Source organism: Castor canadensis, chromosome 6 (genome assembly GCF_047511655.1).
Source record: "Castor canadensis chromosome 6, mCasCan1.hap1v2, whole genome shotgun sequence".
Classification (NCBI taxonomy): domain Eukaryota; kingdom Metazoa; phylum Chordata; class Mammalia; order Rodentia; family Castoridae; genus Castor; species Castor canadensis.
The window spans coordinates 138,776,061-138,920,239 of record NC_133391.1 but is presented as its reverse complement, the minus strand read 5'-3'; the positions used below and the strand labels follow the sequence as shown (position 1 = coordinate 138,920,239).

At 35.7% G+C, this 144,179-nt stretch overlaps 1 protein-coding gene across 1 annotated transcript; it reads right to left on the bottom strand.

Moving 5' to 3' along the window:
- Positions 1–43,803: 43,803 nt before the first annotated feature.
- On the bottom strand, positions 43,804–129,219 carry Fgf10 (fibroblast growth factor 10). Its single transcript, XM_020155402.2, has 3 exons — positions 127,739–129,219; positions 50,276–50,379; positions 43,804–47,222 (listed from the first exon to the last, which is right to left on the bottom strand). The coding sequence occupies exons 1-3, from the start codon at positions 128,067–128,069 to the stop codon at positions 47,025–47,027; spliced, it is 633 nt and encodes a 210-aa protein (XP_020010991.1). The 5' UTR covers positions 128,070–129,219; the 3' UTR covers positions 43,804–47,024.
- Positions 129,220–144,179: the final 14,960 nt, after the last annotated feature.

Sequence of the window (144,179 nt, the reverse complement as noted above, 5' to 3'; positions counted from 1 at the left end):
TCCTTTTGCTTTCTGGGATCACATGATTTGAGGAAAGCCAGCTGTCATGTTTTGAAGACAAGAAGTTCTGTGGAGAAGTATGCAACAACAACCTGAGGCATCCTAACAGGGAGGAATTGAGGCCTCTTGAGATTAGGAATGAGGGTCAACAAGTCTGAAAGCAGATCCTCCAGCTCCCACTATGACCTTAAATAACCGTAGCCATGGCTGGCATCTTGAATCCCATCTTATGAGAGAACCTGAGACAAACCATTCAACAAAACCATCCACGAATTCCTAGGCTACAGAAACTCAAATAATAACTATGCTACTTAAGCATTCAAGTTTTGGAGCAATCTGTTACATATCAGTATACAATTAATGCATAGATACTATGTCATCAATAGGAGTGTTCCTGATATAAAGGATATAAAACAAATATAAGTACTAAATTAAACCGCTTAAAAATTAGGATTGCTGGCATCTAATTTATTTATGCTTTTACATCTTAAATAAAATCATCTTTCCTTCATTTTGCATTTGTAAGCAATTTAAGAAATTTAAAATATAATGCTATAAAATTAAATAGAGGAGGAATTTTAAATAACAAATACAAAAATTATTATTTTAAGATTGTCAATAATTCAAGAAATAGTTATTCTAAGTAACTATATAAATTAGTAATCTCTGTTCAGATTGGAAATTTTCAAGACATATTAAAGCAACTAGGCTAGCATAATTTAAATTGCCACTTGCCAATATTTTCCAGCTCTGTGTAAAGTTAACTGAACATATAAAACATATTTTCTCCTGCTGTTGACTTTTTATTGTCCTGGGCCTGCAGTAAATGTGAGGCTGCTATGCTTAAGGCTATAATTTTGTGCAGGAAACCACAATATGGTCTGGGAATAATTGCCACAAGGACTGTGATGAAAAGATAAAGCTAACAAAAATCTTTTGACATTTCTATCAAAGTCCAGTCTCTGGAAGAAAAATTCTAATTATTTCTTCAATGATGAAATCATTATTAGAGGAAGTGCTATAGATTTCATTTTGTAGCATAATTCAGCAACATTTCTACTGCTATATCTGTTTTTACTTTAGGCAGAAAAAAAAACCATAGTTTTAAATCTTTTTTTGAGTCAAGCTGTTTAGTTTTGAAATAATGTAGCCATATCTACAAGAGAGAAAATTAAAATTAAAATTTTTTTCAGGTTTTTTTTACTTCAAATATCTCTACCATGTCCCCCTTTTCTCACCCACAAAATCAATCACTCTGAATGTCCTCCTTCCATTCTTCTTTGTGATATTATAAGAAATAAAATACATATAAATATATTTGTGGTTAATTATATGATTATTATTATGAAAAGATGCCAGCAGGTTCATGGAGTACCACATAGTAGCCCTGAAGGAAGTCCTATGGTTATTTTCCTCATCTTTGACCTCTATAAATTGAAGTTCATGTAGTCCAGAGGGAGTATAAAATGCCTAAGAGTTTCTGTATATTGTTGAATTAAGTTGGAATGTTTAGTTCATATAAGGATCTTTAAAATGTGGCTAAAAGGAGTCTATGATTATCAACTTTAACTCAACTGCTTGAGAGACCTGTGAGAAAATATGCAATAATATTTGTCTCATCTGTATCTTTACCCTTGAATCAAAATGGAGGCATGTACTCTGCCTACAGTCTTGCTGAGAGCTTGCTCCTCATACTCTACAGGAGACATAGGGACAGCATAAGGACAGTTCACTAGAATATCATGGACACTTACTGGAAATTTTAATCAAGAGATCCCAGGGATGGCTCCTATGGTTAGTTCCCTATCAGGAAACTCCCTTGAATATACCAAAATATATTAATTTGAAAAAGTAAAGAGCATGAAGAGTCTGATTTCAGAATGAAAACAAGATATCATTCTTTCCCCCAAATAGTTATTTCACATACTACAGACATACAGCTCATACCACATGAAGAGAAGACATTTTATGACTTATTTTAAGTAGAAGATTCAACATCCTGAACTAACACAGGCATAAACGGTAAATAAGAATTCAGACTGCTGAGAATTTTTTTTCTAGAGGAGTCCTCATTATTTTGAAATCGTTTCTAGACAAATATTATGCAAAGTCAATGACAGGACTCCAAATTATTGGAAGGCACTAATCCCTGTGGTTTCTATTTTGACATGTGAATTCATAGTTATTTTAATAGAATTATAGCTAAACGTCTTGGAAATTCACTTTCTTGTTCTGCCTTTCAACATTGGTGTTGAACAGAGAAATAGTGAACAGTAACTTCAGCTGGTCAAAATCCAAATCTCTGCTTTCCACAGACACATAAAATTAGTTGAGAGTAGCCAATATTCAGGCTTTAGTGAGGTCTCAGAGTGCTCTGTTGGTCTCCATTATTATGTCCTGTCTGCAAACCAGGTGCACAAAACCTAGAAAGGAAGGAAAGTCTGGTGGCCGATAATTAATTGAGCTGTTTAGTGAATAAAAGTTAAAGCAGTGCCAATATATTATCCTGGAGAGTGTTAGAAAAGTTTTCCTGAAGCTAAAGCAGGGCCTTGCAAATGAAACCTTACAATCCCAGTGAATAAGGATATTTTTATACTCATTAAAATTCAGTGTCCAACCATCAACCCCTACTTAAAGAAGAGGGAAGGGAAAAAGGATTTTTACAGAGTGGATAAAATGTTCCCTATAAAGCAAATAAGGCAAAGCTATTCATACTGATGAACTGTGAAAATAATGACCCACTAAACATCTTACTGTGCTTAAGTATTATGTTAATTGTGTCACATCTCTACTCTGAAAATATATGTCCTCTGGATAAATATGGTTCATGATTGGTGCTGGAGTGTATGCCTTATGCTCTCCCATATTTGAAATAATTTTCTCTAAATGTACTCATGTTTTGAAACATGTGATTATTTATTTGGAAAAAAATTAAAAAGAGAAGTACTGAAGTAATTGAAATACACTTTCTGTGACTATTACTGACTGTTAATTTTTCTTTCATAAAAATGGGAAAATGTTAAAAATGAATCAAAGCTTTTGGAACACTTATGGACCATATATTTATACAATCACTCTAAGCCTCTGTTATAATGAATGTTGAAGGATAATGATGCAACAGATCCATCTATTTAGATCCAAAGTCAAATTAATAAATAAGAAATGAAAGCAAAAATAAAACAACAAAAACACTTCCCTAGTCTATTTAAAACTCTCACCTTTTCTGTGCCTTAAGTGCCTTAAATCAGATTTCCAGCTATTTAAGACAAGAATCATTGAATCAAGTAACAAGTGCCTATGTATACCTACTAGATAATTAACCTTAATTTGTAACACAACCATCTAGGCAGCTTGTAAATGCAGATGGCTGGGCTAAGGCACCAGAACTTGTTGATAACACAGTTTGATGTTTATTTTATTGGAGAGAATTATTATGAAGAGGTAAAATACATAAATGAAACACCTCTGTCTTTCTTGGAGTGGGGAATGGAGGAGGTGATATTACTCTACAGTTTATAATATTAGACCTTTACCAGACACAATAGCAAGTGACTGATGGAAACTGATAATTCTCCTTTGTCTTTTATTTTTGTATATTTTAGAGCTGTAAACTGATTATGAAAATTCAAACCAAAAGATATGTTACTTACCTAGACTAGTGATGCTTCATTTTTTCTTGGAGATATTTCCCTTTGGGGCTTCATGGGCATTTGAAAATTTTAAAAACACTTACTGTGTTTTTTCTTGAGACAGGGTCTCACTATGTAGCCCAAACTGACCTTGAACTCATGATCTTCTTGTCTCAGCCTCCCAGGTGTTGGGATTACAGGCATGCATTACCATGCCAAGTTAAATACTATATTGTATTATACAATTATAAAAAAAAATACAAGAATCAAACTTCACATTAAAATATAACAAAAGAAATAGAAAAGTCTACTTTTAAACATACCTTTTTGAAAAAGAAGGTAGAGAAGCAGTTATTTAGTTTCATAGATGAATGATAATTCAGGTCAAAACCAAGGATGAAATCATCCATGAGAAGTGTTCAGAATATGAAAATAATGGAAGAAGAAGTGTAAGACACAAACAACTAGAGGAGAATAGAGGAAGTGATGTCCACGCAGGATAACAAGCAATAGCCAGAGAGGACAAAGGGATGCCAGAAGAGTGTTAGGACAGTGAGGGAAGGATATATTATCAAGACAAAGTGAACAACACTGCTAAGTGCTATTCATGTTCAGCAAATAAAGAAGGCAATCATTTGTATGTTTAAGATGCAAAGTTCCTAGTACTTAAGGAAGAACAAGGATCTATGAAAATTGAACTGGTGACTTTCAATGTATTTGAAAGTTCTCTGTCATAATAACTGAACTTGATGTGGAAAGGGCCAGTGATTTTAGACCTCTTTGTTCTATGTGAGTTAAGTTCTGGAAAGTGATGAGTGACTGCAGTGAGAGAGGCAGATGCATTGTGATGTGCAGATTCAAGTCATAATTGATGACAGGTACCAAACAACAGATCCAGGAAGCTCAGAGAACACAAAGGAGGATAAATACCAAAAAGCCTACATGGAGGCATAAACTATTTAAAAAGCAGAAAACTAAAAACAAAGATAAAATCTTAAATGAAGCCTGAAGAAATAACATACCTTACCTATAGAGAAGCAGAAAAAGAATCACAGCAGACTTCTCACCAGAAACAATGCCAGCAAAAAGAAAGTGGAATAAAATAATTAAATTGGGAAAAACTCCATATCAGATGACTATAATTCTATATCCAGTGAAATTAACTTTTGGTAGAAAAGGAGAAATAAAAGTTTCTTAAGTGTTTCAAATTTAGAAACAATTCTGACAACCATTGGTTTAGGAAAATGTGATTTAGATTGCAAGAATAAGTACAATAATTCTTATAAAGAGCTTTCATAAAACTTTTTAAACTTTAATTTGCCTATAGTCCTCCTACTACTTGGCCACTAAAAAGGATTCTGAATTTGTTAGCTCATTTTCTCTCCCTCTTCCCTTTGAGGAACATCAAATCTGATAGAAAGTGAACATAGAGACAAAATGACCATCACTTTCAAAAGAATTTTTTGTATTTTCTAATATTTCTCCCACAATGTGTGTGTGTGATTGTGTGTTCATTGTGTGATACCAGAATGACATCAGTAGTATATGACATTATATGTACTATATGAGTAAAATTTATGGGCGAGGAAAAGCTTTCAAATAAATGTGGCTGTGGTTTATTCCTTTAATAGTGTTTTCATGATATTAGTATGTAACTGAGTTACCTTTTCCTTATTTCTCTGTTTTGCTTCTCTGCTATAACTGTGGACCTGTGAGTTGTGACTTGAATAAGTTCAGAGTAAAGATAAGCCCTACAATTATCTCATAAAACTTTCCTGAAACTTGTTGAAACTACCATATGCTCGGTAACATTTCTATGACCATAGTTGATGTGGAATAAAATTTTGTTTCAATTGTGAATTGTGATGAATTACAGGAAGCTTCTACTTTTTTTAGTAAGAACATGGCATAAATATCTCTTGGGAAGGATGGCTTCATATCAGCCAATGCATGATTATCAGAATAATTTGACTAGAAGAAGATGTCAGTGTATTATTCAAAGTATTTCTGGAAAACTGAATCTTGGACTGGGGGCATGGCTCAAATATTAGAGCACCTGCCTTGCAAGCACAAGGCCCTGAGCTCAACCCCTAGTACCCCCCCAAAAAAAACCTTAAAAACTGAAAATAAATTGTCATTTTATCTGGATCCAGTTGTATAAATTTGTCTGAAAGCTAAAAATATCCTTTAGCTTCAAGAGATCATAAATAAGAAGAATTTTAACAATCATTCCAGCATTATGTCTTTTTCCTACCCTTGAATTTTAAGAGAATAAAAATAAAAATAAGAATTTTTAATAATCAGTACAGCACTTTTAATTTTCTTTTCCCTTTTATTCTCTTTCTTTGGTTTTATTTTCTCCCATTGAGAATATAACAGATGGGTTGTAGGATTATGGAAGACATTGGACTTGTGTGTACCTTCAGAGTTTGAAACTGATTGGTCCTCTCCTTTTGGGAAAGAAGTTAGGGAGACAAAAAGACTCATGATCAGAGCTTATGATCTGGTTATAAAGCTTTCTCTTTGACTACTGCTTTACCTTAACCATAAGAAGAAAGCTGTACATAGGCTACTAAGTTAGATAGGCTGAGGGGCTGGGGTTTTTTGGCAGGAGTGGTACAGTGCTAGACTAAGCCCAGTACTATTTGTCAAACCCTTAATCAAGATGAAACATCTTTCCCCAATCACTCAGAGGAGTTTGAGGGAACTTGGAAGTTTGGCCATTTTCTCATTTATTTTAATAGGACTTTTATGTATTGTGGTAGTGACTAAGTTTTTTAAAAGAACACATGTACACACATACATGTGAACCATACACAGTCATGTGTCACTTAAGAGGATATGTTCAGAGAAAGGCATTATTAGGTGATTTCATCATGTGAGAACATCACTAAGTGCACTTAAACAAAATTAGGTGATGTAGGTCAATCACTTGATATGGCCTTGATGCAAATAAGAGATGAAGCAAATATGAGATGCATGAGGTGCAATATGGCAGACTGTTTCACAGTTAATCACTTAAGAAGTAGAAGTACACTTTAAAATAAAAAACAGAGGAAGGTAAATGTACAAACCAGTAGCATACTTGTTTATTGTCATTGTCAGGTATTATTATAGATAAATGCATGTGTTATACAACTGGCAGAGTAACAGATTTGTTTATCCCAGCATCTTTACAAACCTGTGAGTGACATGTTCTGCTATGATGTTTTGATGGTTACAGTGTCACTGTTAAGAATTTTTCTGCTTCATTATACATGAACATGTATGATCAGATATGTGGTCCATCATCAACCTGCAAGTCATGTGTATGACTTGCACATGTGGTATGTGACTGCATATAGAAAACTTTATTTAATCTTTAAAAGCTGCTAAATTATGTAATTGGCATAGAGCAAAAGATGTAGATGCAAAACATGTAAGTTTTATGGTAAAATAACAAAATGCTTAGGGATAAAACTGAAGGCCTATATGCCTTTCTCCTATCCTAATCCTTGCTCTTCTCACAACTACTGTACTACATGTTGAATATCATTACCTTGCTATTAAAAGGTTTTACTGCATATGAATTCTTACACAATTGAGCTTTATAAAAATGTTTATATATATAGCCTTTGGGGACTTATTGATTTTACCAATAAGTATTTTATAATTTATCCATGTTTTTGAATTTCCTATTGATGTTGAAGGACATTTTATAATTTTAAATAATGTTGGCTGTTTTGAATATTCTTAAACATATTTTCTGATGGACATGTCTTCCAGTGCATATTGCAAAAATTTCTCCAGGAATCTAGTTACTACGTTTTAAGGCATATAAATATTTCACTTTGTAAGATAGTACCTAATTGTTTTCCAAAATGGTAGTAATAATGACCTTTTCACAGCAGTATATAATAAGTTCCATCCATGTTAGTCGCTACTTATTAGGAATATCAGCCTTCTTAAAATACGCCAATGTAGTTGTAAAACATGAACTGTTATAGAACATGGATGAGGAGTGAATATTTCTTGATTCATTTTATGAACCAGCATTACCTCTTTAAAAAAAATAGATATTTTATAAGAAAAGTAAACCTTATACCAATATTTCCCATGAACATAGATGTGAAATCCTCAATAAAGCACCATCAAATTAAATTCAGCAAGATTTACTATTTTATTACCCTAAGACTGAATATATTTATCCTGATGAAGCAAGGCTGGTTCAAATTCAAAATCAATGTAATAAAGTCGGTCAATGAGCTAAAGAATTAAGGCCACATGATTACAATTAAACCAAAGAAGCATTTGACAAATCAAATATCCATTCATTATTAACAACAACAACAACAACAACAAAAAACCTCTTGAAAAACTAAGAACAGAGGGAAAATTCTCAGCACAAGAAAGGATCTACAGAAAATAACAAGAAAAAGTAAGAAAATCCAAATAACATAATGCTTAATTGTGAAAGACTGGATTCTCTCTCCCTAAGACTGGGAAAGAGGGAAGTGTGGTCACTCTCACCACCATACCTACTTAACAACATTCTAGAGGTCCTATCGGTGCAATAAGGCAAAAAAAATTAATAAGTAAATAAACAGCGCACAGATTGGGGAGAAAAGAATAAAACTGTATCTGCAGATGACATTCTTCATTGGGTATGAGAGATTTACCAAAAAGATGTTTAAAAGGTAGTGTATCAAGATATACAAATCCAAGTCAAAATTCAAAAATCACTTGTATTGCTGCATACTAGCAATGAACAACTTGAAACTGAACTGAAAACCTAGAAAGGAATAAAACTAATGGCTGGCTACTCATTAATTCAATTAAGTTTTCTCTGTATGGGTTGTGATTAAGAAGCATGGTCATAACTTGACTTGGATTTTCAGAGCTCTTCAAAGAAAATAGTTTGTTGTTAGGGTTAGACTTCTCATGGTTCAGCATTCTTAGTCTCATTTCCAGCCTTATAATGCTATCACAATTTAGCAGGCATTACGTTCAGCACAGACTGATAAGAAGTGTTAATTCAACAATGAGCTGAAATAGCTTTGGTGGAGTTAAAACAATTTGTGGGCAGAACATGCACCTGATCTGCATCATGGTGTCTCATCTCTCAAAAGCATATACTTAATGACTTGTAAGGCAGGGATAGAAATTGAAAGATGCTCCCCCCACCTTTTTTTTTTTTTGTGGTAGTGGAATTTGAATTCAGGGCTTTATGCTTGAGAGGTAGGTTCTCTACTACTTGAGCTACAGCTCCAGCCCTTTCTGCTTCTGTTATTTTGGAGATAGTCTCGCTTTTTTGCCAGGGGCCATCCTATACTACAATCAGATCTTCCTATTTTAGATTTCCTGCCTACCTGGAATAACTGGAGTGCACAACCACACCCAGATTTTTTCTGTTTAAAAGGGGTCTTACTTTTTTTTTTTTTTTTGGCCTGGGCTTGCCTCAGGCCGTGATCCTCTTGATACCAGCCTCCCAAGCAGCTAGAATTAGAGGTCCAAGCCACTGGAGCCTGGAAGGAAAGATGTCCCTAATAAAAGTGTTGAAGGTGACAGTGGAAAACACCTTCAGATCTCTTAGGACCTAACAGGTCACTATATATTTCATAAAAATATCTGTCTTCCTGGACTGCTTATGGGATGAACTTATTAGTAGGCAGTAACTTGTAAGAGAAGTACTGATATGGTTTGGATTTTGCTTACTTTTAATTTAAATGAATTTTCTTTAAACCACTGACTTGAGACATGGTCAGTTTCTATCTCTTTAATATAGATTTTTCAGTCTATGTTTTTCAAGGTGCCATGTTCAAAAGCTGCCAGGGTATTTCTCATGAGCTGCCCTTATGATAAATGTACTGTTATATGTGTTTGTAGAGCTATAAGGCACTGAAGTTTTTTCTCAGCCATAAGTACTCAAGACCCTCAAAAGAGGAAGTAATTATTTTCAAACCACCAAATGATCTAAGTAAAAACATCTGGTATTTCTACAGCCACTATTATAGTAGAAAGGTAGCCACACTAAAAGCCATCTGATTGCTGTTCAAAGTTATTTAAGAGGACCTAACTATATACTCTGTAATGTTATGATTTTGATTTTTCCCCACAGATTTCCTTATATACATTATTTTATTAATTTATCATTCATTCTTCAAATATGTGAGAATTTAGTATATGTCAAGCAGTGAACCAAGATAAATAATTATGTAGAAAGCAAAGCAAAACAGGTGAAAATTATATGTTCTAAGAACTAGTCAATCCCAAAGAAACAAAATATTCAAATCCATAAGCAATGAAATACAGTACTCAGATTAATTTCTTTTATTTTTTATTATTGTACTGGGGGTACAACATGACATTTATAAAAGTTTTTACAATATGTCATAGTTTTATGTCTGTATTAAAGTTACTTTTTCATTTTGCTTTCTGGGAGAGAAGCAGTAGGAAGAGCAGTTGTACTATAGACTACAACTATGACCGTTCTGTCTTTGAATTTCATTCCCAATTTTATTTCTTACTTCTGTATTTAAGAGAATGCCAAATCAAATTTGTAAAACATTTGAAATATAAAATGTCTCCAGAAAGGTAAAAGGACACGTAGCTTCCTGTAGCTTCATTAAGATAACTAAAAAATGTAGTTGAAGTGGAAGGGAGATTGACCTTGAACGTTTGTATCGGATTGTTGGTTCACCCTGTGGAGGGGTCCGTCAGCTCAGAAACAGGAAAAGGAGGGATTCGGTAAATGAAGTCTAAGAAGCCTATGTTGGTAATGGTTGGTATTCATGTCCTGGAATTCTGTTTACCCAAAGGAAAAAGCCCAGAAACATTTTGTGGGCAGCTTGTATAGTTCAAAACCAGTTTATTTGCTCTGGTGGCTAGCTTGTTTTAAGTAAAATCTCATGTTTTTCCAGCCACAGTAGCCACCCTATTGTTCAGGGCAGTACACTTTCTGTATTATAATATTAATAAATAGCAGTGAATAGTTGCCACAAATGTGCAGAACAAAAAAAAAATCTTAAAACAAACACATTTCTTTTATATGAATGATGCCATTGGAAAAAGGATTTTATAAAATTAGAGGCAAGACTTAGTACACAGAAATGGCATCTATTAGTTTTTACAAGGTTGTTTTGAACTCACAATTTAAGTTTTGAGATTTAGTTAGCAGAACATATTATTAAAAGCTCAGAATCTGGTGATCTGAATTCAGATAAAGCCAGTAGAAGTATGTGTAAATCCTTAACAGGATTTTAGAATTGAATTTAGGTATTTAAATCATTCTAGTAGATAGGAATTTTTTTTAATGACTTTGATATTACTGCTTCATAGTGAAGGCCCTTGTGTGGCCAAATGAGATCTATCTGAACTCTAAGAAGTCTTGTAACAGCTATGGGAACATGCTCCTGTTGAACTAATTGCACCTCTAGTAAAAGACCATTCAAATCAGCATGCTGTGTCCTAGATCTCTTTAGACATTTCACATTTGTTAAAACACAGAATATCACTATATCAAACTGGAAGATTTTGTTGATTATGAGAAGAAATTTTAGAATGTTAAAAGCACTTTAGTGAAAAGTGTTTAAGTTTAGATAATTAAATATTTCTTTTACTTCATTCTAGGTAATAAGCTAAAGAAGAAGAGGAGGAGGGAGAGCAGAGATACTGATGTGGAGAGGCAGCACACTAAGAAGTTATTAGTCTGACACAGTTCAGGTTCCAGAAACACATGTAATAAAATGTAGTCAGCACAGTGAATTGTGGAATCCAGTGGTGTAAGTTCTTGTTTTGGGAAGATATTCTGCTTCTGTGAATACAGCATCCTTACATTTAAAATAGTTGACTATACAACTAAGAGATAGCATAGGTAAATGGGACTTCATAAAACTAAAAAGCTTCTGTTCATCAAAAGAAATGGTCTCTAAACTGAAGAGAATACCCACAGAGTGGGAGAAAATATTTGCCAGCTGTACATCAGACAAAGGACTGATAACCAGAATATATAGGGAACTTAAAAAACTAAATTCTCCCAAAACTAATGAACCAATAAAGAAATGGGCAAGTGAACCAAACAGAACTTTCTCAAAAGAAGAAATTCAAATGGCCAAAAAACACATGAAAAAATGCTCACCATCTCTAGCAATAAAGGAAATGCAAATTAAAACCACACTAAGATTCCACCTCACCCCTGTTAGAATAGCCATTATCAGCAACACCACCAACAACAGGTGTTGGTGAGGATGAGGGGAAAAAGGAACCCTCTTACACTGTTGGTGGGAATGTAAACTAGTACAACCACTCTGGAAAAAAATTTGGAGGCTACTTAAAAAGCTAAACATTGATCTACGATTTGATCCAGCAATACCACTCTTGGTATTACTGTGACACAGGTTACTCCAGAGGCACCTGCACTCCCATGTTTATTGCAGCACTATTCACAATAGACAAGTTATGGAAACAGCCAAGATGCCCCACTACTGATGAATAGATCAAGAAAATGTGGTATCTACACACAATGGAATTTTATGCAGCCATGAAGAAGAACAAAATGTTATCATTCGCTGGTAAATGGATGGAATTGGAGAACATCATTCTGAGTGAGGTTAGCCTGGCCCAAAAGACTAAAAATCGTATGTTCTCCCTCATATGTGGACGTTAGATCAAGGGCAAACACAACAAGGGGATTGAACTTTGATCACAAGATAAAAACAAGTGCACACAAGGGAGATATGAGGATAGGTAAGACACCTAAAAAATTAGTTAGCATTTGTTGCCCTCAATGCAGAGAAACTAAAGCAGATACCTTAAAAGCAACTGAGGCCAAAAGGAAAAGGGGACCAGGAACTAGAGAAAAGGTGAGATCAAAAAGAATTAACCTAGAAGGTAACACACACGTACAGGAAGTTAATGTGAGTCAACTCCCTGTATAGATATCCTTATCTCAACTAGCAAAAACCCTTGTTCCTTCCTATTATTGCTTATACTCGCCAACAAAATTAGAGATAAGGGCAAAATAGTTTCTGCCTGGTAGCAAGGGGGTGGGGAGGAGAGAGAGGGGGCAGAGTGGGTGGTAAGGGAGGGGGTGGGGCTGGGGGAGAAATGACCCAAGCATTGTACGCACATATGAATAATAAATAAATAAATAAATAAATAAAAATAAAATAAAATAGTTGACTATAGACTCTAGCTTGCAAGCTCTGGACAGCAAAACACATTGCTTCATCCTAAGCTTTCAAGAAGGTGGTTCCCAACGTTCTCTTTTTTTTTTTTTCTTATTATTATAGCATTTATTGCTCAGTATTGCAATTACCTTTAAAGCAAACTGAAATGTGGACATTGAAAAATGACTTATGGCTCATTCGTGTTTATAACTTTTGAACCCTAGCATATTCCCTGTCATAATGGAGCTTAAAAACATTAAATGGAAATGATGGAATTATTGATGTACAGGAAAACCACAAAGGAAATATTTCAAGAAAATAAATATGTTAAACCTTAGACATCATTATTAGGAACATTACTGTAGTAGTGGTAGTAATAGTAGTAGTAGAAAAAGAATCAGAAATGGTTTTAAAGTGAGATGAAGGATTTGGAAGCTGATACATTATGGTTGAGGATAATTGTTGGTCACTAAAATTGTTCATTAGTTCTCAGCAGCTCTAAAAGAATTGAAGGAATACTTGACTATTTGAGCCCTGCTTGTTCCAAGAAGCATTTCCAAGCGGTCTAGAGCAATTGATCTTTTCTTCTTTAATTTGCTGCAACATCCACATTCATGTCATGATCAAGAGCAGTAACAGTACAGTAGCAGTGCGATTTGTTGCTACTGTATTTCAGGCTCTGTTTTCAGGCCTGAAGATGGAGGTGAATAAACTAGACCCCTAGTGCTATGGTGTTTACATTCCAATTTAGGTGCTAACATTAGGTGGAGACCTGATTAGTATCTAGTTCTCTAATTCACATGTATAAATCTTATTTCTATTCTTTCTCACAAAAAAAATAGCTTCATTAAAAAATATCGTCATGCTAGACATGATGGCTGAAGCTGTAATCACAGCTACTTGGGAGGCTGAGATCAGTAGGAGTTTGAAGACAACCAGGAAAACTGTTCATAAGACTCCATCTCAACCAATGCTGAATACTGTGGCATGTGTCTGTCATCCCAGCTACATGGGGAGGCAAAAATAAGAAGACTAAGGTCCAGATCAGCCTTGGCATAAAGCAAGACCCTATCTCAAAAATAACCAATGCTAAAAGTTCTGATGGAGTGGCTCAAGTGGTAGAGCACCTGCCTGACAAGCATAAGGCCCTGAGTTTAACCCCCAGTACCACACACACACACACACACACACACACACACACACACACACACACACACACAGTGTCATATGCTTCTTCACAGTATTAACTCTTGCTAGGAAAAATATACAAAACAAACTAGTGGTAGGGATGAGGCAGCAGCTTCTTAATTTATGTTCTCGGCCTTACCATTACAGCTTTGTTGCCACAGTCCAGATGGAGCAGGGGCTCCAAATCTGGTCTTGGGTACTCAAGTGACGAATAATGACACAAACTCAGGGCTGTGCTGGGCAGCAATGGCGTAGTTTATTTTCTGAAGAGAGTATTTAAGCAGTGAAGAAAAGCAGGAAGGGGTACGTGGCAGTCCCTAGGTTTCCCTTGACCTCTGTACTACGATTGGCTGTCATATTGTTATGGCTACAAGCCCAGGTGCAGAACATCATGTTCTTGGGACTGGGTTTTCCCAGTCCCATGCAGAGAGAAAAGAGGGGAGTTCAACAACTATCCTTTTGGACTGTTGCAATCTCTCTTAGGGCTGTTGCACAAAAGCTACAGTGACTCCGCTCCTTTCCAAGAGGCTTTGCTGGTCCTGAGGGTTTCCCACATCTCCCCCTTTTTATTTTTTATGAAAAAGGTGTTTAAAAATTTTTCATTTTTGCGGCAGTTAGTTTCTCGAGTGATTAGTCTTTTCATCCATATGATACTAAGTAGACCCAAAAGCATGAGTCCACCTATGCCTATTAGTCCTTTAAGTTCAAAACTAAACTAATGCATAGGATTAAGTTCATCTAGCCGAAGTCTCTTTATGGGTCCCGTCAATGGCTGTGACTGGTTTGATGTATCAGAGAGGCAGCCATCTTGGTCGTCATTCATGTTCTGGAAATACACAAGCATATCCTTGACCTGTAGTTAGTAAAGGGTCAGGACCCTGCCATGTGTTTGTCTCTAAATTCTTCCAAAGAACATGCACAGGTGGGCAGGCGTTCCATGTATGGAAGTGCTTTTCCATAGGTGTAATGCCTTGATCATCAAGTGAGAAAAAAATTAGTTAATAGGATGAGATATAATTGGGTATGTGTAGACTTGGGGGGTGAACTCCTCTTTTTTTATTTTAAAAAGTTGGTTTTTCAACTTTTGATGCTGTCATTCTACAATGACTTGGCCTTGAGGATTGTAAGGAACTCCAGTATTGTGAGTAATGTCTCATAATTTACAGAATTCTTGAAATATTTTACTTGTATAGGCGGGACCATTGTCTATCTTTATGGATTTTGGAATTCCAAAGGTTGCAGAAGCACCAAGCAGGTGACCAAGGGCATGTTTGGTAGTTTCTTTTGTGTGGGATGAGGCAACCAGGACACCAGAGTATGTGTCCACTGTCACACGAACATATTTAAGGTGCCAAACTGGGGAATATGAGTAGCATTAGTTTGCCAGATATGGTTTGCTTTCAGACCACAAGGGTTGATGCCAGTATTAGGGCCCAAAGGTAGAAGAGTACTGCAAGTGGGGCAGGTCCTAATAGTATGTCTGTATTGATCTTAAGTCAAAGTTGGAAATTGTTTGTGTAACATGTTAGCATTCTGGTGTAGTAAAGAGTGGCTTTGTAAGGCCTGTTGAAAAATGGAAGAAGGATTTTGAGAGTTCTCAACAGCAGTGAAGGAGATGAGCTGGTCTACTGCTTGATTTCCCTTGGCCATAGGGTCAGGCAGGCCTGTATGTGAATGGATATAAGTAATAAAAAATGGAGAAATACGAGCCTGAATGACCAATGAAGCCCATGTGAATAACTGAAAAATCGTAGAATTAGGATCTCCTTTTAGTCTAGCTGTTTCAATAGAGTTAATGGCTTTAACTATGTATTGGGAGTCTGAAATTATATTGACTGGACCAGGAAGAGCTCACAGGGCTGCAAGAACCGCTAAGATTTCAGCATGTTGTGCAGTTGCTCCTGGAATGCAATGTTTATTTGTTCTGTACATGTCCCTGAAGAGGAGTAAATGATATAACTGGCTCTCCCTTTTCTGGTGCCATCAGTATATACCATGATTGTATGGGCTAGGGGTTTGGTGGCTGTGATATGAGGTAGAATCCAGGCCTGAGAAGTTAAAAATTTTATGATAGGGTCTTTGGGACAGTGATTATCAAATTGTCCTGAGTAATTACTAACTGAAATTTGCCAGAAATAGTTTTGTTGATAAAGATAGTCTATCTGAATATTGGTGAAGGGAGTAACTATGAGTGATGGATCATTGCCAGACAATTGTTTGCATCATTGCCTTCCCTTCATAATTAGATATATTACCTCTTGTATATAGGGAGTAATAGTCCTAAGGTGTGTGTTATGGGTAAAGAGCCTCTCTATCATTTTATTTGGTCATTGTATAATAGCCCCTGTTGGAGTAGTTGGAGTACCCCATATGAGTAGCTGGAAGTGCTGACTGGGGTCTATCCTGTTGATGAAACTATGTTGAAGAGTGGTTTCAACAAGTTGTACAGTTTATTGTGCTTTTGGATTTAATTTTCTTAATGAGTTTAATTGTGAGTCTTCTTTTAATAGTTCAAAAACAGGTTTTAAATAGTATGAGGGAATCTTAAAAGGCCAAATCCAATTAATGTTTACTAATAATGTCTATAATTCATTTGATGTCATGTGTCTAATTTTAGTTTAGGAGATTTGACTATATTATCAACTATAGTGTGTCCCAAATATTTGAATAGTGGACAGAGCTGTGTTTTTTCAGGACCAATACCTAAACCTTACTTGGCTAGGCATCTTTCTAAGTCTCGGAGGGTCTGCTATAATAGTGTAAATGAGGGACGAGCAATTAAAAGATCATCCATATAATGAAAACATTTAATTTGTGGCCGTTTTTTATAGAAGGGTATAAGAGCAGCATGGACATAGGCCTGACATATGGTGGGACTGTTTTTCATACTTTGAGGCAATACTTTCTATTGATACCATTGAGCTGGTTTTTCATTATTAATGGATGGCAATGTAAAGGCAAATTTTTCCTTATCATTGTCATGTAATGGGATAGTAAGAAAGCAACCTTTTAAATCTATAGTTATAATTGCAAATCCTGCAGGAATCATGGCAGGAGAAGGGAGGCCAGGTTGTAAAGCTCCCATGGTTTGCATAGCCTTATTAATGGCTCAAAGGTCATGTATTAATCTATATTTCCCTTTGGCCTTTTTTTCTATTAAAAAAACAGGACTATTCCATGGACTATTGGAAGGCTCCACATATCCAGCTTTTACTTTTTGTTGTACCAAAATATGAGCCTGTTGTAATTTTTGTCCTGAAAGTGGCCACTGATCAACCCACATAGGCTCATTGAGTAACCATTTAAGTGGTATATCTGTGGGCTGGAACTTCATGTCAGTGATCCCTAAAGGTGGGGGGGAGTTATAAGAATAACCAAGGCCACAGCAACAGGAAGAACATTGGGAAAGAGCCTCCTCCCAAGATCTCATGATTGTCCTATCTTGTTGAGCCTGGGAAAGAGCTTCCTGCCAAGGTTGAGCTTTGTGCATGGTGAGAGTCATGTGCAATTGTTGCATTATGTCTCTCCCCGATGAGCACAATTGTAGTCCTGTAATTAGGAAAGGTTGAAAAGTCCCTGAATTGCCTTCTTCATCCTCCCATTAGAATACCTCTGCACACACTATTCACAATAGCCAAGTTATGGAAACAGCCAAGATGCCCCACTACTGAGGAATGGATTAAGAAAATGTGGTATCTATACACAATGGAATTTTATGCAGCCATGAAGAAGAATGAAATGTTATCGTTTGCTGGTAAATGGATGGAATTAGAGAACATCATTCTGAGTGAGGTTAGCCTGGCCCAAAAGACCAAAAATCATATGTTCTCCCTCATATGTGGACAATAGATCAAGGTTGCCCTTGATCTAACAACAAGGGGATTGGACTTTGAGCACATGATAAAAGCGAGAGCACACAAGGGAGGGGTGAGGATAGGTAAGACACCTAAAAAACTATCTAGCATTTGTTGCCCTCAATGCAGAGAAACTAAAGCAGATATCTTAAAAGCAACTGAGGCCAATAGGAAAAGGGACCAGGAACTAGAGAAAAGGTTAGATCAAAAAGAATTAACCTAGAAGGTAACACACATGCACAGGAAAAATCAATGTGAGTCAATGCCCTGTATAGCTATCCTTATCTCAACCAGCAAAAACCCTTGTTCCTTCCTATTTTTGCTTATACTCTCTCTACAACAAAATTAGAAATAAGGGCAAAATAGTTTCTGCTGGGTATTGAGGGGGTGGGGGGGAGAGGGAGGGGGTGGAGTGGATGGTAAGAGAGGGGGTGGGTCAGGGGGGAGAAATGACCCAAGCCTTGTATGCACATATGAATAAATAAATTTAAAAAAAAAAAGAATACCTCTGCACTATCTTTGCCTAATTGTGGTCCCCCTACTCCTTGTATGGTGGTTCTTCTTTTTGTTCCTCAATGTTTAGGCTGTAATGATTGAGGGATAACACTCTGATCTGCTCCTGTGTCTAGAAGACCTCAAAAAGCTATTCCCCTAATACAGATAGTAGCTAAGGGCCTTTGATCTAAAATGGGTTGAGTCCAGTATATTTGAGGAGAGGTCTCATATGGTAAAGGCAAAAATATTGCAATCTTGGCATCCTTCTTTAATCCTAACCATTGTCTAGAGCTAGAAACAGAGACAATTGTTGGAGACTTGGATTGCAACATAGTATAATAAGGATGCACAGTTAGTCCTTGAAGAAGATACTTTTCATTCCCCATAATTGTTCCTGTTAATTCTTTTACAGAGTTATAGAAATAACATGTTACTGGGACTGGTGTATTACCTGAAGTGATGGTTAATGCCTCTAAGACAAGGAGATTAAATCCTGAACTCCGGGAGTTTTCCCATTGGATACAGGAAATTGTTCCTTCTTGGGGTGGGGCTGAAGGTTACCCCCAGTCCCATTTAAAGATCTCCCATCAGCATGATATTTGGATTTGCAGTCTTTAGTCCAATGATAGCCTTTATTGCATCATTGGCACATTTTAGAAGGTTTTCCTCCTGGTGGGACATGCTTTGGGTCCTGGTAACCTTTGCTCTCAGGGCAATCTCTTTTCCAGTGGCCTTTTTGTCCACATCCAAAGCATGTAGTGTGGGAAAGAGTAGGGCTCCCATTTGTTAGGGCAGCTGCAAGAGCGGTGGACATATAGGTTTGGGTGCTAATGTCTTGGGTATCAAAAACCCAAGTAGAAAGATCTCCATTCTTTTTTTTTTTTTAATTTTATTCATATGTGCATACAAGGCTTGGGTCATTTCTCCCCCCTGCCCCCACCCCCTCCCTTACCACCCACTCCACCCCCTCCCTCTCCCCCTCACCCCCTCAATACCCAGCAGAAACTATTTTGCCCTTATTTCTAATTTTGTTGTAGAGAGAGTATAAGCAATAATAGGAAGGAAAAAGGGTTTTTGCTGGTTGAGAAGATCTCCATTCTTTACAGGTCTGATAGTTGTTTACATTCTTTGGTAGCCTCCTCATATGCAATTTTGTGAACCAAGAACCTTTGTACATCTGCATGTTGAATTTTGTGGCTGACAGCATGTTTTACATGAGCCAAGAATTCAGCCCATGGCTCATTGACCTTTTGTTTTAGTTGCAAGAAACTTTCAGTTGATTCTCTGCCAGAGTCAGAGAGGCTACTCTAAGCTCTCTTAGCACAAAGTCTTACCTGATCAAAATATTGGGGTGTGCCTTCCATCTGTTGAAGGGCATTTGCAAATGGGCCAACACCCTGCAATTGGTCCTCAGTTAAAAGCACCCCTACATCCCTATTTCTTTGTGCCTGTTCATCACATTCATCATAATATTTTGGTTTCCATATAAGGAAATCACCAGGGCTAAGGCAAGTTCAGGCTAACTGCTTGTAGTCCCATATGTACAAATTTCTTGACTTAGATTTTCTAATAGAGTAAGAGTGTAGGGACCATTAGCCCCAGTCTCCCTCACTGAATCTCTAAATCTTCTAAGTACCTCAAGAGAAATGAGATCATGCCTTTGTTGTCCCTGAGGCCCCAGGATGACTGGAAGAGCCAGAGGGTTCTCTGAAGATGAAAGAGCCAAAGGTGGAGGAGAAGGGTCATTACTCCCATTCTCAAATAAGAGTTGCCTAAAAGTTGTTTCTAGGGAAACTTCTTCATTTTCCTCTTTCCATTTTGTTCTTGCCTTAGGTCTGGCACCAGTCTAAGCATGAATCTGAAATGGGGCCAATGATGGGTAAAGGCCAGAATAAGGTGGTGCAGAATCTTCCAAAGAGGAAAACTTAAATTTTACATGTTTTTGTGGGGGAGGCTTTTCCTCCTCCTTATTGTCTTTCTTATTATCCTTTTTAGTGTCTTATTGCTCTCCAGAAGACATTATCAAGAGAGAAGTTGGCTAATAAACAGAAGAAAAACTAAAACTATCCAGTACAGAATGGGAACTCAATTGACATTCCCACCAAAATAAGGGCTTCTCTTAATTTTTGGTCATACTTTTCATCACATACCACGATATGAGAAAAATGACATTTTTGAACTCTAGTCAATGGAATTGATCCAGTGAAAATCCAAAGTCTTAAATGTCCCTAATTATTCTTCAAGTGATTGAGATGCAGTTGAATTCTTTATTCCCCCTGGGATCAATTGTTGGTTATTGTTATGATGGGATGATCTATAGTTGAGAGATTTCAATTTTATTTACCAGGCTATTAGCGTATAATAAGATTTATCCAATACAAAAGCAAAACCACAAAAGCATTTGCTTACTACAAAAGTTACTTGGTTACCTGAAACAATAAAATCCATAAAATTCCCTAAAGGAATAGAAACACATCAGCAAAATAAAGCAAAATCAAAAACTCCAAGAAATAATTAAAAATAGCTAAATTATTCTAAAATGAGTCACAATATAATTCAACATAAAGATTAGGTTTTTGCCTACACAATAGTATTTATGAACAGTAATTTACATATATACCTATAAAGATCAAATGAAAGCACATTCTCTAGAAAGATATATCAATGTAATGAAGATGAAAAATTATAAAGAATATTATCTCTTCTTCATATATTCCCAAATATAAAATAAAATCAGTAAATAATTTCAGATCCAGCTTTAGTTGGTAGTATTCCATAATTTTGAATGTAATATAAAACACTCAAAAACTCTGAAAAAGTGGCTTCAATTAAAATATTCTAAAATTAAAGTTATGCTAAAATTAGAATGAAGATATTGCTTTACTAGGGTAAACCTCAGGACTAGATCAAGTCAGTATTTTGTAAAGAGCATATAAAGAAATCATCAATATACCTTACATTAAAATTTCAAGCAAGGGAGAGTTTTATCTCTCATCTCCGCTTCCTTTAAATGTCTTTTACTCATAGGTTGAAATATTGTGCCTTCAAACATCTAAGTTATTTATCATGGAAAGAACTCTAGAGGTAAAGGTGAGCCTTGGCATTTTTGGAACAGAATTGAAGCCCAAGTTACAGCTCTTACATAGAATTAATGGCTAATGTTTTAGGAAAGGGCAAACAGGAATAGTTATGTGAAGTCATGAGAAGCAGCTTGTCTAAAAACAAGCAGGAGATTAAAGTACCAAGAGGTTTTTGAGCCTCTCTTATGGTCTATTGAAAGAATTTGAATGCTGGGGATAGGAAAATGGAGTGAAACATATCTCTACTTCTGGTATGTAAGACTGATGTTTCTTCTATGCCTAGAAAAATGCTTAGAGATAAAATATTAATAATATAGAAGTACATGCAATTTCAAAATAACAATATACATAATATTAAAATGCTTAAAAATTTAGGTAGGAAAAATGGCACCATTTCAAGGGAGGAAGAAAGGAAAACTAAAACAATAAGAAAGAATCTAGGAAACACTTTTCTACTCTGCATTTTCTGGAAGGGAAGGGCTCATTCCCCAAGACAAGTGCTTTGACCTCAGAAGAGAAGCTTCATTTGCATGAAAGAATGATATGATCATACTTGGATTAGGAAAAATATTTAATTTAGTGTCATCATAATTCTACTGACTTGATTGTTTTGCTTCTTTTCTGGAAATTGTAATTTATTTATAGCAGTGATGTGAAATTAAATATGTTTCCTTTATTTAAGCTATATATATTTAACATGGCAAAATTCAAGTAATGAGTATATGTTCCAAATCTATAATTCAAATAGTGAGTGTACATTAATGAAAACAGGCTTCCACCCAAAACTCATGAAATGCATTGTGGCAAGGATACAACTCTTCCCAAATGTTGAAAGAACACTTCTCCAAAGGTGTGAGGAACAAAGATTCTGATAATGCCACCATGATATGATTTTAAAATATGTCTTATGAAAAGAAAAATCCTCTGACTTCCTGAATTGTGTGGATAATGTTGAAATATATGAAGATAATTTGAAAAATATTAATTTAAAACAACAACTTTCTAGGTGATTTTTAATCTGTTCAAAAGCAATGAGGAATAAATGATGGAATAGAATGTGATTGTGAGGAAAAAGGGAAGGCGAAGTAATTGTAATGGTTTACCACAGTAGGTTAGTGTCAATATTGAAGAAATAAAGTTTTGATGGGTAAAGTCTAAGGAAATCATGAACCCAGAATTTGACAGATATATTAGGGGGACTAATCCATAACAGAAGGAACTAAGAGATCCAAGATGGCAACTGGGGTGCAGAAGCATAGAGTATGAGCTCTGTGACTCTAAAACATTGTTGCAATGCTGGGGCCACACTTGGTGGAAATAAAGCAGCAAGGACAATCAAAACTTCAACACCTTGAACCCCAGCCCATGGAAAGTTTCTCCACACCATGTTACACTGAGAAAACAGGAGGACTGCTGCACTACCAGACACTGGCTCCAAACCTGCTTGGGAGACATCCAGCAGACTAACAGGTGAGCACCAAGTGTCATGTGGTGTTCCCCTAGCCATCACCCCTAGGATAAACCAGCATAGTACACTTTGCAGACTGACTCCCCCACCCACAAAACAAACAAACAAAAAAATCTGAACAATAAACAACAAATTGATAATTAGCACACAGCAGAGGGGACAGGGTTGCTGAAAGGGCACTGGAGAAGTAGGCAGAGGCAAGAAGCTGATCTCTGCATGAACTTTCAGTTAACAAAGGGCAGAAAGGCAAAAGGGCCAACAGTGGGCTGGTGATAAACTGCTGCCTGATATAGGGCAGGTAGCGGTCTGCAAAGCTCATCTCCTGAGCTGGTGAACAACATTCAAAGTCAAATGACAATGCAAAATTGAAAAATAATCAGCAGAACCATCACAACACACTGACAGCAAGGGACCAGCTGACAGATCACTGACCTTGACCCAGAGAAAGGGGGTGAGACAAAGAAACAACCCCCCAGTAATCAAGCACAGTGAAAACCCAACTCCAAAGCAGGACAACTGGTGGGCTACAGAGCTGATTCTGGAACTTAAGGACAACACACAAACTTAAACTGCCACACCCCACTGAGGGAGGAGCTGACCAAGCATCTGCCTCTGAAAGACAGATGAAAAAAAAATAAAAAACACTACCCAACCACCTGGCAAGCTAATGACAGAGCTTCTGCTTAAATACCAACACTAGGATTGGATGCTGGAGGAGTAACACCAGAACTCAAAATAAGACTGAAATTCTATTGTTCCTGAACCTCCAATTTTTGTTTGTTTGTTCTTTCTTGTTTGTTTGTTTGTTTGTTCATTTCTCCACATTGATTTCTTTGGGTTTTTGTTGTTGTTGTTAGTTTTACTATTGTGAATTAGTAAATACTAAATTACACCCAGACCAGGGACAGAAATACACACACACTTAGCTACAAACTCAATACAGCCACAAAACAAAATTAAACCAAGGGAAAGAAAACAGGTGACTGAAACCACCAACTAGTCTATCAAGAACATAGTTGCACAATATCAAGTGGAGAGATGGGAAGATGAAAAAGGGATGGAAACCATTCACTCCCCAAAATAATTTAATACAGGACTCAGAGGGAAATTAAGAAAACAGATACCCAGTTCCAGGGTTCAACAAAACAAAGATAAATGATGCCCAGGAACCCAACAATGCCCACAAGAACTCCTTCAAAGAAGAAATCCTGCAAGTAATCACTGAGAATTTCATGGAGATGTTACTAGACATGGTTAACCAAAATGTACAAGAGGCACTCAAGAAATTTCAAGACACCAAAAATAAAGAATATGAGAAGACACAGAAACAAATAAATGAACTCATAGGAGCCCTAAATAAACACCAAAGTGAAACATGGAACACTATAAATACAGAGATAAATGAATTAAATATGAAAATAGACAATATTAAAGAGGAAGTGATCCATGTTATAGAAAACCTCAGAAAAAAGAATGAAACAGAAATATAAAACAAAATGGAAGGCCAGTCCAGCAGACTAGAACAAGCAGAAAACAGAATCTCAGAACTTGAAGATAAAATGGAAATTGAAGGAAAAATGGAAGAGCTATTAGTCAAACAACTCAAGACCTGCAAAAGGAATATGCAAGAACTCACTGACTCCATCAAAGACCAAACCTGAGAATCACGGGCATTGAAGGAGAAGAGGTGAAACCAAAGGGATTCATAATATATTCAACAAAATAATAACAGAAAATTTCCCCAAAATAGAGAAAGCTATGCCCATTCAGGTAAAAGAAGCCTCCAGGACACCAAACAGACTTAACCAAAATAGAACTACTCCATTGACACATTATCATTAAAACAACAAGCACAGAGAATAGAGAAAGAATATTGAAGGCTGTAAGAGAGAAAAGACAAATAATATACAAAGGCAAACCCATCAAAATCACAGCAGATTTCTCAATGGAAATCTTAAAAGCAAGAAGGGTATGGAGTGAGGTTTTCTGGGCACTGAATGAAAACAACTTCACCCTAGGATACTCTACCCAGCAAAACTATCATTTGAAATAGATGGAGCAATAAAAGTTTTCCACGATAAACAAAAACTAAAACAATATATGACCACCAAGGCACCACTAGAAAAGATTCTTCAAAGAATTCTGCACACAGAAAATGAAAGCAAACAAAATGATGAGAGGACAGGCAACACCAAATCACAGGAGAAGAAAAGACAAAAAGTAGAGAGTAACATTAATTCAGCTGCACACAATCAAACCCTTAAACAACAAAACAACTAAATGGCAGGAATTGCCACATACCTACCAATATTAACACTGAATGTTAACTGACTTAACTCCCCCATCAAAAGACAAGATCTGGCAAACTGGATTAAAAAAGAAGATCCAACAATCTGTTGCTTACAGGAGACCCATTTCAACAACAGAAACAAGCACTGGCTTAGGGTGAAAAGCTGGAAGAAGATTTACCAAGCCAACGGCCCCTGAAAACAGTCTGGAGTAGTGGGCAACTGAACTAAACATAACTTTTTCAAAGGAAGAAGTCCAAATGGCCAAACAAACAAACAAACAAAAAACCCATGAAATAATGCTCATCATCCCTGGCCATAAAGGAAATGCAAATCAAAACCACATTAAGATTCTACCTCACTCCTGGTATAATAGCTATCACCAAGAACACCACCACCAAAATGTTGACCAGGATGCAGGGGAAAAAGGAACCCTCATACACTGCTGGTAGAATGTAAGCTGGTACAACCAATTTGGAAAACAATATGGACATAGATCTGCCATATGATCCAGCAATACCATTCTTAGGAATATACCCAAAGGAATGTGACTCAGGTTATTCCAAAGGCACCTGCACAGCCATGCTTATTGCAGCACTATTCACAATAGCCAAGCTATGGAAACAGCCAAGATGCCCCACTACTGACAAATGGATTAAGAAAATGTGGTATTACTCTCTCTTCAACAAAATTAGAGATAAGGGCAAAATAGTTTATGCTGGGTATTGAGGGGGTAGGGGGGAGAGGGAGGGGGCAGAATGGGTGGTAAGGGAGGGGATGAGGGCAGGGGGGAGAAATGACCCAAGCCTTGTATGCACATATGAATAATAAAACAATAAAAAAAATGTGGTATTATACACAATGGAATTTTACTCAGCCACAAAGAAGAATGACATTTTGTCATTTGCAAGTAAATGGATGGAACTGGAGAATATCATCTTAAGCGAAGTTAGCCAGGCTTAGAAGGCCAAAAATTGTATGTTCTCCTTCATATGTGGATTATAGATCTAAAACAAAGGCAGGAATATTATTGGAATGGGTCACACACACTAAGGGGAGAACATGTACAGGAGGAATAGGGAAAGGGAAGGAAACCTAAAATTGAATGTGGTTGATGTGTTCACTGTACAGGAGTGAATATAGTAATCTTAAACTGGAAGAAGCCAATATGGGAAGGTGACAGGGAATAGTGAAGAGGTCTGGTAGAGATGAACCAATGAAGGTAGTAACATATGTGTGGATGGAAGCAATGACAGGAATCCCTCTGAATAGCTATCTCTATCTCAAACTAGCCAAAATGCTATGTCTTTCATATTATCTCTTAGGTTTTCTCTTCAACAAAATTGGAGAAGTGGGCAGAACAGGTTCTGCCTGAAAGCAAAGTGTAATTCTGGGGTAGGGGACAGGGTGAAGAGTTAGCCCAAACAGTGTAAACACATATGAATAAATGTATAAATAATAAAAAACAAGTGGGAAAAGGAGAAATGGAGTTGAAGAAAACACAGAAAAATAATATTATTTGGATAACTACTGTTGTTTGATAGTATTAAATTTTGACCCCTCAATTACCTTCCCATTTATGCCAATTCATTTGGAATTTTCTTTTTCTTTACAACAGAGTAAAAGTCCTCTATTAGGGTTAGTGAGAGTAAGTGATACTGAAAAGTGTCTTTGAAGAGTCTTCATCTCCCCACTCTCCACTAACAATCAATAGATTAATTAATAGATTAATTTCATATGATCTCAAAAGTGGGGTATACAAAGCCACAAAATAATCTGGGTGCTTCATGAATTTATATACATATATACAGAAATGCATATATATTGGTATATATATTTATTTATATATAGAAATATATATATATATATATATATATATATATATATATATATATATATGGGTTAATATATATATATTAACCCAAACAAGCTTTCTTGATACTTCACAAACATACAGACACCTTTTGTCTGATGGTCATGAGCAATCATACTGGGTAAGGTATTCTGTGGGAAAAGAAAGGTGAATCATGTGATCCTCAAATGTCAATGGCTTTTAGCATATTAGTAAACAGTGGAATTTGCACTAGCAAATTAAGTGGATTCGCAGGTTTATATTATCTAGTTTTAATTAAAGTAACACTAGCAACATGAACAAATATTTTTAAAAGATTTCTGTGTATTTAGAATAAAGATAAAACTACCAGTAGAAGCAAGAGCAAACAACTAGAAACCAGAACTGGCACATCTACTACAAGAACAAGCTCTTAGCTGCCTTATAAGGTTCATAACAATGAAAAAAAATTCTGAAAAAATTCATTATTTCTTCAAAGTACTTTTATCAATGATCTGGAAAGTAAAGCTTTTCCAAAACATACACTAATTGTATGATGAGGGTAAATTGAAAATAGAGGCTTGGAAATGTTTCTAATGCTGCATGATTTTATGTTAAAATTGTGTGCATTTATTACTTATTCGAAGTCAAATATCTGTGCCTGTGCCTACACAAATGTGTGCACACAAGTACATTGTGAATCCTTTTTTAATTCCACTGTTGCTATTGTATTTTCATTGTTTTGTCTCTAGAACAATTCCCAAATTTATATTTTGTTTAAAAATTCCACATGCAGCAAAGTGTTTTTCCACCGTATAACCTCATTATGAAGCTTCCTGAGGGTTTTGCAACAAACTATCTTTTACTTGAAGTGCAGTTCTAAAGAAGCATGAGCATTTGTATATGCTAGACATTTTGTTGAAGATTGTGAGATTGTGAAAGTTAAAGACCTATGATATCTGTCTCTGAGATAGTTTTGCAAAATAAAAGTATTCATAGACACCTAGAAAAACTCACACCAGGCATAATGTTAAAAATAATAAAATGAAGTCAGATTACAGAAAAGGAAGAAGTCATGGAGGAGAGTTTTAATTTGGTTGTTATAAAATGGATAAGATTTCAACAAGTGATCATTAGATAAGGTGAATCAGAGGAGAGATAAAATGAACAAATAGTACCATTAAAAGAAGGAATAGGATAATAAGGAAAGTGAATATTATAATAATAAATACTTTATCTTCTTCATAGTTTTATCTCATGTGCATGTATTCTTAGGCAACTTATTGTTTAGTTCAGCTTGCTTTTGAACCTTGTATACAAAAGAGTGAAATTATATGTATTTCTGTGACATTTTCCCCAAGATATGATTTAAAACTCATCTGTACTGGTAACTTTTGTTGCCAGTAATTCATTTTCATTCTGCATATTTTATAAGAGTACTACTAAGTATGTAATCAGTTACTATTAAAGAATTTAAGACTTGTTTGCCTATTATTATATTTTGGTTTTTGCTGCTATTACTGTATCTCCTCGTACCCACACACATAGCAACAGAAGTATTGAGGCACATGCACTTACTGTGTTATAAGATGATATGAAATAGCATTTTGTAATGATGGCAATAACTTACTTTCACACACTATTCCCATTATAACATATTCTCATCAACACGTTGTCTTTTCAGAACTTAAAAAAGTATTTTTAACAACTTGGTAGTGTGAAATGGCAAAACATTACTTTAACTTTTATTTTCATTATTGTTAATAAAGATGAACATTTCATATGTTTGTAAATCATTATTGGAACAAGACCTGTTCTAATAACTTTTCCATGAATTAATAAATAAGTTGTCCAATGATATTATATGAATCAGATAGAATCATGAATAGTGTTACAAGAAGATCCCACTAGTCTTAGAGTGCAAAAAAGGTTGAAAAAAAACTTATGTTATTTAGAAAATGTTGGTATATAGTAACTTTTAGTGTGGTGATTGATTCAATAGAAATAAAGTTCTTTTTTATGTCAAAATCCTATTTTTCTTATCATTTGAATTGACTTTATATTTTCTTTCAATTAGAGTAACACTGAGATACCATTAGCCTACTCCTAAATTTTAAAAATTGTTCCACTAACAATTTAAAATCAGTTTTTACTCATTGCTATTTAATATATATGTTTTTACAGATCACATGAATATTCACAAATCATGAGTAGAGATCCTTGTAATTATCCACTATAGAAATGCCTCAAATTTTTTAAAGTCAAATATAAGTTCCAGCCACACTGAATTTATTTCAAATTTCCAAATGTGCCATGACCTTTGTTGCCTGCAGGTCTTTAAATATGCAGTTCCTTTTGTTATTTTTTTCTTTATTCATATACTCATATGTGCATACATTGTTTGGGTCATTCCCCAGCCTCCTACCTCTTCCAAGTAGAACCTGTTCTGCTGTTTTCTCCAATTTCGTTGAAGAGAAGATATAAGCAATAATTATACAGACAAAATGTTTTTGCTAGTTGAGATAAGGATAACTATACAGAGAGATTCCTAGCATGGCTTCCATGCACAAGTGTTTTACAACCTGAACTGATTCATCTCTAACAGACCTCTTTACTACTTCCCAGTCACCTTCCCATATTGACCTCTGTCACATTAAGGTTACTGTATTATCTTCTCTGCAGAGGGGACATCAAACACTTTCAAGTTTTGGGTTTCCTACCTGTCACCATTCCTCCCGTATGTGCTCTCCTCTTAGTGTGTGACCCAAGTCAAATAACATTACTGCCTTTGGTCTAGATCTAAAGTCCACATATGAGGGAGAACATAAGATTAGTGGTGTTCTGAGCCTGGCTAATCTTGCTCAGGATGATGTTCTTGAGTTCCATCCATTTACTTGCGAATGATAAGATTTCATTCTTTTTGATGGCTGAATAAAATTCTATTGTGTATAAATACCACATTTTCTTAATCCATTGGTCACTAGTGGGGCATCTTGGCTGTTTACATAACTTGGCTATTGTGAATAGCTGCAATAAACATGGGTGTGCAGGTGCCTCTGGAGTAACCTGTGTCACATTCATTTGGGTATATCCCCAGGAGTGGTATTGCTGGATCATATGGCAGATCTATGTTTAGATTTTTAAGAAGCCTCCATATTGTTTTCCAAAGTCATTGCACTAGCTTGCATCCCCACATCCTTGCCAACGCCTGTTGTTGGTAGTGTTTTGATGATGGCTATTCTACCAGGAGTGAGGTGGAATCTTAGTGTGATTTTGATTTGCATTTCCTTTATGGCCAGAGATAGTAAGCATTTTTTCATGTGTTTTTTGGCCATTTGAATTTCTTCTTTTGAAAAAGTTCTGTTCACTTCAATGGCTCATTTCTTTATTGGTTCATTGATTTAGGGGGAGTTTAGTTTTTTGAGCTCCTTTTATATTCTGGTTATCAGTCCTTTGTCTGATGTATAGCTGGCAAATATTTAGGAGTCAAATCAATTTTTCATTTGAAGCAAATACCAGTTAGAAATCTTTTAGAATTTTTCTTTCAGAGTACAATGGTTTTTTGCACTTATTGGGCATGTTCCATAGGACAGGAATTGTGATAAGAGCTTCAGATGTGCTTTTTCAATTCTTTAAAAAAATTCCTTAAGGATGATTTATAATCCCTATTTTACTATAAAAAACTGGTCTTCAATTCACCTAATAAATGATTAAGGCAAATTTGAATGCAGGTACATTTGACTCTGATGTCCATGTTTTCTCCACAGCAGTGAGGTTGTTTTTGATAGGCCTGCTCAATAAATCATGAAAAAATTTACTGTATCTTGGGTACAAAGGCAACAATTAGAAAAGGCAAGGAATGTTTATGATTTTCATCATTGTACAATAGTATACACTCAAATTTTTAGAAGGAATGGAAGATAGCCCTCTTTTAAACTCTAGGTTGACATGTCTAACAAGTAACAAGTAAAATATTTTGTGCAGTGTTTATTTTTGTTTTCCTGAATGTTTGAAAACTGTGTGTACATGTGTACACCATCATGTATATTTATTCTTGAATCTGTAATTCTACCTAGGTGGCAATAAATCTGTTGTATATTTCATGCTCAATTAAAAAGAAATCTTACAAGATTTCCATGTATTATGGAAAGATCACCATCTGTCCCCTATTTAATTAGGTCCGTCCTGATTATGTTAAATGTGTTCTGGCTTCCGTTAACATTCTCAAATGTACACGAAGGACAAATTGTTAAAAATGAGTTGTCAGCAAGACACAGGAGAGATTTAAACAAAGAAAGAAACTCCATAAAAACTTAAGAGGAACATCCCAACCTTGAATGTTCAGATTGAATTAAACAGTAACCCTTCCCTTCACTGCTCATGACTAATCTACACCAAAACGCAAGTGCATCTGAAAGCAAATCATTTGCGAAGCTTCAGGAGTTTGGTTATTTTTTCTTTACTGTTACTTTTAGCTTCAAAACACCTTTAGGCTTTTGGGATCTGACTGAGCCAGGAGGGGAAATGCCAAAATACTATAGGGAAGGCTTGTTCTTGGGATAATTTAGACCTGCGTTAAGGAAGCAAAATTCTCCTTGTCTGTGAAATTTTCCCTAGATTGAAATGATGCAATAATTTTAGATAATATAAAATTTTAGTAATAATGCAAAGGTAGGGAATTGTCAGAGCTTCATGGAGGTTAGAGGCAGAGTGAAGTTTGGGTTCCCTCCTTTGGTTTGCTATTGATTCAGTGATTGTTTTCAATTGTTTCCCCTGTGTTCTTCTGCCTTAAAAATATGTAATAGCAAGATGTGACCATACCTAATTGCTAGGTATATACAAGCATTCTAAGATCATGCCAAATTCCCTCTTTTCATCCACTCATTTACTCACTAAACAAATATTTCATGTGCCTCCTCTCCTCTTCCATTTTCTTGCTGTGCCTTCTCTTTCTTTTCCTAGTCTTGTCTTCCCTTTTTCCCACTCCTCCTGCTTTTTTTTTTGCTTCTCTTATCCTCCCCTCCACAAAGATTACATGCTGTATGATTTCATTTGTATAACATTTTTGAAATGATAAAATTATAGAAACAGGACTGATTATCAGTGGGGTGGATATTATTGGGCAGTATGAGGAATTCTTATGGTGATGAAAATGTTTTATATCTTGACTCAATTGATACCTATACTCTCTTTGGGACATTGCACTGTAGTTTTTCAAGATATTACCATCGGGGAAATGATACAGAATCTCTGTATTATTCCTAAAACAGTGTGTGAATTTATAAGTATCTCAGAATAGAAGTTTATTTTAAAATACTGAGTAGAACATGTATCAAACTAGAATACACCATCAGGTAACTGGACCATCTTCCTCACAACACACTTTTCCTATCGTCTTTCTGGTAAGGCCATTGTGGTATCATGTATTCTATGGCATATTTATTTCTGGTGCAATAAAGCAATGTTGTCAGTTATTTATCAGTTTTCTCCTAAGCAAGTAAGCTTTGATCTTGTGGTGAATATGTTTTATATATTCCGAATGGTGACTATAACTAGTTGAGATAAGAAAAACCACCCAGATGAACAAACACAGTTCTCAGAGGGACAAGATAAGCCGATCTGAAAACACATGTAGAATAGAAAGGGCCAGAAAGTATTTGGAACATTTTTAGTGATGAAAAAGTGAAAGTGACTATCCTGCTTTTTGCTCTTTCTGTCAGGATACCAGAAATAAGTGAGCTCTTTCCCACTTTATCTTATATTCTTCAATGCTTGGTATTATTAGAATTTCTGATTTTTCCTAATCTGACAAGTTTGAAAGTTTGTTGTTACTGTTTTATGTTTTGAGAATTTGTAGAATTTTCAAAATCGTAGTAGTAATCATTCTTAATAAAGTGTGTTGGAAATGCATTTCAAAATCTGAACTATAAATAAATTTCTACACTATATGGTTTGTTTTCATTGAAATTTTGTTAAAAATTGCCTGGAATTCTTTGGAATTTTAAACCTTTCACTGATGTGCAACAGTGCGGACAGACAAAAAGTCTTCATAGAAGAGACTAAAGTGTCAAAAAATAGACAGCTATATGTATTGAAATTTGGTTTATGAGTGAAACGAATTTATGTCCTCACTCGCATGGGATAGTTACTGATGTTTCAGCATAATTGTTAAAATGTGGTCATTCACCACCAGAAGTTTTTTGGTTTAGATTAAAAAATGTATATGTTCATTTAATTTATGGAATAAATGGATTTAGAAATAAATTGGGATACTATTGGCTATCCATATTGAAAAGAACAATTTTTGATAGGAAAAAATCCCTATCAAACACCATAACAAAAATATGTTCCATATATATTGCAAAATGTAAATATGAAAAGAAATCTTTAAATCTTCAAAAATAATTACAAGATCAATACCTTACCACACTGAGGAGTTAGGGAAGAATTTCTTTAAAATAACATGAAAATACACACCATCTTGGAGATACTTTGGAGGGCAACTTGATAATACATGGGAAAGCCAAAAGATATCCCAACCCTGGGGTCTACTTTTAGTTATACATTGAGAAGCCCTGTTCACTTTGCACACAAAAGAACTTGCATAAGGCATTTACTACTTCAGCATTCATAAAAAGTTAGGAACAACCTATATAGGCATCAGTTTGATGGGGAGAAATACATCTGTGGTATTTTCATAAAATGGAATGCAATGCATTAGTTAAAACAAATGGAGCAAATAAAAATTTATACAAAATCATACAGAGGCAGATCTTGGCATTTTCCTCTCCAAATTGATTGGGTCATCTATTTCCTGTGTTCTGCACACCAAGGGTGCTGAAGAAAAAAATGCACATTTCTTCAAAGACTATTTTTGTGAATGTGAAAATGGGGAGCATTAGATAGTTTTTATAAGATTACTTAGTAAACTCAGAATCTTTTAGAAAAAATACTGTCTAGAAAATAGATAGAACTGGAAATAAGTAAAATGAGCTAGACTGTGAAAGATAAATACCACATGTTCTCATATGTGGAATCTAGACCTAGAAAAAAAAAGAATGACACAAGTGTAAGCCATGGGGACTGGTTAGAGGTGGGAACCAGATGGGGAGAGGTAAAAGGAAAGTGTGTGTGGGGTATGTATGTGTGAATATGTTCTATATACTACATATGCATGTATGAAAATCAAATTAAGCCAGTTAAAAATCATTTTAAAAGGGGGGAAGATGGGGTAAATCAAGAAGGTGAATTTCACCTAAGTACATTATATGCATGCATGGAAATATCATAGTGAAACCTTGTTATAATTCATATACACTAATAAAAAAGAGAGGAAAAATCTGCCTATATGTAATCTGTTGTATTTTAGTATCTTTGATATACTAAAGAGTGTGATCTTAGAAAAAACCCAGACACATTTTAGCACTTGAACTTTAGCTTTCAAAATTGTTACCTTGTCCTAAATTTATGCTAAATTTATACGTGATAATGTAAAAATTATTAATTCATGGGAGCTTTTAGAACTCCCAGAAAAGAAACATTACACATGAAGGGTGAATTAAATATATATTATTTTCAGTTTTCTTGGATCAAACTGATATTTACCTCCCATGATTAGGTCTGACACTTATGTTAATCTGAGTTCACTTTTACTCCAAAAGGCTTGTTAGTCTTACATCTATTTCTGATTTTGGTTATAGAAATATTTTCTCTAATCCATTAAATTAATACTTATCTTTTTCTCACTAAGGTTCAGGTGTCTCCTCTGGGCTTGAAGTATGTTTCTTCTTTTCACCTTTGGTTTTACTACTGACCATGACTGTACCGTGGAGTTAAGATGGTACTGAGAACCAAAAGAGACTGGTGTCTGTCTAGAAGTGAATCGTTTTTTTTTTCTCCCTTAGATTGGGCACACAATGTTGATGTTGAAGAACACATCCATTTGGTGCTCTTACTCTATGGTCAGTTTTAATTTTGCTTATTTATTTCTGAATAGGACATCACTCATATTTCCCATTTTTCTTCTTTTTTGTTTGTTTGCATGAGCCACAGATGGTGAAGTAGTTAATGTGAAAGTGTTAGGGTCAAGGGTGATAGTGGTGAGGTTTTAGTAGATTAATCAAGGAGTTATTTCCTTGAGACAGGGTTTCTCTGCATAATTCCAGTTGGCCTAAAACTTTCAATCCTCCTGCTTCAGTTATCTGAGTGCAAGGATTATTAGCAAGCTCCACCACATCTAGGTTCTATTTCACTTTTTGATTTGAAGTTGGATTGTATTGTTGATGATATGTGCTGTCTTACTGGGGTCCTATTAGAATACAATTTCTTTTAAAATGCCTTTTAGCATTTTAAAATGGGTGGCAGGGATAGCTCGGTGGTATAGTACTTACCTAGCATGCAGCGCTGCAAAAAGTGTCTTTCATAGAAGTAATTATATTTTCTTCAGAGGCATCCAATTTATGTTTATTTAGAACATAAATTGGCAAATGCTAACATGCTAAATCACAATGTGGAGTGCCATTTGAGTTATGAGAAGTGCAGTACCTCATTTCTTTGACTGGTTTTTGTTGTGTGGTAATTGTTAGGGAAACATCTGGTTACTGTCACATACTTCTGTATCCGATCTCATTGCATGACATTTTGTTCTGTGACATTTAGTTCCATCTTGGGACTTGGAGTTGGAAACCTAAAATTAAGTTCCATTTTCAACATAATAATAGAGAATTGTCCTGGATAATGACGTTTGAGGTTCCCAGTAATTGGATTTCAACACAGCACGTTGGAAAACAATAATAGCAAATTGTTATCAGTGATTTTCTTCACAAAAATGCAAATACATAGTCATGACTCAGAAAGTATTTGGAAAAGCTACTCTGTAACTTTTTTTTAGCTTTGAGAATATTATTCTTTCATTTGTGACTCAAGAAAAATTTAAATAAACTCTTTTTTGGCAAAGTTCATATATCTACACACCTCTCATTTTCTCTTCATAATACTTTTAATTTTCTGTAACAATACATTTTGTAACAACATAGTTGTAACACAACTGTGTTTATCATAGAGTCTCTCAATGGTTCTTAAATAAAATAAAAAGAAAATGAACTTAGAGAATTGGCCTTTTGCCTCTGCCTGATTGTGGGCACAAATGGTTAGATCCCAACATGCCTCTAACTCACATCCTGAAACTAGATTGATATATCCATTCTTACTCTCCTATAGTGGTACTTCTCTCTAAGGTAGTCCTAAAGATTTCTGTTTTCCTCATTAATTTGCTCCAAGAAAATCTTCTGTATCTTCAGATGTCTTCAGTAGACATATTAAACTTATATGTTACTCAGGTAAAAACTGAGAAGATTGTCATTCAGAAGAAAGGTAGTTATTTGCTACAGTTTTCTCAAACAGTCCCTGCTATAGTTTGAATGTGTCCCCCAATTTCATATGTTGGAATTTTAATCCCAGGGCAACAGTGTTGGGAGGTGAGGCCTAAAAAAAGGCATTTAGGTCATCCTCAGGGATGAATTAATACTGATTATAGAAGATGCTGAGTCTGTGAGTTAGATCCCTTGCTTCCTTTGCTCTCCCTTTTGCCTTCTGTCATGGATTGACACACCAAGAAGGTACTGATCTGTTATAGTCCTCTTCACATGGAACTTCCTAGCCTTTAGAACTGTGGAAAGCAAATTTCTTTTCTTTCTAAATTACCCAGTTTCAGGTATTTTGTTATAGCAACACAAAGCAGACAGTCCCCACCTTAAAAACAAATAAACCACACTTATTGGATGTCTTAGATCTAGTTCCAGAGAAAACAGATTGGGATGCAGACCCATATGTAGGAAGTTCTTAGGAGAGTGCTCTTGGAAACATCTGTGGGGAAATGAAGAAAACAGTTGAAAAAAGGTAAAAATTAATGATGACCCCAAGTCACAAAAAAAGTCTCAGCTGATTCTGATCCCACAGGGGATGACCTTATCAAATTATCCTCCTTTGAGCAATGGGGCTAGGTATGTGTACCTCACATGGATCCTTTATTGGATGTGGCTGTCATAGTGAACAAGCAAGTTGCTTTCAGTAGAAGGGGAGTGACTGCATCTTGGCAAAAGGAACATATATAACTTTTCTAGAATCATTCACACTAGCAGTATACCTTTTCATTCAAGGGAACACTTTGAAACATAAGTCCCTTCTGATTCTTAAACCAAACTTCCCAAACTTCTTGCACCTTGTCTGAAGTAAGAAAGCTGTCCATGCCCAGTACTTTTTACTTTATTTTGATCTCTCTCCTGATTCTGCAGGAAGCCCGTCTTCTCATGAGGAAAAATTGGGATTCAGAAACAAAATACTTCCCCATGAGCCAGTCCAATTCCAAGTAATCCACACTTCTGAGAGAAAGAATTTTAGTGTAAAATAATGGTCTAGTCAATAGTCAGAGAAAGGTTTCTTGGAGACAAAAGAAACACTACACAAATTAAACTTAAAATCTGTGTATGTAATATCTTGAGTGAATATGGAGTTTGGGGGGGGGTCCACTCATTATTTTATCTCATAAGGAAATTTTTTTGTAGATTTTACAATTGACCAGAAAAAAGAAGAAAACTCACATGAGTTGAAGACTCATCACTCACCAGGCATTATACAAAACAGTTAACAAATATAATATTTTTAATCTTTATAACCATATCAAGTGCTAAAAATTTTTACCAAAGTTCTTGGGATATTCATTTCTACCTTAAAGGGGATAACTTTACTACTATACTTCTAGAAATTGGCAGAGACAGAATTCAAAATATGTTTCTCTGATTTAAAAGTACATGCTATTCCCCTCCCAAAAGTATCAATAAGGAGAAATATGTCATTAAAAGGAAACAGATTCATCATCCTTAGAATTGCATTGCTGAATAATTGAACACTGGGTGGTAATGGACAGAGTAGTGATTTATTTTCTGTTGTAGACTACCTATATAATAGACAGAAGAGTGCTTTTGGAATCAGGAGACTTGTTGCTTCATTACCAAACAGTGAGCTCTGGCAAAGAAAATGAACTTCAATCTTCTCATGTATAAAATTAGGATTAAGTAAACTAAGTGAGGCACAGAAAGGCAAATACTGCATGTTTCTCGTGTATTTTCAGAAGTCATAAAGTTGATCTCATAGAACTGGAGAGGAGAATAGTGGTTGCCAAACCCTGGGAAAGGTTGGAGGGTGGATGTGGAGACACGGTGGTTAAGGGTACTGGGGCATAGTTGGATAACAGAAATAACTTTTGATGTTCTATAGCACTGTAGAATAACCATAGTTATATGGCTGGCCACAATTAATAGCTAGTAGAGAGCATTTTGAATTTTTCCAACACAAAGAAATAATAAATATCTAAGGTTATAGATGTGACATTTATCCTGATCTGATCACTATACAATGTATGCATGTATTGAAGTACCATACTGTACCCATAAATATATACAATTACTATGTGTCAATTAAAAGTGAAAATATATTTTAAATATTAAGATATTTAAATAAAACAATAGAGATCAATATCTCAACTAACTGCTGCATTTGATGTAGTACACAAATCTTGCACAAGTTTTGTGGTGAAGGGACATTGTTGCATCTCACAGTTTATTTGTGATATGTTGAGTATTGAATATGCCTATAACCACAAGGATGGATTACCATTGAACTTCCCCAGTGTGATTTTATTTCTGTTACAAAGGTCTATTTTATAGAAAGTATGCTAGATTCTTTCTTATTTAAATACTAGTAGAACAAAAGAAGATGGAGTTTCAGATGGTGAAGAAAGAAGGATGAAATACAAAATAAAATACAAAACATTGTAGGAGTCCTGCATATTATTGGCATCACCATTAAATAATCAGAGAAAGATGAAGTTTTGACCAAATAGACATCCCATAAGATATTTTCCTGTGTGAACTTAAAATTGCATAAACTCATGGTCAATTTAAATTTGTAATGAAATGAATCACAATCAAAACAAAAACCAAAGTTATGAAAATTGGAAATTATAAAGATGAGAAATGTACAGACCATGTAAAAGGGCTTGAATAAATGAAAAGATGTAGTATGTACTTGGAGAGAAGTCAATATTAATAAAGAAATTTATTTACCACAAACTAATGATAGTTTTGGCCATCACAACTGATGAGAAATTATTGGCATCCAAATATTTTACAATCTACCGGGCAGACTACCATAAAACGTCCATAGTGCAGAGTTTGAGAAACTCATTACTTAAACAATGTCTTCCACAGAGAAAAAATCATTAAAATATACTCTTCTGTAGAACAAGTATAGTTAAAAACAAAGTAGAACTTGTTTTTCAGATTTTCAGTTTATATATTAAATTTAGTTTTACATTCCTAGAACACTTACTATTTCAGACTTTTGTGTTTATCAAAGGGAATGATAGATTTAAAAGTCTGTGATATACTGGTACTGATTAATATATTACATTGTTCATTGTTACATTGTAAATGGTAATGGTTCTGTAACATTTTAAAAAATAAACAAATTAGGAAAGGTTTTTGGCAAATATGACTGCATTTACAAGGACCCTTATAGTTTGGGAGTATATAACATAAACATCCCTTTGGGGTTTTTTTGTTGTTGTTGTTGTTATTCTTGGTTCTGGGTGCATTTACTAAAATTTTGGAGAAGGGAGCTTATACTATTTACCCATCTTGCAGTTACACTTAGTTGGATTATAAGAAAAGAACCATTTCAATAATGCATTTGGATTCATTGAATGTTGATTCTGCCATTCAGTGGAGGACACTAAGACTAAAAAGACAGAAGTTAGGATGGTAAATTATTGTGAGTCCAGATACCTGTCTCTGGAGTAAACTGCCATTCATGAAATGTAATGTCACTTGGACCAAAATACGCTTTGGAAGAAGCTAAAAGTTAGTTAAGACGTATCCAGTTTTTAAGAAGAAGTCTACTCATATAAATATAGTCTTCCAGTGTTCTACTATGAAGTGACAAATACTTTCACAGTCATGACTTTTGATTGTGTAATTTCAAATATGTTTGTGAAAATATAATTATTCATAAAAATTGCTACAAGCAATCAAGAATTAGTGAAGGATGCCAAAATAGATTTATAACTTATATACTGGTTTGATGATATTTTTGTTGCTTTTATTCCTCTAGAAAAAAAGGAAAATCAATATTTTTAAATATCAAAACTCCTAGTAGGTGTCTATTCCAACTCAATTTCTTGTCTACATCAAACTCATCAAACTGTATGTGGAGACATATATCAAATGTAGTTATTTGAATCTATTTGTGGGGTGAGACATTAGGAAAAGTATATGATAAATTTGGTGATAGAAGGAAAATGTGGCATGATCATGGCTATGGGTTGAAAAGTGAAGATTGGGCAAAACTTTCCATAGGCTTTTTTAGTAACTTGCCTTAGAAACTTGTTAAGATTTCTTTGTTGATATAAAAATTGCTGTTAAATGATTATGTTGTACTGACTGAAAGAATTGCAATTACAGAATATCATACAACAACATATCTTAAGACAATGAATTCTATTGTCTTAAGAAATATGTCTTGTATCTGTTTCTTTAGGTTTCCGTAGCAAAGTATTACAAACGGATTAGTTAAAAACCAGAAATATATTTCACAGTTCTGGAGGGTGAATATATGAAACCAAGGTGTTGGCAGTATTGATTCCTTCTGAGGGAAGTGAGGGAGAATATGTGCCAAGTTTTTTTCCTAGATTTTGTTGGTTTGCTGCCATGTTTGGTTTTCCTTAGCTTGAAAACTCATCACCCTGACCTCTGCCTTCTTTTTTACATGGTGGTGTTGCTGTAGACAGACTGTGTCTCTCCAAAAAACGTATGTTGAAACCTAATCCCTGGTATAATTATATTTGAAGGTGAGAGCTTTTGGGAGATCATTAGGTATATGGGTAGCATCTATGATCCAGGAAGTAGGCCCACACTAGAATGTGACACTCTTGGCACCCTGATCTCAGACTTCCAGCTGATAAAACTATGCAAAATACATTTCTGTAGTTAAAAGCCATCCAGTTCATGGCACTTTGTTATAGTAGCTTGAAAGAACTAATATCATTCTTCTGCATGCATGTCTGTGTCTAAATTTCCCATTTTCATAAGGACACTGTCGTAGTAGATTAAGGGTATACCATACTTTAGTATGACCTCATTACATCTGCAGTGACCCTGTTTCTAAAAAAGGCCACATTCTAAGGTGCTAAAAGTTAGGACTTTAATCCTTAACAGTCCCTATCATCTGAAATTTTTTCTGTGGTATTTTCCAGTATTAGGAATGAATTATTTAAATGATTAAAAAACATAAGTTTTAGTACTAGGGAATATTTAAATGTGAGGAGAGAAACATCTTTTTCAAAGAAGCATAATAAGGAGTATACAATAATAATCTAGTTCCTAGCACTAACAGCTTGCAGCAATCTCTGCTAATATCACTAAGGAGATTTTAATTCATTTGAAGCAACTGAAGTACATGATTAGTCCCAACAAAATCTGCCTTTTTTCTTGTGAGTCTAATAATGAAATCCATGTCACATCATTGATATCACTTAGCATTAAAAATGAGGAGAAATGAAAAGATAAACTGTTATAATTGAAATGTGCTGATTTGATGTTTTCTAGGAGATCTTAGAAGATGGAATGCAGAGTCTTCTTAGGCTAAGATGAGGAGAAATGATTGCTAATATTGGCTTAAAATTCCTATTTAGTTTCATTTTGTTTCCTGCACCAGAGTGAGCTCAAGTTGTAAAAGGCAATTCACATCCAGTATTGAATTTATCAGTAAGACACTATTTGTATCCTTCAGTGTTTCTCAGTTGGAAAGCTCCCTAAAGACAAATATTTTTCTTAAATACTTTTTATAGATTCTGGCTTAAATACCATATTGAACATATTGATTCATGACACTGGAAAAACTGTCTATGGGGAAGTCTAGTGTTTAAATACCAGATGTTAAAATATTTTTAATGTTGAAATGAATTGATAAGTGACCCATAACCCTAATGCTTCCCATAACCATAAAAAGCGGTCTTTTCAAATTTTATAATACCTCATGAAACACTGGTTTTAATTTATTTCTCCTTGAAAGACCTCTCTGAGAATATTTGCATTGTCAGCAGCTTAAATTGACCACAGAAATGATAACTAAATAATTTAGAAAATTGTAGGATGATTTAGGCATTTAAGATGTGTATAAGGTAATTAAAACCAAACTTTAGAAGGGCTAAGGCCATACTGCAGTTGGTTATTCTACAGCTGGGGTCACTGCCTAAGTTGTACAAAGGCATATGTTCAATTTACAGTTGTAATGAGGAACATGGGATGTTTTGATTCTTCATTTGTTGTGCTCATCTCTAGAGGATGCAATTGCCTACATTTAAAAAACGAACATAGGCTCTTTTGTGGAGGATAATAAAAATGTGCAAAATAATACATATAATACATGCCACATGCATGTATGGTTGGCATATGACTCTTCTGTAAGTATGGAATTGTTGCCCTTAGCTGCTATCGTGATTTAAGATCATGGAATTGTTCATTATTATCCACTTAGGAATGAGACCGGTTCTTTTGATTGCATTAGTTTGATCATGATTACTCCATTTTAAGTAATGCACGGTGTTTATAAATGTGTTTTCAGTAGATTATTCACTTAAAAGTGCATTTTGGTTTTTTTTTAATCTGAAAAACAAAGAGAAATGTAGGTTGTAAAATTTTCCTTTGTCTCATGTTGAATTCATACATATAAATAAAAAATGTAAAGAAAGATTTTTCCTTTTTTCTTTGTTTTGTGATTTTTAAAAATGAATGCCATTGGGGTTCCAATTTTTTTGATGTGTTGATTTACTTGAAAATTCCAGTATGTGCTCTAGAGATAAACTTAAAGAAATACTAGCAATATCACATTGCTGATATTTAGTAAGAGGGACCAACTCTTATTTACTAAAAAATTGCATTCATCCCAATTATCTTTCTATAAGGTTTGCTGAACCACAACGAACCAGGCTATATTCACAGCCCTAATTTTGGTTTAAAACAAAACAAAATGAGTATAATCTTTTCTTTGAAAAAAATGCATGAAAGAATGAAATTTTTAATTTCTTTGATATGGACAATTATTGAAATTGGTATAAAATACAAAAATAAATATTTTTAAGTCTCTTTTAAGTAGGTGTACCTAACAATTGTTTTTGTGCCTGCCCAGCACTGCTTTTTCTTCATGCCAAGTTCTCCACCACTTCTGATCCTTGGTCTGTCAAAATCTACACCTTGCTTCCTTGTTGTCATCTGAGTAAAAATTGACCCATCACTTAACATACTGATTGGTTCAGAGATTAGTGTGTTATCTAAGCCTGGTCAGTGAGGGTCATTCCTAAGATATTTCTATTTTGGGATCTTGATTTTAAAAAAAGGGGGGGGGGGTGTTTCGAGTTTGGAACTAAAGCAAGTAAATTGGAGGTAAGCAGCAGCCAACCACAGAAAGTCAATCTGAAATAAGAAGAAATAAGTGTCTGAGGGAGCAGATATCTGCTGGTTCATTGTCCAGTTCTGGTAGGATTTAGAGTCACCCCTTTCCCTCAGCACCCTTCTAAGATATGTCATTTTTCTTCTTAGAGCTTGGTTTAGTTGAAAAAGTCTTGTCCAGTGAAATAGACAAGAACTAATTGACATGTTATTTTAATGTGTCTGAGGTGTTTTAATGTATGAGATTATCTTCTATTAAATATTTCAAGATTTCTACATATCTTTATTTAGACAGTTTGATTTACTAATAAGAAAAAGTTTAACTTTACTTCCCCGAATAATAAAAGCCTGAATTAACAACATCCAAACTGTTATAACTGTACAGTGTAAATACTGATACATTTAAGTTGTATCCATAAACTTGCTTAGGTCCTAGAAACAACCTGCATTATTATGTATTTTTTTTCTCTCTACTTTTTGAATCAAATTCATTGGCTTCTTCCATCCCTTGGAAATCACATTTTGCAGCCTCTTGGCTTTCCTCTAGAAGTCTTTCATTGTTTCACAAGGCATCATTGTTTTCATTTCATTTTTCTTTATCCACTGTGTAAACTAGGTGGACCCAATACTTAGTAAAACTGAAAGCATTTGGTTGTTATTAGAGTAAGGATAGCCGACTCACACGACTCACACATGCAAAACATTAAAGAAACCTTACAAATGTTTGAGCAATTTTTTTCTGTTGTTGTTGTTTGGTTCTGTGGGGCATTTAACCACATCCTGCCATGCATACAACCCTCTAGCTTCTTACTTTATTACCAGGTAGAGTTTTAGGCTAATAAATAAGGACAATATTTTGATTTTCTTTTCCCAGCATCTTTATTGTATTTTTTTAAAATGTAACATATTATACACTGTTCAGCCTTTTGGGAGGTAGGAGAAGGGAGTGATTCCGTACCTTTAACCGAGTCTCCTAAGAACCAACATTCTCATGGTCACGGCTTTGTGGCTGACACACCTTGACTTCTGGGCTAGGGCCCACACTTCCCACAGAGCAGAACTCCCAAAATCTGGATTTTTTTTTTTTTAAAAACTACAACATTCAGAAATTGAACTTCTTTTCCTTCAGTAGTTGCAAAAGGGACCAGAATTCTCTATCAATATTGAACAAAGATGCCATTTTTAAATGCAGAAGAATCTCATTACTCCTTACCAAACTGTTTCTGTATTTATCTCTGATGGGATATGTGTGGGGAAGGATGTGGGGGGGAGGGGAAGAGAGGGTTTCTATTTTTGGACACTGAAAGCTTTGATACATTTTGCTAGAAGCTGTTTTAGTGTCTTGAGTACTGTAATGATGACTGTTTACACATAGCCTCTTTAGTAATCTAAATGACTATGTGAAATAAGAATCCAGTTTGTGCCCTATTTGCTGTTACTGTGGTCATCTAATACTACATTTGTCTCACCAAACATTTCATTTTGGTTGTGGGTGGTCCATGTTCATGTGTCAGGTGCAATTATTATTTTAAAATAAAAGAAAACAGGTATCTAATTTCCATAGGAATATATTACATTATAGCTCTCAGGCTCAGCTCCAATTAAATTTTAACATACAGAATCCAACCACAAAATTAAACATTTTTAGAATCCCATTTGTCAGAAAACAAGTTGGAAGCAAAGTATTATGAAATACAACTTTAGCCAAACCAAAGAAAGCACTGTACCTCAAATGCATTTCTTTTGAAATACCATCTTTTTAAAGGAATCACAAAAATATAAGTTACTTTATGGGAAAATTTCTTAATAAAGCTAATTTTGAAATGACAGATTAAATGGAAGCACTAGTTCAACACTGGTACAAATAAATTACAAGAGGATCACAAAACACCAGACTTTCTAGAGATTAAACTTTAGTAAAAAGACACATCTGGCTAGTCTTTTCCTTGTACCAAAATACTGTGTCCAAACAATAAAAACAAACAGACTTTTTCAAAATAAGAAATATGAAGATAAAACTGCAGCATCAATATAGTCTTATAGTTAGTTATCACTTAAAGTATTTAGAACAAATAATATTTCTCTACATTTTAAACAATCACTACAGACACTGCAAATAAGGCTTATGTACTTATTTAGTGGAATACAATGTGATGATGACTGGTAAACTTATGTACTGCTTTCTATACCTGCTCTAACAAAATGAATTTTGATATGGTTACATTATGGAACCTTCTAAAGCTCTTTAAATTTACAGAAGATAAGTTTTATTTGGTTTTGTAAAGACTAGATCATACAGTTTGAACAGGCTTTAGTATATGGTTACACATATACCAGGATATAGTTGCTCAGTTTAAGCCCCTGGGAGAGTTGCACTTCATACCAAATTCCTTGATGGTCCTTTTGGGGAGGTGCATTATATGGAACTTACAAAGGGTTCTTATATATGTAGACAATCTCTTCATCATTTTCTGCTGTTACATGTGGCAAGAAATCATTAGTAAATAATGAGGCCAGGATACTAAAATGTATTTAACAATTAATTTTCCTTCTTTTAGTGTATTCTTGGAGATGAAGTGATGTATTGAAAGAGAAGAATTTAACTTTCTGGTCTATTTTTTAGGAAAGGAAGCCTTAGGAGTAATACATGTTGTTAAGTGATGGCACATCTCTCACTCAATCTATGGCATTGCACTGCCATATTTATTACTGATGATTCTTATTGCAGAAGTGCAAATTAAGTCGACTGATAGCACATGGGGCACTCATACTGCCTCCCTAATCTCATCTCCTAGTTTTGAAGTGTTTGCCAAGTTTTCAAAACACTTTGTCATAAACATGCATATGGTGTGCCAAAGAAAAAGAGAAGGTAGATCAAAGGGCAGCTGCTGAGGATATTCTTTAAAACCCCAAAAGATATTTAACATCCTATTAAATAAATAATTTAGAAAGAAATAGAAAAGGATGAAGGCAGAATGCACAAGCATACCATACTATTTGTACTGTTAAAACAGTTTCACACTAACATGTTTATATTTTTAAATCCTATCCAATTCTTCCACCGTGCCACACCCAAACCTTCTTTGGTTGTGCAGATGATACGACCCAAGTGCTTTCTAGTAAATGCTTGTGTGTCTTACTGCTCATTGAATCATTAGGCTTGAATGAGCAAAGAAAGTCTTTGATAGGAGTCCATATTCCATAAATAACTTTCCTGAAGATCATTCAGCAGATTGTTCCATGTTCTATCTCAGAGGTTCAAAAGCAAAAAGTTTAACAGCAACAACAACAAAAAACCCTCCACAATGTGGTTTGCTTGGGAATAACTTCCATCCAATTCGATCTGCCTATATCTTGGTTATAAGGCATGACAGAGCTAATGAAAAGAACATCATATGTCAGCAGTGAGTACAAAAATCTCCAAAGCAAGTAGACATCTGCAACGTGTCTTTGCCTTTTGTGCTACTGTCTTCATGAGGAATAGCGAATATTTTCTGGCCAAAGAGCCTTTGTTTCTACTGCATCCACAAACATTGCCTTCCTCTAGGAGTGGACCACCATTGGAAGAAAGTGAGCTGAAGTGTTTTTCCTTCGTGTTTTCTGTCCTCTTCTGGGAGCTCCTTTTCCATTCAGTGCCACATACATTTGCCTGCCATTGTGCTGCCAATTAAAGGATGCATAGGTATTGTATCCATTTTCCTCTATCCTCTCCTTCAGCTTACAGTCATTGTTAAATTCTTTCTGCAAGGGAAAAATATAATCTTTAATTCCTATGCTGATGGTGATTCCATGTGGCATGGGCTATCTGAGGAACTACAGTTAACAGTCTTGCTTATAGTTGCCATTTTTACATGGATTGCGCACATACAATACCAACCACACAAGGGTAAAACTCCTAACCACAAAGCAGATTCTGTGCTTGAAAGCACATGGCTCATGTTGATCAATCATCATAGCCACATATTCAGGCCCTTGTTAAAAAAACTGGCATGCTTTGAATATGACATAGTTTAAGTGCCTAGAATTACTGTCAAGAAGCAGACATCCCATAATATTTGTGATGAGCTAATAGTAAAGATAGTGTTATAATCCTTTCTTTTATGCCAGTCTATTTGGGAGTTAGCTATCTCTCTCTCATTATCACATTTTCAAATAAATATATTTCATCATTAAAATTAGTTTAATCTTTTATTCTAATTAAAATTGTTTACATATTCTTCCTTCATATAAATTAACATTAGCTGACATCCTAAAAATGTTGGTTTTTGACTGTATATGTGTATCTTTGTCTCTTCAAAGAATATTCACTTGGTGGTCTTATCCAATAATTTGATGGTAGATCAAGGAGGGACCTGTGAATGTTTAGTAGATATTTTAAAAGAGATCAGGTCTGCCTTTTTTTCTTCTTCTTTTTTTTTTTTTGTTCAGAAAATTTAATGGAGAAAACTGAAAAATGCACGATTGCTAAGTGGCATAAATTGGTAGGGTATCTGTGACTTTTCTTGTAATGAGGGCAAGCCACATGACTTTCTGTTCTAAATAAGGATGGTGGTGAGAAGATGCAGCTAGTTCAATGATGGCCATTACACATTGGACTTAACAATGATATTAATGCTGTCCTCATATCTCCCAAGTGTGCTCTCACTTTATCATGTGTCGAACTCCTGTGCTCAAGTGCTCCGCCTGCCTCAACCTCCCAAGTAGATGGGAATACAGGTGTGCACCTCTGCACCTGGGTCCAGGCATGTTTAATGAAAAGAAAGCAAAAAATGCCTCAAAATGATTATGATGTGAACCCCTTAAATGGAACCATTTTTAAAATGTCCCATTGCTCTTTTGGGCTCATTATTAGAGGGATATATATGACAGACATGTGATATCTGTATGCTAGATATCTATCTATGATATATATGTGAGTAATTTAACTAAAGTTCCTCTGTCCCTCATGCAAAAAGCACTTATCCTGGTATACTCAACTTCCCAAATGAAAGTGGACCTGGTACAAATAAAATACATGACTAATCTATGTCCACACCACTGGTTCTCAACTTGAAGTTACTGATCCAGCAGCTTGAGTAACACCTGGGACTATTTGCTAGAAATGCAAATTCATGGACCTATCTCAGTCTCACAGAATCAGACAATCTCAGCCACTATTCTGTTTTAACAAGCCCTTCTACTGATTCTGATGGATACTCCAGTTTGAGTGCTATGGGCCATCCTTATGCTAATTAAGAAAGTAAGTTTATGTGCACATTTAAAGTGAAATTCTTTTTCGATCCTATGAAAAAAATAAAAAAGACACAAGATCTGGTTAGTGAAAATATGAGATTTTAAGTGAACTGTGCATAGGTTTAATTATTATTATATGTCCTCCAAAATACAATTAAGTTTTTTTCCTTTTTTTATTGTTGTGTTGTGTGGGGGGTACCTTGTGTTGTTTACAGTAGTTCTTACAATATATCAAATGTATTGTACTTGAATACACCCCCTCCAGTATTCTTCATACCTCCCTCCCCCCATTCCTGGAATAGTTTCATTTTTCCGTTTACATACATGTGTACATAGTATTTGCACCATATTCACCCTCCTTCACCATTTCCTCACATCCTCCCCTTTCCCTCTAGTAATACCCCAGGAACTCAGAAAAAAACTTAAATTAATTCAGCATTCTTTTGATCTATTTCTGGGACTAATGCAATGAAATGCATCCATAGTCATAAACTAATCTATGTCAGGCAATTAAGAGACAGAAGTATAGCTCCTAACCTTATCACAAGGCTGCTATACTACTTCTGGTCCCTCCTTACATTTAACAATTAATCATTCTGCAATTATTTCATATTCATTAGCACTTTTCCTATATAGATTATAAATTACTCAAAGTTAAGACTCATTTGCTATACTCCGGTCTTACGCTTCTTCAGTATGTCAAACAGTATCTGCCATAGTTCATATGACTAATTGACAAATACTGACAAATTTCTTCTAAAAATCTGAACATGTTTATAACCGTGTTTTAATTACAACTGCAATTTTAATTCTAAATAACTACTTATTATTTTAAGTGAGACCTAAGTCTAAGAGAATTAGTCTAAATGAGTTTGACGTAAGAGTGCAGAGGTGGTGGGTAAACTACTATGGAACACAGGTATGGGTCTACCCAAGGCATTGACTGATTGCCAGCTCTTTAAGGACCATACTGCAAGGAAAAACATTTTTACGTACATCTATGACATTCAGGCATAATATGAATTGATGACTATCGTCAAGGTAAATTGAATTCCTGAGTTCACTGAATAACCTGCTAAATAGTGCATTTCTTGATGTTTCCCCATTTCAGATTTTTAACAAAATGCAAAACATCTGAGTCCCTTTTTTATCTTCAGCTGTCACACACACACACACACACACACACACACACACACACACATAATACATGCTTCTCTACTCAAGATCTTTGTTTTCAATGAATCTTCTCCAAGTAGACTGCAGTTCCCATGCCAATCTGACCAGATGCTTCCGTGAGAGTCTGACTGGTTAGCAGTTCAGCACATTCACAGACAAATGCCGGCAACAGCCTGTGTGGTAGACTAATGGGTGAATAACAGAGGAGATTACAGAGTTGGACAAGCTGCTTTGCCAGCCCTTGAGAATCTGGTGACCAGCCCACTGTGGCTCTATTTACTAGCAATAGAATGGTAACAAAGATACTCAATGTCTGGAGGAAACATTCCAAAACCATGGTAATGATGTAGTGCAGTGGATTTTGAAAACAAAAGCAGAATACTTACTGAGCCATAGAGTTTCCCCTTCTTGTTCATGGCTAAGTAATAGTTGCTGTTAATGGCTTTGACAGCAACAACTCCAATTTCCACTGATGTTATCTCCAAGATACCTAAAACACACAATTTAAAGAGGGATTCCAGTAAAGAGTCATATAAATGTACTTGAAAGAAAGTAAAATGAAACTATTCAGTATATTTTTGACAGTTTTAAAAGCAAAAGGCTTAAAGAAATTAAGAGAAAAAACCCAAATAATACCTGTTTAAGTATGTCAAAAACTCAGCAAATATTTCCAGCAAATACAGGAAACAAATAGTAAAACTTGAAAAGGTTCCCTTCCTTTTTATTCTGAGCATATACAGGAAAATATTGTTTTAATTAAAATGCTTCCTTTTCTAACTCTGCATTTTCAACTCCATAAATATTGAAACAACTCTGCTCATCTTAGCCTAGATTTCACAAAACTTATCAGAGCCCACATCTGTACTGTGGTATTAAATAAAATCCATAGCACATGTCAGTGATATGTTGGCTTTACCCAGTCTGCAGAAACATTGGTAAACTATTTTTTCTTTGTAGTACACTTAGATAAACTAAATCTCTTTGCTATACTTAACTGATAAATTCATTTTCAGCAAACGTGTTGACATTCTGGGATACAGACTAACTAATCTTAACATCCACACTGTCTTTAAAATAACAGAAATCACTACTCTGGATTTGGTTTTTTTTTTTTTTTCCTAGAAAGAAGAAAAAACTGGGGGAATTAGTAACTGAAAGACAAGACCTTTTCTCCCTAATAGAGAAGTTTAGACTGGTGCAGCTAAAGATAATTTTCTTTGAAAAGTTTGTAGGTAGCTGTAGGGAAGGAAGGTTTTTCATATTGTACTCAAAGAGCTCACCAGTTTCAGGTTAGGAAGGTCTCAGGAACTAAAACTACTTATTTCACAACTCTTTAGAAAGCTTGCTCAGGGTAGAGCGGTAGCACTGTGATTAGTTCTCCTGGAGCCAAGAGGTCTGGTTTTGACTCCTGGTTCTGCATTTATTGGTGACTGGTCATGGGAGAGGTCACTGAACTTGCACATGTCTCAATTTCATCTCTAAAATGGGTAGCATAATAGTAACTATCTCATAATCTTGTTGTGAAGAAAAATAAGGCCACACACACAAAGCTTAGTATCTCACTTATTTTTGGAGGGAAGCTTTCCCTTAATAGTTTATACACTTTGGAACTTTTTCAACATGTTAATGTAAATACTGAATAGAATAGACAAATTCCTACTGGTGTAGCCTATAAGATCTGAAAGTCAATTGTAAGTTATCATGTGTTACCTATCACTAGAAACACTATACTAAATGTTGTCTGCAAAGTATGGGTTCATACTCTTTCCAGAGGGAGAAAGTGGCTTATTCTTAAGACATGAATGTCTTCTTTCCTCCTTGTCTTTCCCAGGCTGGCCTCAAGGAGGCTAATAGAAATGCTAGAACCGAACACCTCCAATTGCAAAGTAGAGATTTATGGAAAGACTACATGTGGCAGACCATTCTTTCCATGCATCCTGTGGAACATGTCTGACCTAATACGTCTTCATTAACAGAGTATCTCATTGTATTTACAAACCCAAACCAAGGAAAGATTTTGAAGGATGAAGGAGACAGCATATATATTTTTAGCATCTCCTTCCCTTATCCTGACTGTTGCTCTTGTAAACACACATGCACAAACACACACATATTTATTGGGATATTTCTAAATATTCTTTCTTGTACTTTATTCCTTAATTTCCACAACAGCCCTTAAAGAGGTATATTATTCTCTATTACAGATTAAATGAACTGAAGATACTAAGGTTATGTAACTCACATACAAGGTGATAAGGCGACATAAATCAATAATGATGGACCTAACACCTAAGCCTCTGGTTTTTAGTCTATCTTGTTCTCTGCCTCCAAATTTCCTCTCCATAACATCTTCCCCTTCTTGTCTATTTCTACAAGGGGATCCTATTGGAAAACTATCTACATAATGACTTAATGTGCTATTTCTCCCAAGGATGTTGGTATGCCAAATAGGATAATGTCTGAATTTCTGAGAAAAAAATATACTTTCTCATAAGCAGATGATATAGAGCAGGGAGGAGGTAGAATTCTGTAGTAAAATATTTAGGGTACTGTTTACTTTTCTTGCTCCAGAGCCTAGTACCTTCAGTTGATAGTTTCCAAGGTGTTTCTTATGTACCCTTGTGAAACTAAATGGAAAAGAGAGGAATAAAGAATGATTTTAGCAAAAAATAAGCCAAGATTTCTGAAAGCAAATGACAAGTAGTGGATTAAGATACAGGAACTCAGAATTTAAACAACTGATCAACCATTTTTCTGCTCTACAACTAGTTCAGGCTAGCATGAAAGTTTATTTATTTATTAAAATTTGTATAGTTAAATTGACACATAGAATGGTATTTATTTATGGGGCGTCCATGTGATGATAACACATGTGTACATTGATTTATGTTCAAATCTTGATATGCTCCTCAAACTTGAAAAGGACTTACTATCCCTTCAAAACAGAAAAATGAGCCAGGGACTGGAGGTGTGGTTCAAGCAGTAGAGCATCTGCTTTGCAAGCTCAAAGCCTGAAGCTTGAAGCCCTGAGTCACAAAAAAAAAAAAAAAAAAAAAAAAAGGATCCAGGTGTCATGGCACATGGCAAAGAATCCTAGCTACCCTGGAGGCAGAGGACTGCCAGTTCAAGGCCAGCCTGGGTTACATAGCCAAGACCCTTTTTTTAAAAAAAATTTGTTTTTTAAAAGAAGAGCTAGGTGATAGAATACCCTTTTCCATAGGTCAGTAAGTTAAAATTTGATGATCTTATGGGTCGTGGACAATGACTGCATTCATTATAAATACCTGTGAATGTGACTTTCTGAGAGACTGAGACTGGAGGACTTTTCTACTTTTCATAAAGAATTTCTCCAGTTTTCTTTGTTCTTTGGCGAGGATGATCAAGTTTTCTTATAAAATTAATTTTGGAAAGCAGCTCCAGAACTTTGTTTGAGAACTGTTATATCAATAGCCTATAATTTTATGAGTGTATATTTTGGTGTAAAATTCAAAGTCAATTGAAGGAGCCTCCTGACAGAAAGCAAGTGAAGAGTCTACTGGAACTCTTTATGTTTCTTGTAACTTACATGACTACACCTACAATTATCTCAAAATTAAAGTTATTTGAAATTCACTGTTTTGTTACTCAAAGAAAGTAATACCCTGGGATTATATCATCATTAAGAGAAAACATGAATTGTAGGTCAATATTATGTGAATTTAAAGAAATATTCTTGTAGTGAATTTCCACGATTGTCCCTCAAACGATGAATCTCCCAGTTGATATTGTAAGTCTATTTAAGGGCTTTGGACAGTTTATTTCAAACACAAAGGGCACTCTTTTAGGAACTGGAAATTCAAAATCAGATGTTATGATTTTTTTCTGGAAAAGTCTGGCTTCTATTGAGAATAAAAGACAAATACACAGAGAATTACCATAAAACATATTATGAGACAGTGAGTGCTACACATTGATGGGAAGCATGGAGCAAAGAAGCTGGGGCACCAATGTAGACTTACTACTAGAAATAAGAACTGAACCGAGTTTTGAAGGGTGGGGAAGAAGTATCCAGGGAACAAAACTGTTAAGGTGAAACAGTATGGCAATTTCAGAAAAATCACAGGAAGTTTGGTTTACTATCTAGAGTATAGGCAATAGGGCCCACGTTGTGAAGTGTGACGCTAGGACTTAAGTGGTACTTAGGCTTGTAACATCTCCTACAGATAGGGAGTATTTTACCCAGAGTATGTAACTGTTTCGTGAACACATTAGGGGAAGAAAGCAACATCTAGCAAATTCCTTTAAGTAAAAGTAGCGATCTTTAACGTCTACTTTAGGTTACCTTTGAACATTAAAGTTGGATAATCAATGTTACATTACAAAAGTGATTGTGACAAAAGTTGCTCTTCCCAGGAGCAAATGGTTCCTAAGGACTCATCCTTAACACGTGAGAGAGAAGGATTTTGCAAACTGATGAGCTACACTGGGGAAAACCCTTAAAACTCACAATTTCCATGCAACTTATTTTCTCTTTTTAGTTTTCAGGGTGTGTGTATATCATTGTTAGTGCTGTCTTTTAATGAATGACTGAGTAATTAATCTGAAAAGGCAGCCATTTGCAAGTGTCTTTTCCAGTGTTTGCTCTTAACACTTTAGAAGAGGAGCGTCTGATCTAGTTTGTCCCCAGAATCATGTTGTACAAAGACCACTTCTCTTTTGGAACTAATTAAGAGTAAATGATTTATTGGTTTGGATGGAAACTTTCTCCTTAAATATTTTTTTTCATGGACACAGAGGAGAAGGTAAAAGACAAACTCAAGGTTTGTTTAATGAATGGATATAGATAGGGAGAAAACTACATGTGAAAAATAAAATGAAATATTGTTATTCATTGTTAGATAGATAGAATATGAATATATAATGGAGTTCTAGAGAATGAATAAATTAGTTTAGATAAAATGTATTAAGCACCAATGTGTGGAGTTGGTGTTAGGTCTCACTATGAATCAAAATCTTTATCTTCCAGGAGTTTTAAAGCTGGATGAGATAAAAGACACCAGTAATTAACTAGATACAATACAAAGATACACTACATGGTATATGAAAGACAAAATGTGCTGTTTGGCTTTAAATCATTAAGAAGTCTTCCTGAAGGAGGTAAAGTGGTGTTTGAAGTGAATCTTTTAAGGGAGTGGTTTTAATAGGTGGGGATTTGGGAAGTTGAAGGGGAATACTCCAGAGAAAAATGTGCATGAAAGAAGGGGATGAAAGAGCTCAACATGTGCTTGAGACACAATTTGTCCCCCTCCCCAAAGCACTCTGTGGTGGTCACTCAGCTAAGACTATGGCCTCTGATTGATTGAGTAGCAACAGTGCTTTCCAGGGTGGGGAAAGTACTTAAAAAGTTATTGGAAAACTTGGAAGCAGTTCAATAAATGTCAGAGTCTCATGATTCAGAATCAATTCACATCTGCTATTTTCTCTAAACATTTTAACTCAAAAGAGACTATAATGCTGTGTAGTTTCATAGTTTTAGTCAATGTGTTGAAATATATCATGATTAGATAATGTAATACATAAATGATTAACTTTCAAAAAAGTAAATCTAAATCTCTTTCTCATGAATTATAATTAGAGTCCTGAACAACTCTATTATATCCTAACATGGAAAGACCTACAGACTACAGAACCACATACATATGTGGTCTTCTGCTAAGAATCATAGTAGGTCTCATCTCCTTCATTGTATATCTTCCTTAAAGAGCCATAATAATCACGTGGTCTTCATTTATTAAATTAGAACAGTGCACAGTTCATAATTATGCCAAATATATTCACTGAAAAAAAATGAACAAATGAATAGTTAGTTCAACTACTGCCTCAGTAAGGCAAAAGTGGAAATGCATTAAATATAGAAATTTTTTCTTGTTGACAGGGGAGTTTTATTTGTAATTTTTTTTTAGCAGTACTGGGGTTGAACTCAGGACCTCATGAAAGCATTCTATCTCCCCAGTCCTTTTGCTTTTAGTTTATTTTTCAGGCAGAGTCTCAGACTTTTGCCCAGGTTGGGCTCAAACTGCTGTGTTCCTATCTTTGCCTCCCAAGTAGCTGGGATTGCAGATATATGCTACTATACTCAGCCTCATATTTGTGAAATCTTGAAATGAATTAGTAATTCCATAATTAAATAAAATTAAAATAAAAGTAAAAGGAAATGTCCAAATGTGTGTTTCAAAGGAAAAGTCAGTGAATTAAAAGGTACAAATACTTGGTATCAGTTATAGATTATTATAAATCTAAAAGTCCTTTAAATTTTCTAAGTATACCTATAGATCTGTAAATACTTGTTATTATGATCATATGGAGAGGAGTTTTTGAACATGGATTAGAAAGGCTATTTAGGGTATGGGATTGTTGATAAGGGAACATTGATTCTTGGTTTAAAAATGAATTTAAAGTAATAGAGAACACAAAAATAAGAATATGTTAATCTCACATGTCACACACCTTTGTATCTTGCTCAAATCTCAATTAATCCTTACAACATGTACCAGAGGTAAGCATTATGTTCTTTAAATGCTATAACTGAGTCTTGGAAAAATTAAATAAACTGGCGACAAAATACCCACTTCGGTCTGGTCTATTTGGTGTTTGGTTCTAAAGTCCCTTCTCCTTTCACATTGTTAAGATTTTACCTGATAAAACTGATAATAGTAATATAACACAGACAATAGTAAACATAGTTTCATCTACTTTAAACACTTTTCTCTGTATTTTAGCAAACACTTGATTATTAGACTTTAGAAGTATTTTAAAGAAGCCTATCATTTAGTCAACCTCTGAAATTGATAGCCATGTAGGACTATGTAACTAATGCTTTTCAGCACTGAGACACTATTTGTTAAAGAAAAAAAGAATTTGGTATCTAAGTCTTTAGGGTCACTAATTTTCTCTTTTTCATGTTTAGAGTTTACAAAGCAAAATTAAATGTTTTTCTTGTTGACTCAAGGTCACCAGTTTAGCTTTGATGACTTTTTCTGCTGTGCAAGTAGAAAGCCCTCAGAAACTCTGAGTACTCATATTAAAATGAGCTGATAAATGAATATATAAACTTGTTAAACCTGAGTCATATGATGAGCAAGTTTGGGAGGTGTTCCTTTCAAAGTAGAAGACATGTGTTTTTTGCATAGATATCTTCATATCTTTTTTTCTGATGCATTCTTATTAGTTTATCAGAATGGAATCTATACAAATAGTATAATTCTAGGGAAACTTAAAAATATCTATTTTTATGTGTGTGATAAAACAAGCCTATTTTCCCCAGAGTTGTAAAAATTATAATAATCACATATTTGGCAAATAATCTAATCAGTTATAATTTTGCTTCACATAACACTGGTCTTGAAAAAATTATATGGCAATTAATATTTTAACTGGTAGGCAGTTCATTATGCCCTTGAATTTGTCAAAAACATACTCCACTCATGGTTTACCTCTAATATGTCTAATAGATTCTAAGCCTCTATGATTATGCCCAGAAAAAAGTACATTTTTTCAAGATTTAGGTTTTCAATACCTAAATAATTTGTATACTAATAACTATAAATATTTCAATAACAACGTTTTGTCTCTCTTTAAATGTGAAACATGGTTGAATTAACTGAAGCCTAAAAGCATTACAAGAGCTACGGAGTCTTGCACAGGATACAGGACCTTCCTGAGCACCGTGCTGAAAGCCTTGACTCAGCCCTAGCCTGGCTTCCACCTGCACTAGGTTCTGTCCTCAAAGGTGACCCCCTAAGGGCTCCTACTGATTCTCTGCTCTATAAAATGCAATGCTACCAAACTGCAAAATGTACCTTGTCCCAGCTCACCCGGGGAGCCATTTTCAGTTATGCTCTGACTTCCCTCCTCTAATTTTCCATGTTCACATAATCTCTCTCTTTTTATTCCCCACCCCCAACCCCCTTTTCACCTTCTTTAACTGTGGGAAACTTTTTTGTTTCCTGCTGAGATTTGAATGTGTCACTCAACAATTTGTGCATGAGAAACTTAATACTCAAATTCCTCTGAAAATGGTTTTTAGAGGTAGGACCTTTGGGAGGTCACAATGATTGGATGAGGTCATGAAGGTGAGGCTTTCTTGATGGCATCAGAAGAGAGACCTGAGCTGGCATGCTTGCTCTTCCTCACTAGGTGATGCTCTCTGTCATGTAATGATGCAGCATGAATGCCCTTACCAGGTGCCCATGCCTTGACGTTGTACTTTTTAGTCTCCAGAACTCTGTTAAATAAACTTCCATTCTTTATATGTTATACAGCCTCAGATATTTTGTGACATCAACAGACATTCCCTACTTGCTCTTCCTTTAAAAACCTCAGTTACCTATTTCCTCACTGAAGGTGAGCTCAGTTGATATGGAGTCAGCCTACTACAATTGTTGGAAGAACATCTGATTTGTTGCCTTTGGCCATTTTCCATTTCTTTTTTTTTTCCTGAGACAATTTAAAATATCTCACAGAGATTATAGAGTTGAAAATTGTCACCAAATGCACAGGCGTCACATGTCTGGCAAAATAGTTCACAAATAGTTGATACAAAAAAAGGAAGAGAATGGTTATTGAAGTCTGCTTAAGGAAAGCACCTAGCTGAAGGGTAACAGAACTCTGTTAGTGTCTGTTAGTTCAAGTTCTACTTTAAATCTGTCTGGGATTAAAATACCATTCATCTTGCTGTCACATCTGTAATACTAGAGTAATGACATTCTGATAATCATCTCCTATACAATAGCAATGAGACCACATGCATAGACCTGCCTAGGATGGCATTTTAGGTTGATTCAACAATTTCAAAAAGTATGTCTAAATCCAACTTAACTGTTTTTGAAGGAATGCCAAAATGTACCTAAATAATTGTGATATGTCAAGTGTAACTAAAACATTTGTGATAATAATTTCATTTCTTTTTGTTTTCTACTTTTTCCCCTATTTTATTTTCTACCCCTTCCCCAACTTTTTAAAGGGAAAAAAGAGCAGAGCCACATTGCATATCATGAAATGGAGGAGGAGTTTAATGTAATGAGAGGGAATTAAGTGATAAGTCTAAAAAGCAGAGAAATTGCTTTCCATCTCAGCTTTGCTACTTAATAGCTATGTTATCTTGGACAAGTCAGTTACATTCTCTGAGTCTTGGTTTCTCATTTGCAAATTGGGACTAATTGCTTATGGTTAACATGGGTGGCACTGAGTCTCAGAGAACAGGACTGAATATATATTTAATATCTGGTGAATCAGAATGGTGGCAAATGAACTAGTGTATACTAGTGGTTCTCAAACTTGAGCCTGCATCAGAACCATCTGGAAGTCTTCTTTAAACACAGATTGCTGGTATTTTTGACTTAGTAAATCTATGCTGGGGCCCCAGAATTAGCATTTCTAGCATGTTGATTTCCAGGCAATGTTGATTCTGCTGGTCCATGGAGCACACACTGCTCTGTATATTAGGATATGAGTGTAAGGTACAGCTTTGATGGGAAAAAAGGATTGCAGAAACATGTGCAGAGAAACAAATCCTCAAACAGGAAGAGGTGCAAGTAGTGGCAATAGCTAACCACCAAAAAAATAATTTTTAAAGAATGTGAAGACAAATGAGGTCCTCCTTTGTTTGTTTTTGATAGCTATGGGATTTTTGATTATAATAATGAGGATTTGGGATTTGTATACAAATGTATACAAAGCTGGGTTTTTAGAGTCTTGCGATGGTTTATCAGAATCTTTATATTTTTCTTCTTAGTAAGAATGTGGAAACATGGATGGAAACTTAAGGACCGTCAGCTAGTTTTATAGATATTCTCAAAGGGCTAATTGTGTTGATATTAAGAATCAAAGGCCTAGATGACCGCCTTAAAGTTATGCCCATGGCCATGAAATTGCCTCAAAGCAATAGGGATTCATTTTACTCCTAACCCTTATCCCCAGAGTTGAAGGCAAAGACTTTAAGAATGATCTCACTTTTAAAAGGAGGATACCAGAATGCACCAATCATTAATCTAAGTCTAGTGTACCTTGTATTATTATAGACTCTGGCTGCCTTTTCAGCATAATGAAGTAGAGCTATTTAGTTTCTCTATAACCGCAGTTCTTTCAGATGCCCTTGAAATTCACTGAGTATTACAGACAGAAATGAGTCCTGAATTAGAAAATCCTTGCCATCTCTTGATAAAAAGATACATCTTTCCTAGTCTGGTAAAGACAAAATGGCCTTTTACATTTTCACCAGGTAATTCAATTCATAAGATAAATTCAGTGATCAGCCTCAACTTATTGATGAGTACAGTAGCCAGTTCTAAAATACATGGCAATTTAAGGCTATACTTAATTCACTGGTATTGTCATTTAGCCATAGTCATTTATCTAAAATTAAAAGTATCAGAAATTTACATTGCAGACTTGGGTCAATATTCTGAAGTTGCAAATTGTTGAATTCTGTTAAAGATCAATTTCTTGCTGCATTTTTATTACAAATTAAGTGTGACCCCAGACCTTTCATACCCATCATTAGTCAACAGTACTTGCAGATGATCTTCTAATGTGTCTTTTCACAACATAAACTTGGTATTTTCTTTCTAATTTCTTTTTATTCACTGGTAGAGTTTTATATTTTTTGTCCATTTAGCCTTATAGAAATATGTCAGGAATGCACAATTATTTATCAATATTGTAATAGTGCCTTCAAATATTACCTTCTGCATTTTTTAGGACATACTTATAGTGAGATATAAATGACATCTTTCTAAGGCAGGGCTTTACTTGGAATACTTCATAATAATCCATAGTCAGTGCTGATATAAATTTAACTCACAAAGTGAGGAAAGAGCTATGGCTAGTTTGGGGATAAGTAAATACCCAAAAAACTTTGTTTGGAACCCAAGATAATGGACATTAAGTCCCGTTTTGCAATGAGCTCAATGGTAGGGAACAGCTCATAGCAGAAGTGCTTGGAGGTGGAGATAACTTCAGAAAAGCCCAGTGCAGTTCATGCAGATGGAAAAAAACCAAGGGCAAGGAAAAGAATAATTACATAAAGTACTTCGTCCTTAAAGGAACACTTATTTCTATATCAGAAGATGTATTATATAAAGTTTTCTAAAGCTAGTTATTAGTTTTATCTTTCCCCTCCATTTTCTTTATTAAATAAACTGCTCAAAAAATTCTCAAAAGTTAGAAGTCCTGATTCCTTTTCATAGAATCCTAATCATATCCTGTGTTTGCACACACTCCCTATTGTTGTTATTATTATTATTATTATTATATCTTCTGCATTTTATATTTTGGGAAAAATCCCGAAGGATTCCCTAAGTGGCTTATGCCTCTTCACTGACCACTGGAAAGAAGAAAAGTCTGTCATTCTATGTAGGAAGAGCTCCACACATCAGCCAAGTGAAAATTTGCAATAATCACTAAAAACCTATACAGAAACCAGAATAATATTAGAGATTTGTTATGGACTAGTACAAGCCACCTGACTCCCTAAATCAGAACTGTTATAAGGTTGCTTTGGCAATTGATCATACTTTTTTTTTTCATGCTCCAAAGTTAAGTTATAGATAATTCTGAAAATTGTGTATGTGCTATAAACACTTCTGATCAGTCCAACATAAACATGGGTTTTCAAAGCCTCAAAATGAGTGAAAATCATTAAATAAAAATAAGTAGTAATTTTTTAGGAAAAGTTCAAAAAGCTATATTTTTTGCAAATTGTAGAATCACACAAGAGCTTGAACAACTGTAGAAATTGCATTCATGTCCATTCTCTTCTATGAGATGCACTGGGAGATCCAGAGAGGTTTATCTGAGCACCTGTAAGTTTACTTAGATACTGAAACAAATGCTTAGTTCATGTTATTTCTGAGAATCTTGTAAACATTTATAAACCATTGGCAGCCAGGAAAAGATTTTATATCTACACAATGTTGTATAAAACAATTTTTCTAGTTCATTATACAGAAACAATTCAGTCTATTTGAGTATAGCTATTGCTTTTTTATTTATGAAGGGGAAACATTTTTAAAGCTTATATAACGGTTAAAAGAATTACTTCATGGCATACTTCAAAAAATTGTCACCATGTCAACATAGATATGTACCCTAAAGATAGTGCTATGACATGTCTACCACATTTGCTAAATGAAGTTTTTAATGAATTTCTTTAATGCAATTATTTATAATATATTTTTTCTCCTCAATTTAATTAAAAATGAAATGGGTCTGTAGAGCACACCTTGATGTTGGGTTTCCAAGAACAAAAAGTCTTACTTGACGCATTAAAGGGTTCATAAATTAGCTAAGCATGAGAAGCCCTAAGTAGTAAAACATTAATGTGGAACAAGTTGAGGGGTGGAGCTCAAGTCTCATTGTGAATTCGTATATTGCAAGTTTGACAACCTTCCAAAATGGTATGGAAAAATATATAATTAGTCTCTTAACTCTTTCCCTGGTTATTTAGAGAGTAGGCAATTACAATAATGGCTAAGAAATACAATTGCCTCTCTACCTCTGTGCCATGTACGTTTTGGTTTGATTGCACAAAAAGACAATGTGCCTATTTATGTATACTTGAGAAGGCATAAAATGGATTCATTTGTCATCTACAACCACATACCATATTTGGGCAATTCATAATATCAGCAATAAGGATTTCTGGCATCTGTTGTAAAGGGAATTTTAATTCTAGATACTTAGAAAGGTCATGGCTCTTTTGACTAGAGATTGCCAGTATTTGGCCAGACACCAACGTAAAAAGGGCACTTTGTCCCCCAAACCCAAAGAACTGCCCTGTCATTGCACAACACACACGTGGGAAAGAAAGCAGAACTGCTGTTTTACAAACACGGGACAGCATTGTACATTCATTTTTGTCCTAGTGAAGCACAGCTGGTATTTTGCAGAGTACTTTGGAGGGAGCACTCTATGGAAATTAACGGAATCTGGCACAATATTTTGAAACAATATATAAACAAAGGTTAAAACAGTATGAATCAGATATTATAGTACAGACCACATGGGAAAAGTGGCATTGGACTGTGAGACGTTCTAAGAATAAACACTGGTACTATACCAAAACAGGAGGAGGAAATACACTGCTTCTTAAGTGACATGCAACTAGGAAAAAAGGGTATTGGAATCCAAGAAATGTGATTTATTTTTTCAAACATTTTATTAATAATATAATTTTTATTATTACAACATTTCCATATATATATATATATATTATAGCCTGGTTTGGTTCACCCTCTCCTAACCTTTTCCCCTTAAAATAATAAACAGATTTCAGTGGTCCATATTCATACCTGCATAGAAAGTACATCAACCATATTCATTCTCCTTTACCCTCCCTCTCTCACTAGTGTCATCCCCTTAACAGAACCTGGTTACACATTCCTGTCCTTCATTGTTTAGGTGTCTGTTAATTGTTCAGTATGGATATGCTTTGATATTTTACCTGTAAATATATTGTACTTAAATCAATCTAACCCCTCCAACTGCTCTTCTTACCCTGTATTGTTCAACAGTTTTCAGTGCATTTTGTCATGTATTATTCCTCCATAGCTGTGATGTACTTAATCATTATTCACTTTTTTCTTCTTTTCCTCTGCCCTTAGTCTCTTCTAACAGTTCCACTTTTGGAAACATTTAAATAAAAAGTTTTAACTACCAAAAAACTTTTAAAAGATGAAAAGAAATAAGTACTTACACATTTTCCTGGGTTTTTGTTTGGGGATTTTTTTGTTTGATTTTGTTTGTTTGGCTAAATGCTTTCCTGTGAGAGAGAGAAGACATCTGGCAGGTTTACCTGTTTTTGTGTAGGTCCTTGAAAAGGAAGTAAAATTCCTTAAAAAAAACCTCAAAACACAAATGTGATTTATTAATTCATAATTACATACAGGAAATGGAATTTTAGGGACGATTTCTATAGTGCTCATTGACTTTTGCCATTAAGTCAGATCAACCAACTATCTACAAGGAAATTCCTAGATGGGCGAATTCTGTTTGACACATTACGATCTGTTTTACCCGTGATGGATGAAAAAAAAGAAATAAGTTCAGTATCTGGTCGAGTCTAAAAACCAGTTCTTAAATTGGTTGAAAATGGTATGTTCTTGAGAAAGTGCACCTTCCTTTTAAGAGAAAACACGACCTACTTGATCCCAATTTCAAAGTGAAAGCTGAAGGATAATGTGAAAGGGCTTTGAAAACATTTGGAAGTAGAAGACAGATTTTAAATACTATGTATTTGAACTGTTTATCACATATGATATTTCTGGGACCCAGATTGGAAGACAAAAATGATTGAAGAGGAAACCAAAACCCAAATGTTCACAGAGAAGAAACATTGAAAAAATAAAATTACTGGATTGACTTGATTTTTTGTATCTCTCATTATTTATTATTTTTATTCATTTTGGCAATACTGTGGTTTGAACTCAGGGGCTTGCACTTCCGAGGCAAGTGCTCTACCACTGGGCCCATCCTTTTAGTCCATCTTGCTTTTAGTAACTTTTCAGATAGTCTCAAGCTTTTTACCCCGATCACCTATGGTCCTCCATCCTCCTATGGAGGCCTCTTGTGTAGCTAGGATTACAAGTGTGCACTGCCCCACTTGGCTTGTTTTCTGAGATAAGGTCTCAGTAACTTTTTCCTATAATGTGAAGCCTCTATCTTTACTTCCTGTGTGGTTGGGTTAGAGGGATGAGCCACCATGCCTGGCTTACATTATTTAAGTGTACACCTAAAGCATGCTAACTATAAACCTTAAATTTTACTCAATTAAATTTTTATCCAAATTTTAAAACTTAGAACAAAATTCAAGGAAAAGTTATATTTTAATATTATTTTTGGTATACTAAGGTCCAGCCATATAAAACCTGTAATATTGGGTTAGGGATATAGCTCAATGGTAGAACACTTACCTAACGTAGGCAGGGCCCTGGCTTTTGTCCCCAACATGGAAAAAAAATGTATCTTGAGTAAACATTTCCCTTTACATTTTTCTGTTGAAATCTGAAAGTGTTTCTCCCCCAAAAGACTTAAAATTATTTAATACATACAGTAAATTGTAAGAAGGAATTTAAGTTGAATTGCTCAATCCTGACTAGCTTGTAAGATATTGCCAGATTATTAAACTTGACTGAAATGAAAGAAGTAATTTACTGTAATATATGGAAATAAAAATTTTGGTGGATAAATTTTAGTGCTTTTCCTGGGTAGAGAAAAATGGAAGCTGGAAATACTTGATAAATTTGAAAATAAGTTGTCAAGTTGCCATCAAAATGAGAAAACACAATTTTGGGTAAAATGATTGGCTTTTTAGCAAGTTAGGTTAATAAATTAAGCTCTATACAGAAGAATGAGCAACACCCAACAGTTTCATAGTATCCAATTTCTATTACGATTGTTTCTACCTCTCCTGCTAATTCTAGACCAGAAAAATAAACTGTAACATAATTTAATTTAGTACAAACATTGAAATATTTCAGTGAAGATTATTCTTGGATTAGACTCAAAGTAAATGCTGCTTATTTGTTTTCATATAAGGATCTTACAAATGATGTCCAAATGAATGTCAAATTTAGTGTCCTAATCTAATTTTTAAAAGGAGATAAATGTGAAGTCTCCATATTTTACCAAAGTACACTCAAACACAGAACCTATAGCATGACATAGATTTCAAACTCACTGATATTCAATAGCGAGCTAGTTAGATAGGTTGGTAGATAGATGAATAGATACACGCACATCTGTCTTATACAAAAGAAGAGGTTAGAAAAACAATCTTAAAATTAAAATTAAAGGCAGCCTAAGCAAAACAAAAATAATTAAAAATAGACATGCCCTTTAAAAAGCCTGAAAAACTTAAATTATGACAGACCATAGGTATAAAACTTAGGAATAAAACTCTATTAAGCAATTTTTATTTATGGGTGGGATATAGCTACTCTATAGGTAAACTTACTTCTGTAGGCATTGATACAAAAACTAGGTAAATTTTCATTTGTTATTGTATATTTTATTTCAGGTGATCTTTGGTTGTATGGCAGAGGTGAGAACTGTAGTGAAGAAAGTGAAGAGTAAATTTGGATGGAGCGTGGAAGAAAGCCAACGTGACTCTTCTATTTCTCCCTATGATCCCTATCTGTCTCTCTTATTTGACACTGTAATATCAGTATTTGGCCCATAGCAGGACCCCAAAAGTTAGTCATGGAACAAATTAGTTTATCTGAAGAAACTTGTGCACAAAGTACCCATTTTAAACCTTGTCAAACTCATTTTCCTCTACAAAGAGGAAAGAAGAAAGAAGGGCTGGATGCTCCTCTTGCTGGTCACCATGATTCACTTCTGAAGTTGAAAGGGGACATTATAGGAAAAAGGAAGTTACTCTCCACTGGTGAGTGTTACTTCTTAAATTGCCTGCAGCAATTTAAGTGGTGTACTCAATGGGGTAATATCAGAAGCCCCTTTCAGGGTAGGCAAGAGTGTAGAGCATTCAGTGTTTACTTCACATGAAATCTATCTACTGAGTAAAGGAAGAGCACTGTGACCTGGATGCTCTAGGAAAAGAAAGAATAAAACAATCCCAAGTCTGAAACAAAAGTGTCCTGCTGTCTTTTCCTACTAAACCTACTTGTTTTACACACAACAAGAGCCAAAGACCACTTTGTTCCCTTTCCAGACATGAGTGTGCAATAATGGGAACCTTTTCAAAAAGTTATTTTTTTAAACGTTCCCTAACCACAAAGTCCAGTAACAGTCCTCACCCTGGATATTCTTTGCCTCTAAAACTTGGTCAAGGATGTGAAGGTAAAGAGGTCTGGTGCAAATAACCAAGTATAAACAATTGCTTGTTGACTCTAAAACCTGAGGAGTGTTTTCATCTTGAGTGCTTAACAGCTTTCTGACATGGTGGGAGATCCTATCTTTCTTCCTCTAGCCAACTAACAGCCTTCTAATACCTCAGTCATTCAACACTTCAGCTCTGGAGAGGATGGCTATCATTTCTTCAGGTTGAGACTTAAAAGGCTAGTAGGAAGAAGACAAACCTTTTTACACCCTTCCTCTTTCATCACTGTCAGCTGCTCTTTTTATTGTTTCTCAAACTTGCCAGTAGACAAAGATGGCCTCTGATACTAAGGTTTGTGGTTCTGGACTCCGTGACCTAATTGTACAGTCTTGTGCCACATGTCTTATCCAGTTATATAAACTTGATTCCCAAAAAGAGAACTTCAGAGACATTTCCTTAGATGTCTTCCCACTCACAAACTTTAAGGGATGTGTTCCCTGCACTGTTAAATGGCTGTGCTTAAAAATTGTTTCATGGCTTTTCTTTTCCTTTTACCTTCATGTAATCACTCCAAAAATACTGGCCTATATGTAGGGTGAGGGGATACTGCTCATTGGAATCTAATAGCTATGCTTTTCCCATTTTCCTCACAAACTGGCTACTACATAAGGCAACACATTGAAAAAATCAGAGGTATTTTTGACTTTGAAATTAAAGCAAGATAATTGACATACTAACTCTTTTGGCAGCAAATTTCACTTACAAACTTATTACGGGTCAAAAAACATATTATTGGTTATTTCCTATACCAGTTACTTTCTCAGGTGGATTCTGTGAATTTCCCTTGACCCTTGCTATAGTCAGTGTCTACAAGATCTTAACCCTTATTGAAAACATCATCTGTATTCCTAAAACACCTTTGAAAAGTCTAAGAAGGGAAAGACCATAGAAGAAAAATTATTTCAAGTAGATTTTTGTCTAGACATATTTGAAGAATTATGCTTGTAGACTTTTTTTTTTTAGCAAAGAGGTAGAAGTATAGTCTATTGATTCCTTTGACTTTACCAAATCAAGTCTAGTTTTTGCCAAGACTACCTTTTACTGTATTTGTCAAGGCAGATTTATCCTTAATCTGGCTGACATATTTTTATTACAGCCTTTTAGGTTAGCACTGCTGGCTTTCACTTTATCAATACTTCATCCTAAACCAGAACCTATATCCACACAATAACTTAAATTAAAAATGTTGCAAAATAAGCATGCATCAAATATGAGAAACATTTACTTTAAAATGGATGGGTCAGAGCTAAGTTGAAATTATCATATAATCTCCAACACAAAATAGCTACATTAGGTGGAAAAATCTTGTCAGGCTAAAACCCCTAATCAATAAAAAATGGGTAAATGGCAAGACCTTGTTCCAGTTCATCTTTAGTCGCTATTAAATCTTAGGAAACAACTGTAAATTTGTATCAAATTCCCCTTCCTATAATAGGAAGCCTGGTTTCCCGTGGAAATATAGAGCTACCAGAGCCTTATTGTCAGGGTGTCTTCTGTACAAAGCTGGTTTAGCACAAACCACATTAATAGTAGTTTCCTCTTGCCATTCTTAAGCTGTCTTTCATATTTACGAACTCATTCATATGAGTTAAATATTTGGCATATATTTTTGCTACCTGAACATTTATCTGATATTTGTTCAAAAACAATATATTGCTTAATCCTTTGGTAAACTTTTTGACATTTCCAAAAGTATTATACTCCGAAAAGAAATTTGGTTAAAGGAGCATTGTAAACAAGATCCAAGGCACCAGTGGCAGTTAATACTCCTCTTTCTCAACATATGGCTTAGGTTACAACTGAGAATGGCTTCAGCTTTTATCTCTGGGAGCTGTGAAGTTGACTGCTCATAAGGTCTCAGTATCTAATTAATCCTTACTTAAAACTCATCTAAGTAAATCTAACATGAATAGGAAGTTGGTTTTTTGTTAGCTGTTCCACCTCTCACCCTACCACACATCTGGGAAATATTCCATTTTAGATCAGGTCCAAGCCTTTTGGCATTAACTACCTTAAAACATTAAGATATCACCACGAATTTACTTCTGTTTCAGAAAATTAAAAGCATATTTGAAATACAAACACAAGTGTGCTACTAATATTACTGGCAATGATTGAAAGACACATTCTTTTATTATAACAGGAGGGGAGATGTTCTCAGATGAAATAGGTAGACTAAGTCTAAATGTTAATATTCTCCTAAAATACCTGCATTTGTACTTTTTTGTGAATGTTGAAAATAAAGCAAATTAAATGCTACTGTTTTTCTTCATGGTTATACTATTGTTATGATAGAGAAAATTCACATCCTAATATACATAGTGTAAATTTTGACTCAGCACTTGAGAAAACACCAAAATTACAATTTAAACTGTTCAAATTATAAATTAGGGATTACTGCCTTAATTGATCAGATATCATCCATCATATTTGGGTAAAATTTTTGACTATTTGGTTTGAAATAGGAAATATAATTATTCAGATGTTTTCTTCAGATTCTAACTCAATCTTAGTGATGACATTTTGCATTCCTATTCTTCATAATTAAAAATGAGCTGTGAGGGAAATACATTCTAAACAGGGATTCTTGCTCAGATGGTGACAGTTGGTTATGACTTCATCTAGCACACTAGAGTCAATGGTAAAAGAAGAGATGGACAAATAGGAAGTCTTTTTCTATAGTCTGAAGATATGATTCTGAAAGATTTATCTAATAGCTAAATTTACATTTCTGTCAAGTCTCTTCCCATTGTAAAGGTAGAAGTTAACCTAAACAAGATAGAACTTTTTTATGCCACTTCTTTGAGGAGTTTCTCTGTTTCTCAGGTCATTCCACCAACACTTTGCCTCATTATATTTTTCATTTTGAAGCTTTATTCAACAATCTGGACTCCTAGAAACTACTTGCAACATCCAAATGCTTATGGCCATAAATTTTATGTAATTTTAGTTTTATTAAATAATTGCATGATAAGAGAAAGAGGAAGTCGAAAATGTGGCTCTTTGTGCCTTTAATTGGAGACACAGAAATTATTCTCAAGCAATTTCCATGTTTAGCTCAATGTTTTCTAAAAAGCATTGACATTTAAAGCATTCTTTAAAAGGTCACTTTGAAGACATGTGAGTAAGTTGTATTGAGAGTGTTGTATGTGCAATTAGGGTTCTTTTCTTTGTATAGCCTTGCCAATTTCTTAGATAAATGAGGATCTACCAGCTCAGTTTTCAACACTTTTTGTGTCTGTGGGTCTGACACGATATTGATGATCTGATTTGCATGCAAAAAACGTGTGGAATTGGGAATTAAAAGCAGTTACCAGCCAAATTTTTGTAACACATATCACCAAGGACAGAAATTATGCTAGTATCATGAGAAAAGGAATGTGAAGCGGTGCCACGTTACGGTTACTCAATACTTAAGTGATTGTTGATATTTATATGTGGACACTTTGGGGCTTGAGATGGAGACATCCAAGCTGTGTTCTGCTGGTAGTGCAGCTGAATATAAATAACTGAAAGGAAAAAAAAAAACTCTATAAATTCCTCTCTATCTCCCCACCTCCTCAGAGAACAACAACTAATGGTATTACACTCATGAGATGCGTAAATCACAAGTGGAAATCCCATTTTACACAATGAAGTAATACATACAGGTGTTTAGTATCTTGTTAAAATTTTTTTTTTCTTTTGGTAAGGACTTAGTCAATAGGAGTTCCAGTTTTGCCTTGGCAGAATGTAAGCTGTATAGTTTTAGAAAAGCAAGTTAACCTCTCTGGGTCTCCTTCCTCATCTGTAAAGTAAGGAGGTTGCCCTAGAGGTGAGTATCAAAGCCTTTCCAGCTTTACAATTCTGGGATCTATGAATGAGAGCCAAAATCACAATTTAGGATTTGGCATCTGATTTTATACTCTGTTAGTGCCATGGAAATGTTTACTTCATTAATCTCACATGTTGAATTTCCCTATGTAACCTGGTTTGACTTTGTTGTTTTCCTTTAAAGGAACTAAACTTACTATTCTTTTTGCAACTGCAGGTGATTCTTACAAGAACTTTTATTCCTACCTGGGAAATAAATGCAATGCCCAGTGGTACACATGCCCCACTGCCCTCTAGTGGGTAAAACCATATCTTCCCTAGTTACTCACAAGATTCGTTAAGATAGCAAATCCCGTAGGGTAACCCCCAGGCATCTTTGTTTCAAACTCCCAAGTGGTTTTAATGTTGCTGGTCTTAAGCTTGCACTTTGAGTTGCTTGAGTATAAGTGATCATTGTTCATTGCTATATAACTGGTTCAAGTAATGAAGAAAATGTTGAACATGTGATATGAAATAAGTTCCTAGTAAGCAAATGATGAAGAGAAGAAGGAATAAGGGATAAAAGAGAAAGGAGGAGTTAAAGGAGGAAGAGAGAAAGGGAAAGGATGAAAAGGGGAAGGCGAACAGGAAGAAGGGAGACTACTGACAATTTATAGAATTTTTCTAAATCTAGGCTTAATATGTCAAAATATACATTATGACTTTCATTGTGTCCCTCTTATATTTTATTATTATATGTTACTAAATTTTAATTTAAAAAATAGACCAAGAGCAGGGTGTAGTGGTACACTCCTTTAATCTTAGCACTAGAGAAGGCTGAGTTAAAAGAATCATAAATTTGAGGCCATAGCAAGACCCTGTATACAAAACCCTATGCAAAATCATAATTAAAATCAGTATAGACAGAAAATATTTATTGCTTTTTGTATAATTTACAACAGAAGTAAACTATATTGGTGAAATGACGAGTTCAGGTAGCAGTAACCTATTGCATGGTGGGATTCTTTCCAGAAAGAGAATGGTCTGGGGTTAATAAATAAAAACTGCATGTTCAAAGCATTGTGTTAAGCTCTAAAAGTACAGATGGAAATAAGAAAGCCAATGGTGATATTTTGACATGAGTCCATTTCACAGAGGGGAAGAAAGAAAATAAACATAATAAAACTTATAGGAGGTAAGTAACAGCTCTCATTTACGGGGTATGTGATGCACTTAACCCTATGTTGCTATTACTTTGATGGCACCATTGTGTACTACACTATGCATATAAGGAAGCTAAAACTGGAAGAACTGAATCAAGTCCAAACTCATATATGACCTCAAAAGGGCCCTTAACCACTAGATCATGTTGCATTCTGACGATTTTCAAAATGTTTCCATTTAATAACAGATAAAGGTGATTCTTCTCACCTGTTTGATTTGATTTTCATGTTCTCGGTAGCTGTCCCTTCAGTGCAATGAAAGATGTTGCCTAGATTGCCTGTATAGATAATAAACGATGTGTCCACACCTCAGCATCTCCTCATTCATTTGTATTCAGTGTGAGGGGAGTGTTACTATAGGGAGAAAAAGACTTTGGTGCTCACATCTGTGTTTTAAGACTGGTTTGTCAAAATTAGAAATAAGGGCAAAATAGTTTCTGCTGAGTATTGAGGGCGGGGGAGAGGGAGGGGGCGGAGTGGGTGGTAAGGGAGGGGGTGGGGGCAGGGGGGAGAAATGAACCAAGCCTTGTATGCACATATGAATAATAAAAGAAAAATGAAAAAAAAAAAGACTGGTTTGTATTTTAGATCTGGTTCCCTATTTTACCCCTTCATTGGAGCTTCCATTCTTTTACACTAACTCTCTGGGCCTCACCCTGTCTCTTTTCAGGAACAAAAGTTCATATGAAAGAAAAGGTAATTCTTATCTCTTTTGCTGCTCTTACTATGAAATCCATCATTTCCTTACAATAAAGAAATATGTTATTCTAAATTTATCTTCCCAATTTTCTGATTCCAGATGAGAATCACTTGTCCTGAAACTTTGTGATATCTAATCTTTTTTTATTGCTATGTCCACAAGTTCAGGCTTTCCTTCTTCCCATACTTCATCACATAACCTTTTAAAGAGTTAAGACTCTATTTGAAAATATTGCTTCTTGTAGCCCTCACCTAGAATATTCTAGAATCTTTGTGGGTCTCTTCTACAAAGATCTCTTAAAATTCAACAGTAACATATGGTCTTTCCCAGTTCACTAAAAATAAATAAATGCCACTTTCTCATCCCAGTTATATAGGGAATATGGTCACTTTGCATAGGAAAAACTGAATTAAAAAATACCATAGACATATATCAAGAGAAGCATCTTTAGAGGTCATACTAAAGAATGTGAGTAATTTGGATTGGACATAATGGATGTCCCAATGGTTAAATGGATCACCCAGCTTTATACAACTGGCAGTTAACCCAGCTCAAAATCAAATCCAGTTTTTTCAATACCAGATTGATGTGCTTTTCTTTAGCTTTGTAAAGATTGTAAAGATGATGCTGTTGCAGAATAGCTAAACCTCAGTTGGTAATACCCAGCGAACAGTCAGCAGGATAATAAAGACAATGGCCACAAACCATCCCAAGAAGGGCTTAGTGGAGACTGATTACAAACACTGGGCAGAAATCTCTTATGACTAAAGAAATTTTCTTTGTTCTCTTTCAATCATACTTTCAACATTTTCTTTTACTATTGTTTCAGGATTTTCTTACAGTATCATATTTGGTTTAATTTAATCTTTTCTACATAGTGCCAGACTCAGAATTTAACCTCAACATGAAAGAATGATGAATAGCAGCAAGAGAAAAAGTTATAAATCTGAATGGACTGTCTTTTTCTAATCATCACTTATTAAAACTTAAGCCTATCAGTAAAGATATACGACTCATACATAACAAAGATCATTCAAAACAGTGATCATTCATCAAGAGACATTCATACAACATTTTTAATGATGTAAAGAATTACATACTTCCTTTCCATAAAGCCCAAGCAGATTAGAAAAGTCCTTCAGATTTTTCTGTCATGTTAAACTCCGATTTTTGATGTATTCTCTATTCTGTTCACAGCTAGTGTTATACTTAGTATCTATCTTGCAATTTAAGTTTAAAAATGTTCTTTCATATTAATGACAGTTTATAAAAAGAAAAAAAGAAAAAAAAACTTAAATAAAAGTCCTCCTGGGAATTCTACTGGGGAGAATCACTAAGATTTTATGATCTCAAAACTGCATGGCAAATGTAATTTTATTCATTGATTTAAACCTGAGCATCATTCTTGGAGATCAATGATGTTCTGTTTATTTAGGTTACTACTTTAAGTGATTTTTTTGGTACATGAAACAAATCATAGAAAACAAGTCTTTTCACTTGTAAAAATTCACATAGAAGATAAGCTACAGTGTATGATTAGTTTGCCTGTGTAGCTTTAATTTCCTGCTTTTCTCTCTGTTAACTATACATGCTGGCAAAGAACAGATTGAGAAAATGAAAAAGAATCATGTAAACATACTTTATAGATTATGCTACTTAACATATGCACACCCATTTTAACAATTCAGATGATTACTCATTTTCTTGAATATGAATGTGTGAGTGCTAATAATGATAATGACTTTATCAGAGGTCTAAGAAAACAGAACAACACTGGATTCAGACCTTTGAGTAGAAAACAAGGGAAAGAAAATATAAACAAGATTAACAAAGTAGATATTATTTATAGGTAGATATTGGACCACATTTTAGGTGAATAAGATGGATTTTTATTATCATACAAGTGAGCCCACATATTTCCCAATATACTATAAAAAGAAGTTTTCATTAACATTTTATTAATGTTCTTGGAAAGCTATGGCTCCCATTGTTGCTAGCTATTACGCAATGTGTGAGTTTGGGTTTCTTATACTTTCATTTTTTATTTCTAATTTATCTCACAGTGAGGTGAGATATATACACATGTGTATGTGCATATATTATATATATACACACATATCATATGTATATATAAGCACATATATATTTTTTCCCTGAAAAATTATGCAGTCTGAAAAATACTGATGTTTCTCAGCATTGCTTTCATGATATTTGAATGCATGCTTTTGTATCAGTTAATGTATAATTTATTTTTATAGAGATTGTATATACCTTATCCAATATGCCTGGGATGAGAAACGTTTTGGATTTTGGATCTTTTTGAATTTGGGAATAGCTGTAAATACAAAATTCAGTTATGTTTTATACAAACTGTATCCATATAGCCTGAAGGTAATGCTGTACAATATTTTGAGTGGGTCTGTGTTTTGCCTGCAACCTATCACTTGAAATCAGGTGTGAAATTTTCTACCTGTGATGTCCTCTTGACAGAAAAAGTTTCATGGATGTGAGGGCGATCTGGCTGCGACATCTGTCACCCCATTGATCGCCAGGGTTGATTCGGCTGATCTGGCTGGCTAGGCGGGTGTCCCCTTTCTCCCTCACCGCTCTATGTGCGTCCCTCCCGAAGCTGCGCGCTTGGTCGAAGAGGACGACCATCCCCGATAGAGGAGGACCGTTCTTCGGTCAAGGGTATACGAGTAGCTGCGCTCCCCTGCTAGAACCTCCAAACAAGCTCTCAAGAAAAAGTTTCAGCAGAGCTCTAGTGGCTCACAACTGTAATCCTAGATACTCAGGAGGCAGAGATCAGGAGGATTGTGTTTCGAAGCCAGCCCAGGCAAATAATTCATGAGACCCTATCTAGAAAAAAAATCTGTCATAATAATGGGCTGGTAGAGTGACTCAAACCCTAGTACCACAAAAATAAATAAATAAATAAAATAAATAAAAAAGTTTCAGATTTTGGATTTCAGATTCTCACATTTGTAATGCTCAAATTATTTTGTGTGTGTGCCTGTGTGTATGCGTGAACCTGTGTGTGTTTATGTGTAGTTTAGTTTCATGAAATCGATAGATAATTGGTTCCAAGTAATTAATATGATTTTTAAAGAGTTACTGGCTTTCAGATTCTTTCTATAGCCAGGTGAGGGAGGACTGACTCAAAGAACAATTCCTCTAGTAAGTAATGCAATTGGGGAAAGACTGTATAGAGCAGTGCTTATGAAATTAGGTTTGGGAAATTTCAGACTGCTCAAGTTGAAATCCTGACTCTAGCACGTAATATTTTTGTAACTCTGGGTAAATATTCAGTCTTCCTAAACCTAGGTTTTTCATTAGCAATATGAGGTAATAATAGAATTTAGAACTGTAACATGAAGTAAATGAGATGATTCCTTTAAAGCATGTGGAACAAGGAAATAGTTACATGATAAAAGTCTCTTTGTTTTGTTTATTTTAGAAATAAGAAAATTGCCCATCTGACTTATGTTCATGCAAGGTGAAGTCTAAATGGAAGATGTGATATAGAAAAATAAAGTGCTTTTCAACCAGTTTGGGATGGGAGGTGGCAAAGCAGAATGGCAAACCAGGAAAATAACCAAAGGTGAGCCTCAAATTTCTTTAGACTATGTTCCTTGATACTTTACTGAAACTGAACAAGGTGAGAGTCTATAAGATACAGTATTGTTGTTACAACTACTCCTAAAACAATTCATTAAATCCTTAAAAAAAACAAATTGTAATAGTATTACTTGTGAATATTCTTAAATTTTCTAAAACTAGCAACTCTATGCTGCATTAGCAATCTCAATTTATTCTTCAAAAAACACATAATGAATATGATACTGAAATATGAAGAGGATAATGCAAAAAGAAAGATATTTTGAATTCTAAATAACATAGTAAGCAATTGAATTCAACCGTATAGTACAAGACAAAGCCAAAATGAGCAAGTAAGATTTATCCCAAGAATTACAGTATAATTTACAGCTAGGTAAACTTTATCTGCTGACACGTCTAGTATTTAATAGTGACTACAGAGCTCATGGTCATGAAATGAAACATCAAACAAAAATTATGAGGGTAAGTGCCCAAAAGAAAAAACCCATACTATCCTTAGCTTTGGACAATAGGACCACTTAGCTAAAATATAAAAATAATCTACTAAAAACTTTAACAATTCTTGAAGTTTGTTCTATACATTTTCTTTTTTCTTCCTTTCTTTCTTTTTTGGGGGGAGGTTATACTGGGATTTGAAATTAAGACCTTACTCTTACTAGGTAAGTACTCTATCTCTTGGACCCTATCTCTAGTTGTTTTTGCTTTTAGGGTTATTTTTCAGATAGAATCTCACGTTTTTTGCCCAGGGCCGGCTTTAGTCTGTGATCCTTCTTTTTCTGCCTTCCCCCTAGCTGGGATTATAAGCATTCACAATCACACCTGGCAAACAATAGTTTTTCTTTATACTAACCACTCAGACTGAATAAAATGTTTAAAGATACCAAAAACAAATTTATATATTGAAAAGTATATGAGAAAATTTTGTGTAGTAATGACAAATTAAAAATGGTATAAATGTCCAATAAAATGTATGTGTTAAATAAATTATTATTCTAACATGACTATTATATCCTAACTAACAACCACAGGCAATGTGCTAGAAAAATGTTAGCAATCACATTAATGATTTGAGGACCTGTAATAATGTCAGCTTTGAATATTATACTATATGCCCACAATTCTATAAAAGCTAGAATTCAACCTGTATCTTATGTATCACTTAACAGCTTTTATATGTAAGAAAAAAGGAAGATAATCTAAAATAACTGATTATTTCTCAGGGATGGCATTATTGGGGATTTTCATTTTTTGTACTCTGTATTTTCTACAACTATGATTTAAAATTTATTATTTGAAATACAAAATTGATTTTCAGGAAAGATGACATACTAATCAAAGTTGAGAGATACCAAAACAAATAGAAATTAATGTATGAAGGTCTCTGTAGACTTCCAGGTTCAGAGTCAGCTGTAGTGACTGGAACTCCTCCCTGCCATTTATAGGTGATAAATGCCATATCTACATTGAAAGAAGCTGCACGACTACTGTTCAGATTGACAAAGCATCTGTCCAGCCTGTTCAGCTTCCCAAGGCTTTGATGTGTTTAAAAATCTTTTAAAGCAAGGCTTTCCCCTTGTCTTCCCTCATTGCAGCACAAGTTCAAAGAAGCATTTGTTATGAAGAAGCTAAACTGTAACAAAAGCCTCTCCTTAGTTTGGAATTACGATGTAAAGCTTCCCGTACACTAAATCAGAAATGCTCTAACAGCTGAGTTAAAGTACTCAGCTCTACTAATTTTCGGTAGCTTTTTATGGTTAATACTTCTGCTTCAAGTATTAAAGACAAAAGAATACATTTTATTGCTATTTGGCAAGGAATGTACGATTACAGAGAATTAATGTTGAAAAGAAGCTATATCTAGATTGAGATTATTTGACCAGCTTCTTACTAACATTAAGAACATCAGTTAGAATGTAGATAGATGCTATTGTAAAGCCAAATCAATGACTTGAATTTCTTATTTATTTAGGATCAACTATGTTTAACTGGTTTTAACTTTTAAGTATACAAATGATGATATTATCTTTATAGTTTATTAAAGAGATTTGGAGTTGAGGAAAATAGAAAATAAAACACAAAATTAAAATCTTGAGAATAAGGTAGTCTATCAGGGAAATTATCTTTCTATGAATGGGTTTTGTTTTGTTATAGCAAGATAATTTTCCTTGTATATTTGCAAATTACCTGAAATGTATGATAGCCCCATACTTAACACTCTGTACATGGAAAACCTATTAGGCCTGTGCTGAGGGAAATGCACACTTGCTTCGTTTTCCACTTTGAGATTCTTTGAATGGTCTTCTTATCTTAAAGTTTCCTCTGACCATTTGACCCCTATCTGTAATGTCGTACTTCCTGCTCTTTGCTCTTCAGCTCCTCACCTTGCTGCTTTTAGCTAAATTCTTTCTCTCTTTCAGGCTCCTTATTATCCCAAACAAAGGACCAGCACTTTAGAACATCTGCCCTCATTCTTTCCATGTCCAATCAATACCCATCTCTCACATAGGAAGACTTAGATATCCATTCTTACACTCTGCATTAAAACAATGTACAGTCTGCCCATTTCCCTTAACTTTCAATTTCTTTCTTCACTATTTGGTTAGAGGACAGAAAGTAACAAGGAATCATGATTTGTTGGGGGAAGAACTTGTAGAATGTAGGAATATCTTTTGCCTCTTGGATTAATTGTCACTGCCATCAGTGTGGGTGATGATGAAATTTTCTGTCTCACATACATCTACCACAGATGAGACCAAATAGTGGAGAGAAAAAGCAGAAGTTTGCATTTATAAATTTAGAATGTAAAATGGTAAGTAGTCCCCCAAACAGGAATAATGTTCTGTGGACTTTCTTCTTTCCAGTCTCTTCAGAATTGCCTAAGAGTTATGAACTTAGGTGAGAGTCATAAACCTCTGAAATCAACCTTGATATCGATAACGTGCCAACTTTTTAGATTCTTGATGCTCCCCTTTAACTCTTTAAAAACACATAGCACTAACCTAATAGCAAATTGTTATGAGATATAATAAAGTCTGAAAGTTTAAGAGTGTGATATGTATATGTGTTAAAATAAGACATGTTAGTACAAGGTCACAATCCAATGTTTCTTGTCAAGCTGTTAGAAGTATCATCATTTGTTTATGTGATAACATTACTTGCCATTATTCTGTCAATATTGACATAATTGATAGTCCATAGCTCTCCCTTTAGCACTAGAGAGCGTTTACTAGACATAAAATTCTGAAAGAAAATGCCTTTTGAGAATTTTGGCTTCCATGGGGTACCTTTGGTTTTTTGGGGTTTTTTTTTGTTTGTTTGTTTCTATACACAGCCTTCTTTCTAGGATTTAGAATTTAGTACTTTTGGTAAATTGAGAAAGAGAATAAGATGAAAATTTTTTTTCTTTTATTATTCATATGTGCATACAAGGCTTGGGTCATTTCTCCCCCCTGCCCCCACCCCCTCCCTTACCACCCACTCCGCCCCCTCCCTCTCCCCCCCCAATACCCAGCAGAAACTATTTTGTCCTTATTTCTAATTTTGTTGTAGAGAGAGTATAAGCAATAATAGGAAGGAACAAGGGTTTTTGCTGGTTGAGATAAGGATAGCTATACAGGACATTGACTCACATTGATTTCCTGTGCGTGGGTGTTACCTTCTAGGTTAATTCTTTTTGATCTAATCTTTTCTCTAGTTCCTGGTCCCCTTTTCCTATTGGCCTCAGTTGCTTTTAAGGTATCTGCTTTAGTTTCTCTGCATTAAGGGTAACAAATGCTAGCTAGTTTTTTAGGTGTCTTACCTATCCTCACCCCTCCCTTGTGTGCTCTCGCTTTTATCATGTGCTCAAAGTCCAATCCCATTGTTGTGTTTGCCTTTGATCTAATGTCCACATATGAGGGAGAACATACGATTTTTGGTCTTTTGGGCCAGGCTAACCTCACTCAGAATGATGTTCTCCAATTCCATCCATTTACCAGCGAATGATAACATTTCATTCTTCTTCATGGCTGTGTAAAATTCCATTGTGTATAGATACCACAATTTCTTAATCCATTCGTCAGTGGTGGGGCATCTTGGCTGTTTCCATAACTTGGCTATTGTGAATAGTGCCGCAATAAACATGGGTGTGCAGGTGCCTCTGGAGTAACCTGTGTCACAGTCTTTTGGGTATTTCCCCAAGAGAGGTATTGCTGGAACAAATGGTAGATCAATGCCTAGCTTTTTAAGTATCCTCCAAATTTTTTTCCAGAGTGGTTGTACTAGTTTACATTCCCACCAACAGTGAAGAGGGTTCCTTTTTCCCCTTATCCTCGCCAACACCTGTTGTTGGTGGTGTTGCTGATGATGGCTATTCTAACAGGGGTGAGGTGGAATCTTAGCGTGGTTTTAATTTGCATTTCCTTTATTGCTAGAGATGGTGAGCATTTTTTCGGCCATTTGGATTTCTTCTTTTGAGAAAGTTCTGTTTAGTTCACTTGCCCATTTCTTTATTGGTTCATTAGTTTTGGGAGAATTTAGTTTTTTGAGATACCTATATATTCTGGTTACCAGTCCTTTGTCTGATGTATAGTTGGCAAATATTTTCTCCCACTTTGTGGGTGTTCTCTTCAGTTTAGAGACCATTTCTTTTGATGAACAGAAGCTTTTTAGTTTTATGAGGTCCCATTTATCTATGCTATCTCTTAGTTGCTCTGCTGCTGGGGTTTCGTTGAGAAAGTTCTTACCTATACCTACTAATTCCAGAGTATTTCCTACTCTTTCCTGTATCAACTTTAGAGTTTGTGGTCTGATATTAAGATCCTTGATCCATTTTGAGTTAATCTTGGTATAGGGTGATATACATGGATCTAGTTTCAGTTTTTTGCAGACTGCTAACCAGTTTTCCCAGCAGTTTTTGTTGAAGAGGCTGCTATTTCTCCATCGGATATTTTTAGCTCCTTTGTCAAAGACAAGTTAGTTATAGTTTTGTGGCTTCATATCTGGGTCCTCTATTCTGTTCCACTGGTCTTCATGTCTGTTTTTGTGCCAGTACCATGCTGTTTTTATTGCTACTGCTTTGTAATATAGTTTGAAGTCAGGTATTGTAATACCTCCAGCATTGTTCTTTTGACTGAGTATTGCCTTGGCTATTCGTGGTTTCCTGTGTTTCCATATAAACTTAACGGTAGATTTTTCGATCTCTTTAATGAATGTCATTGGAATTTTGATGGGAATTGCATTAAACATGTAGATAACTTTAGGGAGTATCGACATTTTTACTATGTTGATTCTACCAATCCATGAGCGTGGGAGATCTCTCCACTTTCTAGTCTTTCTCAATCTCTTTCTTCAGAAGTGTATAGTTTTCCTTGTAGAGGTCTTTCACATCTTTTGTTAGGTTTACACCTAGGTATTTGGGTTTTTTTGAGGCTATTGTAAATGGAATTATTTTCATGTATTCTTTTTCAGTTTGCTCATTGAGAATAAGATGAAATTATTCTACTTTCACTAAAAGAAAAAGGTGGCAATCAAAAGTAGAATTAGCTAAGGAAGGAGAAACCAAACTCTCAATGTAAATCCTAGAAAGTAACAGGAGAAGCACCCCAAATTAAGGACTTGGCTACATGGCCATTTTCCATCTAATAAGCAAAAATATATTCTATTCATATCACCTAGAACTCATAGCAATAAATATTTGTAAGTCTAGTAACTACTATAGTGCAACATTGTATAATGGATTTTCTCCTTTCCTGTTTATATCATACAGATTCAGCAAACATGTGGTTTTGGAAATTTTCTATGTGAAATAAGTGTTAGATTAAATAAAAATTGGTTAGATTTAGCTTTTAAGAAATTCTTAGAAACAATAAGAATTTTAAAAAACCCTAAAACTATACCATTCAGCTCTACTTCACTAGGTCATGGATTGGTTTACTGAATACAATGAAAAGCCAATATAATATGGCTTATTATTTTACATATTCAGATGATAGATAATAAACAGATAGTCTGAGACATTCCCATATCCTACCTCCTCCCATCATTAGAAAACAGGACATAAGACTTAATGAGTCTCCAAGTAGGTAAAGACTTATTCATTGAGGATTAACAATGGAAGCTCTATAATGTTCACACTGCAGACCATTCTGTTGAATGGGAACTGTCTTGGAAGAGATTTGTTATCTATTATTTGAAGATCTAAATCAACTAGGGAACTGTTATCGTTTCCCACTGCTACTATAAGACCTAAATGGAAGAACAAAAACATCCCTAAATATGTACTGAAGTGACTGGGCAGGAATCCATGACAGTGGATTAACCATAGTTTTAAATGAGACAGACAGAACTCAGGTTTGCTTTTTACTTTTTTTGGCTGATATTGACTAAAACTGCTTCCTAGAGTTTAACATAAGGAATAAATTAGGTAATTTCCATTTTCCAACTAATCTCACACGCTTTGCAAAAATATTATTTGGTGATGGAAAGAAGACATGGGAAGCCATCATTGTCTTTTCTATAATGATTTAGAAAAACTGTATGTATTTCTTAATAACCCATTATACCATTAATATTTGGGAATTTAAACTTATCTAGAAGTTAACAAATTTATATTTTTAGTTATGATACTTCTGGCTATGAATTCCTTAATTAGTTGTCCCATCTATAAAATTATATTCTTTTATATTAAATTTGGTCTTCATGAGAACCACAAACAAATCAATAACTACTTATGAAGTATCACTTATATAAAATTTATTATAGACTACAAGGAAATAGAAGTTATACTTTGGCATCTAAACTTTACCACTAATTCGGCCACTGAAATTCACTAAGCATTATATATACACATTCTGTCAAAAGATAAAACAATTTGGTCAAAGTTAACAAATATTAGAGATAGATGTACAATATAGAGTTGCCAAATAAATTACATAAATAATAACTGTAGCAGGAGTTCAAAGGAACAGAGTTTGGATTAGTACTGTTATAGATGGGTTTATGGAAAAAATACCAGAATCCATTATTCAAAGTATTTACTGACTGCCAATTATTGGGCAAGCACTGCAGTAAAACTCAAGTAGAAAGAGGAAATGAAGGGATCCTTACAGTAAAGGAAATGAGAAATATGTGGGAAATTCTTTATAACCTTGCCCATACTAAAGTTCATTTACTTCTTTAAAAAATCAGTTATTTGCTTTGAGATATTTTAGTAATTTAAGTATAGGAGTTCAATAGTGCTTCTAAATTTGCTAGTATCAATCTCTCTTAACTTAGCATGTGGAATCAAAAGCATCAATATAATCCTAGTGCAACAAAGAAGTTGGCATGATCCACTCATCCCAGAGTATGCACCCTCTTTTAAAAGTACACCATATAATTTGGTAGGATCTCATTAGTTATATAAGAATTTCCTCACCATTCTGTCAGTTTCCCAACTGTAGAGAAGAAATATCTCTGGAGTTTGGTGCAGATTCATGTGTGTGTGTGTGTGTGTGTGTGTGTGTGTGTGTGTGTGTGTGTGTGTGTGTTACATTTACATGAGCAAATAAAACAACCAATCTGAGGTTATATGTAATAATATGGATTTTCTTTACTCAAAGATTGTTTTCATTTAAGGGCTGTACTTAAAAATCAACTTTTCTATTTAAAGTTTCATTTTATATACAAGTTCAGTACAAAGTACTCATTCCTCACGAAAATCTATGCTACAAAGCCAATAGAGTCTTATTTACTGACAAGGGCAAGGAGAATCATAATAACTTAACTTGGATCCTTAAAGAATAAGATCCTTAAAATCTACTTTACTATTGCAGCTCAACCATAGGAAATATGCCCAACGGTATTCTCCAATTATATCTATGCTTAGCACAAATGCTTTGATGGGTAGTTTCATATTTAAATATCATCTCTTAAAATGTGGCACATAACATTTTAGATGTTCCATAATATGTAGAAAATGTATGTGATACTTTTATTTATTTATTTATTTTGGTGGTACTGAAGTTTTAACTCAAAAACCTTGTGCTTGCTAGGTAGGTGTTCCAGCACTGGAGGTATGACCCCAGTCCTTTTATGCTTTAGTTACTTTTCAGATAGGGTTTCACATTTTTTCCCTGGTTGCCTGGACCCTGGTCCTCCTATTCAGGCCTCCTGTGTTGGTGGGATGATAGGCACATGCCACCCTGCCATCATACCCAGATTTTTGTTGTTATTATTGAGAGGAGGGGTCTCATTAGGTTTCGACCCTGGCTGGTCTTAAATAGCAACCCTCTCAATCTTGGCTTCCTATGTAGCTAGAGTGACAGGGGTGAGCCTGGCTCTACATGAGATACTTCTCATGTGACACATGGACATGGTATGAAATAATACTAGGTTAAAAAAATGAGACAGTTTTTCAATCCTTTGATTATGTCAAGGAAAGTCTCAACTTAGTGGTAATAGGTCTTTAAAAAATCTGGAAAACTTACTTATCTCCCTTCCTAGCAAGAGAAATCTTAGGAGAATGAGACAGGAAGAGTGTGAGTTCAAGACTTGTCTGAACTCATTAAAGACAAGAAAGAAAGAAAACAGAGAATTGGACAGATATGAATCTAAACATACGGATGAAGAGGACAAGCCATGTTGAATGTCAGAGATCTAATCAGAAGAGCAAAGAAAAAGGACATCCACAGAGCCAATGAGCCAGGTGAGATTGAAAACACAGAATAACTACTGTTAGAAGGGTGAGGAAAACTGCTTCCCCAACCAAAGTACTTTAATGTTGTCCCATTGCCATGGTCCAGTTTTAAACTACATTGAACTTCCTGCCAACATAGGGAGAAATTCAGACAAATGATGACATCAGGTTTGAATAAAGACAAAAAATTTCAGGAAAATAGCCCAATTTTATTATCAATTGAAAGTTGCTGAAAAGATTACATCAATGTTTTTTGTTTTCTAAATTTCAAACAAATTTAGAGCTAAGTTAGAACTTTGGGAATACTTTAACTTACTGCTACTACTTTACCAAAATTTAGGTTTTGCTGACTTTTTTTTAAACAACTCCTTAGCCCACTTCTGTTTTGAAGGACAAATATTTTGTGTTCCTAGTACTTAGGTTAGATAGTACAAGTTTTCCTTCAAGATGATTTTCTGTGGAACATTTGTTAATAATAACAGTAAGTTTCAGCATTGTTCTGATTTTATGGTATGTACTGGGTCAGTGATTTTTAGGGGTCAGCAAAAGAAAGGAAGTTTTTGGACTTTCAAAGGATTTCATTTGAAAAACAACTTTCTGAATGTGGATAAAAATTAGTTGTCTATTCCTAGTAACTTCTCTGATTCAGAGTATACATAATATACGTTGGCTCCCTTCTTTTTTCTTTCTTTTTTTGATACTAAAGTTTGAACTCAGGACTTCTGGCTTGCTAGGCAGGCACTCTACTATTTGAACCATGCCTCCAGTTCTTTTCACTTTGGTTATTTGGAGATATGGTCTTGCTTATTTCCCAGACTGACCTGGACCACAATCCTCCTATTTTATGCTTCCTGCCTTCATTAGGATGATAGGCACATGCTACCACACCCAGCATTTTACCATTGGGATGGAATCTTGCAAACTGTTTTTGCTTGGGCTGGCCTCGAGCAGTGATCCTCACAATCTCAGCCTCTTACATAACTTGGGATGACAGGCATGTACCATCACGCCCAGTTATTGGTTGAGTGGGGGGGGGGGGTTGTCTCATATACACTTAGCCTGGGGTTGGTCTCAAACTGCAACCCTCCTGATCTCACCCTCCTAAGTAGCTATGATTACAGGTGTGAGTCACTGGAATCTGGCTCCCTTCTTTTCTTATTGTATAGGGACCATCACTCTGTGGCCTTTGGTACCTAAAATATTTTAATTATTGCAATTGATAGTCACATTACACATTGTATATAACCTCCAAAAGCACAGCTTGTGCTTGTATACTTTAAATATATATATATATAGTGACAAAATAAAGTCTATATGGTCTGTTAAAGTATCCATACTAGTTTTTATCATGATATCAATATAATGTTTCCATGTTGGAGTCTGCAAAATATCTTAACCTTAAAAATAGTCTTCAAGTGGCAAAAGGTTGGGAATTACTGGCAACCTGGCAACCTTAGTTGCCAGTAATTAGTTTTATTACAAAATAATGAACCATAGAATGGGGAAATGGGAAGATCTGAACATAGAATGAGGAGAATATAAGTGAAACAAAATGAAGCTAAAGTACTATTTTCTGAGGATATCAAATTCAATCATATTTTTATTCCTCCTTTTTATGGGAATATTAATGCACTAAAATCTCCCATTATATTGGAACTTCCATTCATCTTTGCTTAGGTGATTGATTACCTCCATCATCAATATTTGTCCATATGTAGGAATAATTTTTGCAAAATGTTTAAGTACTTCACATTTAAAAATAACTTTTTTTTGAGGCTGGATGTAGTGGCACATGCTTATAACCCTAGCTACTCAGAGGTGGAAGCAAGAGGAGAGTTTGAGGCTTATCCAGGCAAAAAAAAGTGGTGAGACCCTGTTTCAAAAACACAACACCAGCAACAACAACACATAAAAGGGCTGGGGGTATAACATGGTTCAAGTGGTAGAGCATATGCAAGCATGAGACCCTGGATTCAATTCCTAGTACTGTAAAAAAAACAATTTCAAGGGTGTCTCTAAGTTTCTCTTCATTTTTGTTCCTCTTCTCAGAAAAACATAAAAGTTTTCTATATGTGAAATCTCTATTGTGTCACTTTCCTTCTCTTCATTGGCTCAGTAAAATTAGATTTCCACTTGCCTTTCACCAGGAACCAACAATCTCCATGTTGCTAAGTTCCAGTGATCTTTCCCATCTTACTCTGACTCTCACTGGCATTTGATGGAAACATTTTTCTCACCTGTCTTCTGAGCTAGCACATTCTCAGTTTTTCTTCTCTGTTTTTTTTTTTTTTTTGGCAGTATTGGAATTTTAACTCAGAGCCTTGCACTTGCCAGGCAAGCACTCTACTACTTGAGCTACACCAGCAGCCCTATTTGCTTTAGCTATTTTTCAAATAAGGTCTTACTTTTACAACCTGACTGGCCTAGACAGCAATCCTATTTACTTTTCTCTGTAGCTGGGATGACAGAAATGGCACCATGTCTGGCCATTGGTTGAGATGGGGTCTCATGAAATTTTAGCCTGGGCTGGCCTCAAACTATAATCTTTCTGATCTCTGCCTGTTGAGTAGCTAGGATTACAGGCATGAGCCACCACACCCAGGGTTTTTTTTTTTTTTTTAATCTTCTTTGGCTTTACTCAACATAGAACTACTCTGTGGATTTTAGATTCAGGCCCAAATGTTCTGTGTTGTTTTCACAGGGACTTCAGTTTCATGATTTTAAATTCCAAACATATGTTGATGTACAAACATATATCTCTAGTCATGACCTCTTCCCTAAGCTCATAAACCTTTAACTGCTTAACACCTGCCACCGAAATTTTAATAGTGATCTTGAGATCTCCAAAATGAACAGATTTGTTCTCCTGAAGCTGTTCCTTGTTTCCCAGGTTTGCCTCATCTCAGTACAAAGCAGTCCCATTCTCTCCATCTCCTGTCACCTCTGTACCTTCCAGTCTCATTTACAATGAAACATGAAGACTTATTTGTTCTACCTCCAAAATGTGTGTCTCGATGCCATTATGACTTCTCTACAGATGCACTGTTAGTGCTATCTAAAACCATATTTTGCTCACTGGCATAATGTTTTCATTTTTCTCTCCTACTATCTCTTGTCAATTATGCTGACTTTTAAAAAAACATAATTATATCATGTTAGTCACCTACATTAACCCCTTCACTGGCTTCCTACCAAGTTAGAATATTAGACCTTTGTGGCCTTCAGGGCCACAATGTGTGTTTTAAACTTATTTCCCCTCACTCTTCTCACCCAACTGTGCTTTTCCAAAAAAAGCCAGTGAATGTTAAGTTGTACAAAGTAAGGGATTTCATCATGACATTTCCATGCATGCATATAATATACTTTGATCTTATACACCCCCTTTCTATTGCTTTCTTATCTCCCTTTCCTCCTTCTTTCTCTTCCCATCTATTTCCATCTCCCAAGTAGTCCTGCTTTTATTGTCATGACTGGTTTTATTTTTTGTTTTGTTTTGTTTCCCTCTAGCTTCCATAAATGATGATCTCCAGTTCCATCCATTTTTCCACCAAGTGACATAATTTCACTCTTCTTAAAAGCTGAGTGAAACGCCATTGTGTATGTGTACTACATTTTCTTTTTCCATTCATCTATTGATGCCACCTAGACTGATTTCATAATTTGGGTATTATAAATATACCCAAAGAATCAATGTCCTTTTCTTTTTTTCGAAGCCAAAATTATTTTTTATTATCATATTATTGTTGCACTGACATTTACAAAAGTCCTTAGAATATGTTAGTTAAATTCATCACTTCCATCATTCTCCTGCATTCTCCCTCCCCAATCTTAGATCCTTTCTTTATCCTGAACACATTAATTTGATTTTCCAAGACTCATAAGCTTCATTTCCCTGATTTTATTATGTCTTGTTCACTCCCACCCTTCCAGCCTCAGTGCAAATATTATCTCGTCATAAATAAATAAGCTGCCTTAAAGTAGCTCTATCCTGAAATTTTTATAATGATAGAAATGTTTGAAGATCTATGCTATTCAAATGTGACAAAAAAAACACTTGAAATATGGCTACTGATATTGATAGTGACTCTTTTCATTAAACTTTCTTCATTAAGTTAATTAATTTAAATTAGAATAACTACACATGGCTAGTGGCTACCATAGCACATTTTTAGAGCAACACCTTCCATTTTTTAAAAAATAGAATTTAAAATCTATTTTAAATACATAAATATATGTATTTAATTTATAACCTACTTTTGAAAAAAATTATTTCTCTTCTCTAAAGTACAAGCTCCATTGAGAGTGGGGCTGCCTTTCTCTGCTTCTATATACTAAGTATCTAGAATAAGGCCCAGCACTTAATAGATACTCCATAAATATTTAGAGAGAAATGGATATATGAATGAATGAACAGATAAATCCACCTCTCTGCTTCTTGCTAAACTTAGGTCTGTTTTCCAAAATCTTTTGTGCAGACTATTCTATTTCTCTTTTCCCTAGACTTCCTGGTACTACTCCCACCTAACTCAAAACGCCCTTCCTGTCATTATCAAAGTGAGTGTTCCCAGATACCTATGTATGGGATCAAGTCACACTCTCCTGCTTAGGATGGTGTGAATGATACTTCCTTTTTATGTTTGGCAAAGCGTATTAATTCTTAAAAAATCTGAAGGATTTCTCTATGGGATATTCTTCTGTAGAAAAATTTCCTTTTTTCAATGAGAATCACTGTGAGTGTGTGTGTTTGTGTGTGTGTGTGTGTACACATTTTGCACCTTGACGTGACATTGCTTATTACATGAATATATTGTCCTTTCATTGCAGAGACTTAGTGACCTTAGTGCAGAGCAAAAGGTCTAAGTACAATACATAACAGCTGAATCAATAATTTCTAATTAAGCTCAGTTCATGACTTTATAATAGGAGTCCATTTCACTGGTGGTTAGGACCCACTTGTTTTTATTGTTCCTACAGAAAAACACTTTTTCTATTTGTATTATATGGGAAAACTACTTTTAGTGTCTGGGTAACATTGTTTTATTAATGTTTACATATCAATTTAATTTAGAACTTAAATATAGGAGTCTTTCATATAATCATTCTGCAGCATGTTATTTTCTTCTAAGACTGTCATAATTTGGTATAAATTTAAATGGAACCTGCTTGAGTGAAAATATTTGACAGATAGTGGTTCACGGAAACTCACAAGGATTCTTCCTGCCTTCTTAGCTATATCTTGGATGAAGTGGTTAATTGGCATTAAAGCAACATTTCTTTAAGGAAATGCCTGAACTATTTGAGGAGTGGTACATTTAGAAGTGGGCCAACGGTGAGGTATTAAAAATGTAATTTTTTGAAATCACTAGCAATAGTTGAATAAAATGTTCTATAAGTATTAAACAAAGTTAACAGTAGTAAAATGTACTAATGGAATAGTCTTGCCATAAATGGAAGCAGAGCTAGGGACAGGAGAAAAGGCACTTAACGTAGGATCTGGATTTTATAATCATTCTGACACTAATTGTGCATATTTGTGCTCACCCGACTCTCTGAGTTGCAAAGAAAGCACAGTGCAAGTTTCTTTCACTCCCATTCCAGATAAGGTGAAGGCTGCCATCCTTCCCTTTATCTTTGGGGTTCATGGGAGCACATTGCCAGATTTCATGAATAAAAATATAAAATACCCAATTAAATTTAAATTCCAGATAAACAATTGCCTGGCTTTTTGTTTTAAGTGTATGTATGTTCCATGTAATATTCTGGATATATTTATACTAAAAATCTTTTGGGACTTCTTTGGGAAATCATGTAAGGCACAAGTGGAGTTGCAACATTTCTTTAAGGAAAGATCTTGATGATAAAAATCTGGCAATCCTACATGGGCGGATTCTGAGAGGTGATGACTTATGCTTCTTCTTGTCACTTCTGGCCCTAAATTCTTGCTTATCCTAAATGCTCCATCCTGTGCATCAACTAAAATTTCAATCTCACTTTCCATGTCTTTTCTTGTCTTTAGGCCCTGTGATAGTTACATTATGAAGCAGGGTTTCTTTTCTGTAATGTTTTCCCCAAAATCTCATTTGAGGTACTTGTATGTGGATATAGATAATGCCAGTGCAAATAAATAATTTAAGATTAAATAACAGGCTATTGCTAAGGCTGTAGCACAGTGGTAGAGTCCTTGCCTAGCATACCTAAGACACTGAGTTCAATCCCCAGTCCACACCCGAAAAGTGCTTATGTTCTATAATGCTTTGATCACATTTCCTGCCCCTCTTCCCCTTTCTACCGTCAGCACATTGCTTACTGTCCACGTGCTTTCATTGTCTTTTGTCTCTCTATATTGTCTTACCTCCTCTTTCATTTCTTCAACCTTCTCTCTTGTTGCATTAATTTCCTCAGTACCCAGATCTTAATTATGTTCACACAAAAAGCAATTTAGCTATCTTATATTTTTCACAATCACTTTACAAATTATGGTCTTTATGACCTTGTTTTTTTTTTTAACAGTTGCAGATTATTCTTAAAGAAAAGCATTTCTCTTTTGTGTATGTTAGAAATATACACATTTTATATGACATTTATATATACATTATATACAAATATAAAACATGTATGTGTGCCATATATGACAGCATTTCTAAAAGGTGTATCAATTATCTTACTACATTTCTTGAAGTTATCTTGTCTCCCTTCCTAGAACTTATTCTCTTAGTTTGAAATCAATAAGTAGCAGCCTTGACCTAGGGATAGGTCATATCAGTTTGACTCATACTTGGTTTCAAAAATAGTTTAATATTCTAATTTTGCTGTGGTGGCATGTCTTTAGAGAAAAACAGAAAAGTTGTTACTCTAAAATTTTGAGTGCTCTTTGACCTAAAAGTTTTGCTTCTGGAAAAGCATTTGATGGCAGTGAAGTTGAGTTATTAAGATTCCAGTCTTTGGAGTAATACAGAACTGGATTTGAATCTTAGTTCTGTGTGGAAAATATAAATCTCATTTACTTATCTGAAAATCTGAGGTAAGAATTTTGAACTAATTGGATTATTGTGAACACTTCAACTCTTGATATGTTTACCTCTTAAATATACATAATAAATTATATACATAAATGGTTAGGTAAGCTATGATATAGCTATAAATTAGAATACTATAAGAGTCTTAAACATAGCTATAATCAGGATATATTCTATCCACTTAGTATCCATACAATGCATAATTACATAGTCATTGACACAGGTAAAGGAATAAGAAATTCACCAATATAAGACAATAGATACCTCTAAATAGTGGAATTGTGAATAATTATTATTTTATTACCTCTTGATCTTATACATTTTCAATAATGGTTATGTGGTACTAGTAGAAAGAAGAAAATTACATGTTTGTATATATGCATGTACAAATATATATTTGTAACATACAAATAAAATATACTCATATACAATATGCATTTCTCTTTTAGTTGTATATAATATGTTATTTATGTGTATAATTTAAGAACTTTATCCAGTTTAATTTTTTTTCGGTGGTATTGAGGCTTGAACTTAGGTCTTCACACTTGCTAGGCAGGCACTTTTACCCCTTGAGCCACTGCACCAGCCCAAAGTCCAATAATTTTTAAAAAATTTATCCAGTTAAAATGTGCCACAAGAATTTCTAAAAATGAAAATATTTTATTTTATCTGTACTTTATTTCATTAAAAAATCATTATCTGGCTTTAGCAAAGATCTCATCAAATTACAATGGTTCATTCTTGGATGGCATTTCAGTAATTTTTTTAAAATTTGGTTTTAGTAACTTCTCAGTTGAGTTTCCAAGCTGAGAAAGTTTGTTTTTATTTGCATCATTAAATATCTCAGTAAATAATGCCCAACCAAAATCACTATATCTATTACATTACACATGTCTAAGAATTTTTAAAGTACTTAAACTTCTCTGTTAGAATACTCACTCTGGCAGTGGTAAATGAATAAAACAAGCTAGTCAGCTTAGAACTCATTAAAACTGAATTCTCTTGGCTCTAAAATACTCTTACCCTGTCTCTGTGGGGGAAACAATGATAATTTCTCATTTATCTCATTCAAAATACACTTAATAGCTACATAAGGCATGATTCAAAGTCATGATGTATCTATAAAATTTCTTATGGAAAAGACTGGCTTATATTTATCATCCAACTATACACAAATAGATAGATAATTGATAACTATGAGTCATTGGTTCATTCTCATATTCTTGACATGTGGAGTTGTTTTGAGATGTTCTATGCTCAATAAGATAGGTCACATTCTCTCACTTATGCCATATGAAATGATAAGACTCTTTTCATATGGTTTTCTCAAGATTGGAAAAACAGAAAATTCCCTGAGGATTCAGAACTTGAACTGAAACTTCAGTTAGATGACTGATCACAAATACTGTGTTCATTTAATTACATAAAGAAGCATGTTACAATAGGAACCTTTCCTCAGCAAACAACAAGTACAGGCCTCCAAGACAGCCCCATCATTGGAATCTTCACTCATTCAGGAAGGAAGACTTCTTATGTTACCCCAGCTAATTTCTATGCTAATATTTCTATTTATATTTTGCTAGTATTAATAGCTTGATATTTGGAAATACCTGATTGAACCACATGAATTTCCATTTTTGTAGTATAAATTTGGGGCAATACAGACTGTGGTGTCTGAGTCAGTATAATAATTTATACCAAAAGATACACAAGAATGGTGCTTCTTCCAATTAAACATACACATGCACATACACATAATATTTTAAAGTAAAATATTAAATTTATGGTAGGATTTTTTTTTACATTATGATATGTATTTTCACCAACCGGGAAATGTGTTTTAATTTGAATCCAGTGGTGAAAGTTAGAAACTAATAGATAATCATAAAATCAATTAGTTACACAATTATTAGAATTTCTATTTGAGACTAAGATGAACCAAAAGTGAATTACAAGCACAGGCCATGAAAGAGGAGCACATTTCGGAGGCACTGACATGTGGATGTATGTATGTCATTCCTCACTGGGCATAACATTGCACTGATAAACAAAGATAATGTCATGCTGTTGGCTAGGTGAACAGAAGGAAGATTTTTGAAGGATTTCTTAATGCTTTTAATGCAGACAATGAGGGTTCCCTTGAATTTATTGTCAGAGATCAATGCTTCAGTGAAAGTGATGCTTACATCCTATACAAAAAATGCCACAGAAAAATGTCATGTTTGGCTCTTTGTGCCTCCGAAAGGCAACACCAATACAGAAGTGGCATTTCTCTTACTTGAGCCAGGATATAGGCTGGTTTCTTAAATTTGGGGAATACATTATCAACTGTGGTTCAAGACACTACTTGACTCGTTTGTCTAGCTCCTGACCAAACTCTGATTGAGATAACTAAAAGATCAGAGTTTAAATCTCAAGAATATCCTTGAAGTTATTCTAAAACATTACCCTGGGAAATTTCTAAGTTCTCTAATTATTGGAACTTCTACTTTTGCTGAAGAAAAATTTTCCAGATGCATTCCAATTTTGTTAAGAGAATTTTCTAATTCAGAAGATATCAGAGAAGTCAGGCATGATGGCATACATCTGTGATCCTAGTACTCAAGAGGCTGAGGTAGGGGGATCATGAATTTGAGTCTAGCCTGGACTACTACATAAAGAGACTGTGTCTCAAAAAACCAAGTAGCTCAGTGGTAGAGCACTTGCCTAGCATGCACAAGGCCCATGGTTGGATCTCCAACACCCAAAAAAGGAAAAGAAGGAAAAGAAGCGAAGGGGAAGAAAAATGCTGAGAATCTCTTTTTACGGTATTTGGGAATTCAGGATCCCTCTGTGACTCTGTGACTCTGTGACACCAGTAAAGTAAGGATATTAATTTCACAAGGCGTTTTCTTGGGTTTGAATAAGCTATAACATGTGTTCAGTAAATGTAAACAAGTTGTGTTACTAATAAAAGTAAACTTTCATACTTCTTTAATTTTGCATCCTATACTTGTCTCAGCAATTGTTAAACGACACTTAGAAAAAAATGTTTAGGAATTAAAAAAAAATTCTTAATATTGACATAGTGTCATATGCAGGTAGAAGGAAACCACACAGCCTCTGTTCTCACCTTATGGAGATGCTATACATTTCATGTGATCCTGTGATGCTTATGATCTGAACTTTGCAGGTAAATGATCTAAAACAGTATGCAGTCAGGAACTTCTTAGTTTATTCTAGTTTCTGTATCCATAATCCAAACTTCCTCTTAAATTAAGTCAAAATAATATACAAAGTGAATCCTGAAAATACTTCGCAAATATCATAAAGAAACCTCAGATATCCTCTAAACTGGGAAGAATTCTACAAAAATTGGAATTTATCTAGAAAATTTTTCTTCAGCAAAAGAATCTGGCAAAAAGGAAATGGATGGAAGCTCTATAATATTTTCTTGTTAGCTTTAAGATTAAGTAAATTGTTTACTGAATCATCACTGGGGAGGTGATTTTTCATAAAGAAAAATGCTTTTTTTCCCCCAGCTAGAGTGCATCAAAGAGCACTTCTGGTTTACTGAACTAGCTCCTATGTTTCCATTTCTAAAACATTATGAAATTGTAAAAAAAAAAAAAAGAAAAATGCATTTACTACTTCATGAGTAATCTGAGACTTTTTCCCTCTATTTTTGTCTCCCATATTGGTAACAATACACTAAATATGGTATAGCGCAAGATGTGAAGCACAGAGTAAGAGGTGAATAATACGCTATAACTCTCTGGAGATTATTTCACAGTTTCGGTATGAATTAATACATGTTGGTGCTCCCTTACTAGAAAATCCCCTTTTTTAAAAGAAACCAACCATTTAATAAAGACCATACTAGATTCCAAGTTAAATCCTTAGTAACTGCTTTTCATGTAAAACTCTTAATGTAGAGTGGACGGCATATAAAATGTCCTGGGTTTAGTTCTTATTAAAATGTTTTTATCTAAGCTATATATTGTCTTAATATTATAATTAATATCATGTCTCATATTGTGTAAGAGAAGGTATATTTTAATTAAAAGTGTTTTTTTAAGTTAGTAAATATAAAACAATCCATAGTTAGTAATATTTAATATTATATTATGTCTTCCTTGGCTCCAACTACTTTATATTAAAAGATAATTGTGTTGGTTTTTTAAGTCATATAATTAATTGACTCTTAAATTTAAATATATCTAAAGACCTTGAGAACACTCAAATTTTGTTGTTGCAGTACATCTGTAAACATCACCTAATAGATGTATCTAAATCTTTTTTCTGGCTCAGAAAATGTCCAAATAGACAGTGTCCTCATATACATGTTAAAAATCTCTAAAAGTAGTGTTGTGTTTGGCTATAGCAGGAGGTCATGTGTGGGAATTGAGTCCATTAGAAAGTTATAATGCAGCTGGAGTTTTATACTAAATTTGTGATGGATAAAACCCAGGGCTACTGGTTCAGCTACTGCCTGCCCTGAGTCACACTGTCTCCTCTCCAAAACACATGTAACACACTAACAGTCTGATAATTAGTGCACATTCCTGCCTGCTCCTTAAAACCTCACTCCCAGATGCGGCTTTGGTGGGATCTTGGTTTTATTAGCTTTCATGATTCACTACCCTTGTAATACCAGTTCCCTTTCTATTCATTAGGCTTTCTATCTGGCTAGGCAGTATAAATTCAAACCTTAGAAAAGCAGTGACTTTCATCCTCTTTCCATGTACCCAGTCTCTAAATTATGTGTCTATATAGTGTAGAACAATGGCTAAAGGGCATGAAAGGGAAATAGAAATTGCAAGAACATAGCTATTGTGTCTTGGACTATTCAGAATGTATAAAGCTTAGTATTCCCAAACCACTCTGATCTATGTGGCCCCTAATATTAAAAATAACCTTCTAACAGGGGCATGTAGTGCATTCCCTTTCTCTATGGGATAATGTCTTGGTTGTGAACATGATAAAAAATTGAATAGAAAAAGAAAACAACATACAAGGTTCTGATATGAAACAACTCAAGAAGAACAGAGAGCTTGTTGAGGACTCTGAGTATGCTATATCCTGCTACCTATTTGCAATCTGTATTAAAATGGTGTCATTTACTAAAACAGCAGAGAAAAAGCAAGCACCTCAGATTACTGAGTATAAGAAAAAGGGACACTAATCAGGTGTTAGTGTACAGAATGTACCACAGGAACAAGTAGAATATAATTGCCCATATTTTTTGCAATACTGTAACAAAACTAAAATGGTATCAAAAGAGTACAACATAGCAAAGAAGCTTTAAATATATGACTGCTGTTTTGAGAGTAGGGTGCATGTATATTTAAGGCATTATGATTCAGTTTTCCTGTTCTGTATTTGATAAGTAGAATAAATTGAGATAAATCATCTTAAGTAGTACCATGAGCCAAATATGCAAAGCACATCATTGCCTTTCCCAGAGGCTCGATTCATTAATACTTTGCAAGAGAATGCTGATCATACAACTCTTGGTGTCAGAAGAGGGAAAGAGATGAAGTTGTTATCATTTCCCCCAGGAAATCAATGATGGGAATCTAAGGATTTAATTTCATCTCTTTTCCTAAACTTTCGCCAATCCATTCCAGCTCACAGTCCATAGGTCAACAGGGACAACAAAAAATGTTCTTTGCCAACGGTGTTTTAACAAATTCGGGAACCAAAGTCAATTAGATGACTATTAGCAATTCAGTTAAAATTGGCCAACTTCTCCCTCTGAAAGGGAGTGGTTCCCATGGGCAAAATCTAGATAAAGGATCTCAACCCCTATTATCAACAAAAAGTTGGATATATTTCAGTTTATCAGAAAATCAACTCTCTTTGTCCCTGTGGGTGAATTAAACCCAAATTCAACTTAGATATAAGTCTAAAATAAGTTATTTTATTAGCTGATCTACCTAACACTTTATTACACAGTGCATTCGATGTTGTAAACATGCTTTTTGGCAATCTCTTACTTTAGCTGAGGAACTAACTTGGAAAACCCTGGACAACATTTGGATAATGACAATCTCATCTTGTCTTCTTTGGAGAGTAATAATGTAAACAAAATGAGCTCTTTACTGGAGGCCAAATGCAATGGAGTTTGTGTCTGTTCCTTTTCTAATATAAATGACTCAGGGCTCTTTTTTGAGCATGTTTCTATAGGCAGAAAGACTCCATGTCTTTATTCAGTATAACAATCTTATATGGAGTTATCAACTGTTTTTTTTTTTTCCTCAGTCAGGTCTTTCTAGTGAAAAGTATTACTCAAGAAAGTCAATAATTTATCTATGATTTTAAAAAGCAGTTCTAAACTTCTCTGATGCTTTAATGGAGAGAGTGTCCATGAAAAGGTGTCTAGGATGGTTTTAGTTGCTAGGAAGGGCAAGGGAGCCTTATCAAATTGATGTAGTATTACCCAATTCCCATTCTGAAGAAGCAAGAATGAGGTGAGAGAGAAAAGAATTACACACATTAGACTAACCGGGTGACCTTACATCCCTTTTCCTCCCAATATACTTTGCTCTAAAAAAATCTAATGTTTCACTTCTTCCTGCTTCAGCTGCCAAAACTATAGAAAAAAAAAGATTGTTACAAAGAAAATATATGTATGTGTAGGTAAGAGATGCCATTTAGATCACTGACACTACCTGTAATTTCCTATGATTTTATGAAAAACACGTTCTAATGCAATTTGGAAACACGATGAGTTTTTCTGGCTTAGCAACAACAAAACCCTGAAGTTGTAGTAATTGGATGCTGGACCTGGAAGGAGCCATACATAATAATCTCCTCCAACCTCCTTGTTTTACAGCTGAGGGAACTTGAACTCAAAAAGATCAAGTAATTGTGCAAAGTTACAGCTTGCCAGTGCTGGTTGGGTTCAGGGCAAAAAAGATAGCCTGCCATTTTGCATTTTTTTCTCATTAGTTCACATGTCAAATAAAAATTATTCGACATGTAAATAACTAACCATGAACTTGTTGTCAGAAAATTGGATGGAATTGAGAATTCCCATTTAGAATGCTGTTTAACACTTACCAGGAGACACTTAAGTCATTTAACCATATAAAAGCCCTGAGCAGGGTACTATCCCCATTTATTGGGATGACAGGCACATGACATTCAGTCACTTGTCCAAGGTCACACACTTCTTAAGTGGTGAAGCCAGGATTAAAACTAAAATCCAATCTAGGGTCCTTACTCTCAACCATTCTGCTGTCTTGCCTCCCTTTGTGAGGTAGTTTGGTAGTTTAGTGACAAAATGCTAATTTCTGGCAAAATTCTTCTGTTTTCTCATCATAGTGAATATAGATTTTTTTTCCTTCATATCTATGTATAGTTGCTTCTAACACTTATTTAAGTAAAAGCTTCTTAAGCTTTTTTGCCAGGAAAGTCTTAGTAGAACTGTAGTGATTATAAATTTCTCTGTCTTCTCCAGATTTTACCAAGGGACCACATTGTATGATAATGAAGCAGAACTTCCATGAGGAAAAGTAGTTATTGTACCCCATGGCTACGTGACACCAAATTAGGAAGTCTGATGGAGAGAAAAGCAAATCAACTTAGACCATTAGGTGCCAGTGTTTTTCCACCTTTTCTTTGTTTAAGAATAGCATGAATGTTACGATAAGAAGATTATGGTGCATTGAGAATTAGGAAGATTCTACATGGCAGAAGTTCTAATAGTGAAGACATATACCCAACAAAGATCTTAAATTTATGCTCATCGTTTAATTTCATTCTAAAACATCTGCAGGTTAGGATGGCTCCCGTTGCAGCACCATGTACTTTGAAGTTTTGGATAAGTGTTGTCATGTTTTCCCTGCAGTACAATGGGAGGCTATCCTGGGGCATGAATTCTTAAATTAAGAACTGTCCCTAGATGTAGAGGTTTGTATTCAAGATTTTGATCCTCTTGGCTCTTAATTATTTGGCTTCACAAGTACACATTTGATCAACCATACATTAAACAAAACAGAACTATTTGAGTCAGAAACACTGAAAAACAAGAGGACATTATAGAACACAGACAACTAGCTGCTTTCTTGCTCTGCTAATAAAGGTCTCCCTCCAGACTGTTTATGTAGTATGCACAGAGCGTCATCTGATGTAGATTGTACCGGAAATTTTCAGACACAATTAACCTCAGTAGCCCCATAATGCAGTTTCACCTATAATCCACAGCCCAGTCTGTACCCCCAGAAGAATCTAACAGCTAGCTCACTACAGGATTGCAACATTTCATGAAGAATCTGTGATTAAAGCCAGACATATAGACAGTAAGAAACCATGTGGTGCATATTATCTCCACACATCAGTTTTAATGGTACATGCTCTACCCGTGACAACACTAAGAGTCAGTACATTGTATCTTAAATTGAGATATCTATTTTAAAAGCCAAGAAAAAATGGAAATTATAGAATTAATAGGATTAGCCTCCCAAAATAAAAATCACAAGATAATAATCTCCAAGACCAGTACAGCTTTTGTGATGCATTTGTTCTTTGTTCAATGCAATATACACATGCTCAAACCTCAATGTGCACAAAGGCTTTAGCCTTTCAGCAGTAGATTATGTACAGTGTTAAACCCCACTGAGAGCCTCCTGACTTGAGTCTAACTTCTATAAGACAGAGCTCCATCTTGTACTTCTTTTGAACATCTACAGCACCTTGTAAAACACTAAATGTGCTAATGATGTCTTGGTGGTTTTCTTCCTGCTATCAGGTATGCTCTTAACTTGCACATTTTTGCGTAAAGGATTTTGAAAGGAAAAATTATGTTGGCAAACATTGGATGGATAGCATAGTGAAAATCAGATGCACAGGCAATGATAGTGACATATGATATTCTGGATCTCATAAGAACACAATCCCTAATTATTCCACCTGGAATTTGTCATTTTGCAGTTTTTTTTTAAGAAATCAGTGAATCACAAAAATCCACATTACTTGGGAGAAGTCTGGATTAGATAAACATCTTTGGGTCAGCCCTACAGAGTAAATCGAAGGGAGAGTGTTAATGCATTGGACTTTTCAGAGAGACTGGGCTAAAGTTTTAAATTTATTAGTTGGGTAACTTTAGCAAAAAACAAGAAAATCTTGTTTTTTCTTATTATAGTGATAGTGACATTTTATTCACTGGCTTATTGTTAGGGACACAAAGGACAACATATGTAAATCATTTGCATGTAGCAGATACTCTTTTATGCTTCATTACTTTGCTCACTAGGTAACTTGTGTAGCTAGGTAACAGTGGTAAAGTGTGACTGGGAGGGAAATTTTAATTCTCTCTTGAAAACATGTGATCTAGTTTATCACTGTGTTTGTTTATAAAATGCCACTTTCCATTATCAAATCACTTTTGTGGAATACCTGTGTTCTCTTATGAATACTAAGAGTTGACCTTCAAGGCCACAAAGCAAATTTGCTAATTGACCAGTCTTCATTCAGTGCCTTGGTTCATAATGACACATCCTTTCTTCATGTGATGCTTTCACCAAGATTCGTTTGGAGAATTTTGAAGTTTAATTATGCCTCTGCAAAATGGCATCTTAATTACATCAGAATCATAATTAAGATGCCACTTAATTATTTAAAATATACTCCAAGAAAAATAGGCTTAAAGGGCAAGACATTTAGATCTTCTGACAGCTTTTGAAGTACTTATTGAGCTTTCCCTGCTAAGCTCCAACACTCCCTTCCCTGGGGTAGCCATTCATTTGGCCACATGCATCTGGCCCTAGATCCCTAATCATATCCACATTTCCAGTTTAGGCCAAGGCTGTCACATCACTTTGAATTCCCTACAGTCTCTCCTCTAGACTGTACCACCTTCAAAGAGTATCTCTTGAGTGTTCATGTTCTGGTTTCTTCATAACTCCCTCAGTATTGATTTTATGCCATTCCAGTTTGACTCAACAATTAGAGTTTTATAGGTATTTCTCATTATACCACTTACCTTGGCCTCTCCCCTAAATTAGATTACAAGACTTAAAAGCATAGGGCTGGAGTCTTCTGATTCTTTACCTTTTTTTTTTTTTGAGAAACAGTCTTGCTATTAGCCCAAGCTGGATTTGAAACTTGTTGTGCCCCTGTCCCAGCCTCCCAATTTTTGATACTATAGGTAGGTGCCATGACAGCTAGGTCTCTTTAGCTTATGGTTACAGGTGCTTAATGAATATTTGAATGCATGATGGAAATAATTATTGTCACTACAATGAAAGGAAGCAAAATACTCCCAGCAACCCAATTACTAGTTGAATGATTGTCCAAGAATATTGATATCATGATTTTACCTAGAAAATATTCTTTCAACAATATTTCAAGACTTGGATATTCTAAGGACAGCTGCTAATAAAAAACTTGGGTGAATTCCCTAATTTTCCTAACTTCAATTTCTAACTTTTCTGAACGAATGTCCTTCTAGTTATCTCCTCAACCCTATATAGAACACAAACTAAGTGCCCAGAAATGTCTATGTTAAAAGGTCCTCTGGATACTTACTAGCCACAGTAAAAAGTTTTCAACAGAAAGAGTTGCCATGCAGCAGCAACTCTGTGTCAAAGATTATTCTTCAGTGTTGAAATCTTGACTGGAATGATGACAATCAAGAGAGTTTGCTAGTTCAGCTAAAAGTAGCTTCTGCTGCTCCACAGAAGCTCCCTGGGTCTTCTTAGCTTGTGGTTTATTGCTTTCTGAGTTCAAAAAATTTTAAGTTGGAGAAATAACAGCTGAGATTTTTCAGACACTCACGAGAGCTTTCTATTTTAATACTGAGGCATCTGAAGGCCACTCAAGGGGTATACTCATCTGTCTCCTCCCCAGCAGCAGTCATAGGTTTCAGAGTGTGAGAACTACTGGGTGCATGGGGATGATCCAGTGTTAATTAGACGAGCAAAGCTTGGTGCATCATTCTGAAAACTCAATTGGGGAGTAAGAGTTCTACTTCAGATGACTGATCATCAAATAAGAATTTGGAAGTGGCCAGAGCATCTGGAATTATCTCTCTAGATAACAACTCCATTTAGGAGCTGAGCCAAGGAGGCGAGAGAAGTCTGTCCTGCATAGTCTGGCAAGACTTAAAATCGTTGAGCTTTTACAGATTCATTGTGCCTTACAAACTCATTATTACATTGCACTTAATAAATCTGCATTTGATATTTTCTGCAAGTTGGCTTGAAAATTTTCACTGATTTTGGTTTGTCTGCATAACACTTTTGTAGTTCATTTTCAAAGCACCTACATAGCATTCCTTTTCACCTTTGCCTGCATTTACAAAAACTCTCTCAAATACCCATATACACAAAACAACTTCCTACCACCCTCTCAATTGTTCCCTCCATATTATTTTTGATAGAATTCACTAGGATATATGGAAAGCTCCTAAAACCCAGGATATAGCACATAATACCTATTATGTCTCCTTGCATTTGACAGAACTAATATAATTCATGGCAGCTTGGTCCTATATGCATTTTGTCACATTCTCTGCTCTCTATGGAAATATAGCATCAATAGATACTATTTCTTGGAAAACAAATACTAATGTTTCGTTTGCTTTCTTAAACAAAATAACTTGTTCTAATTCTGTCTGCCCTGATATGTGTCACTCTTCCTCTACTCACAACATCCTTAATGTCTTGAATGTTTTCTGTATACCCTTTATTCTCTGCAATAGAGAATTTTTCCCTTGGAGAAACTCAAATTGGTATCATTTGTTCCTGAGTGTCCTCACTCCAAACATTCAGACCCAGGTAGGGCTAACTTTTTCCTTCATTTTGTGCCATTGCTGACTTGTTATTCAGACACTTAAAGTAGTATAGAAAAATGAATTTATGTATCTGTCTCTGGTTCCAGGTTGTAAGCAGCATGTAAGATACAGGAATTATTCAATTTGTTGTCCCTAGAACATTTCACAGGACCTGGAATATAGTAAGTACTTGGTATATATCTGTTGAATGACACATGTACTTCTGAACACTAACTTTTCCAATATCCAATAACAATGTCAATTTTTTTCTGGAGTTTATTTTTTGGAAAACTAACAGGTGAAATAGTTGACCTAAAACTTACATTTCATTTGAAAATTTGTTTTACTTGCCTTGTATCTCTAAATTTCTGTCATTTAATGCAGCATTAATAGTTTTCAACTTGCACTACAGAAGATAATGGCTCTTGAAGTGCCAGTTTGCATGTAAGCAAATGGTAAATCTCAAATATAATTCTCTTTCAATGGGAAGTGTAGATAAATATAAGTAATGAAATGGGAATTTTATGTTTCATAAGGAAATATGTCATATTTAACATTAAGCCAGCAAGAACCAGTCAAGAGGCATTCATTTAATCAATAGAGAGGGAGAGGGTAGGGGGATAAGGGAGGGGGAGCAAGGGGAGGGAAATTACTCAAACATTGTATGCACATATAAATAAAAGAAAAAAATACAATAAAAATATAGCTTGGAAGATTTAAAGAAATTTTAAATGAAGCTTCACTGCTCTAGGTTTTCTATGAGCACTTTGGAAGAAGCAACTTTCACAAAGTCTAAAACTTCACAACAATTGTTTTCTATCCTCTAAGAAGTTAAAAAGATATGCTTATTAAAAAGTGAAAAAGGATAATAAAGCATGCATCCACCTGAAGTGTGACTTTCCAGTAAGGTTACTGACATTATCTTTCTTTATTGAATGACCCTCTTTATAATATATACAAAGTGATTTTTATCAGCTTACTATTTGTCCTGTGTCATTAGGATATTTATTTTTAAGTTAGTGTATTATCACTGACCACTTTATCTATTTTAAATTATTCATAATTCGATATACACTGCTTTTTTGCAAACTAGGGTTTGAACTCAGGGCCTTGCACTTGCTAAACAGGCACTCTACCACATGAGTCATTCCACCAGCCTTTTCATATACACTCTTGCTCTATGGAAATCATTTAGGTTTAGTCACTGGTTACTTCTTGTTTATCCTAGGTATACTTTTCTTCATAGTTAATCCTTCTCTAATTCTCTTATACATATCCAGCTAAACAAATAAGAGAATCTTGGACCAAATGGTAATGAGACAACAAATTAGAAACTGCAGTAAACATGGCTTTCTTTATATTTGACTTGCATTGTATGATTCATTATGTATTTCAGAAATGTGTACCTGCAGGGAACACTGGAAGAAGTAAAAAAAAAAAACCTTCAGAACTGAGATCCTGGGTGGCTAGGGACTCTCAAAAATCACCTGAGTCATATATATATACATATATATATATATATGTACACACACATATAATCACATATATACACACAAAAAGATATGACATATTTCCTTATGAAACATTAAAATTCCCATTTCATTATTTATATTTATCTAAACTTCCCATTGAAAGAGAATTATATTTGAGATTCACTGTTTGCTATATATAACACCATGTTTCTCTTTTTGTCTACTGTGGTTTTTTTCTACAAAGGAGAACAAGAGGGTGGAACAGGTGCTGCCCACGGGAGGGGGGGGTGGAACTGGTGGGAAGGGGAGGTAGTGAGGAGAGGGGTAGGAGGATGAATATCGTGCAAATAATGTATGCACATGTATGTAAATGCAAAAATACCACCTGCTGAAATTGTTCCACGAATCAGGGGAGGAGGGATGAAAAAGAGCAGTGGAAAGGGTGAATTCAAGTATGATATATTTGATATAGTGTAAGAATGTTTGAAAATGTTAAAATGTACCCCCACCCAGCACAGCAATACAAAAAAAGAAGAAAAAAATATCATCTTACTGTGACTCTTTTTAAAAGAAAAGTAGAAAATTATTTTTTTCTGGAAAACTGAAAGCCTTTGATGTATTAAAAGAAACAAATAGATTAGATTCACTGTAAGTAGACAGGAGGCATGGTCATTATAAAAAAATTGGAACAGAAAAATCCTCTGTATATTAATAGGATGCAGCATATTTTGCATATAGGGATTTTCATGATACTTAACATTAATTAAGTATTGTTCACCAGATAGTTTCAGGCTGCCTATGACAATGAAAATTTCTGGTTACCATAATTGGGAGGGTGATATCACTAACACTCAGAGGGTGGAGTCCAGAGATGCTAAACACTCTGCAATAATAACAAGGAAACCTCTTATAACAAATAATTATCTGGTTCAAAATGTCAATAGTGCTAACAAACCTTGATCTAGGAGAAATATAACAGTGCAGTCACAAGATTATTAATTAGAAGTCAGAGGAAGAGAATTCTGGTTTCAATGCAAGATAAGTTTTCTCACATAGTTAATGACAATATTATAACCTACTTACTTAATTGGTAGAACTACCATGAAAAACATGTAGGACCATACATAAAAAAGTATTTTGTAAAGAAAGTGAGTAAATTAAACACAACTTGAATCCTTTTGGTTCAAAGAAACCAAGGTAGAAATCTGATAATATAATCCTTATAGTTTTCACACAGAAAAATATAAGAATCTAAGTAGGCTATTTAGACCCAACTGTTTGTTATTTTCACTGAAAACAAGACAAGCTGAAACTAGAGAATAATATATACATATGTGTGTACATATGTGATAGACATTTATATGTATATCCAAATATGTAGTCAAGAAATGGAATTCAATATTAAGTAATACTGTATTATCTCCAAATGTGATTATCATTGTCAAATATCAGTGTGGTGGGAGACATCTAAAATGACAAAGACTGGTTTGTGAAGGGAGACTGAGGTGGCCTAATGACCTCTGAAAACTCCTTCCATACCTATGACCTCCCTACAGGCTTTACACTCCAAGTGAGCTGTCAACAGCTGTGGCAGGTTGTCTTGAAGAACCCTAGATGTTGCCACATTTGGGAGCTCTTTAATCCATTGTCTCCTTTTGGTCTCTTCATGCCTCATTGCTGGTGGTCAATTCCATTCTCAAATAATTTGTCCCCCTCAAAAAAGTTTCTTTTTGTTAGTTTTTTTTCTTCATAAATCCTGATTCTGTAATGCTATTTTAAAATACACTTGGAAGGAAACTCAAAACCTTTTTCTTGCCCCTCCCCCTTCTTACTCCATAAAATTCCTACTCTACTCCGAGCCATGACTAACATGTACAGTATGCTTGCAATGAAAATAGTTTTTCCCTACAAATGTCCTAACTCCAGGTTTTCACTCTTATGACTCTAAGCTTTGATTAAGACATACATTGAAAGCATGAATCTGTTCTCATCTCAGTTCAAATTTCCTTTGTCACTAAGGCCTTGAGAGGAAGATCTAACCTCACTACATATTACAGTTAGTTTCAACATGGAGAAGCACAAATAGTCAATGCTGCTAAGAAAAAAAAAATGCGCAAGATTAGAAAAGTAAAAACTAACTACAGACATAATTATCACAAGTGTGATTGTGAAAATTTGGCTCTTCCTTCAAGTACAAAATAAATGTAAATATGAGAAGTGTTAAAAAATAATGTAACGGGCACAAGGGGTCACAGTTGGATAATTTCTGGGCACTAAAATTAAGATAAATTATTTCCTTTCCTCCTGTTAATATTGTTTTAATCATCTTTCATTTAATCCTTTAAACCTGTTCTTCTATCATCAGGATTATAATATCCCAGATTTTAGCTAATCAAATGTTAAACGTTGACTCTCTCACTTCTGTATCAATTAATTCCTATGTTGTGTTATTTTATTTTTTCTTTCCTCCCTCTAAGGGAAGCCATTTAGAATAATGAGGGCAAAAGGTTATATATACATCTGGCCTCTGCCTTTAACATCCTGGTTTATCTTTTATGCTTGCTGAGAACAATGGCGAAGGTAGGCAAGGGGACCTCCTTGTATACATTTTTGATGTCAGAAAAAAAGAGGCATTCTACATTTTTCACTTATGTGACATCTAAAATAACTCAGGCATGGCAACATTAAGGAAATCAATGCTTCTTAGTTTCATGTTTAATTGTCAGAGCCAGGAAAAGAAGGAGGTGAAGAAAGAAGGCAGGACTTGCATAGGCTGACGCTTTTTGAGGGACTGGGCTGGAGCAGGCATGGCTTTCATTATATTTAAGTGAATTAGTCTGTTTCCTTTAAACAGAAGAGATTAACAAGCCACCAAGGGCCTGCTGTGGGATTCTGACACTTTTAGTGGCTTGTGACATATGATTTGTGAATATCAATTCGCCTTCAAAAGCAAAAAGCAAATCTACCATTAGCATGAAGTATGCCAAAAGCCAATTCTAAGTTACTTTGGTTGAAATTCATTAGGAAAGGCATTTGCTAAGATGGGGGGGATAAATCTTTTATTTGATCCAGTGTTCTGATAATTCTTAAGTTATCCTTTGGATTTAGAAATGGCTATGTGCAAATGTGGGAATTTAATATGAATGGCTTTCCTTTAATAGATACTTCAAGTCTTGAACCTGCAACTATGAATAAATTAAATAAAAAGAAAAATACCAGCAATCTTAAGTAAACTTTTCTTAAAATTTTGTTTTCTTAATGAAAAAATATGTCTTCAGGCAGCATGAAATCAAGACAAATATTTCTCAAACTGCAAAATAACAAAATAAATATCTTTCCTCTTATGTCAGTAGGTTAAGAAAATTTTGCTATTAAGTGAATGACATAAGGAATTTAAAATTGAAAGAACTGATAGAAAATTCATACTGTAAAATTATTTTAAAACACTTTCAGTTTATCATCCTTTGAAAAGTTTGCAACTGAAATAAATATATATATTCAATATGTTTTTGCAGCTGCAGGTAAAAATTTATAGAGGGCAAGAAGAGTTTTTTTTGGTCTTTATGTAGGCAAAATTTAGTAATAGAAGTACAGAGTACTACATAAATTTCATCCAACTATAGAGTTTAATTTGCTGATGTACCATGGTGCTCAGCTGGTCTCTTCATGACTGAAAGTTATAAATTATAAGCTGTATCTTATTTAAAGGTACAATAGCATAGCAATTAAGTGTATGTGAACTCAAGCCTCACTATTTGAGTTCAAATCCTAGTGCCACCACTTACTAACTGTATGATTTCAGGGAAGCTGCTCAGTCAGGGACCTTGAATTTTCCCATCTGAGGATGACCTGATATCTGTACCCTACAGTTGTTTTGAAAATAAAATCAATATGCATGAGTACATGAGACTAAAAGCATTCAATACCATTAGCTATTATTATTTTATTCCAGTCTGAAAACAGAGCTGAAGCAATAACTAAAACCAGGAGGAGGTAGATATCAGTAGTTAATACCACCCACTCAGTTTGCATCAACCTTCAGTGTTGCCTAGGAAAATTCATATATATATATATATATATATATATGGATTAAGCATGTATATAAGATTAATAAATGAATTCTGCAGATTTCAAAAATGATTTAAAAAAGTAACAATGACACATGAAGAACTCATATGTTGAGAAAAACTAAACTGTTGATTAAAGCATGAACATTTCCCATAGTCAATGTAAAGACACAAAGGTTTTCTATATGGCTCATCTAAGAGACTATAGAAACATTACTGAATTCTTCATTTATTTCTAATATAATATAAAAATGAATTTAATAATGTAATTTATCCCAAGTTCTCATTTTTCTCTTTGTAATTCTTGGTGCTACTTTATCACAAAAATGTCACTATTACTAAAAAGATTAAAAAATAATTATTAACTCAGTTAGAGCATCAGTCACTAAGTAAGGACATGGAAGGTAGGATGGTCTAGAGGACAGAGACAGCATGCTTTTATTCTATAGTCATTGTCACCAAAAGGAGAAATAATATACAATATGACAACTGATGTTGAATAAAATTGCCACTGCAATTCTGATTCTTTAATAGGAAAAATAATCTCATGTCTTCTCTGAAACACAAAATTTTATGGCAAAAATTCTTTGGCCAACTGTCTCATAGGACACAGGACAGCAGGATATAACAAGCGATTTCAACCACATGTGAAGTGTTTTGGAACTGTGAAAAATCCAAATGTACTATTTTTTATTGGTAGGTGAGTTAATGATCTCAGACTTAACTTATGGCCAGTTGTCATACTGCTAAACTCAGATTGACATATTCTGATTAATGACTTTGAAGCCTATAGTAGAGGGAAAAAATGTTTTTTGATACATAGAAGGAGAAAGTTGCCTCAAACGTGTGCTATTTGTTTTCAATTCTTTATTAACATTTTCAGGTTCACATACTCTCTGTAACTTTATATGCAATTTCCATGAGTTACATGAGACGTAATTCTGGTAGGAGGTCTCTTTTGTAGGAACAAAAAGATGCAATTTATGTTAGAAGTGAGACTATCATTTGTATACTCATGAAATACCCAAGGTGGACACAGAAACAGCTTTTGCTATGGCATTAATCCCAGTCATTTGAGAAAAGGGTTGTATCCAGGAGCTGAAATTCAAATAATGAGTTTCAAATTCTCAAATAATGAGGAAGAATATATCACAACACAGAGGTTTTTCCTCTCAACACAGTATAAAATATTAAGGAACAGTTTCAGTTCCAAAGACAGCTCCCAATGAATCTACAGAATCTCATCAATATTCCTTCTTCATGTTTCTAGTGTTAGAAGTTGTGCTCCAAATTTAAATGACCACTTTGAAGGATAGGATGCTGCCAACATTTTTCAGTTTAAAAGCACGTATGCACAAATTCCTGTGGTTTAAAAAAAAACAAAAAGAAGTAGGGAAGAGGCCTGAATCTCTTTGTTTACACAGTGTCATCTGGTATAGCATCCCCAACTCCTGTTCATAAATAACAATCATGGCAACACTATGACATGATAAGAAAACAGCCAGTTTGAGGAGATGACCATGTCGTCTCCTCCCTCCCTCCAACTCTAACACAACACACACTTAGACACAAAAACATGCTGAAAACTTACTTGATTTTGGATTTATCAAAAAATCTCTTTCCCTAAGCAGGGGGAATTGAAACTTAAGCCTATGTTTTAATTTAATTTAAAACCTATTTCCCTTTTATAGAATATATTGGAACTTTCTCCTCTTCCAGAATAAATGTAAAAATGAAAATATGCCAACATGGAATATGTGCATGAAATTCTTTCTGCCAAATTTTTCAGATCTTATGCTCAAAATACCTTTGGCCTTTTGCTCAAAATATCTTTTGCCTTTCCTCCTATTACCTCCACACTTAGCTTAGTATTACTCCTAATTTAATTGTATCTCAGATGTTTGCTAGCATTAATATAACTCACAGATGTTTATTAAAGTTCAGATCACTGTATATGAAACTTGTTTGCCCCACCACCACTACATACCTTATTTCTGGAATAAGATTCATAATTTGTACTTTGAGCAAGCATACTGGTTCATTCTGGTCACGTGGGCCCATAAGCCCAAGTTTGAGAAGTACCTACAGTTGTTTATTATCATTATTATTACATATTTCCAATCTAGCTTCTATCTCTTTCTGCTCCAAATTCTAATAAGTGATTATTGGAAGAAGGCTTATCTTCGTGAAGAGAAATGGATAGTGGCTGATCTCAAATGAGAATGCACATTGTTTCTATGGCTATTTTATCACTAAAAAAATTTTAGAAACCTTCTGGAAATTTGAATGACCTATGCTACTTGTATGGTCTCAGGGAATATAAGTAAAATTCTATGCTCAAGGTAATCCTGAGTCTTATCTCTTACACTGTTCCTTTACACTAAAGCTATATTCTTAATTGTACCCTCCTTTCTCAATATCCTCACCATTAAATTTTCTTAAATTTCTATAGCTCCAGCTATCAGTTCACAATAAGTGTTATGGAAAAAAAAGAGTGCACCCCATAACACTAAATTAGGAGTTCTTACAATGAGCCTCAGTTTGGCAAAACCCATTACTATAAGACTCAATGTTGAGATGCTTATCTCCTGCTTACTGTTTGTGAGAGAAACTAATTTTCTATAAGAGGAAATGCCCGTTATATAGTCATGCTGCTTTTCCATGCCCTAAAATTTCAAATGTTATAAGCAGTCATGATATTAAGTTTTAGAAGAGCTATAACACTTTGAGATTGGAGAGGTTTGCACATAGGATATCATATGAACTTTATGCATACTGAGAGAGGATAAATGATACAAGGTATTAGTTTCAAAAACAGCAAATGTGCAGGAACTTTAATGAACCATATTTAAACATGGAAAACATTCTTTAGAAAGTACTACATCCTAATTACATTAATTACCTAGCTTTAAAAACTGCTGTTAAATAACCCTTAACTATAAAGGGGATTCTTTAAATACAAAAGAGTTCCATGGGGTCAGCAAGCATCTTCAGAAGAGTGACTCTTAGAGCAGTTCAAGGAAAACCTTTTAATCTAGTCGGATTGAATTTATGACTTACTGGGAAAACAGACCACCTGGGTAACCATATTCTGCATTAAATAAGCAAAGCTTTTGTTATTGTAGTAACTGACATTGTAGGAAATATAAGCAAATAAACTATATATTTTAAACAGTATTTTATACACATGTAATCATTTAAACTTATTATTCATTTAAAGTCAACCAAGTTTGAGGTTCCATTATGAGCCTGATACTATGCTGTATATTATTTTTACAAAAATTATTTCATTGAATCCTTATAGTTGAGATGAGGAAGCAGATGCATGTAGGCATTTCAGTCACAATTAAGAGATGGATAAAACATTAGAACTTACATCTATTTGTGTCCATGCATAGTGCCTTTTACCATTTGTTTTTGTCAAATGATCTGAAATCTTATCTCCAAATAGATAATATAGTTTCTGTATTAGTTTCCTGGGGCTGTTGTAATAAGTTGCTGCAAAATTGGTAGCTTAAAATACAGAAATGTATCATCTCTTAGTTTCTTCTCTGGATGCTGAAATTTAGGTGTTAAGTGCATTCCCTTCCAAAGCTCTCCAGGGAAGCATCCATTCCTTGCTTGTTTTGGCTTCTGGAGTCAGATTTCTTGGTTCATGGCTCATCCAGTTCATTCATCATTGAATCACCTTCTGTCTTCCACTAGTATATCTAATCTACTTTGCCTTTCTCTTTTTACAACTTTCATGATAGCATTTAGGGCTCACCTGGATAATCACGTTAATCTCATTTCAAGATTTTTAATTTAATCATACTGGAAAGACTTTATCATATAAAGTAACAATTCACAGGTTTCCAGGGAGTAGAAATTGAAAGCTTTGGTTGGCTATTATCCAGTTTTTACCAGTCTATTGGTCTTTTTCCAAATTCCCATGCATTCCATATGCAAAAGACATTCATCAATTCTTTAATATCCTGCAAAGTCTCCCCCCATTATAGCATAAATTAAAGTTCAAAACCTTATTTACATGTTATCAGTTCAAAAATGTCAAATGTCATAATCTAAATAATCTAAACCATGTATGAATGAGACTCTCATCATGATCTATCCTGAAACAAAATTATTCCCCATCAGTGAATCTATAAAACTAGAAAAGAAGCTATTATTTCCCAAAATACAATGGTTGGATAGGCATAGAATGCAGACATTCCCACTCCAAAAACAGAAAAATGTAAAGAAGAAAAAGGTCATAAGTTCCAAGCAATTTCAAAATTCAGAAGAGAAAATTCCATCAGGTTTCAAAGACCTGCTTAAGAGTCCTGCCTCTGGGCCCACAGTTAAGACTCTGTGCACACAGTTCTCCCTCTGTGCTCAAGGTCTGCAATCATAGTGTCCTTCCTTTTCTTTAATGATGGCTTATGTTTGTGGCTGAATAGTTTTATTCTGTTTATTCTACTATCTGTTGGTAGAATGTGGGGCACCTAACAGCCTTCCTTCATTTTGCCCTGTCTTTGTCCCTTTTTGGTCTAAATTGACAGTGTTTCTGTTGACATAAAATTTTCAAAACTTTGTGGGCCTCAGAATGTTGTGAGGATTTATACTGCCAAAGGATGAGCATAGTCCTTTCCCCAACCATCTCATTTCTCTTCCTAGATACTGTTGAGATGAGTGAGGAAGCCATCGGTCACATGTCTCATCTTTTCAGCACTAGCATAAAGTTATCTAGCCACACCACTGGCCTTCTCTTCAGAACATGCTATCCTAACAGTGAATCTCCTAATCTGAATAGTTTGAGAATTTCCCAAATCATCAAGTGCTGTCTCTACTTTGCTTAATAGCTCTGACTTCACTTTATCTTCTTTCTCTTGAATTTCACTATAAGCAAAAAGAAACCTGGCTGATCCTTCAACACTTGCCTTGGAAATTTTCTCAGCTAAATATCCAAATTCACAATTTACAAATTCTGTTTTCTACAATGATTACTAATCCTTCAGTTTCCAGGAACACACTCCCCATTTCTTTCTGAGTGCTCACTCCTCTGTGTATTCTAGAATGATCTATTCTTTTCCTACTCTAGCTTCTATAGCCACATTCTTTGGCTTATGTCTCCTTTGTTCATTTCCAAAGCCAGCAGCGTTGCATCTCTGAATCTTCTTTCTTGGTACCATCATCACCTTCAACATTCTGTCTATATCTAATCTCCCTCTGCCTCTCTTTTAATAAGGACATTGCTATGGCACTGAAGTCCCACTTAGAAAATTCAAGATAATTTCATCTCAAGGACATGTAAAATCTTCCATAAAAACTTTACCATAATGTAAATAGCTTTTGTAAATGTCACAATGTACCTCTAGAATAATAACAAAATAAAGATTAAACTGAAAGAAAAAAAAAAAACCTTTACCATATGAAGTAATATTCACAGTCCTGAATTAGGACCTGATGTCTATTACTCAGCATACTAATAGCTACTATTTACTAATATATGTATGCTCCTGGAATCTGGTCCTTAATTCATAAGATGATTATGCTGAACTAAAATATTGTTTTGGTTTAATTATTCATTTATGCATATGTGCATACATTGTTTGGGTCATTTCTCCCCCCTGACCCCTACCCCCTTCCTATTCCCCCAGCCCCTCTCTCTTCCAGGCAGAACCTATTCCAATTTTGTGAAATTGTAAAATACTTTAATAGTAATTTAGTTTGATACAGTGCACTTATTTCATAGATTAAATGTCTGAGGCTGAGATAATGTAAAGGACCTGCTTGCACTCATACAGTAAATATTTTGGCAAAGCCAAGACTACAATCCATATCCCTTTGTTCCTACTCTTTGCAGTACATTGGTCTCTCTCTCTCTAAAGGAGTTATCAAGAATTCTTCACCTTGTCTTTTTGTCTATTATCCAAGAATCTGAACACAATTCTAAATCCAGAAATATCTTATAGTCAGCAAGAATGTTAAAAAGTAAAGTTATTATTAATATCTCCTAAATATATTCAATAGTAATCTTATGATTACTATTTTCAAGAAATATGAAAAATGATCCATTTCATGATTACACAATTTTTATTCAGAATTTTGAATGAATGAGTACTTTACAGTCAGTTAAGTAATGATGGCTCTACTAACTACTTTTCCAGGTTCTCAGAATTGTAAAATTAAAATTGAGTGAATTTTAGAAAATCATTTACTTCAACCACCTCTTTTCAAGTAGATAGCACATTAATCTCATTTTCTAGAACAGATGACTGACCCAAAGAAAGTCTCAAAAACTCCATCAAAACCATGTGCTTGAAAAGAGTAGTTTGTTAATAATACGTAGAAAGAGGACCTATTACACACACCAGATACTGAATAAAAGGCTTACATGCAGAGATCAATGACATATAGTCTGCACCCTCAACAAATTTTCAGTTTATGAGAAAATTAGATGGGTAAACAGTCAACTAATCAAATGTAAAATTGTGTTATGATGGCAAGCCCAGGGTTTGGGGGATGGGCACAAGTTTTGTGAAGACAGAGTAGTCAGAAAGGCTTCCTACAAATAACATCTATCTGAAATACACAAGGAAGAAGAACAGGCAATAAAGGCAGGGACAACACTGTAAGCAGATCTTTCAGTCTGCTATGGCTGAACATAAGTGGGGGGAAGGCACATTCTGGAAGTGAAATCAACTGAGTATCTGTAATGATATTCACGGGCTTGAGAAGAAGCAAATCATGAGGACCTTACATGGCATAGGAAGGAATGTAGATATTCTGAAGACATGAGGACATTGGGAATAAACTGAAATATCTAATAGGTATATTAGGTATCTAAGAGGGATACTGCGTACGTGTGCAACTTACAAAGACCAGACTGACAAAGATCAGGGAGAATTCCTAATAGGATTCTTTGAAACAGAATAATAGGGTTCTATTAATAATATACCAAACTAAGACACACATATTTGGACTGTCTTAAGCAAAACAAGGTAGATCATCCTAGGCAAGACTTGGCTAGGTTTGAATATTGACTCACTTGTGCTAACTGTATAACTTCAGTCTGGTACCATAACTTTCAGGCTACATTTTCTCATCTAAACATAGTAAGAAGTAACAATGACTATCTCTCCCATATCACAGTATTTTTCTAAGGGTCAATTGATGAAAACATTAACGTGTTTTACAAAGTATAAAACAAAGGTAGATGGTATATTATCATTTTTTACCTAATTTTTAAAAATTATTACATAAAATGTATGAATCTTTTAAGATGATGGTATAATTAATAACAATACAAGTTAGTCATTGCTTAAAGGCTAATGAGAACTAACATTTTTGAGCTCTTAAAATGTGCCAGGTTCTGTATTTACAATTATATACATGTTTTATATTTTTATTATATATTTATATATTTTTATTATATATATATATATATATATATATATATATATATATATAGTCTCAATTGTAAATGCATGAACCCATCATCCTAGCAATGATATAGATGATATTATTATCTTAGCTGCAGAAACCAACATCTGGGGAGTAACTTGGCCAAGAACACATAGCTGTAAGTTTTAGAATTCAGATTTTACACCAAGAAGTCTGAGGCCAGAGCTCAAGGTTTCATTAGTGGATGTAGTTGTATATACACTGTCAGTACCCTGCTCCAAGTTTGTTTAAAAAACACTTAAGTATACCGTTTTGAAAGAAAAAGAGCTGTAGTCTACTTTGTTTCTTTTTCTAGTCACCTAAATCAAGTAAATCTAAGACAATTTAGACCAGGAATGACAAGAACAAATACACAACTGGAGTTAGGGATATTGATGCCCTAGTAGTGCCTTTTGGGAATCAGCTTAGAATTACAAACCCCCTTCACAGTGATACACATATTAAGAACTTTTTAAGTAGGAAGTATTTTAATACTTAAAGTAATGATCATTTGACGAATGAGGAATGCTAAGGATGATGTCATTTAGTGACGATCAGAAGAACCACATCTTTCTCATGTCCTTAGTGTTAAATTAGTTGTTTTCTTTAAAAATTAGGCTACAATTTTTGCTATTTACTATATTTATATGTTCTTTCTTTAAAAAGTAAACAATGATAATAAAAATAAAAGTCAATTTTAAATGAAAACCATGTTAATGTAATAGTTCACTAGAAAATTTAGGTCCTTTATTGTGGGGCTATTTATATACTTTCCTTTTTCATGATAAGAAATTCTAATATTCTTTATTTTGTATGCCCATCAGCCAGCAAACTGTGCTTACTCTGTTGGCCTACCTTTCATTTTTTGAAAACTTTACATTTGATTCTGTACCCATATGTTTCAGTGACTTACTTTAGGATGTTCTTATTCCTTTCTTTTCATTTAAGTCCATATCTAGCTGGAATACCTTCTCCTTAGTGTGACTTCTTGATGTCATCCCTCTCTCCCTCAGACAAAGGTTGCTGTTTACTTAAATTTCTGCTCTGCTTATTGGCATTGAGTATAAACAACATTCTATGATCTTCCAACCCTCCATCATAAGCTCCTGTCTCTTCCTGCAGATTGCAAACCTGTGAGGTGGGAGCTAAGAAGATCACAGTCATGAGATAAAAAATAAGAAATAACTACAGGATTTACTGAGAGCTAGTATCAGTGACAATCCTACTCCAAAATCATATCATAACTTGATATATAAAATAAAAAAATATTTAATTATTTATCCCTTTGATATTTCAAGGTTACAGGTTATATTGCTATAATTCTTTTTTCTTTCTTTTAATCTTTTGTAGCTTGTGTCCTTAAGGATATTTATTATCTTCATTATTTTTACACCTTTGCTTTCTCAAGTCATCTTTCAACTTTCTTTAATTTTTTGGGTTTTTTTTGGTGATACTGGGGTTTGAACTCAGGGCCTCAGGTTTGCCAGGCAAGTGCTCTACCACTTGAGCCACTCCACCAGCCCACCCTTCAATTTTCAAATATCTGCTACCAGTCTTGTAAAAAATAAAAAGAAACAGTTCTCTACTCCTTCCCTCAAACTTCAGAACTTTATGAATGCCACAATTCCAAATAAATTTCAGGCAGTTCTAATATTTCCCTTTATTAAAGAGGCTACATTCTTGCCTCTTTCCTCATTTACAGAGTTGTTAATTTGCAATTAATAATTAATTTGCAAATAACAGATAAATAATAATACACAAATTAATAACTTGTTACTTTGCAAATAATAATGCATTGCTTTCCCATGCAACATAAGAAAGCATCATACTTACCTTTTTTGTATCATATGCACTTGATGAAGTATTATTGTGCGCCAGGCAGCCATTAAGCTGTTTACATATATTGACTGATTTCTCCAAACATCTGCCAAATCCAGCCTCAGGATGCATTCTCCATACCTCCTGGAAGAGGTAGCTTGCTCTCCCCTAGTTTCCTTCCTACCACCTTTTCCAAAGACTTCTCTAGCTATGCTGATTGTTTTCTGTTAAGTCATTCTGCTTGCTTGTTTCTCCCATAATTCTCACCACAGTGTTCCATATCTCTTAGTTTACTTAGAGTGTGAGCTCCCCGGGAGCAGAAGTGACAACTTCTAACAGCACATCTACACAGTGCTTCACACAGTAGCTGATAAAAAGCAGGCACTTGCCATTTCTGAGTGAGTTAATGAAGGATTAAATGATCTTATTTAATCTTTACCATGTAAGAAACAGGTAGTAGTGTTAAAATCTTTGTTGTACTGATGACAATTTGCCCAAAGCTGAACACACTCTTGTCTCACAGTCTGCATCCAGGCCTGTGACTTCAAAGCCCTCCTTCACTCTAGGCCCATACTTTGAAGCAAAGCCCACTCTTTACTCACTCTATGGTACAATATCTTTAACAGGATCTGGTTGATACTCTGGCTGTGAGGACTTCTATGGGATTCCTCTTAGATCACAGGTTCTCATTTCAGCTAATTTAACATCATCAAATGCCAGGGCTTGGGTTATATTTCCCTCACACCTTTCTTGTCATGTCAGCCCTTTTGCAGTGCTACTCATTAGCCTGATCTCTTTCCTTGGAGTTCAAAACACTTGTCTTCATCACTCCTACAAAGCATCTCCTCTTTCTTTCACAGTCTGTGTCTAAACACTCTATAGCTTATCCTGCTTTTCTGCATTTCCTCTGGCTTCTAATATTTTCCTAATGGGTTCTTTACTATTTCTTTTGCTTCCTGGATGTCAGCATTTTTCACCTGACTACATCATTTATGTTCAGCAGGCTTTTATTCTATAAGGTGATTAGCATCCTCAGTAACTTACAGAATGACATCCTTATACAAAAACTTTGAAATATCTGTATATTCCACAAAAGCCCTCCCCAATATCATTATAGTTACTAATGCCATTATAAAAATATCTCATTTTTGATGAAAAAGTATGCAAATAAATCATGTGCTACCACTTCCCTGTATTACAGAATATTAATTATTCTTTTAAAATAATACGGTCAGTAAAGTAGTTACTTAAAATTTAAAAACAGTTGAAAAAGATTGGCTTTTAACATTATTACATAACAGATAAATTTAATATACATAAATAGCCAGAGTCTTCATATAATAAAAACAAATATAACTCAGTAATTAGTTCCTAAAAGTTCTTTCTTGGAAGAAGTATGGGAACAAACTTACATATTGATTCAGACCCTAACTCCTGTTGTGTTTCAAAATATTTCTAATAAGAACATGAGCGTTTCTATATTTTGTCACCTGAAGTACATATGCATGAATTTTTTGCAGTGATTCCCCATTGGTAACCAATATGAATGAGAAAGTGGGTTCTTATAACTTTGGCTGGGCTATACAAAAGAGCTTGATAATCTTTATTACATTCTAAAAGTTGGGAGTATCAAAGACCTCTAAATCATCACTCATCATCTACTGCAGTAGAGAAAACTACTTATTGTATTTCCTAAGCCATCTTTACTTTCTTTCTCTTGCGGAAGACCAGAAAAAGGTTAAAGGTAGGGAAAGTGGCAAAGTAGCAAGCAGCTAATACAAGTTCTTTAAAAAAAAAAAAAACTTAAAAGAAAGGTAAAATGAATCTGCAGAAAGAGATATTGGGCACAGAATTTAACCTGAAGGAAGAATGCAGAATGATGACCTAAAAAGGATAGTCTGCATCTACTCTCAGCAAGTCATTTATCAGGGGCTGATCCACTTCATTAGATGCAGAGTTTTAAAGAAATTCACCCAGGAGGGACCAAGAGGTACCTACAGTTGGGATGGGGAAGTTCCTGAGTCTCGCTGACATAAGGAAGTCCACAGTCAACAAAAAGAAAGGTATGGGGACCACACCCCCAATTTCCCCACCCTCTACCTCCTTCCCTAAGGGCGAAGGGGACAAAATGAACTCCATGTTCCAGACAGCCAATGTACATGAGTGAGAAGTCCTGTAAGAAGATACTAAGAAAAATAATAGTTATTAAAATCAAATGTAATTTGGCGAAGTCTAAGTTTACCAACTATAGGAACCCCAAAGTTTAAATGAAATTATTTTGTTTTAGTTGTTAAGTGGAGGCTGATGGTATAGCTCAATGATAGAACACCTGCCTAACATGTGGAGGCTGTGGATTCATCCCCATCACCACAATAAATAAATGAATAAATAAATAAATAAATAAATTGGCCTAGAGACTGGGATAAGGAAGAATTAACTGGACAGTCAGAATAAGAAGACTACGTTAAATTTAAGTTGTTGTTTTATTCATAGAATGTAAACTATTTTAGATATTACATATCCCAAAATGTCTGGGCCTCTGGAACTGAATGTCACTTGGGGTGCAAAGTAATAAATAACTTTCCCTGGCCTCGAAGGTATGAAGTGGGTTTGGAAACAATGCAGAAAGTAAAACAACAACAACTAACAAGTAAAAAATAAAGGAGGAGAAAATAATAGACTGGTAAAGGAGTAACCCATGATTTACAGTACCTCCAAAGCAGGGTTGTCACAGAGTGCCTCAAAACAGAACTATTAGGAAAGCAGTTGAGCTGTGAAGTGTAAGGACTCTATGAAGATGACAAGTTATGTTCATTATAGGAGTAAAGCCTCAAAAAAGATTAAGGATAAAACAACATACATGTTTATCAATAAAGCATCTTAATAAAGTCCTCGAAAGAAAGTAAGAATTATAGAAAAAACATTCTAATCTTGCAGTTGCAGTTGATTCGAATGTTTTTAATTCTTAAAAACATTCTAATCTTGCAGTTGCAGTTGATTCGCATAATACAGAATTAGGCAGCAGTTGTGGTAAAAGTGTTAAGTTTGTCTAGTTAACAATTGTTTAAAAGTTTAGCACATCAATTTCGTTGATATCTTATCTTCTACTAGGTTTGGTTAGATGATTCATTGAGATCTCAATGACATCATTCATTGTAGGAAGCATGCCAAACATTTGAAAATTCCTCATTAATGATAACACATTCTGACAGATTGGGTATAGGTAAAGTTAGACAGATTTGGGTTGAAGAATTATTAGGTGAACTATAAAATAAGGCAATGCTTTACTGCCAGCACTATGAATCTATCAAACAGTAATTGGATGCACGTGTTAGCAGCAGTAAAAAGTCACTGTCCAGTTGTCCACCTTACATGGGAATCTACTCTGAGTGTCTTCTTTGATTTATTGTTCCAATTAGAACACAGTGTTCAAAGAAAGAACATAACTGACCTTATTTAAAAGCAAGGGAGCCCTTAAGGCCAGTATGTTGTGGGTGACCTGGAACCCTTGCAGATAACTTGAAAGTTTCTATCTGTGAAAAACTGAACAGATTATGTACTGTGTTTTAAACAGATTCTGTAGAACATCAAAATTTTGTTTTCATTTATTCAGAATTAGTGCGTCAGTGGTGCTTGGCTTCCTGAGATGCTGGTATATTTCCTTTTGCTAATTTTAAAGGCATATCTCTAGATTATTCTTTGTTATCCTGACTCTCAGGCACAGGTAAAGGTAATATGCACTGAGAAAAAAGGAGTGCCAATAAAATCTGCAAAACCAAATAACAAGTACTATTGGCCAAGTGGCAAATGTAAAATACCTTAAATGATTGCAAAATACCAAGAAATATTTTGAGACAAAATGAAGATTATTATTTCTCTAGATTGTGATAAAACTGTATTAAAATAAAATAAATATGAATTGTATACCCAATCTTACTACAAAATTAAAAGAGGTCTTTAATTTCTGTGAGAGAAATGTTACTATTTGATTTACTTATATTAAGCAAACATCAACTATTAATGTGGACAAATGTTGGAACAGTAACACTAAAACTGTCATCTGAATTACTCTTAATTGCAAAGTTCACAGAATTAATAGTAAGATAGATTAAAATCACTTTGAACTAATACACATGTATTACTTTTCCTTCTGAAACATAATAAAGAAATATCACTTGCACTACAATTTTGGATAAGCATACTGACTTAAGGCTCAGGAAAGATGTAGATATTCAAAGGCAGCTCATAAATGTGAGGAACATTAGCTCCATTTCAAATGAGCTGTCAACTTTTTTTTCTAGCATTTTGGCTTGTGGAAACGTTTGGGTAATAAATGGGGTTTGCCTCTGAGTGCTCATTCATGTCTATTGTAAGTTCTTCAAATTCTAAGGAAATGCACTGGAATAAGGTTTTATGCTATAAACTGGATAGTGATAATGTGGAAAAAATGTGGAGTTTCTTTGATTTTATGACATTCCTTCTCCTTCTTCTTCTCCGTTGACTATTACTACTACTATTACTCTTACTATTACTAATAAAATTCATTTTGAAAGCATGGACTTTTAAAGAAAGGCCATACCTTTGGGTAGTAAGTGACTGAAACACCCAAAATCTACAGATTGGTGTCTCTGAATATTTCTCCTCCAATACTGTCATGTGATTCCTGCCAACTGTTTTCTTCTACTGGGTGGTTATAAATCAGGTTTATGAAGAGGAAACTCTCAAATTGTGCATTTTTAATGGATTTATGATAAAGCCATCAAAGTGGAGGGTCCATATGGTAGGAATGCAGTAAAGGTAATAGGACAGTGTCATGTAAACATTAAATGCAGTACCTCTACCTTCATAAATCCTTTATGCTCATGATTAAATGCTGCCGGTTATAAATTATACAACCAAATTCAAGAAGTAACCACAATTTTAAAGATATCACCCAGGGAAGCTATAAATCGTCTATAGGTTTTCTTCCCAGAAAACTCTAGAGGAGTCCTTATTTTCTTCAACAATTATTTTTCTCATTTTCAACTTCCTACAATTAGCTGTAGTCCTGATTAAACTGTAATAATACAAACCTTTAACCCTAGACAATAATCTGTCAGGCTTATGTGATAAAGTACCTTTTTGATTTGCAGTCTAATTTTAAAGCATTTTTAATATATATACCTTTAGGTCTCTGAGATGTTGTTCTCTTTTAGAGTCATATATTAGAAGTTTGTGCAATAGTCTAAGTTCCCACAGGTATTTACAATCAAATTGTTTTATTACACGTGGGAACAATTAAGCATTTGGCTCTCAGCTGTAAACAATTACTATACACAATGACATTCATGGATTTTTCTTAAACAGTCATGTATTTCTAATGACCTCTGTTAACATAAGTGAGATTGATGTATGTGTACTTTGTGTGTGTCCATAAGCAATTATATTCCATAACATAATATCAAGAGAGAGGCTTCGTGTAGATAGTGCACTAACATCGGCTGATACCACTTGGCTGTCTGCAATGATTATCTCTAACATATTTTGCTTCTGTTCCACTGTCATATTACTTCTTTTCTAATTTAATTATAAAAAGTCTTATTGCTCACTGCGAGAAGCAAGTAAGGTTTTGGATAATGTGTTGTTAGTAGATTTAAGGTGTCTAAATCTAGTGTTCAAAGTAGCAGACCAGAATAGTGTATAGAGAGATAAACAAAAAGGCTTAGGCTTGTATCAGTTTCTAGTTGAGTGACCGTTGACAATTTACTTTCTTCAGCCTTAGATTTCATGTTTGAAAAATATGGATAATTATATATAAATAAAGACCTATTATGAGTATGAATGAGATATATATTTAAAGAAATGGGGCTCATATCACATGCTCAGCACATACTAATTTCTTCATTGTTTCCCTTGCTCCTTTCTCAGAAAGACCCGTAAGGTCTGGGATTCTCTTTGGGAATATCCATCTTCAATTGTCTCAAGTTTGAGGATACATTTTCCTTTCATTAGATTCCGCTTTTCTTCAAGTGACAACCATGGGAGAAGCTCACAGCTGTTTTACTCACATCCAGAAATAAGTCAACCAGTCCAATTGCAAGGGTACCTTACCTAACAGCTGTATCCAGCCTTTCTAGGAGGCCAGAACTGGAGCTCAGTGGTAATGTTTCAAGGGCAAAGCTCTAGATGTAAGGAATGATAAAACAAAACCTAAATGAGTCTGCACATATCTAGTGACAGATACACCACAGCTATTCTAAATTATTCAAGCTTTCTCAGACTTCTAGCAGGAGAAACATAATTCATTTCTGCTCTCTTTATTCTACTCTAATTTAATGGCAAAGTGCAAACAAAAACTATAACCCTTCCTAAAAAAAAAAAGTAGTTACAATAATCACCCAAATTGAGAAGAGTCTTTAGCACATGTAGCATTTTTAGAAACGGCCACATTCTGGGAAGTAGCTTCAGAGGTAGAAGTTAAAAATGATTTTGCAATACTTAATACTTATGGGTGATTGCCTTACTTCCCTTTTGCTAGCATTTTGCTGGCAAAAAGCCTGTAAAACAGTTTAATTATCCAGGACATCACAAACATATAACCCTTTAGATAAGCTGTTATTCTATTTTAGCAACAATAATACTAGGGTCAACAGTAACAAAGAAAATTAATCTCCAAATAAGCAAACCTGAAAATACCAGTTTTGTGTATTGAGAATATTAATAACCTGTTTAGGAAAATGTTACTGAAATGTGGTTTTGAGACAAGGAACCAACACTCTTCAAAGGTGAGATCCTAACAGGCTACCATTTGGTGGGCTGGCTAGCTGGCTACCCTGTAGGCATGACAAAAGTTTGTTCACATGTAATTATGCAACATTTAGACAATATCCTAATGATACCATGTAGCTCAGTTGAATCAGTCCAGTTGACAATTACAGCAGCATTCTGATTACTGGGCCACATGTGCAATTAAGGCTTTTTGAACTTGCACTTTTCACTTGTTAGGTTTTGATACACATGTTCTTAGAAAGCTTAAATTAGTTATGGTTTGACCATATTTAGCAGTGTAAACCCCTCCCCCTTTTGTTTTTAACCATGACTTAAGATTTTATTACCATATAATATATTTGGCTTATAATTTTATAAAAGACTATCAAATAATTCATAGTAACACGTGGATGAGATATTGTATATTTTGACCAGCAAGATTGGATATTTGTCATACTTGTTTATACAATAAAACTTGCATACTTTTCTCTTTTCAGATAGTTTATATTGTAAAAATAAACTTCAGTGTGTTCCCTGGAAATAATTTTACTAAGTAGTTAATTACAGTGATCATTATTGTACTTGCATAAAGTGAAATAGTACAGGTTGGTCATTATGTCACATCATAAAGACACTTAAAGTATAGCAATGGTGAAATCAAATTATTATCAAAAATATAAAAAAGGTGTCAGCTGAAGGCAACATTATAAAATTTTACAATGTATCTTTGAATTTTCCCCAAGAACTAAAAATACAAATAAGTTCAGTTCATTGGAATTTTTTTTTAATTCATAGCTTACTCTGTCCAGCCCAGTGTTTGGCCAGGTTCTTCTCTCTCCTTTTAACTGGATGTCACCACACTATTTTGTTTTAAAGTAAACAAAATATTAAACTTTAATCAGCAAACCATAAAGACTGTACATAGTAGCTAATTAGCACAGGTAGTCAATGACTGTCAAGCAAAAAAACCATTACTGACATTACTTTAGCCACCTTCGATGAATCAGAATGAAAAAATATATAGATGGTAGCATACTTAATATTTCTAGTGCTGTACCTGAAATGGAACACTTTAAAATACTTCCACGAATAATTTTATTACTGGTAAACATATTGCTAATTTTAGTAAATAGGATCAAAGAATGAGGAGAAACAGAAGTTAATCTTAAGTAAGTCCCCAAAGAAGAAAATTAAGTCTTAACTCATGTAAATCTGTATTTAAACATAAAATGTTAAATTCTGGTCAACTTTTATTTTCATTAGTACCTGTTACTTTCTGGACCAAGGAATCTTGAAATGTAAGATTCATGTATTTAAGTTAGCTGGTAAATATATGCTTGGAATTCCTAAATAACTAAACAAAAATGTTCCCTTGGAAGGTGGCTTGGAATTTTACAAAGAGATAAAGCTAATGGTAATTAAAGATATTTAAATGTCATTGTCTACTGTCTTCAGTGTGCCATTACATAGCCTTGGGATCTTTTTAAATAACAATCAATAGAGGATGAATAAGTCTCCCCACTTGAAAGTAACTAGGAAAGGGAGCCAACAGAATATTCTGGCTTGGCTGGATTGATTCAAGAATAGACACACTATCCACCCCTCCTCTCTTCATTCTCCTTCTCCCAATGCAGCCCACACCCTTGCAAGAAAGAAAAAAGGAAAGACAGCGAGAAAGGAAAAAAGAAAGAAAGAAATCCAAGGATCCTGGGCAGAATTTGTACAGAGGAGGAAACCTCACTCTATGGGATAAACTACAGCCATGGAAACAGACTTATGACTTTTACTTTGAAAATAAAAGAATGACAATGAAATTTGTGTGAGGTCTGCGTGAATCCAGTCCCAGATGTTTACAATGCTGCAGTAGTATGGCTCTGCAATATGAGAGGTTTCAGAAGAAACAGTACAGCAGGACACCACAAAGCAGCGCATATGCTATTGACAATGCAGACATGAGCATCATGTTACCAAGAGAGAAGGCAGGCAGAAGACGAATAGCAGCAGTGGTGCCTGCAATGCTAACTTCATGGACTGCAATCACTCAAACCAACATGAGGGACCCAAAAGGGGGGAAAAACAAGCTAGAAAAAAAAAAAAAAAAGCTTTTGCTCCTATCTAGAGGTGGTGGGGAAAAGGGGTGGGGGTGGTAATGGTGGAAGTGACTTTTTTTCTTAAATAAAGTTTCCGTAAAGCCCTTATAATTGACAGCGGATAATCATTTTCAGCTTGAGGAGCCTGTCCCCAAACTCTCAAGATTGCCAACGAAGGGAAACAAAATGTGTTTACTTGTGCCATTTCCAGAAGGGAGGGAAAAGGGACCTTCGGATGAGACGCGGAAAGCTTTGGAGACAGAAAAGGGAATCTGTGGTGCAACTCTAGGGCGCCCTGCGTGGTCCGGCGAGTGACAAAAGTAGCCAGCAGGGGCGGAGAGGGTGGCAAGAGGGTGGGGGTGTGAAGGCATTGCGTGTGAAGGTATTGCTCCGAGGCGGGGGGCGGAGGAGGGATGCAGGGGCACAATGTATACACGGAAGGGGGGGTGATTTAGTGTGAAAGTATTCCACTTAATCATTTTACAGGGGTTGGGGACGTAAATATTTAGCTGGTCACATCTGGAACAGATTTTCCCCCCCGTGTGGGGTGGGGGTGGATAATTGGAAGGAGGGGAGCACGCATTTGTTACTTACTGTACGGGCAGTTCTCCTTCTTGGTACCGCTGACCTTCCCGTTCTTCTCAATCTTGAGAAAGTACTTGGTGAAAGAGAATAGCTTTCTCCAGCGGACGTCTCCTTGGAGGTGATTGTAGCTCCGCACATGCCTCCCCGCACTGGAAGGAGAGGAGAAGGAAGAGGAAGAGGAAGAGGAAATGTTGGTGGCCTCCGGTGACACCATGTCCTGACCAAGGGCTTGGCAGGTGACAGGGATGGAAGACACCAAGAACAGCAACAAGAAGCAGCAGCAGCAGCCGGGCAGGTGGGGAAAGGCTGAGGCACAATGTGTCAGTATCCATTTCCACATTGTACTGAAACTCTCGGCACTGGAAATTGTCTCATCAGAAGGAACATACTGGAAGGGTAAGACCTGGTGCAAGGCAAAGAGACAGCTGGAGGTGGTGGCTGCTGGTTAGCTCCCTCTGGGCGCGGATCTGGCTAGAAGTGAATGCACCAACATCCATAACTCCTCGGAAGGGCCGGCTGCCTCTCCTCACTCCGTTCTTCGGTCCACTGCCTTCGCCTCTCCAGTCTCCGGGTGAATGGTGGACGTGGGTGGCCGCAGCAGTAGGAGCTGGTGGTGTTGGTCACCAGCGCTCTTCGCTCCCCCAGGAGTTACTTTGTTCTCTTCTTCACCATGTTACATGCGAGAGAAAAAAAAGAAGTCTAAAAAACAGATGACAGCACGGTGAACAAAACCCAAAAAGAGTGGGGTGGGGGTGGGGGGAGAGATCTGCGCCCCTCTGCTGTTGACACTTTCTGGTCCCTCTCTGCAGAGCCCCAGCCTGATGGCCACTTCTAAAAGTGCGTCCTTTTGGAGTTGTCAGAACTGGAGGCAGCTGCCCGCTCGCAGTTGTTTTCTTCTCCCTCTTCCTTTCTCTTTTTGGTGGTGCCTGTTGATGTGAAGCCTCCAGAAAGTCACTTCTTGTTTGGGGGGGTGGGGGGGGATGGCGGCTGGTGTTTTGTTTGGCCCTATCTCCCACCCGCTTTCCTTTTGGAAAGCCCGCTTGTAAACAGGTTGAAGCCCGGAATCTAAATGTCAGTGATTCTAAGCCAGAGGTGGGCTCTGCCTCTGCCGGTCAAACCTCATTTGCAGGGGTGGAGAAGAGGGGGGAGGGGGTCAATCGGTGGTGGGACATCTGAAACCCTCGGCTGCTGGGAACGCCAGCGAGAGGGAGGGGGGAAGGGGCCGAGAGGGGGGAGAGCAGGGGAGCTAGCGGAGAGCGCGATGCCTTTGCAGGGAGCTGGGGGCTGCCGGGTGCCTTGGTCGCCGCCGCCGCAGGCGCAGTGGCCGCCGCCTCCAGCTCAGGCTAATTGCCGTTAAAGCGTGCGGCGCTCGCAAAGCGCGGCCACCGGCGCGAGCTGTCCTGTGCTTTCCCAACTTTGCTGTCTTCCAGTCCCAGCCACTCCCCTCTGGGGAGCCCCTTTCTCGCTAGTTTTCCAACACAGGATTTTTTTTTTTTTTTTTTTTTTTTGGCAGTGAAGTACTTGAGAGCCACCTGAAGCCTGGTGCCCCCCTCTCTCTCTCTCTCTCTCTCTCCCCTCCCTCTCTCCCTCTTTCCCCCTCTCTCTCTCTCTCTCCTCTCTCCCTCTCTTTCTCTCTCTCTCCCCCCTCCCCCGGCTTTCTGCCTGGGCAGAAAGCAGAAGATTCTGAGGATAAAACTCTTCTAAACAGCAGATTGCAGATTATAAATGGGTCGGAGCGAGCACAGCAAAGGGAGACATAATTAGCTTCCTTTCCTTCTCTTCTGCCAGCTTCCAAGGAGGTCTCCGCTTTAATGAATCACTGATTTCTCGCTTCCGTTACTGAAGTAGAAAGTTCACACTTTGGCCCTCTCTGGCTTTTAAGCTCAGGGAGATTTATCGTCACCCTTAAAAGTCGTCTCTCTTTTGGCGCAAATGAAATCAGGGACGTAAACGACCGATTTCTAATTGCTAACATGAGTCCTTTACTGAATCACGCGTGCACTTCAAAGTGAACGCACTTTATTGAGATCGCAAAGAGTTTGGCATACAATTTGGCCGAAAACCCGGCTGTCTGTTTTCTTTTCTATGCAATTTCCTTTGCATTTTACCATAAAGGGGCGTTTCTTTCTATCTGCAAATTTAATGTTTAAAAGGCTCTATTTTACAATACGACTGCACTACCAGTTGCCCTCTCCTCACGCACCGCTCCCCAACTCTCCCATTGCTCACAGAAACTAGCTCACAACCCAGGTATTAGAACTAAGTCCAAGGCTAGGAAGGATTTGCCAAGAGTGAAAAGACACAGGAAGGAAAAACTGTGATAATCCATTCCAACCTGAGTAAGATACAGCTCCTAGAGGACCACTTGAAGAAATACTCTAGGGAGAGTTGGATTGAAAGGAATGATTGAGCATATTGGTTTGTTATGTAAGGCACTTGGACATTTGCGTTTTGTTGAAGCATATGAATTTGCCAGTACTTTAGTGCTTTCCACCTACAAAAGTGGCAATTTCATATGGTTCAATCTAATAGGCTGCCAATCTAAGATGGAAACATTTCAATGGTGAACTTGGAAGTTGAACAACTGCAACTGTAATTTGGAGGGAACTAATCAGAAGAGCTTGTATACACAAGCCAGAATCCCTACAATGTGCATTTGGTTTCAATCTTCATTGTGAACTGGAGAAAATACAAAGAAATTAAAAATGTAGCGTTAGAGATGGGCATTAGGAAAGATTGCCCAACAATGTTGCATAGTGACTTGAAAAATGGCTTTACATGCATGCTCTTATATTTTCCTGTGCATTCAGAACCTTTGAAATAGAACCATTTAATACCAGAATCAGGATTTTAATTGCGTTATTTGTAAATCGTTGCAATGCTTATTCAAAAGATTTCAACAATGTGGTAAACATCACAGTCGATTTCTAAGTTTAATATAATTAGCTCTTATTTTTTGTAGCTATTAATTGGAAGTTAAGCAAATAAAGAGCATACGTCAAACAAGTCTTGCTTCTTTAATTAAAGCATGGCTATTGAAAAATGAACCCACAGTGCTAATTTCAATTTCCTAGTTCACAGTTTTATACCTGAGCAGACAAATGCTTGAAAGAATGCATTGTTTCTAAGGGATTTGAGTTTCAGCCCAATAGTTTAGAAGAATTCAAATGTTTGAATTGACAACTAATTAAAACTACATGTTTTTAAAAATTATGTTTGATGAAACCATACAATAAAGATTCTGTTGTGAACAGTTACAAAACACAGGAAGTTATTATTTTGGGGTTTCTCTACACTGGGGACCAACACTATTGATGCCAGCTTGAGATTTTTTTTTTTTAACTCACACCAGACATCCCTCCAACCCAGAGATGTTTCAGTCTCTTTCTCTCTCTCTCTCTCACTCTCTCTCACACACACACACACACACACACCCCTAACAACTTTCCGCTCCAGTACAGTAGAAGCTGTTCATATCTTGTAGCTAGAAGTTTTATTTGTATTCTGTCTAAAATGGGGGAGAGACTTCTTCAAAACTTCCACAATAAAATCTGGCTTCAGCAGGTGCAGTGTTTGAAAGTTCTAGATCCCTTTCGCTGCTCTTCTGTACAGCGTGATGACAGGAAGGGCATTTACAAAACAGCCAAAGGAAAAGCTGACATAGCTGTTTAGATTATATCTCATTCTTTCTTTTCTTTTCTGTACAGCCTTTCTTTCACAGCACAGTTCAATCCCTAAATACCTCACTACTTCGCATTGTTAGGTCACCTCTTAGGTTAGCCTGAGAAAAGTTCCACAGGAAAGATGCACTATTTAACGGAATTCAATCTCTCCCAATAGATTTGAATCACTAACATAAATGTATGAATGTAGATTATATCTCTGTAATGAGGCCTGAATCATTCTCAGTTACTTCAAAGGACTGAAATTCTACCTTCCTTTTTTAGCAGCAATAATCAGGTCTTAATGGGTTCCTTTATTAATTGTTTCTCTGCTAGGATTGAAAAGGACAGTGCAAGCTTCAGCTTAGAGTGGTATCTACTCATTCTAAATGGCTGTCTTTCTCTTTTATACAATTTATTTCTATTCCCTAAATATATCCAGTAATATTAGGCTAAATCTTTATTGAGGGAAATAGATGTGGCCTTTTGCTAAAGGTAATGTCTTGAGAAATTATTGAGACTTTATAAAGCAAAATCAGGATGGCGGCCATTGATGAATCCCACAACATAGCACTTACACATAAAAGAGGCAATCTATGTATTTTCCTCCAGATCCTTCAGTAGCTCTTTGGAGCTGTTTACATTTTAAGCATGTACTTCCTGGATTCTTTATGTCACACAGCACCATTTGTGGCTCAGTTACAAGATGTGTGTTCTCTTACGTACGATGTTATTGGCATTGCCAATAAGCTGCTTCAAATAATGCTTAGTCAGGTCAAAAGTCAGCCAGGCTGCTCCACAATTTAGACATGTGCAGACCTCATTTTTGAAGCCTGTGGTGCAGCTTTCTGAGTATGTGTCCAACCCATTTTGCTTTTCAGATATAGGAGATGCCCGTGGTAAGGCATTGTTAGGGTTTGTTTTCTTCCCAAGATAACAGCTAGAAATGAAGGTTATAATCAATGACATTTGAGGCACATGAAGTGATGATTATATATTCATCACTTTATTTTAAAATAAAGGTTTTTGAGTGAAAAGAAAAAGGTGTTGCCCTATGCAGATTAGCCCACTACTTGAGAACCTGTATGAATCTTAGCAATATGGAGTGAATATCCCTTATGTGAAATGCTTTAGACCAGAAATGTTTTAGATTTCAGACTTTTTGAAGTTTGCAATATTTGCATATACATAATGAGACATCTTGACAATGAGACCCAAGTCTAAGCCCAAAATTTATTTATGTTTTACAAACACCTTATGTACGTAGACTGAAGATAATTTTATTAAATATTTTAGTGTAGCTCCATTTTGACTGCAACATAATCCATGAGGTCAGATGTGGAATTTTCCACTTGTGACCTCATGTTGGCCCTCAAAAAAATGTGGATTTTGGAGCATTTTGGACTTTGGACTTTTGAATCTATCTCATGCATTTTACACACAAATGAATGGATGTCAGAGTCACCTGGTGATAGACCTTAGACTGTAACCCTAAATTTTACAATGCCTGTCTATTTTCTCTTTTATTTCTCTCTCTGCTTTTCTCCTTATCATTGACCACTCATTACTCTAATATGTCTGACATACCAGATAAGCAAGGTTAGAAGGCTTCAGTTATGAAAAATTCCCAATATAACTTTGCAGCAATCAATGAGCCAGAGAAAAGTAGTGAAATAATTTCATATCAAATTATTAACTACTAGTTCACTAGCCAAAATAAACATTGATCAATTTTTGGTCAAGGGGGCTATCTTGTATGAAATGAACACATTTAAAAAGCAATGCATACCACAGATTTTTAGGCTATCCAAGGATTTTTTTAAAAATTTAATCTAAATTTATAAGTTCTACTCCAGGAAATTGATGTCACCTTCTAGAAAAGTAGGTCCTCAATTTGATTCAGCTTTCTGTGTCCTAATGTTAAGTTTTCCTAAAGAAGCATTATACTTCAAAGCATAGGTATTGGCTTTTTCCAAAGTTTGAAACTAAGGTAAGTTTTCTATTCACTTGTTTTCAAACACTTAATAAACTGGTATTGATAAGGAAAGATGGCCAACATGGAAAAAAAAGAATCTTTTGAAGGGAAAACAAAAAACAAAAAAACCCTCCATATAAGAATATTTAAAATTTATGTTTAAAATAAAGCAGCAAAATTCCTGGAAGATGAACTCTGCATCTTGGTACCAAACACAGCCAACATGTTTCCACAAAGCTGGGTTTGTCTCTTCCCAACTGATGGTAAACAGAACCTTCCCTTGACAAAGTTGTGAAGTCTCTGAAGAGCTTTGTTTGTTTTCTGTGTTCCCGGCTACCCTTTTGTAGATTTGTGCTTCCTTCCACTTCAAGCCCTCTAGGTTTCTTGGTCATATTACATATGTCAAAAATTTAAATCTGGTATTAGTTATTTTTATTTGTAAACTAACTGGTAAATTATAATGTTTCCTTAAAGTTTTGGTGTCTTGCCACAACAGACTTACAACGTGTTAATTTCTTTATCTATTTTCTTAACTGGCATTTCGTCAACTGAGGCTTCTTGAGTTTCTTTCTACTATTTGCTAGCTGGATATTATGAACAGTGAGGTTTATCCAATAAATAAGATAGGACAACTCATCCTGCAAAGAACACACATACATGTGTGAAATGAATGGGTGATTTTAGTCAGTTTGTCATTAACAATGGGAAAAATAGGGTCATTTTATGATTTAGACATTTGGGAGGAGAAAGAAGAACCCTTAAAAAAACCTTTCTGATTGTCCTTCCTTACAAAACAGTTCAGGGGGCTGGTAGAGTGGCTCAAGTGGTAAGAAAACCTGCTTTGCAAGTGTGAGGCCCTGAGTTCAAACCCAAGTACTATCAGAAAAAATACAAAAACAGTTCAGGAAACTGTGGCATCTTCATGATGAATCAAAACTTGATCTTTTCCTGTTCTATGTTCACAATCTCTCACTCTAGATTTCTCCTATAGGCTGATGATTTTGGCTACATTCTTTCTGTCAACTCACTCTGACTTGCTTTCCTTTCTTTTTGCTCTCAGACTCCTGGATTCATGTATTATGATTTCTAACGTGATTTTAATTAATTCCTGATAAAAGTTCCCCAATCCACCTGTTATCCCCTGTGTCTGTTACTAAACATACACATTATCAAATATAATTTTTCCTAGTACCCATTTTGTTTGACAAGTTTTGCCTCTATTCAATAGACAAATTTGACAAAGATATACTTTCTATGAAACAGTAATAACAGAAATGTTCTTATGTTTTGGCAAATGCAATATTTGCTGTACTAGTTTTTCTTGGATTAGGCCCCTGGATCCATTCTGTCCTCTTCTCTGCTCAGCTCTATGTTGACATCTGTGCCTCTGCTAGTGTTCCTCTGACAGATGACTTACAGTTGCCTTTGTCAAGGAGAGAGTGAGATCTACAGAAGATCAGCACACCGGAGAAAGGGGTATTTCTTCCTCTCCTCCCCTCTTTGTTTCAGAATCACTCTTCTGCACTTCTGACAGGAACTGAGTCCCTCCAAATTTATACTTCTCACTGGGTGACCTCTCCTTCAGGTCTCCTGCTCCTAGTGGAGTCCCTAAAGTAATATTTCCTCCTTTTGCCTCTTAAACACAAGGACTGGCATCAGTTCCTCTTTATTGTTGGTTTACTGACACCATCTCTTGTTTTTCCTTTAACTGTATCTACACTGCTGTAACTGGTAACTTCAGTAAAGGTCTCTTCTCTAAATCAACTGGGATGACTTCTGTCCTATTTAGGACACTGACTCCAGACTGCATTATACATCTTCCACAGTAAGTAACCTGGTAGTTTTGTGTATATACAAGATAATATGAAAGTGCAATTCAGTCCAAAGCACATTTTGAAGAATCTAATGCTTGCTTGGTTCTTTGTAAATAAGATGATGACAAGTGGCATTTGCCCTCAAGAAATATATAATGTTATTGCATTTTGATCAATTATTCTAGAGTTTCATTTGACTAATAATTTTGAGGCCCAGAATCAGAGTCAATCATTTTTATTGTTGAATGTCAATAAAATGTTTTTTCATAAATGAAAGGGAATTCAGTAAAGTGTAACTTATGTACATACATGAAATACATTTGTAGAAAGCTGTAGTTAAAACTCTGGATTAAAACATTCTTTTCTAGTTGACTATGAAATTTTTTAATGTGTCCTAATATAAATCTTTATTAATCTCTAAAATCATTATTTTGTGAATAAAAATATTAAACTAAATTTTATAGTCTGGTGTAGGGAAAAAAGGGAAATTTTCTGGCTCACTTAGAGCTACTGTTTACCATTTTGTTTTTATCCAAAGACAATTCGTCAAAACTAGAGAAGTAGCCAGCCCTGAACGGTAGAGTCAGGCATAGAAGCTAGGTATAGTACGAAAAAGATCTTGAGATAAAGTACAATTACAGATAATTCTGTGGATTTGTTACTATCCAGACACTTCCAAAAATTTCACAGACAAATGACTTCTTACAGAAATGAATACAGCCCACAGTCTACAACATCCCTGTCAAGAATCAGGGCTCTCATTCATTCTCTTGTACGATTATTCTGAGCAATTATAGAGTTTTGCACTTTTTAGCTGGAAAAGACTTTAATTCCCCTAGTCCTACAGCCTTTACTTTACAGGTTAAAGAAAAAGAAAGAAGAGGAGAGTAGAGGCACAAATAGGCTCAGGAAGGTGAAGTCAACTCTGTGTGTGCTAGACTAGCAATCAGCAAGGATTTCAGCCCCAACACATTTAAGGGATAGAATATACCTCCAAGAATAACAGAGGCCACTTCTAAGCATATGGGACTGGGAAGGGAGCTAGGGAACATTTTACAGTCTCTGGGACATTATCATGCAAGATTTGAAAAATTCTCTGTTTTCTCCAGTGAGTGACTTTAGGAGATCATGTCTTGTGACTGCAGACACACTGAGCTATCCCTAAATGAGGACAGCATCTTGACAAGTCCCTTAACTCCTAGCTAAGGCTATCAGTTAAAAACAATCTATTTTCCAACTCATTTCAGCTCAAGAATCTTTATAATGTCTCCCGTCTGACCTGTTAGGTGTAATTCTGGCTTTCATATTCCTATCTCACTTATCAGTGGCAGCTGATATATTTTTATTCACTGTTCAAATTTTATTGGCAGAAGGTAAAGGGCCTTAGAAATATTTCTTTGGCCAAACACGCTTTTGCCTTTCACCACTGAAGTCAAGCTCACTTGTAGATAGATTAAGACATGCTTTTCCTACTTTACTGCAGAGTCTCTTGGATTTATTTGTCTAGCTGCTATCATTTTTATTATTTCAGCTCTATTTGCTATAGGTAAAAATAGGGAAATATATACAAAAAATACATTATTCTCTTTTTTTTCTGCCATTGAAAGTTAATTGTGGTAAATCACCTACTCATTTCCTGTTATCAACATGCTTGTGCTTACACTTGCTTTCATTGCACACACACACACACACGCACGCACGCACACACACACGTACATGCACAATCCTTCAAGGATGTCTGGTTAAACACCTAGTCCTATTTTGAATCCTTAAAAAATACAGCCTGATAGATCATTTAGAACTGGTTGAAAAATAATAAAATGATCAAAGACTTATATAAACAATTTTTGCACTATTCAGTATTTACCTATACCTCATAAATGTTATTTATATGAATTAAGGCTCAATTCTGTTTTACAAATCAATTTCTAGACTATTAGAAATAACTAGTAAAAAGAATTATTTGGTAAAACAGGGAAAGAAGTCCATTGTAATTAGGAAGAGAACTATGAATATTTGACTTATCAAAAAATTTAAGTGTTTTGAAAATAGTCCTCCAGTCTGACAAGATGCGGGAGGAAGTAGAAAGAGGCCTGGAACATCGATATGCATGTCCAAGTAGAGGAAGCTGGAGTAAGTTGTCCAAGTGGTAGAACCAAGACCTATCTAATATTCTGACACAATCCTGTGACTAGAAAGCCCTGCATACTCAGACTCAGCATTTTAAACTCAGAAAATCCAGATGGCAAGGTCTGGAGGTATTTGTGTTGGAAAGGGTAAAGAAAATGGTATATTACATATGTGTCTTTGTATTTTTCTCTTTTAAGTGCTTGATTTTATTGTGTATTGCAGAATGCTTTGGGTTCTGAATACTCAAATAAAAGCAATTGCACCACTTCTGTGTTCTGTTCCCCGATGCAGATGTTTTATACAATTGCCTCCTCTGATTATTGATACCTCAAAAGGTAAAGAGAGCCTTTATCACTGAGTTGGGGCTATACTCTATGTCAAATGACCCTTCTCCTTCTTTCCCCTTGGGACAGAGACCTAACCCTGGTCTACTTCTGTGCCAAGATGAAAGATAATTTGGGTATTTTGCTCAGAAACATAAGGCTGGATGGCTGCCCAACGCTTCTACAGGTTTCATGGGGAACAAACTCTTCAAGCTAGTTGAAGATGTTCCCGGTGAGCTTTTGGAGTTTCTTCAGTGAAGATTCTTAAACAAGACCCCACTCTGACCACTAAAGATCAAAGGCATGATGCCAATTCATTGTTTAAAAAGAGAACAAAGGAGGTTGTGAGGAAAAAAAAAAAATCTGTACTTACTCATTTACCTAAGAATTAGAATTTAGGTAACAAACTCCATTGTCATTTTCAACCATGTTTTTTTGTATTTTGAAGTTGAATTTTAGGGATGTATTTTTTTAATTAAGCAAAATTTTAAATTAGAACAAATATAACAACCTAAAGACTGGATCGTCCTTTATCAAAGTTCAGAATAAAATTGTTCATTAGGTTAAAAAAATTAAAACTGGGTAAAACCAGGGGAGAAAGTGATTAATTTAACTTTTGGTAAATAAGTAAGGGAAATGAAATACAGACAGTAAGGAAGACACATATTTGGTAAGGACAGAAACCTCAGATTTTTTTTTTTTTTAAATAAAGCTACTTCCAGATTTAGCAATAGAAAGTATAATTAGTTTTGGTACTCAGGAACGTTTTATTGATAAACACTACCCTTTTAGGCCTACTGAAAATATACACGTCTGTGTCTACATGACAGCAGATAAATGTTTTAGGAAGAAATTAATTGTTGTATAAAGTTTGGGGAGCCGGTTTCATTTACATCATTTTTTCTGTCTCAAAAATATTTGCTTTTGTCATTTGGAAGGAATCTTTTTTTCCCCTCGTGGTTGGAGTGATTTTTGTTACAAAATGAATTTTCCAAGACTACCCAACTGAGGAAGGATGAGTGACTATTAGAGAAAGCTGAAAATTTGTGGCTGGTGTTCTGTTAGTGGAAGGGAAAGAGAAAGTTCTGTTTCCCCAACTTTCACTAAAAAGTACAAGATGAAAACAAAAAATTGAGAGAACACAAGGGAATAGTGGAGTGTTTAGTAGCAGGGTCAGCTGGAGTGAAAGGTGGGGAAAGCCCTTCCCTGTCATTCAAGTGGAGGGGGCAGGGATCAGCATCCCCGTCACCCATCAAACAGCTGCAAGAGTAAAGCCTGAAGGAAATGGGTGACACCCTGTTCTCAATTTTAGGAGTGCATGAAGTTCCAGTGGAGGAGGTCAGTCCAAATTAGTGAAGCCATTACAGCTCCTCTTCAGCCTATCTTCCAAAATTGACATCATTTTAAGATCCTTAAATAAATGATCACTTAGTTTTTTTATTTTCAGGGCTACTGAACAGATATTATTGAAGTCAGTGAAAGTAACATCCTTGTTTGGGAGTGAGAGCATCTTTAACTGTTTGTTTTTATGATTTTATCACAATAAAAATGACAAAAATGTATGCAGCATAAAGTTAATGTATTTTAAATTGGACAATTTTTCTTTTCTTTTTTTTTTTTTAAACAAGTCAGTGTTTGCCTCAGCAGACATTGGGTGTGCTTTGTGGTGTTGACTTTTCTGGGTTTCTTCTTTGACAAAAGTGCATTTTCTGGAACTGTTCCTTATAGAAAAACACACAATTTCCCAACCTTCACTGGTTAAATTTCCAGATTACTGAAGAATGTTGAGTCCATCCACAATGATAAATGCGTAATAATTCATGCTGTAATTAACTCCACTAATAGTATTTTCTATAATGTTCATGTGGAGAGGAGGAACAATGCAGAATACTTGTTAGCCTTATAGAATTCATAAGTATTACATTTTCAGGTGGATGGAGCACCACTCCCAGAAGTTAGGAAGAGGAGATTGTATTTCTGACTCTGATACTACTAGTTGTGTGGCTTTTGCTTAATGTTTAAGTAAAGGGCTCTAAAATTCTTTAATCTATGAGCTCAGAATAATGGAAATTGTATAATATAAGCACTGTTGGGGTCCAGAGTTGACCACCCCTCAGAGGAACAAAAAGACACTCACAATAATGTAAGCCACAAAGCGAGGTTTATTTCCAGCCAGCTGGGGTCCGGGTATCCGCCCGACACAGTGGGCTTCAACAAGGACCCCGAATACAAAATTCAGGCTGCTTTTATATTTTTTTTGGACATTAGTTACGGTTACACAGCAATTTTTATGGTCCCTGGGGTCACATTTTTCTGATATCTCCCACATCCTGGTGGTGGGGCAAGATTACTTGAAGATTATTTATCAGGAATTTGGTAAACACCAGGTGTCTCAACTCATTGACTCACATACCGTTTTAGCAAGATTAACCAGAAACAGTCTCTGTTCCTAGAAACTGTCCCACCTCCCTTTGTTCCAGTAAGTGGTGGCTTGGGTCATGTTAGCCATGGCGGGTTTCAGGCTGAGTGGGCTGCAAGCCTCAAAGGTACCCTAATGTTTGTACCCTAACATTCCCCCCTTTAGTTGTTCATAATGAGGAATCATGCTCATCTGGGCGACGAGTGTAAACATCCTCAGGGCTAGGTAATTGTTTGTATTGCTGCCTCAGGACCGTTAGTTGGACTGTACTAACTCGATCTTTCACAAAGGTCACTAGCTTATTCAGAATACAAGGACCGAAGGTTAAGATAAGCAGTAGTATGACCAGAGGGCCTACCAGGGTAGAGACCAAGGTAGTGAACCAGGGGGACCTATTGAACCAAGCTTTGAACCAATTTTCTTGGGCTTCCCTTTCTCGTTTCCTTTTTGCCAGTCCTTCCCTCACTTTAGCCATAGAATCCCTAACTACCCCTGAATGGTCAGCATAAGAACAACATTCCTCCCCTAAGGCAGCACATATTCCCCCCTGCTGAAGGAACAATAAGTCTAGGCCCCGTCGGTTCTGAAGCACTACCTCAGATAGAGCAGTAAGGGATTTTTCTAGGTGACTAATGGAGGCTTCTATCCTCTCTATATCCTCGTCTATGGCCGTGCGCAGCGAGGACATCCCTTTATGTTGAGTAGCCAGGGAGACTATGCCAGTTCCTGCCCCAGCCACCCCTAGGCTAAGTAGGGTAGCAATGGTTAATGCTCTCACCTGTTCCTGTATTCCAGTATGAATATAGGCTCTCCTCAGAATGAGAGATGATGCGGGGCAGCACAGCCACTAGGACACAGAATTCTTTAGAGCCGTTAAACACATTAGTTGATAGGCAAGGGGTGAGCCCGGACTGTGAGCATATCCACCATCCATTGCCTTTTGGAATTACCCACTTAATACCATCGCCCCAGGTGGGGTTGTCTTTTACAACAGCACATAGGTCCTGTTTTCCCACTGGCACCTTCCCTAAGCAGGTTCCTTGGCTGCTCACTTGTTGTATGGTCAGACCTCTCTTACGGTCTCCCCAGGAACATTGGGTGGGGTTTTCACTAGTTGAGATATCGTAGGTGACATTTAGCCCTATTGCCTCATAGAATGGGGGCCTCACATCATAGCACAGCCAGCAGGAGGTAGTCATATTAGGGTTGGTGTGGTTCAATGTTAGGAATGCAGCATTTACCAGATTCCAGAGGGGGTCTGTGGACCCGGTCATGAGACTGGGCTTCACCAAGGGAGGGCCGGTGCCTAATGGTCCTGGAGTTTTAATACCAGCCTTTGTGTGAGGCTGGGTAGGGACTGGGGTTGTGCGAGGTCGGAGAGGTGGCTCTACATAGGGCGGCTTGAGTACTTTGTTGGGGCCTACCATTTTGGACGGTGGCCCCATGGGCTCAACTTTTAATCCGATTACTACGGTCGAGCCAGAATGTCCACCATATTTATAAAACACAAGTCCCCACACCTTACCTTGTATCCACCCGGGGGTGTCCTCTTTGCCACTGTCAGTGAAGGTGACCTCGATTCTATCTGTATCTGTGGGCTGGCATTCATGGGTATGTGATGGAATTCTGCGCCCCCAGGCGCCTAGTCAAATAGGCGCAGGACCTATTTGACTAGGTCCGGTTTTGATATCCCCCACTTCCATTCACCATCGTTGGATGTGACACATGCCCATGACTTACAGAAGGAGTATTGTATCCCCCACAGTCCTTGTTCTTTTTGTGGCCGGGGCAAGCATAAAAACCATAACATTGGGCTGACTCCAGGGCAGTAGACTTGTAGGCAGGATTGATGGCTCTGAAGCAGAATTGAAGCTCCGGCCACCAAGTTCCTATGGGGGCAGTGCGAGTAGTCTCGTTAAGGGTGGTTTGAGTCTCCCCGTCAGTGAGTATCCAGGATTGCTTATAGGGCTGGTGAGGGTTGGTTTCTGTGAGGCTCCTGCTCTGGGCGTTGAGCAAGATCAGAGCGACCAGCCAACCCATCCATGGCTGCTCCTGAAGACTCTGCATGTTCCCGGGGTCGCAAAAGCTTCAGCTTCAGTGGGTTATCTGGGTGCCGCTGTGTGGTCCACTCTCTAGCCTTTTTCTGTTCCTGATGATTGGCTTGACGCACGTGGGAGTGATGGACCCAAGGCCCGATGCCGTCAACCTTAAGAGTAGTGGGGATAACCAGAATGACCAGGTAAGGGCCTTTCCATCTTTCTTCAAGAGTGCAGGCTCTGTGCCTCTTTACCCATACCCAATCCCCTGGGACGATGCCATGTTCCAGGTTCGATGTGTCCTTTGTCTCATACAAGGCACGCACTATGGGCCAGATTTCACATTGGACCTCCAGTAGGGCTTTTAAGCTGGCCAAGTAATTTGGGGCCATACTGGGGTCTTGGTCCAGTAGGGTTTGGACAATAATGGGGGGCAGAGTCCCGTATAGAATTTCAAAAGGTGTCAATCCATGTACATATGGTGAATTTTGAACCTGGAAGATGGCATAGGGTAGGAGGGCCACCCAGTCTCCGCCAGTCTCGATGGCTAATTTAGATAAGGTCTCCTTTAGGGTCTGATTCATTCTTTCTACCTGCCCTGAGCTCTGGGGGTTATATTCACCATGCAGTTTCCAATTAGTCCCCACTGCCCGGGCCAGCCCTTGTAGGACGTTACTGATGAAAGCCGGACCGTCATCAGAGCCTAGAGTTTCGGGGATGCCATATCTGGGTATGATTTCCTCCAGCAAAACCTTAGCTACAACCTGAGCAGTCTCTTGTTTTGTAGGAAAAGCCTCCACCCAGCCTGAGAAGGTGTCTATCAGAACCCACAAATACCTATACCCATACCTTCCCGGCTTCACCTCAGTGAAATCCACTTCCCAGCTCCGTCCTGGCGCCCTCTCCTGTACCGGTGTACCTGTATGTAGGAGTCCCCTTTTGCTGGGTTTCATAGACTGGCACCCAGCACATTGGTCCACAATCTTTTGAATCTGGGCTGTTTGATGCGGGAACCAGAGGCGGGCCGACTCAAGGAGGGCGAGTAGTTTCTTCTTGCCTAAATGGTTGGCTCAATGTAAATTGAAGAGGAGAAACAGTCCTAACTTTTCAGGAAGGATCAGCTGTCCTTCGATATCACAATATCAGCCTTGCTGATTGGGCTCTGGGCACCGGTGATCTTGGATCCACTGTTTGTCTTCCACGGTGTACTCGGGTCGCGGTGGCAAGCATGGAAGCTCGGGCACAGGTAAGGTCAGCTCTAGGGTCGTGGAGGCCAAAGCAGCATTTTGGGCCACTATGTCCGCACGCCGGTTCCCCGTAGCTTCTGGAGTCTGGGCAGATTGGTGACCAGGAACATGTACTACTGCCACAGCTTGGGGCTTCTGCTTCCGCTGTAATGAAACCTCTTTCCCGGTAGATGGCACCATGTACATGGACGGTGCCGAAAGCATAACAGCTGTCGGTATAAACAGTCACTCGTTTTCCCTCAGCCCGCTCGAGTGCCTCTGCCAGCACAATCAGTTCAGCCTTCTGGGCTGAGGTCCCCGGGGGCAGCGGGGCACTCCAAATTATGTTCCCACTTTGGTCCACCACCACTGCGCCTGCCTTATGCACCCCATCCGAGACGAAACTACTCCCATCTGTATACCATACCAGCTCACCGTTGGGTAGGGTTGAGTCCTGGAGATCGGGGCGCACTTGGGTGATTTCAGCTATAATCTCCTGACAGTCATGTAGAGGGGCTTCCAGGTCCGGATTTGGCAGCAAGGTGGCCGGATTTAGAGAAACCAGGTCGGAGAAGAGGATTCAGGGAGCATCCAGCAAGAGCCCTTGGTAATGAGTCAGTCGGATGTTGGTCATCCATCTATCTGGAGGGTGCTTTAGGACTCCCTCTACTGCATGGGGGGTTACCACCTTCAGATGTTGCCCAAAAGTGAGCTTATCTGTGTCCTTTACCATTAGGGCAACTGCCGCTATGATCCGCAGGCATGGGGGCCAGCCCGCTGCAACTGGGCCTAGCCTTTTGGATAGATAAGCGACTGGCCGCTTCCAGAGCCCTAGGCGCTGCATTAGTACCCCTTTCGCTATCCC

Excerpts from the sequence above, each read along its gene's own strand:
- Fgf10 (XM_020155402.2), bottom strand. The coding sequence starts at position 128,069 with ATGTGGAAATGGATACTGACACATTGTGCCTCAGCCTTTCCCCACCTG. Across the intron at positions 50,380-127,738 it reads GAAGGAGAACTGCCCGTACA|GTATCTTGGAGATAACATCA; the intron begins GTAAGTAACAAA and ends TGTGTGTTTTAG. Across the intron at positions 47,223-50,275 it reads AGGGGAAACTCTATGGCTCA|AAAGAATTTAACAATGACTG; the intron begins GTAAGTATTCTG and ends TTTCCCTTGCAG.